General features: G+C 47.2%; 1 protein-coding gene across 2 annotated transcripts; it reads left to right on the forward strand.

Annotated features, from left to right (window-relative positions):
* The first annotated feature begins 15,529 nt into the window (after nt 1-15,529).
* On the forward strand, nt 15,530-100,183 carry dcdc2b (doublecortin domain containing 2B). 2 transcript variants are annotated; one of them, XM_085962961.1, is made up of 11 exons: nt 15,530-15,890; nt 40,445-40,502; nt 65,697-65,773; nt 70,764-70,895; nt 74,693-74,839; nt 78,454-78,493; nt 81,674-81,742; nt 83,294-83,486; nt 87,596-87,699; nt 89,647-89,709; nt 99,761-100,175. In XM_085962961.1, the coding sequence occupies exons 1-11, from the start codon at nt 15,613-15,615 to the stop codon at nt 99,764-99,766; spliced, it is 1,167 nt and encodes a 388-aa protein (XP_085819087.1). In that variant the 5' UTR covers nt 15,530-15,612; the 3' UTR covers nt 99,767-100,175. The 2 variants fall into 2 exon arrangements, 1 of the variants encoding a protein (XP_085819087.1); XR_015072951.1 differs by lacking the exon at nt 87,596-87,699 and having other exon boundaries at nt 99,761-100,183.
* The last annotated feature ends 43,996 nt before the right edge of the window (nt 100,184-144,179 follow it).

Here is a 144,179-nt window from a genome sequence, read left to right on the forward strand (position 1 = left end):
CTGTACCCCGCTCCTTCAAATCTGCCGTAATCACCCCTCTCCTCAAAAAACCAACCCTTGACCCTCCGTCTTTGCAAACTGCTGCCCCATCTCCAACCTCCCTTTCCTCTCCAAAGTCCTTGAACGTGTTGTCGCCTCCCAAATGCGTGCCCATCTTTCCCGCAATTCCATGTTTGAATCCCTCCAATCAGGTTTCCAACCTTGCCACAGTACCGAAACGGTTCCCAGCAAAGTCACAAATGACATCCTTTGTGACTGTGACAAAGGTAAACTGTCCCTCCTCGTCCTTCTTGACTTGTCTGCAGCCTTTGACATGGTTGACCACTCCATCCTTCTCCAACGCCTCTCCACCGTCGTCCAGCTGGGTGGGACTGCACTCGCCTGGTTCCATTCTTATCTATCTAATTGTAGCCAGAGAATCACCTGCAACGGCTTCTCTTCCCGCTCCCGCATCGTTACCTCTGGTGTCCCCAAGGATCTATCCTTGGCCCCTCCTATTTCTCATCTACATGTTTCCCCTTGGTGACATCATCTGAAAACACAGCATCAGTTTCCAAATGTATGCTGACAACACCCAGCTCTACCTCACTACCACTTCTCTCGACCCCTCCACAGTCTCTGAATTGTCAGACTGCTTGTCCGACATCCAGTTCTGGATGAGCAGAAATTTTCTCCAATTAAATATTGGGAAGACCGAAGCCGTTGTTTTCGGTCCCCGCCACAAACTCTGTTCCCTAGACACTGACTCCATCCCTCTCCCTAACATCTGTCTGAGGCTGAACCACACTGTTCGCAACCTTGCTGTCATATTTGACCCTGAAATGAGCTTCCGACCACACATCCGCAGCATAACTAAAAGCGCCTATTTCCACCTCCATAACATCGCCCGTTTCCGCCCTTGCCTCAGCTCATCCGCTGCTGAAACCCTCATCCATGCCTTTGTTACCTCTAGACTTGACTATTCCAACGCACTCCTGGCTGGCCTCCCACATTCTACTCTATGTAAACTTGAGGTGATCCAAAACTCGACTGCCTGTGTCCTAACTTGCACCAAGTCCCGTTCACCCATCACCCCTGTGCTCGCTGACCTACATTGGCTCCCGGTTAAGCAACGCCTCGATTTCAAAATTCTCATCCTTGTTTTCAAATCCCTCCATGGCCTCGCCCCTCCCTATCTCTGTAATCTCCTCCAGCCCCCCAACCCCCTGAGATATCTGCGCTCCTCTAATTCTGCCCTCTTGAGCATCCCCGATTATAATCGCTCAACCATTGGGTGGCTTAGGCCCTAAGCTCTGGAATTCCCTCCCTAAACCTCTCCACCTCTCTTTCCTCCTTTAAGACGCTCCTTAAAACCTACCCCTTTGACCAAGCTTTTGGTCACCTGCCCTAATTTCTTCTTATGTGGCTCGGTGTCAATTATTTTTGTTTTTTAATACTCCTGTGCAGCGCCTTCGGATGTTTTACTATGTTAAAGGCGCTATAAAAATGCAAGTTGTTGTTGTTGTTAAATACATCATTTACAATTTTCATTTAGTAAATGGACAAAGGTTGATGACGAGAAGATACCTATGCAGCAAAGCTCGTTTTATCCCTTTTAATATCTATTTATCCGTATAATAAAAGCACTGCATTCAGAACACCCATCACTTCTGAAAGTGTCAAATATGCAATTTCTGATTGGTGCAAATGTTATATTCATAAAACAGCAACAAATAACAATGATGTTTTTCAAAGAATAAAACATAGATAAGACAGTCATTTCCTGCTGGTTTATGTGATCTTGATAAGCTATCTCTCTCCCCAAGGGAAGGAGCAGGAGATTTGAAGCAGCTCCCAGTCATAAAAATCATGGATCAGAGAGGAGTGGAGGAGAACTTGTTTCACCCAGAGGGTGGTGGGGGTCTGGAACTCACTGCCTGAAAGGGTGGTAGAGGCAGAAACCCTCAACACATTTAAAAAGTTCTTTGATATGCACTTGAAGTGCCGTAACCTACAGGGCTAAGGACCAAGGGCTGGAAAGCGGGATTAGGCCGGAGAGCTCTTTTACGGCCGGCACAGACACGATGGGCCGAATGGCCTCCTTCTGTGCTGTGAATTTCTATGAAGGTAAGCATGCAGGTGCAGCAGGCGGTTAAGAAGGCAAATGGTATGTTGGCCTTCGTAGCGAGAGGGTTCGAGTACAGGAACAAGGATGTCTTGCTGCAGTTGTACAGGGCCTTGGTGAGACCACACCTTGAGTATTGTGTGCAGTTTTGGTCGCCTTATCTGAGGAAGGATGTTCTTGCCATGGAGGGAGTGCAGCGAAGATTCACCAGACTGATACCTGGGATGGCAGGAATGACGTATGAGGAGAGATTGGGTCGATTGGGCTTATACTCGCTGGAGTTTAGAAGAATGAGAGGGGATCTCATTGAAACTTATAAAATTCTAACAGGACTAGACAGATTAGATGCAGGAAGGATGTTCCCAATGGCTGGGGAGTCCAGAACCAGGGGTCACAGTCTAAGGATAAGGGGTAAGTCATTTAGGACAGAGATGAGGAGGAATTTCTTCACCCAGAGAGTGGTGAACCTGTGGAATTCTCTACGACAGAAGGCAGTGGAGGCCAGTTCATTAAATATATTCAAGAAGGAGTTAAATATATTTCTTAAGGCTAAAGGGATCAAGGGATATGGGGAGAAGGCAGGGACAGGGTACTGAATTTGGATGATCAGCCATGATCTCATTGAATGGCAGAGCAGGCTCGAGGGGCCGAATGGCCTACTCCTGCTCCTATCTTCTATGTTTCTATGAGTCTAACAAATGATTAAACTGTTCTAGTATTTGTGTTCTCTCTGACAAATATGAATGAAAGCGATTCAACCACTCGGAACAATCATAAAATAAGCAAGCAATGCCGGATTTTAAGTACAAAGTTCCACTTGTCTTCAGTAAGCCCCTGTGCTCCACTGCCTGTTGACAATGCCCTAGTAAAGGATCCCCTTGGAATGAGTGACCATAATATGGTTGAATTCCAAATTCAGTTTGAGGGTGAGAGAGTTGGATCTCAAACCAGCATACTGAGCTTAAATAAAGGAGACTATGAAGGTATGAGAGTAGAATTGACTAAAGTGGACTGGGAAAACAGATTAAAGTGTAAGACGGTACAAGAGCAGTGGTCTACATTCAAGGAGATATTTCACATCTTTCAAGATAAATATATTCCACTGAGGAAAAAGGGGAGTAAAAGAAAAGACAGCCATCCATGGCTTAGTAAAGTAATAAAGGATAGTATCCGACTGAAAACAAGGGCATATAAAGTAGCCAAATCTAGTGGGAGGATAGAAGATTGGGAAGCATTTAAAAGCCAGCAAACAATAACTAAAAGATTAATTAAGAAAGGGAAGATAGATTATGAAAGTAAACTAGCAAAAAATATAAAAACAGATAGCAAGAGTTTCTACAGCTATATAAAAAGAAAAAGGGTGGCTAAAGTGAACGTTGGTCCCTTAGAGGATGGGACCGGGAAACTAGTGGTGGGGAACATGGAGATGGCAAAGACGCTGAACAAATATTTTGTATCTGTCTTTACAGCAGAGGACACTAAAAATATCCCAACACTGGACAAACAGGGGGCAATGGGGGGGGGGGGGGGAGGAGCTAAAGATGATTAAAATCACTAAGGAGATGGTACTCAGTAAAATAATGGGACTTAAGGCGGAAAAATCCCCCGGACCTGATGGCCTACATCCTAGGGTCTTGAGAGAAGTGGCGGTAGGGATTGTGGATGCATTGGTGATTATTTTCCAGAACTCACTGGACTCAGGAAAGGTCCCGGCAGATTGGAAAACTGCTAATGTAACACCCTTATTTAAGAAGGGAAGTAGATAAAAAGCTGGAAACTATAGACCAGTTAGCCTAACATCTGTGGTTGGCAAAATGTTGGAGTCCATTATTAAGGAAACAGTAACAGAGCATTTGGATAAACATAATTTAATAGGACAGAGTCAGCATGGTTTTATGAAGGGGAAGTCACGTTTGACAAATTTGCTCGAATTCTTTGAGGATGTAACATACAGGGTGGATAAAGGGGAACCAGTGGATGTGGTGTTTTTGGACTTCCAAAAGGCATTTGACAAGGTTCCACACAAAAGATTACTGATCAAGATAAGAAATCATGGGATTGGGGGTAATATACTGGCATGGGTGGAAGATTGGCTATCTAACAGAAAACAAAGAGTTGGGATAAATGGTTCACTCTCGGGCTGGCAATCAGTAACTAGTGGTGTTCCGCAGGGGTCAGTGCTGGGACCCCAACTCTTTACCATCTATATTAACGATTTGGAGGAAGGGACCGAGTGCAACATATCCAAATTTGCCGATGATACAAAGATGGGAGGGAAAGCAATGAGTGAGGAGGACATAAAAAACCTGCAAAAGGACATAGACAGGCTAAGTGAGTGGGCAGAGATTTGGCAGATGCAATATAATGTTGGAAAGTGTGAGGTTATGCACTTTGGCAGAAAAAATCAAAGAGCAAGTTATTATCTAAATGGAGAGAAACTGCAAAGTGCTACAGTTCAAAGGGATCTGGGGGTCCTGGTGCATGAAACACAAAAAGTTAGTATGCAGGTGCAGCAGGTGATCAGGAAGGCCAATGGAATCTTGGCTTTTATTGCAAGGGGGATGGAGTATAAAAACAGGGAAGTCTTGCTGCAGTTATACAGGGTATTGGTGAGGCCACACCTGGAATACTGCGTGCAGTTTTGGTTTCCATATTTAAGAAAAGATATACTTGCTCTCGAGGCGGTTCAGAGAAGGTTCACTCGGTTGATTCCGGAGATGAGGGGGTTGACGTATGAGGAAAGGTTGAGTAGGTTGGGACTCTACTCATTGGAGTTCAGAAGAATGAGAGGCGATCTTATCGAAACATATAAGATTGTGAGGGGGCTTGATCGGGTGGATGCGGGGAGGATGTTTCCACTGATGGGTGAGACTAGAACTAGGGAGCATAATCTAAGAATAAGGGGCTGCGCTTTCAAAACTGAGATGAGGAGAAACTTCTTCACTCAGGGTAGTAAATCTATGGAATTTGCTACCCCAGAGAGCTGTGGAAGCTGCAACATTAAATAAATTTAAAATGGAGATAGACAGTTTCCTAGCAGATAAGGGAATTAGGGGTTACGGGGAGAGGGCAGGGAAGTGGACGTGAGTCTAGATTCGGATCAGCCATGATCCTATTGAATGGCGGAGCAGGCCCGAGGGGCCGTATGGCCTACTCCTGCTCCTACTTCTTATGTTCTTATGTTCTTATGGTAGATCAGCTTGTAATTAACTGTATGTCTAGTATTTTGACAAGAACTTTATGAAAGGGAGGTTAAATAACGTTATAACGTTTAATAAAGAAGAAACTGCCATTAACAGTGTAGTATTCCTTTTCATTGTTGTTCAATAATCTCGGAAAAAAGTTGGCGTACAGTTCCAGCAATTTAATTTTTTTTAAACAAAATCACATTTTATTGTAGTAATCCACTTGATAACAGTTATTATAAAATCAGACCAAATCTCTGCAATCAATCTTTTTTGAAGTTATGAAATTATCTAGAAGATGACAGCAAATAAATATGTAGTTGATATTTTATATCTTTCTATTCCTTCTCACAGGGAAAAAGAAAAGAAAACCCAAGATCGTTTAAATATCAAGAGCTTCTATATTTGACTGCAACACCAACAGTGCTAGAAATACCACAATGTGCGAAACATTACAGCAATTTTGAAATTGAAAATCTCCAACCAAATGGTCTGCTGTAACAGTCAAGCTTTTACTTGCGGGAAATAATAACTGCATTAAGAACTGGTGGAAATTAAAAGTTCATCGTATTCTCTGGATATTATTTGTTAAAGGTACACATCTGTGAAATTCTCATTTCCTGGGGATCACTAACCTGTTCAATTTTTTACAGCTATCACAGCAATTTTTTGTTTAATCTCTTGTGAAGCCCTGTTTCCTGGTGTCACGTGCTGATTGTGACAGTCTCTGATGCACCCACTCAATCCTTACTGATGCATTAGTACAGCCAATCAGCTGAATACCTTCAGGTCAATATTCATGCAGGATATACAGGCAGCAGTCGCTATGTTGTTCTGAAAATGATGCCTCCATGCTTGATAAGCAAAGTAGACAAGAACAGGTGAGTAAATGAATGACACGAATAGAATTTGGGCTGAGCATGTTTACAGCACAGGAAGGAGGCCATTCGGCCCATTGTGTCCGTGCCGGCCGAAAAAGAGCTCTCCAGCCTAATCCCACTTTCCAGCTCTTGGTCCATAGCCCAGTAGATTACGGCCCTTCAAGTGCATATCCAAGTACTTTTTAAATGCGATGAGGGTTTCTGCCTCTACCACCCTTTCAGGCAGTGAGTTCCAGACCCCCACCGCTCTCTGGGTGAAAAAAGTTCTCCTCAACTCCCCTCTAATCCTTCTACCAATTACTTTAAATCTCTGCCCCTTGGTTATTGACCTCTCTGCTAGGGGAAATAGGTCCTTCCTATCCACTGTATCTAGGCCACTCATAATATTATACATCTCCCCTCAGCCTCCTCTGTTCTAAAGGAAACCACCCCAGCCTATCCAATCTTTCCTCAGAGCTAAAATTCTCCAGTCTGGCAACACCCTCGTAAATCTCCTTTGTACCCGCTCTAGTGCGAGCACATGGGAAAGAGGGAATAACATAAGCAAAAATGATTCTTTTATAAATAACTTATCAATGCCAGCAAAATGTCATCATTTCTCACCCCTCCTCCTCTTTTGTCTTTCCTTCTTTCCTTTCACAAGGTGTTTACTCATGCTAGTGGAGGGTTGCACTGGCGCAATCAGCTCTCGAGTGCCTCGCTCAAAAGGCCATTCCTCATTTGGGAACCTTGACAGTGGGAGTCAGCAGGCTATTCAACCATGGGATCTATCACAGCCAAGCCCGATACTGTACACACCTGACATGCACGCTGGGGTGACTGGACAGCAGTCAGGAATGGGAACTCTGACTGATCTTTCCTTTCCAAGCCCAGGGACATTGGACAGTGGGCAATATCGCATTGGACACCGGGTACCGGCTCTACACCCCGCCCAATTTGGCCTCAATGGAAAGAAAGATTGGCTGTGGTGTATAGTGGGGGGGTCAATCCGTTACCACTCCTCCCCTCTAAGGATAAGGGGTAGGCCATTTCGGACGGAGATGAGGAGGAATTTCTTCACCCAGAGAGTGGTGAACCTGTGGAATTCTCTACCACAAAAGGCAGTAGAGGCCAATTCATTAAATATATTCAAGAAGGAGTTAGATATATTTCTTAAGGCTAAAGGGATCAAGGGATATGGGGAGAAAACAGGGACAGGGTACTGAATTTGGATGATCAGCCATGATCTCATTGAATGGCGGAGCAGGCTCGAGGGGCCGAATGGCCGACTCCTGCTCCTATCTTCTATGTTTCGATGTTTCTATGTTTCATGCCCCGCTGAAGTTGAAAGTTCCAGCGATGGAGTCCAAGTTTTAATGCCCCATGATTGAGATCAGCCAACGCCACATAGACCAGTAATCAAACTAGGGATCTTCATTGCTCAGCAGGGCAACAGCTTGCTTGTTTGGTGTCCTTTTCATAGAAAAATATCTCACGATTATTTTGATGCCAAAATGGATTTGGGAAAATGTTACCACACCAGGTGGCTCACTGAGACAGCAGAGTCATCCACTTTTATAATAGACAGCAGCAAGATACTGCGGACGCTGGAAATCGGAAATAAAAACAGAAAATGCTGGAAATACTCAGCAGGTCAGGCAGCACCTGTGGAAACCTTTCTGGTAAATGACCTTTCGTGAGAATGTCCACTTTTATGTCATTTTGTTCGTCCACAAAAACCATGTACTTGAAAATAATAATTAAACTGATAGAACGTTTGACTGTTCAGAGTGAGGTAAAGGGGGACCCTAATAGCAAAGTTCCCCCTAATTTTTTCTTGGGTGCGCGGCCCCTTTAAGGGGCTGTGTGGCCCAGTTACAGTTTCGCGCAGCACATGCGCGGAATTTAACATTGAAAAAGCCGATCCTGGGCTGTGCGGGACTGGCAGAGAGGGCCGCGCAGCTTAGAGGGAACGTTGCCTAATAGACTGCAAGGAAGTCACTGATTGCTGTTGGCTGGAGGTGTTTCTCAGCCAGTTTCTACAGAATTTACACAAGTCAACTGTAACCACCTTGGGACGTTTTACTACGTTAAAGGCGCTATATAAATACAAGTTGTTGTTGTTGTATAAGATAAAGGAAAAATGCACACAAAATTAATATCAAAATTCTTCCTTGTTGATAAAACTGTAAAATGCATTGCAAAATTTCCCATAATCATCATTAAGTGGCCAGAATGAGTTCTGTCAAAGCTTTTACTTGAAAAATTTCTACATCAACGTGAAGACTTAATAGTAAAATGCAATGGGTATACTTACCATGAAATAATACTAGTAAAATAAAAAACAGTTACCAAAAAAACATGGAACCATGAGCGCTCGGGGGTTTGTAGGCTGCCCTTTCACCTCTGGGCGCTGAACTAGGATCCAGCCCCAACATCTTCAATCTGCTAGCTGTAAAAGTCTTAAATGAAATAAATTTGGGCAATCTCAGTTTAGTTTCCGGCAACCAGTGCTCCATGGTGTAAAGTTGGCCAAAGTTCTATACATGGAAATGGCCTGGGTTAGGGGTTAATGCACATTATTAGGAGCTTTACTCCACATTTAATCGCTGTCGTGTATTGATTGTGAGTTTGACACCAGTCAATACGGTAATGTAATGTGCGAGTTTGACACCAGTTAATACAGTAATGTAATGTGCATTGCATTATGGGAATTACCCGGGAAAGCTGCAGTCAGCCATTTTAGAGAATAAAGAGAACATCGTAGTTAGAAGCCTGTCTGCCTGATTCTATGCTTGAATGCGTTCATACAACATTGGCGATGAGGATAACGAACGGAATCATTTAAAATAGGTAGTTGCCCAAGTTTTAGTTAGCTAGGATGGAGAAGACCGGCATTCAAAATTTTGCATGCTTCGCCGAGCCAGCCACGTTGGGTCCAAGATGGACGAGGTGGTTAACATCTTTTGAGCTTTATGCCGACGGCAAAGGACTCATTATCGACGATACCTCTACAGCTGCCACAAAGCAGAGGAGCTCTACTTCTACACCTAGCAGGACCAGATGTTCAGGATATCTTTTCGACTCTACCGGACACAGGAGAGCCAGCAGACTACACGGCGGCGGTTAGTGCTTTGAATCACTACTTCGTGCCCCAGGTCAATGCAGCATTTGCTAGACAGACTTTTCATAAGTTGTCCCAGAAGGCAGGTGAGACTGTGCAACAATTTGCTACTCGCTTGCGGCAGGCTGCTAAAGACTGTGCTTTTGGGGGGGATGCGGATAATCAAATAAGAGACACTATCCTGAGTAGGTGCACGTCAGCCTATGTGCGGAGGAAATTGCTAGAGGAAGGGCATGGTCTAATGCTCGCCCGCACGTTACAATTGGCCTCACTATGTGAAAACGTCGAGGAGCAGATGTCAGCCATGTCATGTACAGAGAAGGCGGAGACAGGTACTGTTCGTCGTGTTACACAGAAAAGAGGATATTATGCGAAAAGCTCGACAGAGAAACCAAAGGGAAATGGCGATAGGAACGAAAGGAAATGTTACAGATGTGGACACAGACCACATGGGCAGAGATCCGAAATGCCCAGCACGCGGACAAATGTGTCATAAGTGCAAGGGAAAGGATAATTTCTCCAAAGTATGCCGCACAAAGAAACACAGTGTGAACAATGTAGAGGAACAAAATGACTTTGCACTTGCTGTTACTGGAAATAACGTGACAGAGAGACTTACCTTTTGTGTGGGGGGAGTAAACCTGAGAATGTTAATTGATTCGGGTGCAACTAATAATGTGATAGATGAGAATACATGGGAAGGATTAAAGTCAGAACACATTAAGTGTCAGTCACATGTCCCTAAGACAGAGAGAAAGTTATTCTCTTATGTTTCTAGCCGACCACTGTCAATTAAAGGTGTATTCACATGTGGGATTACAATAGGTAAGAGAACTGAGCAGGCGGAGTTCATTGTGGTTAAAGGCCATGGAGAGCCGTTGCTAGGAAGGGAGACAGCCATGAAACTGGGAGTTTTAAAAATAGGCGCAGATGTCTCAGCTGTGGTAGATGTAAGACAGCTACTAGAACAGCGGTATCCAAAGGTGTTCCAGGGAGTAGGAAGGCTGAACACAAAACAGATCAGTTTGTATATCGACCCACAAGTGAAGCCTGTGGCTCAGCCACTCAGGCATATACCATTCAACTTAAAGGGGGCAGTAGAGGCCAAAATAAAACAATTGAGGGACATGGACATTATCGAACCTGTAACTGGTCCCACCCCATGGGTAAATCCTGTGGTTATTGTACCAAAAGCGGATAAGGATGTAAGGTTATGCCTAGACATGAGACGAGCAAACCAGGCAATAGTGAGGGAACGATATCCAATCCCCACCGTTGATGAGATACTCCAAGGTATGAACAGCTCGACGGTGTTTAGTAAGCTAGACCTGAAATGGGGTTATCACCAGCTAGAACTGACCCCTGAGTCACGAGAAATCACAACGTTTGCAGTACATAACGGAGTATACAGGTACAAGAGGCTGATATTCGGTGTATCTTCAGCTAGTGAGCAATATCCACACGAGATAGCTAATGCCTTAGCTGGAATAGAGGGTGTTGAAAACATCTCAGACGACATTATCGTGCATGTACACGACCAGGAAACGCACGACAGACGCCTGCATGCTGTCATGACCAGACTAATGGAAAGTGGACTGACACTAAACTCAGAGAAGTGCCAATTCAACATGGACCGATTGATTTTCATGGGAATCCTGTTGTCTGAAAAGGCCATCGGACCAACAGCAGAGAGAGTGCAAGCGGTGGCAGAAGCTCAGGAACCAGAGAATGCTACAGAGGTGAGGAGTTTCTTGGGACTCGTTGGGTACTGTAGCAGATTCATCCCGCAGTTTGCAACGCTATCAGAGCCACTGCGACGCCTGACGAGAAAAGACACACCATTTAAATTTGGATCACAACAGAGACAGTCATTCAGTGAACTCAAGGAAGAGTTGGCCAGAGCCGGCACTTTAGCATATTTTGATAAGGGTGCACCAACCAAGGTGATAGCAGATGCCAGTCCTGTAGGTTTAGGCGCAGTACTAGTTCAGGACCAACAGGGACAAGAGGTGCCAATATGCTATGTAAGTCGTAGTTTAACAGACTGTGAGAGGAAATACTCTCAAACAGAGAGAGAGGCCTTAGCTCTTGTATGGGCTTGTGAGAGGCTGCATCCATATGTGTATGGCCGAAAATTTAACTTGGTAACTGACCATAAGCCATTACAAGTGATATACGGCCCACACTCTAAACCCTGTGCCTGTATAGAGAGATGGGTACTTAGATTACAGCCGTACGATTTTAAGGTGATACACATTCCAGGCAAGCAAAACATTGCAGACCCACTGTCATGATTGCTGGGGGAGACAGCAAAACAGGAGAGACATTCTCATGGCTCAGATGAATATATGAGATTTGTAGCTGTGAGTGCGACACCAAAAGCACTCACTACTAGAGAGGTGGAGGAAGCCTCTGCTACCGACCAAGAGCTGATTCAGGTACGGAAGGCAATCACAAATGGACATTTTGAGAACTGTAAAGCTTATGCAGCAATTGCAAACGAGCTGTGCGTAGTGGGGTACCTAGTTCTTAGGGGAACACGCATCGTGCTACCCACAGTGTTACATGCACGAGCCCTGGTGTTAGCACATGAGGGACACTTGGGAATAGTTGGAACAAAGCAACATCTCAGAACCAAGGTTTGGTGGCCTGGCATGGACAAGGCAGCTGAAAAACACTGTAAAGCATGCCACGGCTGTCAGATAGTAGCCAGACCCGACCCACCTGAACCGTTGAGACCAACACCATTACCGGAGGGTCCCTGGCAGGATGTAGCTATAGACTTACTGGGACCCTTGCCATCCAACCACTCCATTCTTGTGGTAGTTGATTATTATAGTCGCTACTATGAATACGACATCATGACCTCCACAACAACAGAGAAGGTTATTGATAGTTTAGAGTCAATCTTCAGCCGTCATGGTTTGCCAATCACCTGCAAATCTGATAATGGTCCCCAATTCAAATCTGAATTATTCAAAGAATACTGTGAAAACAACGGGATCAAACACCTGAAAACGACAGCAAAATGGGTTCAGGCTAACGGAGAAGTCGAGCACCAGAATGCATCGCTGATGAAGAGAATCAGAATTGCTCAGTCAGAAGGACTAGATTGGAAACGTGAACTTAGAAAATATGTGACTGTGTATAGGAACATTGACCATGCCACGACAGGAAAGAGCCCGGCAGAGCTGCTCTTTAAATGGAATATGAGAGGAAAGCTGCCAGACATCACAGAGTCGCGCGCAGACATGGAAGTACGTGACCGGGACGCAGAACAAAAAGGCAAGTCCAAACTGTACGCAGATGAACAGTGGAGAACACAATACTCAGAGGTGGAAGTTGGCGACACGGTGCTGGTACGGCAGGACAAAGTGGACAACTTCACCACTCCTTTTAATGCCACACCGCACAAAGTTTTGAGAAAAACAGGGAGTCAAGTAGTAGTAGAATCTCCAGACGGAGCACACTACTCGAGAAACACTACGTTTGTGTAGAAATACAGAACCAATGGACCAAAGGAGACACTCCATGAGCAGGAGGAAACACAAGGGACTGAGGACAGTACAGTAGACCCTGACACACATACCACTGTGACACAGGCAATACCCACTGACACCAACATGTCAGACATACCCAATACAGCCAGACCTCAAAGGGTTAAAAGAAAACCCCAAAGACTGTCTGATTATGTCACAACATAAACTGTGCGAGAACTGCATGGGTGATGTTAAATGTTTAAACCTGGGAATTATTCAGTTGTGTGGTAAGACACAAGTTTGTAAAAAGTTTATAAACCAAATAAGTTATGCAGTGTTATTGTAAGCAACTGTTTGTAAATTGCAAGTTTGTTTCCAAGGAAAAGGGGGATGTCGTGTATTGATTGCGAGTTTGACACCAGTCAATACGGTAATGTAATGTGCGAGTTTGACACCAGTTAATATGGTAATGTAATGTGCATTGCATTATGGGAATTACCCGGGAAAGCTGCAGTCAGCCATTTTAGAGAATAAAGAGAACATCAAATCAAATCAACTTTTATTGTCATTGTTAGTGCACAAGTGCAGTACAACGAAATGTAGGCTTGCGGCTCCCGAGAGTGTACAATTTGGATTAGGACACTTAAACATTTCAACATACATTTGTACATATATATTAGCATAAATATGACCATAATAAAGTGCATCGGCAGATGTGCAGGCTTTAGTGTTTATTTGTGGAGTTCAGTAGGATGACAGCCCTGGGAAAGAAGCTGTTCCTAAATCTGGTCGTACGGGTGCGAATGCATCTGTAGCGTCTTCCAGATGGTAGGAGGGCGAACAGACTGTGGCTGGGGTGGGTAGGGTCTTTGATGATGGACCGTGCCCTCCGTAGGCAGCGTTTCTGATATATATGTTCTATGGTCGGTAGCCGGGTGCCGGTAATGCGTTGGGCGGTTTTGACTACCCGCTGCAGGGCTTTCCGGTCATGGGAGCTACAGCTGCCGTACCATACCGTGATACAGTTTGTCAGGATGCTCTCTATAGTGCAGCGGTAGAAGTTAGAGAGGATCGGGGGTGACAGATTACATCCCTTCAGCCTCCTCAAGAAATATAGGCGCTGCTGGGCCTTCTTCACCAGAGAGGAGGTGTTGAGGGACCAGGAGAGGTCTTCCTGTCTGCCTGATTCTATGCTTGAATGCGTTCATACAACAATCGCGGTTATACTTCACCCAAGAAAGAGATTTTGCTGACAAATGATATAAAGAAGTTGAAGCGGGGGGGAGGGGGGGTAACTTTAACCTAACCCGCCCAGAGGGAATGGAGCGAATTCAGGTCCTATGCAATGTTCCCTTTAATTTTTTTTTTGATGCGCGGCCCCTTTAAGGGGCTGTGCGGCCCATTCAAAATACCGTGCTTGCGCAGTTTTTCCTATTTAAAAGCCGGTTAGACAGCTGCGCGGGAGCTGCAGAGCGCTGTGTGGCCACGCGGCTTAAAGGGAACGTTGGTCCTACGCCTGTTTTATACCCTGCTCACCGTTACCCTGGAAACAGACTGTAAATCGGATGGGATGTAAAACAGCCATCTGACCGGAACTCACTCCATTCCCCCTGGGCAGATTAAGTTAAAATGATCCCCTGAAGTCTTTCACTCCCTCGCAACGATCTCCTTCACCTTTAAAGGGCAGGACATTTCAGCTAAAAAATTTAAATTCTGTAATCCAATTGGCTGAGAGAATACATTAATATATTTCTAAAATAAATACAGGAGGCGCTGCGGTACAACAGTGTAGCCTGTTAATCCCAGTACAGGTTCTTAATGAGGCTTATAACGCTTAGTTCATTTCCATATTTACCATGACCTAGTTTTGGATGAATTGTATTTTGTTGTAGAAACCAAAAGCAGTATATTATCAGACAAATGGAAAATTTGTGACAGTAACCTTTTTGTAAAGAGTATGCCCCATGTAGTCTCTCGACAGCTTACTTGTTATATGAACGAAACATCTTGATATCAGCAGAATGCAAGGTCTGGGGGCTGTTACATTCTGCTCATACTCCAAAGAGAGAGAGGGATTTGACTATATTTCGATGTCTACAGCTCTTATTTTCCCAACAGCAAGCTTTGAATAAAATTAGACAGACAATCCGTAATCTGACACTCAACCAAACAGAACTGTCATGTGAGATAATTTGTTTGGTTTGATCACCAACAACCCCAAGATCCTCTACCCCATATCTCCATGGCAACCATCCTCTTGGAAGCCTGCAACAACAAAGCTCCATCCCTTTCTCAGATCACCTGAGGATGCCGGACCACTATCGTATCAGTTGGGTGCCATTAACAGAACAACGCCAGATAATGACGATCTAATATAAATTCCGGCTGTGAATTTTCTCATGTGCATTCCAACGCAAACTTAAAACTCAGCACTTATTCGTGTTGTACCAGCGCACACAGTGAAAGTGAACGGCCCAGAATATAAATCGAAAGAGAATGCATTCACTTTGGGGCAGGCATTGGAACTGAATGCTGTCGACGTAGGGAACGCTAGCAATGGGGTATAACCCCAGCCCCCCCCCTTTAATATCCCTGCTTGGCAATGAGTATGACTCAGAGCAAGGGGCACTCTCTGATTTAGCAGCTTGTAGCCAAACAATAGGTGTAAATTTATCTTATTGACTGGAGCTGCTGTGCGACTGGCAGCACTACACACAAAGCAACCATTGATGAAAACAGCGCCATGGAAACCAAGGTAGCTTTGCAGAGCACAATCACTCACGCACGACACTCAATAACTTCAGTAGCAGTTGAAGTGGGCGATAATGGGAAAAAAGTGCTGGTCCTTAAGTTAAGGATTATGGCCTCAACGGGCGTTTCTGTTGCCACTCAGGCAAAGAATGTGGTAGTCTTTAAGAACGGAGACCCTTTCTTCACTGGAAGAAAGCTTGTGGTCAACCAGAGGCAAATTCTAACTTTTGAGACTTTTTTAAATGAAGTAACAAATAACATCCATGCTTCCGTGGCTGTGAGAAACATTTACACACCCCAAGGGGGGCACCAGGTCCGTGAGTTGAATGATCTACAGAATGGACGTCATTATGTGGCTACAGGATTTGAGAAGTTTAAGAAAATAGAGTAAGTGCGTTTATGCTATTCTGGCTCAATCTATACATGAACTAAAGTTGGTGTTTTTTTTCAGAGTTTGAGAAACTTGGTGCTTTTTTTTCATAGAATCGTAGAAGTTTACGGCACAGAAGGAGGCCATTCGGGCCATCGTGTCTGCCGGCTGAAAAAGATCTCTCCAGCCTAATCCCACTTTCCAGCTCTTGGTCCGTAGCCCCATAGGTTACGGCACTTCAAGTGCATATCCAAGTACTTTTTAAATGTGATGAGGGTTTCTGCCTCTACCAACCTTTCAGGCAGTGAGTTCCAGACCCCCACCACCCTCTGGGTGAAGAAATTTCTCCTCAACTCCCCTCTAATCCTCCGCCCAATTACTTTAAATCCATGTCCCCTAGTTATTGACCTCTCTGCTAAGGGAAATAGGTTCTTCCTATCCACTTTATCTAGGCCCCTCATAATTTTATACACATAATTTTTCAGCATTAATGTACAATTTTTTTCACTATTGCTTATTTGAAGCAGTTTAATCTTAGGAGTCAAGTTATATTGAGATTCTTGTTTACATTGGGCCTTGGCAATGGTGCCCTCCTGCATTCAGTTAAAGCCGTGTGATTGTATGCTATGTTATGCATTATCACTGTCTAGGGCGTCCCATCCAAGGGATAGTCCATAGATGAGTCTTGAAGCCCCCAAGTTTCTGGTTGAGACACAAGAGGGCAAACATTAAATGTTAGAAACCATGACTTAAAATACAACAGAAATGTTAAAAAAAATTAAGCAAGAACATTCTAAAATGTGCAGTCGCTGTTGTAATGTAGTGTGCCAGCTGTATTGTCCAATTCCCATTTCTTTAGTGAATAGTTTGAATCCTTGGAATAATAAAAGGTTAGAAATGTTTTATGCTCCAGAATCAGCGGATTGGTTGTGTAGCAGAGTCCTGGTAAGAATGACCATGGAAAAGCTGATTAACACTTCGATCTGAATTTATCGGGATGGAACTACATTGAAAACAATAAATTAGGTTGTGGTCCCTCGGCATGCAACTAAGGTGCAGTCACTACCAAAAAGTCAGTGATGCTGCATGTGTGCCCCCTCAGGCAAGGAAAGTTGGGTGGTGAAGCGAGACTGAAAAAGGGGGAAAAATAGATATTAAATGGGAAATAAGAAAAAAGAAATTAGACACAAAGTTGATCTTGAACTATTCGTGTGAAATCTATTGTGGCAGTCTATGAAAGTCAAGGATATAGACATTTTATTCCAATTTAGTGCAATTCTTTTAAATTCTATCTGCACATTGGCCCAGATATTGTGTAATGATAATGGTGAGGCTACCAGTGCTCGCCGTTGTTGCAGGGTAAATCTGAATAAATTTATTTTAATTTTTCTGTCTGTCTCTTTTATCTCTCTCTCTTAATCCCATCTGTATTTCTCAATCTTTATTTCACTTTCTCTACATCTTTTAAATGTAATTTATAATTCCTGCTTTATACTTCCTGGTTTGGACACTTGCGTGTCTCAGCGAGGATTCTTCAATCTGATTGGTGGAAGAGCCACGCTGTTGCTTTCCCTGTTCACACGCGCCACAGACCACCTGTAGAAGGCGCCGTGCTAGAAAAGACGCCGGATTCGTGGAGATCTCCACCGACAAGCCCGCGAAAAGCCTGTGGGCAGTTGTCAGCGAGTGCCGTTCCTTCGCCACTGACCGCAATATCCGGGCCATGGTTTTTACTTCCGATTGGTGACTTGAAATTTAGTTGTAAATCGTACGAAGAAAATGCTTATTTTATGCACTGGGGAAGATGTCCTGTGTTCTGTATTTGTAAAGAAATTGTAAACATATATATATAAAAAAAAGAAAATCTTGTGATTTTGCTGTAAGTAGTGAAAAGAGAAAAATGCTTCATGTCACCCTCCCAGACGACATTGCATCCAGCTTCATTCCATGTCATGTTTTCTTGTGGAACAGTTTATTTTTCTTTCCACCAAAATACTGCAAAGAAAAATAAATACATAGAAACATAAAAGATAAGGGCCCAGAAATTCGGGTCTCCACGGGTGAGTACGCATGGGTTACTCACCCGTAAGCCCAATGGAAGTGCCGGTTTCATGCATGCACTGCGCATGCGCGGGAAACCGGCACTTCCGTTCCCCTGAAAGAAGGGGTTCAGAGGTGGAATGCGTGCGCAGGAGAGGCAGCGCGTGCGCATCGAACTTACGTTTTTTTTGCAGGTTTTCCCGGGAGGGTAAGTCTCCAGGAGTTACATTTTAAAAAGCAGGCGCAAGGCCTGCTTTTTACAAGGTAAGTGGTGAATTAATTAAAATGAAAACATTTTTTCCACAGGTTTATTATTTTTAAATACTTTAAAGAAAGGTAAGTTTATTTTTAGCCCCGTTAGAAAATGTAATTTTTTTCCCAAAAATTTAAATTATTGTTTAAAATAGTTATTTCATGTAATTTATAGTTATTTTAAAAATGTGATTTAAAAAAAAAATTATTTGAAGCTTTAGTGATGTTTTGGGGCTTATAGTATTTATAGGTTTGACAGGTCTTCCTGTCAAACTTATGAATGAAGCATTCCCTGCTACCATTGGCACTCCATGGCCCACGTGATCCCAGGGGACGCATCGAACTAACTGCGCCCTTGGGATATGCAAGCACTGCGCACCAGCAGTTGGAGGAGGCCCAGGATCGGAATCCCACGCGGGCCCACAGCTCAACAGCCGGCGCGGTAGGTAAGTGCAGGTCGGGGGCTTGCACCCGCGGGAAGCCCCCGACCCGAATTTCTGGGCCATGGAATTAGAAGTGGCCTACTGGGCTGTCAATTCAATTGCTTTCAATAGACAGCATCCTCATGATGATTGGAGAGAATATTCAAAGAATAGTAGATAATCACATCCAGACATTTATTTTCTACCTTCGTCCATTGATGCACATTATTAATGTTTTATGTTTCCTGTTTCAATGTGTATAACTTTATATCGTTCAAATATAAATCCATCTTCTATTCCTTAACCCATCTGATAAATTTGTCTAGATTCCTTTTGAGTGCTTTCAACCTTCTTCATAGTAATCACCTTACCTCCTGGTGTGGTGCTATCAGCTCGTTTGTAATATATCATCATTAAAAGTTCCCTCCACCGTATCATTTATGGATAGTGTAAATAGGAAAGGACACAGAACAGATCGCTGCCGCGCTTCAATCATTAATTGTCTCCCACAGAAAGTCTTGCATATTTCACTCCTGCTTTCTATTGCCAAGATGCTATACCGTCCAGTTAGAAAACTTTTCTTTAATTCTAGGTGTCAACATTGCCTTTAAAAGCCTCACATGTGGAACTTTATCAAACACCTTTTGAAATATAAATGTATCAGTTTAATGTTTCTTCTTTGTCCTATTTTAATTATAATTTGTAATGAATCAGAAGTGTTGAGAACAAATATGTAAGAAAAAACACTTTATGAGAAGCAGTTTATTTGTTAATTACATTTTGATCAATAATAGTATAATAAATCAATATTTTATTTTCAATTTTTGTATAAAGAATTTGCATTTATACAACGCCTATCACAACCACCGGACATCCCAAAGCGCTTTACAGCCAATGAAGTATTTTTGAAGTGTAGTCACTGTTGTAATGTAGGAAACGTGACAGCCAATTGCGCACAGCAAGCTCCCACAAACAGCAATGTGATAATGACCAGATCATCTGTTTTAGTGATGTTGATTGAGGGATAAATATTGGCCAGGACACCGGGGTAATTAAAAGTAATTTAAATTTGCCTCCACTATTTTACCAGATTGCCCGGTCCATAAGTTTAGGTGGCAGTACAGTTTGTTAACAAACAGTTAAGTGGCTGAGTGAACCTGTGTGGTACCGCGACTAATCAGCAAAGACCTGGAGGATCAAGGATCAATCAAATTTACCCAGCAAATATCAGTGTCACAGAAAGGTAATGAAACTGTGATTAATTAGAACTGTTTCTGGGGCGAGGAATTCAGAATATTCAATTTGTGTGATAGATTATGTCAAATTATGGTTTAGCTCTAGGGATATCTAAGGGACCACGGCTATCAAAAGCAGCTTTGTATCATGATTAAAAACAACATGGTAAAGTAGAATTTTTTTGGCCTTTATTGCAAGAGGGATGGAGTATAAAAGTAAGGAAGTCCTGTTACAACTGTACAGGGTATTGGTGAGACCACACCTGGAGTACTACGTACAGTTTTGGTCTCCTTATTTAAGGAAGGATAGACTTGCATTGGAGGCAGTTCAGAGAAGGTTCACAAGGTTGATTCCTGAGATGAAGAGGTTGTCTTATGAAGAAAGGTTGAGCAGGTTGGGCCTATACTCATTGGAGTTTAGAAGAATGAGAGGGGATCTTATTCAAACATATAAGATACTGAGGGGGCTCGACAGGGTAGATGCAGAGAGGATGTTTCCTCTCATGGGTGAATCTATAACTAGGGGGCATAGTTTCAGAATAAGGGGTCACCCATTTAAAACTGAGATGAGGAGGAATTTCTTCTCAGAGGGTCGTGAATCTGTGGAATTCTCTGCCCCAGAGAGCTGTGGAGGCTGGGTCATTGAATACATTTAAGGTGGAGATAGACAGATTTTTGAACAGTAAGGGAGTCAAGGGTTATGGGGAGCGGGCAGGGAAGTGGAGTTGAGGTCAAGATCAGATCAGCCATGATTTTATTGAATGGCGGAGCAGGCTGGAGGGCCGAATGGCCGACTCCTGCTCCTACGTCTTATGTTCTTATGCTAAATTCTGATTGGCAAAGTTCAGTTACCAACACTTAATACACACATACCACATTTAAGTGTATGCTATTTTTATGCTGGCGTTAGTTATCCCATCAGAATTTCTACCCTTATAATCAAAGTTTGGTTATGAAACCCAAGATGGTAAAAGTTAATAAAGTATTTTGGAGTTTCATCCTCTGGTAACCAGTTAAAATAACAACTGCTGTCGCAGTGACATTTAATATGTATTGAGCATGATTGCACAGGTTGGACTGTGAATATATCATAAATGTAGTCGTGTCAGCCGTGGTTCAGCGCGCTCGCCTCTGGGTCAGAAGGTTGTGAGTTCAAGTCTCACTCCAGAGACTTGAGCACAAAAATCTAGGCGGACACTCCACTGCAGTGCTGAGGGAGTGCTGCACTGTCGGAGGTGCTGTCTTTTGGATGAGGTGTTAAACCGAGGCCCCGTCTGCTCCCTCAGGTGGATGTAAAAGATCCCACGGCACTATTTTGAAGAAGAGCAGGGGAGTTCTCCCCAGTGTCCTGGGCCAATATTTATCCCACAATCAACAATACTTAAACAGATTATCTAGTCATTATCACATTGCTGTTTGTGGGAGCTTGCTGTGCACAAGTTGGCTGCCGCGTTTCCCACATTGCAACAGTGACTCCACTTCAAAAGAACTTCATTGGCTGTGATGTGCTTTGGGATGCCTGGTGGTCGTGAAATGTGTTATTTAAATGCAAGTCTTTCTTTGTTTTCTTTTTACCAAAAACAGATTAACTGGTCATTTATCTAATTTTCTGTTTGTGGGACCTTACCTGGTCACCATGTTTGTGAACGTAACAACAGTGACTGCACTTCAAAAGTAATTCATTGGTTGTAAAGTACTTTTCGATATCCTGAGAATGTGATAAGGTGCTATAGCTACATTTACATTATATCTAAATCATTTTGACACAAATTGTATACAACTATTCTTGGGCAGCTCCTCTGCCAATCAAAGAAAAAAAACTTTGCCAAATACTTTTAATGAAGACAGTTTAACCTTTGTATCCTTGTTGTGATTTTGCAAATGTGATGCTTCTGTGTGTGTCTGATCTCATTATTATGCACAGTGAAAGCGGTTGTAACTGTGAAACTTTAACAAGTGTAAGGTGGAGTAGAGTAGAGCAGAGTATCTAGCTCCCCGCCACTCACTTTCCCCTTTATTTTACTAACAAAATGCGGCACATATACCTTCCAGCAAAAACCATTCTATCCTTTCATGTTTCAAAATAAAAATTTGTGCTCCATTAGCCTACGATTATCCTTGATTAATAATTTAGTTAACAAGCTCCCACTTGTAATTGAGAGGTAGTCTGTGCAATATACAGGTGCCTAGTCGATTCCCTAATAAGTCCTAGTTACATCAATGAACGAACAGTCATTCTATTGAAAGAAAAGAAAGACATTTCATGACCTCAGGACATCCCAAAGCGCTTTACAGTGTAGTCACTGTTGTAATGTAGGAAACGCAGCAGCCAATTGCTATACCGCAAAGACGAGAAGGGAGGGAGGAATCGCGTGAGGGCTGGGGGGTGGTCGGGAGGGGGGGGTGCCGCTGGAGGAGCACAGGGAGGGCCGGAGGAGCGGGGGGGTTGGGACCAATCGGGGGCCGGAGCGGCTGATTGGGGGGCTGGAGGAGCATAGCGGGGGTGGGGGGGGGAGGCCTCCTGGGGAGGGTCGGAGATCTGGTGGGGGGGGTCTCCGATCGCTGGGGGTGGGTTAGGTAGGGACACTGGATCCAGGCAGTATGTGTCAATGTACTTGCCTCCTGGATTCAGCAGTCCTCGCCTTACTTTAACTGGCGGATTTCATGAGACCTGCAAAACCCGACCAGCTGAAGTTAAATTCAAAATGGAGATTAAATCTGAGGTACAGAGCCTCATTATAATATTTAAGTGGGCGACTTACCTCCTGTGAGTGGGATGGCTGCCTATCCCCTGTCCTGCTTCTGTTAAAACCGGGTTGGGGTCAGGATTCAGATTTTTAACACTTTAACCTCCCACTCGACCCGAACCCACATGGTTTTTTGGGGGTTATAATTCCCCCCATTATTTCAAACTAGTAGCTTGGAATGAAATTGATAAACCGTGGGGGGGGGGAAATTCGGTACCTTAGCGCCTCCCGTTAGCACCAGCAGATGGCGGTAATGGGGCGCTAATGCAGTCGCACCGGGGCGAGGCGAATCCAGTGTCACATAACAAATTCAGCCCCCCCATTGTACCACCAGGGACTTCGACGCCAGGCAGATCATGACGTCAGTCATGTTGCTACCTACCTTAGCGCCTCGACCAAACAGTGACAGGGAGAGCTGGCGTGAAGCAGCCAGAAGCCGGCTCCAGGGACGTTATTTAAAGGGATCATGAGTAATGAGTTGCAGCTGTAGGTTAGTGCAGTTTCAGTGCTTCCTTGTCAGCTTCACATTGTGCAACAGTTTAATTCAGTAATTTAAAGGTTATTTTGTATCAGAAGTGTTGTGGGAACTAAAAGTAGCTACATTTATTCTTTAAAAAATCAAACCGTTACAGTTGGTTACATTAATGGGGGCAGTCGACCTCGCCCTCCAGGATCTACGGTGGAGGGAGCGGAGGCAGTGAGATAGACTGAAGCATGTGGCTAGAGGGAGGAGAATGGCCATGAGGGCTCTCAACAGGAGGCCTTATCCTCCAAGGGTATTCCAAGAGCACTTCTCCTACCTCCAATTAAGTGAGGAGCAGTGTATTAGAAGGCTCCGCTTCACCAAGGAGCTGGTCATAGAACTCTGCCACCTCCTGCAACCAGACCTCGAGCCTTAGACCAGGGTGACCACAGCTCTCTCTGTGGCAGTCATGGTCACCCTCAATTTCTTCACCAGCGGATCCTTCCAGTCTGCAACAGGAGACATAGCTAACATCTCGCAGTTCGCCGTCCACCACTGCATCCGGGAGGTCACAGAGACTCTCTACAGTAGGAGAAGGGACTACATTTCCTTCTCCATCACCAGAGAGAAGCATGGCAGATGCAATATAACGTGGAGAAATGCGAGGTTATCCACTTTGGTGGCAAAAACAGGAAGGCAGATTATTATCTGAATGGCAATAGATTGGGAGAAGGGGAAGTGCAACGAGACCTGGGTGTCCTTGTGCACCAGTCGCTGAAGGTAAGCATGCAGGTGCAGCAGCCGGTTAAGAAGGCAAATGGTATGTTGGCCTTTGTAGCGAGAGGGTTCGAGTACAGGAACAAGGATGTCTTGCTGCAGTTGTACAGGGCCTTGGTGAGACCACATCTTGAGTATTGTGTGCAGTTTTGGTCGCCTTATCTGGGGAAGGATGTTCTTGCCATGGAAGGAGTTCAGCAAAGATTCACCAGGCTGATACCTGGGGTGGCTGGAATGACGTATGAGGAGAGATTGGGTCGATTGGGCTTGTACTCGCTGGAGTTTCGAAGAATGAGAGGGGATCTCATTGAAACTTATAAAATTCTGACAGGACTGGACAGACTAGATGCAGGAAGGATGTTCCCGGTGGTCGGGGAGTCCAGGACCAGGGGTCACAGTCTAAGGATAAGGGTAGGCCATTTAGGACAGAAATGAGGAGGAATTTCTTCACCCAGAGAGTGGTGAACCTGTGAAATTCTCTACCACAGAAGGCAGTAGAGGCCAATACATTAAATATATTCAAGAAGGAGTTGGATATATTTCTTAAGGCTAAAGGGATCAAGGGGTATGGGAAGAAAGCAGGGACCGGGTACTGAATTTGGATGATCAGCCATGATCGCATTGAATGGCGGAGCAGGCTCGAGGGGCTGAATGGCCTACTCCTTCTCCTATCTTCTATGTTTCTATGTTTCTAGGATGAGCGTGCATGTGGCTTTGCCAGGATAGCGAGATTCCCCTTGGTGCAGGACGACATTGACTGCTCCACGTGGCTTTGTGGGCACCATATAACAATCCTGACATCTTCCGTAACCGCAAAGGCTACCATTCACTTAATGTGCAGTTGCTGTGCGACCACAGACAGCGAATCCTCAATGTGAATGCCCGCTATCCTGGCAGCAGCCACAATACTTTCATCCTGCGCCAGATCTGTGTGCCAGCACTCTTCCAGCCACCACATCAAGCTCACGGCTGGCTGGTTGGGGACATGGGTTATCCGCTCCCCACCTGGCTCATGACTCCCCTCCGCAAGCCATGTCGCCACCAGGAACATCATTGAGCAGACCATTGGCCTGCTGAAACAATGGTTCCGCTGCCTTGACCGCTCGGGAGGAACTCTCCAATACTCAACTGAGCGGGCCTCCCATTTCATGGTGGTCTGCTGCATGCTCCACAGCTTGGCCATCATGAGGGCCCAGCCCTTGCCACCAGGGATTGCGGGACCACCTCAGGAGGAGGAGCAGGAGAAGGAGGATGAGGAGGAACAGGAGCGAGGGAGGAGGCAGCCACTCAATCGGCCTTCCAGTAGGGTGGTCTGTGATCGTCTCATCAGACTGCGGTTCCAATAAATTAAACCCCAGATCCCCGTTGCTCACCACATCCCCATCATTCCATCCCTGTCATAGGCCATATCACAGCGCAAAGCTAAAATAAGATACACCACAAAAGAATCCAAACTGAATTAATAAATTTATCAATAATCAGTGAACACATGTTTACAACAGCAATATTAACTATTCACTCTTGTACAATTCCTTAGTGCCTCTAGTTTTTTTTAACTTTGTTATTGGGATGTGGGTGTCACTGGCAAGGCCAGCATTTATTGTCCATCCCTAATTGCCCTTGAGAAGGTGGTGGTGAGCCACCTTCTTGAACCGCTGCAGTCCATGTGGTGAAGGTGCTCCCACAGTGCTGTTAGGGAGGGAGTTCCAGGATTTTGACCCAGCGACGATGAAGGATCGGCGATATACTTCTAAGTTAGGATGGTGTGTGACTTGGAGGCGAACTTGGAGGTTGTGATGTTCCCCTGCGCCTGCTGCCCTTGTCCTTCTAGGTGGAAGAGGTCGTGGGTTTGGGAGGTGCTGCCGAAGAAGCCTTGGCGAGTTGCTGCAGTGCATCGTGTAGATGGTACACACTCAGCCACGGTGCGCCGGTGGTGGAGGGAGTGAATGTTTAAGGTGGTGGATGGGGTGCCAATCAAGCGGGCTGCTTTGTCCTAGATGGTGTCGAGCTTCTTGAGTGTTATTGGAATTGCACTCATCCAGACAAGTGGAGAGTATTCCATCACACTCCTGACTTGTGCCTTGTAGATGGTGGAAAAGCTTTAGGGAGTCAGGAGGTGAGACACTCGCTGCAGAATACCCAGCCTCTGACCTGCTCTTGTTGTCACAGTATTTATGTGGCTGGTCCAGTTAAGTTTCTGGTCAATGGTGACCCCCAGGATGTTGATGGTGGAGGATTCAGCGAGGGTAATGCTGTTGAATGTCAAGGGGCAGTGGTTAGACTCTTGCTTGTTGGAGATAGTCATTGCCTGGCACTTCTGTGGCGTGAATGTTACCTGTCACTTATCAGCCGAAGCCTGAATGTCGTCCAGGTCTTGTTGCATGCATTCATTATCTGAGGAGTTGTGAATGGCACTGAACATTTGTGCAGTCATCAGCAAACATCCCCATTTCTGACCTTATGTTGGAGGGAAGGTCATTGATAAAGCAGCTGAAGATGGTTAGGCCTTGGACACTGCCCTGAGGAACTCCTGCAGCGATGTCCTGAGGCTGTGATGATTGACCTTCAACCACCACAACCATCTTCCTTTGTGCTAGGTATGACTCCAGCCAGTGGCGAGTTTCCCCCCTGATTCCCATTGACTTCAGTTTTACTGGGGCTCCTTGATGCTACACTCGGTTAAATGCTGCCTTGATGTCAAGGGCAGTCACTCTCACTTCACCTCTGGAATTCAGCTCCTTTGTCCATGTTTGGACCAAGGCTGTAATGAGGTCTGGAGCCGAGTGGTCCTGGCGGAACCCAAACTGGGCATCAGTGAGCAAGTTATTGGTGAGTAAGTGCCGCCTGTTAGCACTGTCGATGACACCTTCCATCACTTTGCTGATGATTGAGATTAGACTGATGGGGCGGTAATTGGCTGGATTGGATTTGTCCTGCTTTTTGTGGACAGGACATACTTGGGCAGCTTTCCACATTGTCGAATAGATGTCAGTGTTGTAGCTGTACTGGAGCAGCTTGGCTAGAGGCACCGCTAGTTCTGGAGCACAAGTCTTCAGCACGACAGCCGGGATGTTGTCGGGGCCCATAGCCTTTGCTGTATCCAGTGCGCTCAGCCATTCCTTGATATCACGTGGAGTGAATCAAATCGAATTACTGTGCCTTTGCCTACTCTAGTACACCTACAAAATGTTGGCCCAGTGGCTGCAGCAGGGCTGGTGGAAGGCTGCTGAGTGTCCGTGCGGGAGACTGGAAATGATGGGCTCCATGGTGTGCACAGAGCCTTGTGCAATGTTGGTGGCGGATTCCTCCACGCTCCTTACAATTGCCAAGAGACTCTCAGGCACCTTTGCCATTGCACCTATCATCTCCGTGTGCATGCCCGTCACCCTTCTTCTAAACGCCTCCCCATCGAAGTCCTCCTTTGAGTCCTGTGCAGCAGAACTCGCGCACGAACTTGCCCTCCGGGGAGCTGGCCCCTGAGCTACCCTTTCCCCTGGCCTTGCTCCAGCCCACTCATTCCCAGTGCATCACCCTGTGCAGATCCCGCTACTATACTAGCCTCTAAAGATCGAGAAGTGCCAGTATCTGAGCTGGTGCCTGCGGGTAAGACATGCGGTGATGCGATGTGTTCTTCCTCCTCCTCTTCTCCCCCTCGCTCTCTACGGTGCCCTCAGGGACAGGGTGCTCAGGTGCTTGCTGATTATCTGAAATCATAAAGGCACAAGAGTCGGGTTAAGGTGGGGGGAGGAGGGCAGGAAGGGAGAAATGCATTAGCTGGAAAGTGTGAAATGCTTGTGGGGTGAGGGGGAAGTGGGATGTGAGGAGAAGGAGTAGGGATGAACATACCATTGTTGTCCCCAAGGGGGTCAATGTCGCCGGTGGCCACGGTGCCCACCACCTGGCACCCAATAATCTCCAACACTCGATTCTCCAGCGCAGACAGTGGTTGGGTGTCGGCTGGTCCCCCGCCTGTGCGCTCTTGCTCCCTCCTGTTGTGAGCCACCTTGGCCTGCAAGAGAAAGTGTGTGAGTGAGTGTGGAGCAATGTGTCTGGGTGAGGTGCCTGCCATAGTTGAATAGCTGTCATTGTGTTTAAGGTGTGAGATGTGGGTGTGAGTGTTGGTCGGTAGAGATTGTTGGTGGTTGAGTGCTGGGGGTGTGGTGCTTTGGGCAGTGTGTGAAGACTGAGGCTCAGGTGGTGGTATGTAGCATTTGTAAAGCATTGACTCACCCTGACCACCTGAGTGAAGTCGTTAAATTTCTTCCTGCACTGTGTGTGGGTCCTGGGGACCACAGTGCTGCCCGAGACCTGCTGGGCTACCTCCCTCCACGTGGTGTGGAAGACTTGCGGCGAGAGCCTCCTGCCACTTGCCAGGTAGAGCACCGCCCTCCGTCACTCCACAGTGAACACCAACGCCTCCAATGCTTCACTGGAGAATCTGCGGGCTCTCTCCCTGGGGCATGGATCTGCCATGAGTACAGCTGCTTCTGTCCTCCGGTTCCTTCTCCTTGACCAGCTGCTGCTTGCTGAGGCAGCTGCACAGCAGCAATGCCGAGAATGAGGTTCTACAGCATCAATGAACCTCCCCTTTCAGAACTGGAAAAAGCCTGTGGCAATGACGACTTGCGATTAGACTGCACGCAATATTGGTTAGCACTTTGAGTGTAACGCCAATGGGTTTGGGCTTTAAGGGGGAAAAATTCAGTTGGTTTGTGCCTCCTGTTAGTGCCTTAAGAGGGCGCTACTGGGGCGCAAAGCAACTAGCGCCCGGGTGCGGCGATGTTTGCACCGCTCACGAAATTAACTAGACATTTTGCGGGGGCGTTAAACACTACCGCCACGATCTCCTGCACCGGCAGATCATGATGTCAGTCGAGTGTGCAACGCCCCGGTAGTGCCCCGGACCGGATATTGAGTGGTGCCCCCTGCCTTACCACCTGCTGCTAGCAACGACAGGTTGAGGGGAGCGTTTTGCAGTCAGAAAGAGACTGGGGGAGCGCTATTTAAAGGCAACCGCTTCCTGCCTTTTTTTGTTGGTGACATTTTTGCACCACGCATTCTGAGAGAGAGAGAGAGAGAGACTTCTGGAGAGATTCAACGCTGTGTGAAGGAGTTTTGGGTATTGAGCAGCACTTTGCAGGTTCATTTTGATTTGCCCTTCCTTGTATCGATTTAGAAGAGACTGTGGGGGCTGCACTCTGAGCTCTTTCCCTGGGTCTCTCCACTGTTCTTTCCAGCAGATTTGATGTACAGGTCTCTCCAGGCCGAGATTCAAGGCTGCAATGAGCAGGGTGTGGATGGAGAGCAAAATCAACCCTCCCCTTTAAGATAAAAACAGAAAATGCTGGAGAAACTCAGCAGGTCAAGCAGCATCTGTGAAGAGAGAAACAGAGTTAACATTTCAGGTCGATGACCATTCGTCAGAACTCCCCTTTAAGAACTGGCCGGCGCCAGTGTGTCTGTGTTCCATTGCTGACTGACATCACATGAGCTTCGCCAGCGCTCTGAGTTAGCGCCTCGCTCCTCGGCCTTTGCGCCTTAAGACAGGTGTGAAGCGCCTGATTTAGCGCTCCAATCACCTCCAGGGGCGATAAAAGCCAAGTTTGCCGTTGGAGGCGATAATTAGCGCCAGGCGCTAAACTTTGCGCACGGCCAATAATGGCGCCCCAAACGGGGCGATACTGAGTTTTTCCCCCTAAGACTTGATTTCGCACTCCAATCATTTCTTTGAGCAGTGAGAATAAATTTTGCATGCAGTCTAAAGCATCGGCGCCTGGTGCTAATTCTTCAACTTTTCTAATGATACTGTGGCGGAGCCACTAAGGGACTCCGATCAAATGTATATAATTCCCTTTAACAATATGTTAACTACAGCCTGAGTCTGTATCTTTGTATATACTGTTTGCATGTACAGAGCGCGGTCCCTTTAAGAGCGCAGGCAAACGCGATGACATCACGCCGTTCATCACGTGATCCCCCATCGGCAGGAAAAACGTGATGACGTCATGATGCCAGCCACGGGACCGTCCAAGCAGTCCTCGTGGAGCTTCAGAACTGACTAGACCTGCATTCGTAGTTTTCTTGCATCTGTTTGTTAAACTCAATTAGTTTCACATTAAACATCGTTTGTTTGGTCGCCTGAGTCGACCTCAATCTCTTGATAGGAACTAGACATTCCTACATTGGTGACCCCAACTTTTGCGAACGGTTTTCGCAGAAGGAACAAAGCATGGAAACGAACGCCGTTGCATTGAAGCTACCGCAATTCTGGGAGCAACAAGCGACCGCCTGGTTCATCCAGGTCGAAGCCCAGTTTGCATTACGGAACATCGTTGTGGATCAGACCCGATATTTTTACGTGGTCTCCGCACTCGACAGCTCCACCGCGTCGTGGATCGTCAGCCTGCTTGAGAACCCCCCGGACGACTGCAAGTATGAAACAATCAAGGTGCGGTTATTACAGGTCTTCGGGCTCACGAAGTCGGAGCGCGCCCGCCGACTGCTCGCTATGCCCGGCCTTGGGGACTCCAAGCCATCTGAGCTCATGAGCCAAATGCTCACGCTCCTTGGCTCTGAACCGGAATGCTTCCTCTTTAGGGAGCTCTTCCTCAGTCAGTTACCGAAGCAAATACAAGCTGCCCTGGCCAGGTCCGAAGTCTCAGACTGCGCAGCGCTTGCTGCCAAAGCGGACAAGATTTTCGCGGTGACGCAGCAGTACTGCGCTGCCACGAGGCGCCCATCCCCCACAGACGCCACCCCAGCTCCTCAACCTTCGGGGCTGTGCTCCTACCACGCGCGGTTTGGCGCGAAAGCCAGATGTTGCCGCCCTCCCTGCAGCTTCTCTGCCCATTTGGCTGGGAACACCGTGTTTTCCAAGTTGGATCTGGTCCGAGGCTACCACCAGGTCCCGGTACACCCGCAGGACATGCAGAAGACCGCAGTCATCACCCCATTCGGCCTTTTTGAATTTCTGAGGATGCCTTTTGGGTTGAAGAATGCTGCCCAGGCCTTCCAGCGCCTCATGGACTCCGTGCTGCAGGACCTCAAGTTCCTTTTCGTCTATTTAGACGACATCCTCGTGGCCAGTCGAAATAAGGAGGAACATATCGCGCACCTACGCACCCTCTTTCGTCGCCTCAGCCAACACGGCCTGATTCTCAACCCGGCCAAGTGTCAATTTGGTCTGCCCCACATTGATTTCCTGGGACATCGCATTACATCGGAAGGAGCAGTGCCTTTGCAAGCAAAGGTAGAGGCGGTGACGTCATTTCCGCGCCCGCAGACCATCAAGGCCCTGCAGGAGTTCCTCGGGATGGTAAATTTTTACCACTGCTTCGTGCCTAAGACAGCTCTGCTCATGCAGCCCCTGTACGAGGCCCTCAAGGGCAAGTCTGGCAAGGACCTGGTAAGCTGGACGGTCGACATGGACCGGGCGTTCGTTGACACAAAAAGCGCCCTCGCCAACGCGACCATGCTGGCGCACCCGCTGCCAAGTGCCACCATCGCCCTCATCTTCGACGCGTCAGACTACGCCATCAGCGCAGTGCAGGAACAGTGGGTAAATGGAACGTGGCAACCGCTGGCATTCTTCAGCTGTCAACTACGGCGAAACGAGCGGAAGTACAGTACCTTCGACCGGGAGTTGCTGGCTCTTTTTCTGGCCATCCGCCATTTCCGGTTCTTGCTGGAAGGACGTCCTTTCACTGCTTTTGTAGACCATGTGCCACTTACGTTCGCTATGGCCAAGACTGCCGAACCATGGTCAGCCCGACAACAGCGTCAGTTAACGTTTATCTCTGAATTCACTACTGATATTCAGCACGTGGCCGGTAAAGACAACCTGGTGGCGGATTGCATCTCCCGTGCGACCGTTCAGGCAGTCCAGCTCGGCATCAACTATGCCCTCATGGCTGCGGATCAAGCCTCAGATCCAGAGGTGCAAGCTTACCGAACCAGCCCCTCTAGCCTCCAAGCGGCCGACGTCAAATTCCACGCCGCAGGCACCACGCTACTTTGTGACTCTCTGTAGGAGATCCTCGCTCTATCGTGCCGGTCGCCTCGTGCCAAAAAGTGTTTGACGCCATACACGGGTTGTCACACCCTGGCATGAAGGCCTCGCAAAGGCTGATGTCGTCCAAGTTCGTTTGGCGGGGCATGCATATGGATGTCCGCGACTGGGCCAACACCTGCGTGGTCTGCCAAAAGGCCAAGGTGCAGCGTCACGTCAAAGCTCCATTGGCCACCTTCGCTGTTCCGGAGCGATGGTTCGATCACGTGAATGTGGACCTGGTGGGGCCACTTCCACCTTCTCATGGGTTTACACATATCCTTACGATGGTAGACCACACCACTAGATGGCCAGAGGCAGTTCCCTTGTCATCCACCACTTCGGCAGACGTAGCCAGGGCATTCATCTCCTCTTGGGTCGCCCGTTTCGGGGTACCGGCGGACATCTCTTCTGATCGTGGACCGCAATTTTCCTCTGAGCTCTGGAACGCAGTGGCTCAGGGGCTCAGCATCAAGCTACATCGCACCATAGCCTACCATCCACAGGTGAACGGCCTGTGCGAACGGTTTCACAGGTCGCTCAAAGCCGCACTGAGGGCCAGCCTCCAAGGCGCTGGGTGGGTGGACAGGCTACCATGGGCCCTGTTGGGTCTTCGCACGGCACCCAAGGAAGATCTTCGCGCATCCTCGGCAGAGCTCGTCTATGGCCAGCCGCTATGCGTACCAGGGGATTTCCTTCTGACTCCAACAGAGCCATGGTCTGCATCCAATCAACTCATCAGCCACCAGGAGGCAGCCAGGTGTTTTGCACCAGTACCAATGTCGCATCACGGCTTTCAGAGCTCCCACGTCCCAGCAGAGCTGAAGAAGGCCGAATATGTGTTCATCTGCCATGACGCTCATCGGGATCCGCTCAAGGCCCCTTACACTGGTCCTTTCTGTGTGCTAGAGCTGGGAGACAAAACTTTCTCGGTGGATATCGGAGGTAAACCGGACCACATTTCGGTTGACCGGTTGAAGCCGGCACACTTGGACCTTGACCGCCCGGTCGAGACCGCACAGCCGCCAAATCGTGGCCAACCGCCCACAGTTGCCGTACCAGATCAAGCGCAACCGCCCGCCAGCCCACCCACCGTCCAGCAGCTTCCACTCCAACTGTACAGAAGTCGCTCTGACAGGCTTGTCAGGCCTCCTCGCCGTTTCACTTTTTCTGTTAAAGACAATTCTGGGGGGGGGGCGCATGTGGCGGAGCCACTAAGGGACTCCGATCAAATGTATATAATTCCCTTTAACAATATGTTAACTACAGCCTGAGTCTGTATCTTTGTATATACTGTTTGCATGTACAGAGCACAGTCCCTTTAAGAGCGCAGGCAAACGCGATGACGTCACGCCGTTCATCACGTGATCCCCCATCGGTGGGAAAAACGTGATGACGTCATGACGCCAGCCACGGGACCGTCCAAGCAGTCCTCGTGGAGCTTCAGAACTGACTAGACCTGCATTCGTAGTTTTCTTGCATCCGTTTGTTAAACTCAATTAGTTTCACATTAAACATCGTTTGTTTGATCGCCTGAGTCGACCTCAATCTCTTGATAGGAACTAGACATTCCTACAATACCGCCCATTCCTGGGCTATAATGAATTTCTAGCCGATGTACTTTATCCCAGTCTAGATACAGTAGCATGACTGTGTATTGGGATTTCTCAAATGTAACATATCAAGTAGAATCTATTCTTTACATACAGTCGACACTTTAGTGTTCTCGCTCCCTGAAAATTATATTTCACATCAGTGACAATCAAAGCAATATTATAAATGTGTAAAAATATCATAACCATTCTATCTACTGAAAGCAATTTAAAATGCAGTCTGAACATCTTCCCCGGAATAAATAATTATATTAAGAGATGGAATATTCCAAGTAATCGCAGTAAAGGTTTTAATAGCTTACTTGTGGTTAAACTGCTTCTGAGTTATGCCTTTTACACTCTGAAAGGACAATGGCTGCATTGCATCACTAGGCCATATATTAGTATTTGTGACAGCCAGGTATTACAATTTAAGCTCGTTCCCAATACTCCTTATCGTACTCACTACTAAGGTCAACAAGTAAGCAAGTCCTCGCTCTCCAAGAACATAACAACATAAGAACTAGGAGCATGAGTCGGCCATACGGCCCCTCGAGCCTGCTCCGCCATTCAATAAATGCAGGAAGGATGTTCCCGATGGTTGGGGAGTCCAGAACCAGGGATCACAGTCTAAGGATAAGGGGTAGGCCATTTAGGACAGAAATGAGGAGGAATTTCTTCACCCAGAGAGTGGTGAACTTGTGGAATTCTCTACCACACAAGGCAGTAGAGGCCAATACATTAAATATATTCAAGAAGGAGTTGGATATATTTCTTCAGGCTAAAGGGATCAAGGTGTATGGGGAGAAAGCAGGGACCGGGTACTGAATTTGGATGATCAGCCATGATCGCATTGAATGGCGGAGCAGGCTCGAGGGGCCGAATGGCCGACTCCTGCTCCTATCTTCGATGTTTCTATGTTTCTATGTTTCTATAAGATCATGGCTGATCATTGACCTCAACACACCTTTCCCGCCTGATCTCCATATCCCTTGATTCCCCCAGTGTCCAAAAATCTATCGATCTCAGCCTTGAATATACTCAACGACTCAGAATCCACAACCCTTTGGGGCAGAGAATTCCAAAGATTCACAACCCTCTGAGTGAAGAAATTCCTCCTCATCTCAGTCTTAAAAGGCCAACCCCTTATCTGAGACTATGGCCCCGATTTTCTGCCAGCCGTCGGGCAACTTTTCAGGCGGCCGGGGACCAAAAATCGCCAAAAAAGCGGGTCGCGACCCCCCCCCCCCGCCTGATTCCCCACCCCGTCCGACTTTCGGACCGCCGTTTCTCTCCGACCCGCTTCAGTCCCGCCCGCCGTTGGCGGGACTGGCCGTTGGAACATTAATGAGCAATTATTACCTTGTTTAAGTCGATTTTCAGGGGCCGTTGCGATTTTGGGGCTTTCCCCACATCGAACACGCCTGTGGGGAACCTTGCTGATGAAACCTGGCGTGAAGCTTGCCGGCTTGCTTGCTGTCAGCTGCAGGTCATTCGGAAAAGCTGCGATTTAAAGGGACAGCATTTGTATGTTCAAGGACCTTGTTGCTGAAGGCTTGGGGCTAGAGGATGGTTGGAGTCTGGAACTCACTGCCTGAAAGGGTTGTGGAGGCAGAAACCCTCACAACATTTAAGAAGCATTTGGATGTGCACTTGAAATGCCATAGCATACAAGGCTACGGGCCAAATGCTGGAATATGGGATTAGATTAGACAGGGCTTGATGGCCGGCGCGGACACGATGGGCCGAAGGGCCTCTATCCGTGCTGTATTACTCTATGACTCTATGACTTCTTCAAGGCTTAGGCGCAGCTGTGGAAGGTTGGAGCCTCACACACTTCTCCAATGTGATCTCCTGGGAAGCCCCTCTCGCCACCCTCACTCAGCGCTTCCTCAGCGGAGGCATCTACGAGAAGCATGGGATGCCTTTTTTTCCTTCCATTCTTGCCATTAGAGGATCTCCAGCAGCAGAGGCGGCAGCAGCAGAACCAGGAACAGCATGATGAGCACCAGGAGCACCAGGCTGCTGCTCACTCACCTGAAGCTGCACAGGCCAGAAGGGGCCAGCGCTTGGAAGTGGCTTGAGAGCACCTTGCTGCGCTTTAGGGGGCCATGGGGACCCGTTTCTGCACTGGCAGTCCTACTCAGAAGGACTTCCATGAAGATCTGGTTTCTCTGTTCAACAGATGGCCAACGCTCCTCAAGAGATGTCATTCTCTTATGAACACTCACCATGTTTTCCGTACCCTGGCGAGTTATCTCCTCCATGGAGGTTGCCAACCTTTCCATGGTGATGCGTTCATGCGCCAATGACTCCACAAAGGCTCTGCTCATGGTCGCTATGGACTCCTCCATTCGCTCCACACTCGCAGCGACCCTGGAGACAAAACCTGCCAGAGACTCCTGCATCTGTGCATGGAGATCCATCACCTCTTCTCTTGCGGATGGACCCAGAGGCAGAGGGTCGACATGCAGCGCAGCTGAGCTGAGCTGGCAGAGTCCTGCGCCCTCCGATGAGGACTCTCCACTGCTGTCCCTGTCTCCAGAATCTGCTGAGGCTCACTTGTGAGCTGTGAAACACCAGGTGACAACACTACTCTATGTCCCAAAGGTCCCCCCGAGGTGTGAATGCGCTGGTGCTGGGTGCGCTTACTTCTGCTGATGCTGCGCCCTCAGAGGTTGGAGCTTCCTCTGAGGAGTCTGGCTGCACAGCCTCTTCCTCCTCCACAGTGAGGACGGGGGCTCTGGATGGTGCTGTGGGGGAGTAAAAGAAGGAGTTAGAGGTGTGATGCCAAGGTGACATGCACATTCGAGTTGACATCTGCTGACACCTGCATCCATGCAGCCTTGGTCTCAGTGGGAGGCCTCTTCCTGCCTGACCTAGGGAAGAGGATCTCCCTGTGGGCCCTAACCCCATCCAATAATGCCTGCAGTGAAGCCTCGTCGAATTTGGAGGCAGCTCGGGGTCTGGCACTGGCCACAGCTGCTGCAGGCTCCTCTGCCATCCTGTATGGTTCGTTTGGAAGCCTTCAGAGGATGCAGTGCTTGCCATGGACCTTGAAAGCACCACGAATGATGACATCATACTGTGGGGCTTTCTGACTAGAAATGGACAATTAGCAAGGCTTCCCACATGCTGGGAATTAATTGGCCACTTGAGGGAAAATTGCGTGCAGCTGGCTGACACATTTTTTTGTGTGTCAGAAACCCCACATTCGGGGGAATCCGACCATTTCCCACACAAGCCACAAAATCGGGGCCTATGCCTCCAGTCCTAGACTCTCCAGCCAGGGGGAAACAACCTCTCAGCATCTACCCTGTCAATCCCACTGAGAATCTTATGTTTCAATGAGATCACCTCTCATTCTTCTAAACTCCAAGAGAGTATGGGCTCAATCTTTCCTCAAAGGACAACCCTCTCATCTCGATAAACCAAATTTCGACCTTATGCATGAAATATTAAGGAAAGCATTCCACCAGGCAAGCAATGAGTCATTATCCCATTAGTGTACGCACTGGAAACAGTACGGTCTGCCCAGTATGTACATTGCATCTCTCTGATAAATGGAAAAACACCAAGCTGGTGGACAATTTAGTTCAGACTAATTGATATATTGGCCTAAATTCTAACACCCTCCCCCCCCCCAATGGACGGAAGAGGGTCGGGATGTTAAAATATCAGAATCATGCAACCCGACCCCATTCTCTCCCCTTTCAATTTTAACATGCAGAAATCAGACAATGGACAAGGATCCCACAAAAGGCAGGCAGGGGCCCAATTATCATACCAAAGACATCATCGGTCCCGCAACTTCAAGTTAACAGTAAGTGAGGGGGAGGCACGACCTGTGAGGTTCCCGGCAGCTGATCTGGGGCTGGAGCTGCCGTCTCCCTGAGCTACGTGGCTCTTTTCACATTCATAGTGGGCCAGGAGGAGCAGGAGTGCCCCCCACCCCCCTCCCCAGGCCCCACAAGGAAATCTTCACCCTCACCCCCAGCCCCGATCTCCAGCCTCCCCCTCACGGCCCTCCCGATCACCGACCTCCGCCCAGCTCAACTGATCACCGAGCCCCTCCCCCCAGCTTTCCCGATCTCTGACCTCCCCCAAACCCCGATCTCCAGCCTCCCCCCACGGCCCTCCCGATCACCGAGCTCCCCTCCCCCAGCTTTCCAGATCTCTGACCTCCCCCAAGCCCCGATCTCCTGCCTCCCCCCACAGCCCACCGAATCACCGAGCTCCCCCCCCCCCAGCTTTCCTGATCTCTGACCTCCCCCAAGCCCCGATCTCCAGTCTCCCCCCACGGCCCTCCCGATCACCGAGCTCCCCCCCCCAGCTTTCCCGATCTCTGACCTTCCCCAAGCCCCGATCTCCAGCCTCCCCCCACGGCCCTCCCGATCACCGAGCTCCCCCCCCAGCTTTCCCGGTCTCTGACCTTCCCCAAGCCCTCCCAACCGTCGCCTGATCGTCCCAAAGGGCCCCCAGCCGCGGCCTTCTGCAGCTAGTCTTCCCGCCAGCCAGGATGTCCATTCGGCCGGCTGGCCGGTGGGAGGCGGCCCTACGATATGTTAATGAGGCCCTGCCATTGGGATTGGCAGGGTCTCCAGGCCCCTGGCCTCGCCGGGCTCTTCGGTCGATTTTGGCCCCCACCTTGTCGCACCCTCCCGGGCTCCCCATTAATATTGGGGCCAATGTTTCCACTGGTTGGCAGGACTGTAATGAAAGGACACGATTTTAAAATAATCACGTAGAAAGAAACTGAAAATATATTGTTAGTTTAACTCAAAAAGAGTTTTATTAAAATATTTGAGAATTAAGAAGTATATGGCACTTTTATTAACTAATTTATTCTTGTTTTTATCTAATTGTATTTATAAACAGTTTCAACAATGATTTACGGCAGAGAATTCCACATTCTAACCACCCTCTATGTAAAGAATATTTTTCTAAATTTCCTTTAATTCTTTTTGCGATTATCTTAAACATGTGCCACCCCTTTAACACCTTCCTAACCAGTGAGAAAAATCCATCATTGCCTCATATTAACACTTTTTCCATTGCTTTTATATCCTTTCTACAATGGTTTGCTAAAAACCACACTCCAATTACGGCCAACTTAAGGTCATGCGCAAGTTCAACGTTACCTCTTTGTTTTTGTATGCTATGCCCCTAGAAATAGAAACACAGACCCGTGTGATGCAATAAACTCACTACGCACTTGGTTCAGAACATGGAGGTCTAGTTGTACTTCACTAGTTCCTGTCTTACAAAATGTCCCTGAGCAAGCTGGGCCCACGCCCGAGTATTTATACTCCTTGGACGGCGCCACCAGCTGGCCGTCCAGTGTTATTTCATGAGTCGTTTCTTTATGATGATGAGATTTATAACACTGTGTTTGCCTTTTGTATAGCCTAAAATATTTCTGCTGACTTTGTATACCCTCTATTCCTCTACTTTAATTAAAATCTCACCACTCATGGTGTGTTTCTAGCCCTATTCTCACTTCCAAAAGGTATTACTTCACATTTTTCTACACAGAACTGCATCTGACACCTATCTGCCCACCCTGTTTTAATGTTTCCTACATTACAACAGTGACGACACTTCAAAAGTATTTCACTGGCTGTAAAACACTTTGGGATGTCCTGAGGTCGTGAAAGGCGCTATCTAAGTGCAAGTCTTTTCTTTCCTTCACGCTGACCTTTCATAACCTTCATTGCAGCTTGCCACTTTGACACCACCAGCAAATTGTGATATTGTGATATTGTTCGCTCAGTTCCCAAGTCCAGTTCCCGCATAAGCTGGCTTCATTGTCAAAGTAATTCATTTTTTTTTACAAATGCAGCAACTGATATTTAACAAGAGCTATAGAGGCATGTCATAGCTTGCAATGAGCTGTGATATTAAATACCATGGTGCTGAATCAATAACTTGTGATGGTGAAGTCACAATTGAATTAAGGTCAGCCTCCTGTGGCAATATTTACATCCCATCTAACTCCAGCTATGACATTCTGTTTACAACATTTGCAGTATGTAATCGACTGTAAGTATAACAAATGGCCGGAGTAGTAGTTTTTAAGCTTAATAAAACCACAGAACACTGCCTGGTAACATCACTTCTTATTATCGCGATTTCTGGGAAGCAGCGGCCAATATTCACGCGGCTGGTATCGACCCGCTGTCCAGAGGGATGGAATCGTGGGACACACGGCCTCATAAAGAACCAACATCTCGTCACTGACCCAACAGCAGAGGTCCCTGGCTCCGACCTCCCTTGAAGACAGTGGACGGCGCTCAACCCAATCCGCACAGGGCGCGGGCGATGCAGCCACCTGCTCCACAAGTGGGAGAGGAGGGACGACCCGAAGTGCGACTGTGGCCATGAGTCCCAGACCATGGAGCAGATCACATTGACCTGCCCACTGAGATCTGTTGCGGGAGGCACCTCATTTCCCCACTCGGCATCTCAGGAGGCCATTGAACGGAGAGCCAAACTAGACATCCCACTATAAGCTTTTCCCCTCATATGAAACAACAACAACTTATTTTGATATCTGACAGGAATCAGTCATTTATGAAAGAAAGACTTATGAAATAATACTGAGCAGCCTACGGGTGGCGCTGTCCAGGGAGAGTATAAATACTCGGGCACGGGCCCAGCTTGCGCAGAACATTCTTAACAGGAACTAGTGAAGGACACAACTAGACCTCCATGTTGTAAAACAGTTGATTAAAGCTTTGTTTAACGCTTAGACCAAGTGCCTAGTAGTTTTCTTACGTCAATATCAAATCAAATTATTATTTTTTTGCATCTCTCTGTAGTTTGTTCGTCATGCTTTAACACACTGATGTTGAAGAAACTTAATTTGCTATTGGGAACAGATTTAGAGGCAATATTAAATGTTGCTTTGACACACATCACGTCCTCTTTGGTCAAACATGGCTTCTTAGGTTTCTTCCCTCATCAACTGCTTAATATTAATTTTTCTTTTATCAGCTATTTGCAAAAATGGAACCAAAAACCTAATGGAAACAGAAGAAAAAATGGGATAACGGTGAGTTCCTTTAAATAAGATATTGAGAACGTTGCCATATTTTGTTTATCCTTAAACCTTCTCAGCTGAGAATCGTATATATTACCGTTAGCATGGATATTATTGCTGTCGTTATTAGTGACGAGCATTTAATGCATTTATATCACATTCCCCTGTCTTTTAGTTTAAATTAATTAAAAGAGAACATAAGAACATAAGAATTAGGAGCAGGAGTCGGCCATACGGCCCCTCGAGCCGGCTCCGCCATTCAATAAGATCATGGCTGATCTTCGACCTCATCTCCACTTTCCCGCCTGATCCCCATATCCCTTGATTCCTCTTGAGTCCAAAAATCTATCGATCTCAGTCTTGAATATACTCAACGACTGGGCATCCACAGCCCTCTGGGGTAGAGAATTCCAAAGATTTACAACCCTTTGAAGAAATTTCTCCTCATCTCAGTCCTAAATGGCTGACCCCTTATCCTGAAACTGTGCCGCCTAGTTCTAGACTCTCCAGCTAGTGAAAAACATTCTCCCTGCATCTACCCTGTCAAGCCCCTTAAGAATGTTATATGTTTCAATGAGATCACCTCTCACTCTTTTAAACTCCAGAGAGTATCGGCCCAATCTACTCAATCTCTCCTCATAGGACAACCCTCTCATCCCAGGGATCAACCTGGGGAACCTTCGTTGCACCGCCTCCAAGGCAAGTATATCCTTCCTCAGATAAGGAGACTAAAACTGCGCACAGTACACTGATAGGACCTATATCATAGTGTATATGTTTGTGCTGTGTTATGATCTACAGTTGGAATGTTACATTCTTACGGTTTTTAGACAAAGGTCTTGAAATGACACTCTGAGAAGCACACTTTGTTCCGTTTTGGTGCTCATGGTGCATAAGTGTATCTGATGGAGCGCTCCTTGTGAGATTGTACACCCTGAGCCTGTGGTTTGTGATCTTCACAGTAAATTACTACGCTCCTCTTCACTACTAAGTCTGGCAATTAAAGTATTAGACCTTGAAATTACGCTATGCAAATATTAGGTCTTGAATGTTTCATGCGTTTTTATTCATTTTCTTTCTGCATTACTTTTACAGAGACATTAGCCCGTTTATTTTAAATGAATTTATGTCTTTTTTTAAATAGAAACACAGAAATTGCAAACAAACATGCCAAGTGTGTCTGTGCTTACCTTCATACAGTATCAGTTCATGGCTACATTTTGATAAGAGTTTTGTGGAAATGTTAAATTCCTGGTATTACTTTAAATGTTGTAATAATGGGAAGACTGAAACCATTGTCGTTGACCCCCGCCACGAACTCCGTTCCATCGGGTTCGATTCCATCCCTCTCCCCGGCCACTGTCTCAGGCTGAACCAGACTCTTCGCAACCTCAGCGTCCTATTTGACCCTGAACTGAGCTACCGACCCCATATCCTCTCCATCACCATAACCGCCTACTTCCACCTCCGTAATATCGCACATCTCTGCACCTTGCCTCAGCCCATCTGTTGCTAAACCCTTATGTTACCTCTAGACTTGACTATTCCAACGCACTCCTGGCCGGCCTCCCACCTTCCACCCTCCATAAACTTCAGCTCATCCAAAACTCTGCTGCCTGTATCCTAACTCGCACCAAGTCTCGTTCACCCATCACCCCTTTGCTGACCTACATTGGCTCCCGGTCCAGCAACGCTTCAAATTTAAGATTCTCATCCTTGTGTCCATATTTCTCCATGGCCTCACCCCTCCCTATCTCTGTAACCTTCTCCAGCTCTACAACCCTCCGAGATCTCTGCGTTCCTCCCATTGTGGCCTTGAGCATCCCCGAATTCCTTCACCCTGCCATTGGCAGTCGTGTCTTCATCTGATTTCGAGCTGCCTGAAAGGGTGGTAGAGGCAGGAACCCTAACCACATTTAAAAAGTACTTGGATGTGCACTTGGGATGCTCTAACCTGCAGGGCTACGGACCAAGAGCTGGGAAGTGGGATTAGGCTGGATAGCTCTTTGTTGGCCGGCGTGGACGTGATGGGCCGAAATGGCCTCCTATCCGCGCTGTAACTTTCTATAACTAGGCCCTGAGCTCTGAATTCTCTCCCTAAACCTCTCTGCCTCTCCTCCTTTACGACACTCTTTAGGACCTAGCTCTTTGACCAAGCTTTTGGTCACCTGTCCTAATGCCTCCTTCTTTGGCTTGGTATCAATTTTCTTGTCTGATTACGCACTCCCTTTGTTAAATTTGCTGTATAAATGCAAGCTGTTGTTGTTGTAACTGACATGAATCAACTGAGCGGCCTGCGGGTGGCGCTGTCCAGGGAGAGTATAAATACTCGGGCACAGGCCCAGCTTGCGCAGGACATTCTTAACAGGAACTAGTGAAGGACACAACTAGACCTCCATGTTGTAAAACAGTTGATTAAAGCTTTGTTTAACGCTTAGACCAAGTGCCTAGTAGTTTTCTTACGTCAGTGACTACTTCATTTAAATAAACGCAACTCAAGATTGGAGCAGCAGCGTTAACTGATGTCTCTGTGCATGTATTTTCCACCCACAAAACTAGGAGTCAACCTATGTAAGGGAGTGAGGGCAAAATGGAAAAAGAAATAGAAAAAGTATATTTTATAAACATTCCAAGCAAGATGAATGGTAACTTTTGACAGTTAATGTTAGGACAAGTGATTTAGTGAGGCACGTCAAGCCACAATAAATCCTACATATTCCCGCATTTAATAACAGTCGTGATTTGTTGCCCAAGTATCACAGTAACAAATCCTGGAGGCAGTGCAAATACTGGTTTCTGAGCAGATCAAATCAATAACAAGTCACTTGCTCTAATTATTATTTCCAACTAAAGCTTAGTGATATCGGGGAGCTGAAGGCACAATTCCAAGCTCTCACTCCAATGCAATAGTTCAGCTGAAGCAGTTGTCATTTAGCCACTGCCAAAGACCTCTGGTTGCAGGCTGGTGTTGGTGCCCTCCCGTTCCTCCTGATAGGGCTGAAAATCTTCGCCACTCCCTGTAGTGTATGTATCCGTCTACCTTTAAGAAAACCATTGTATGTAACCGTTCACCTTTAAGAGAACTATTTTAGGTGTGGCACTACTTTGTTGGCTTCTGTATACTGTAATACCGACGGTGACCACACCGGTATATAAGTGCTGTGTCAGGATTTATTTGGCAGATTCGCCCTGACCTTCGAATAGTAAAGTCCTGTTTTAAGTTACTCTGGTAGTCTGTGTATTAATTAACTAAACAACCCACAGACTTTACAGTGGCGATGAGTCCGATCGTACCCTGCGGCAACAATACTTCCGAAGCAGTTAACGAGCGTAGAGAAGAGGCAACCGCCCTCGTCGTTCTGCTGGGAGAAAACTCGAGGCTGCAGAACTAGAAAGGAAGAAGAAGTTAGAGACAAAGACTTCCATCAGCAACAGGCACTGACTGTCCCTTCTGCCACGGTGAGGAGTGAGCCGATCAGCACGAGAAGCAAGGCGGCCACGGTGACTGTGAGTAAGGGAAAGTAAAAAGAATAACCGGAGGATAAGGGCGGTGCACTCGACCACGGTCGAGGGGGAAAGGAGCCGGACAGAAGTCGGGTCCAGAGGCGCTGAGACTGGGGCAGCGTGGAGCAAGGAAGCCGCGGTACAGACAGGCTGGGGGACGCAACGGCGTCGTGAGACAGCTAGACCGCGACCGGCGAAAAAGGCCGGGCAGCGACCGAAGCCACGAAGCGCTGCGACCGGGAGCGTAGGCGCGGGAAGAGATAAACTCAGCCGCAGCCGGGGAAGGAAGCACCGGACTGCGAGAGGGCTGGGAGGCGCGATTGGGAGCCGAGTGAGTGGGAGAGGCAGAGCCGACCAAGGGGGAACTGAGCGAGAGCCAGTCCAGTGGCTGAAACTGTTCTCCGTCAACGGGGTGTACCCAGCGCCGGTAGAGCCGAGCGAGCGGGAGAGCGACAGAGCCCGAGCAAGGGGAACCGAGCGAGAGCCAGCCCAGCGGCTGAAACTGTTCGCCGTCAACGGGGTGTACCCAGCGCCGGTTGCCCTGCCGAGAAAAGGGAAAGCCCTGAAGCCGACGCGCAGGCTGTGAACCTGAAAGCCAGCGGCCGTCGCCCGTGGGGAAAGTGTACCCCTCCCGCTAGGGAAGAAACGTGGGAAGCCGCCATTAGGCGGGGAAGAAGACAGAAGCGGGAAACCGCCATTGAAGTGGGCGGGGAGAGAAGATAAGCGCGGGAAACCGCCATTTTCGCGGGAACCGCCATCTTGGAAAAAAAAAATAAAAGAAAATTTAAAGAAATAATTCGTGGTGTTATCAGGAAGAGAGGAAGATGCCTAAGCGTGGTAACATCAATGATTTTAATTCCGAGGTAGAAGACTGGGCCACGTATGTGGAACGCATTGAGATCTATTGTGAGGCCAATAAAATAGAAGAAGATGACAAAGCTATAACCTTGCTAAACTCGATGGGCGCGAAGACATACGGGCTCTTGAAGCATCTACTAGCACCAGCTAAACCGGCGGATCAGACTTTCGATGATATTGTGACTGTTCTGAAGGATCACTTGAACCCCACACCGTTGATGTTGGCGGAACGATTCAAATTCTATGTGAGAACGCAAAGAAAAGACGAAAGCAACGCAGAATACTTGGTCGAACTGCGTAGACTAGCGAAACACTGCCAGTTTGGAGGGAATCTGACAGAGGCATTGCGAGACAAGTTCGTGTGCGGGTTGTCAAAGGAAGGAACGCAAAAGCGACTACTCGAAGAGAACGACCTTACACTTGACAGGGCTGTCCTTATTGCAGCATCGCACGAAGCCGCAGCGAAGGAACTGCGGAAATGCAGCTAAAGGCAGCGGCACTCAGTGTGGATCAAATTACCTCGAGTACAACAAAATGCTATCGTTGTGGGAAGACAACACACGACCAGAACCAATGCTGGTTTAAGAACCAGGAATGTAGGAAATGTGGCAAACTGGGTCACATAGCTAAGGTATGCCGGTCAGGGAAGAAGACCAACAACCAAAGGAAGCCATCACAGGAAAAGTACAACAAGGTACACAAGGTGGCTGAGAAGAGTTCAGACGAACAGAATTCGGACTCAGACCCAAACGGCCAGGAGCTGGGCAGTCTGAGAATTCACAATGTGAGTAAGGAAGCTGACCTACAAACTATCTGGGTCATGCTAAAAATAGCTGGAGTCCAAGTGAAAATGGAGTTGGACACTGGATCAGCTCTATCAGTCATAAATCGAAGGGATTACCACCGGCTATTCTCACATATACCCTTAAGAGATACCAAGTTCGTATTGCAGACATACACGGGGCATAAAGTATACCCCATGGGGAAGATAAGAGTCAAGGTGAGAGATGGGGGTAAAGAACACCCAAGAATGAACTTATACGTACTACCTGAGGGAGGACCACCACTTCTGGGACGGGAGTGGATCAAGAAAATAGACATGGAATGGCACTATCTAAAAGCCATAACGAGTGAGGACTCGGTGCAGACAATCAGCTCAGATTCTGAAACGGATGACGATAAGACCAACCCAAATATGAAAGACAAGGCTAAAATGGACTTGCCGACTAAGGTTGGAAGAACGAAGGCATGCATAAAGGCTTATGCTCCAGAGAAGAACAAAGTTTCAGAGCAGAACTCCACCGAACAACGACAACATAGTTTGACAGAGAATTCTGAGTCTGTTCAGTTTACGGACATATCCATGACTGACGAACACCGAGCTCGGACTCAACTTTATTTCAAATTACGACAGCAAGTAGAACAAGTGAGTTACCGTCTCGAACAAGAGATGAAAACAATGAAAAAGTTCTATGACACCGAATGGGAGAATCTGGAAAGACAACAGAAGCAGCTAGCTCAAGCAGAGAGCGACCATAGAGCCATTGTGACCAATTACCGATCACCTCTCCCTTATGCTGTTCAGGAGTTAGAATATTTGCAGGAAGGAGCAAATGAAGAGGAATCTTCAGGAAGCCAGGATTTTATTCCCGTTCTTCTCTACGACTCCTTACAAGCAGAGTTTGAGAAGTTGAAGGAACAGTATGAACAGGCCCAGGCTACAATCCTGGAGGGGATTAACTCGGCAACCTCCGAAAAGCTAGTTTCAGTAGAAGCATATGAGCAACTAAAGGTTGAACATGAGCAAGAAGTCCAAAGGCTGCAGGAAATTCTTGATGAGCTCAAGGCCAAGACAGACTCATCGGTAGAAGTTCCATCCATAGATGAGAAATTAGAGGTGAAAGACATGGCAGAACATGAAAGACAAGATGTCCAAGAACTCATAAAAATATTGAAGGAAACCCAAGACAAATATGAGGCGGCAATGACCGAGGTTCAACAACTTGAAGAACAGATTCAACTGGGAATCCTTTCAGTGGAAGAAAAGGAAACTGTAAGAAACACAGAGACTGTAAGAATGGCCCCTGAACATGAGCTAGAGAGCATCAAGGCGCAACTTCTCCGAGCGCTTAAAGCCAAAGTACAAGAGGAAAAGAAGGTGAAAGCATTGGAGGAAAAGGTGGATGAAATGGAGAAGACTCTGATCCACAGTGTTCCCGTGGAAGAGTTAACGGTCAGCCAACTCCTTCATATGCTGAGGGACAAGACTCTGCAATGGGAACAATCTGAACACGAGCTTCAATCTTCAAAGGGAAGGAGTTCGGAGCTCTCAAAAGTTATGGAAATAGCTGAGGTTGCAACACAGATTTTACTGGGATGCCAAAAGTACGCTGAATCACGTCTATGTGAACAACAGAATGTTGAAACAGCTGCTCCAGTAGAAGGATTGAATAGCCCGATCAATCAATCCCCGATGGAAGGGGAAGTGTTGAAATCACAAATGAGGTCATTAGTGAAGGATTTGCAGGAAACCCAGGAAGAGCGGGATGAATATGAACGCATGAAGAAGTCTCTTCAGGAAAGATGTCTAGGGAGGGAACAACAGTCGGCTAACGTCCAGTTGGGTAAGGAAGAAGTAGCAGGCCCTCTCGCTAGACTAGTTCAGGACGACACCGAATATTACCATGACCTGTTGAGTGACACGGAATATTACGAGGACTTGGTCTGCCCAGCTTGTGATGAAAACTCCCAAAGTGCAGAAATCAGGATGAAGCACTTAAAGTCTAAGGAACATAGGGAGATGGTGGCGCTACAGCTGGCAGCTGATAAGGGAGCCCCGAGAGTCTCCAAGAAGCAGAAAAGAAAAAGACGAAGCAGAAGGTGATAACCATCTAAACCATTATCACTTCTACCAGATCATGTACGTGGGCCCTACGAAGGGAGCCAAATCAGTTGGCAAGTAGGAAAAATTACCAAGGCAGTCCAGCTGTTTGTAAAAGTCAGCACTGCTGGTTCAGCAGGACGGAAGTTCAAGCTGTTAAGTCAAGGGAAAGACTATTGGATGAGTCACGCTAGCAATGTGAACCGGCTACACCACAGAGATGTTGTTCGGACCGAGTCAAGACCAGAGACTGAATCTGTGAACTGTTCCCGCAGAGACTGAATCTGTAAACTGTTTCCCGCATAGATTATACCTGTGAATTGTTTTACATGAAGTTGAATATATGTTATGTTTAATGGGGGACTAAGTATGTTGTAAGCTAAAAAGGGAGGATTGTAGTGTATGTATCCGTCTACCTTTAAGAAAACCATTGTATGTAACCGTTCACCTTTAAGAGAACTATTTTAGGTGTGGCACTACTTTGTTGGCTTCTGTATACTGTAATACCGACGGTGACCACACCGGTATATAAGTGCTGTGTCAGGATTTATTTGGCAGATTCGCCCTGACCTTTGAATAGTAAAGTCCTGTTTTAAGTTACTCTGGTAGTCTGTGTATTAATTAACTAAACAACCCACAGACTTTACACTCCCCACCTCCATAATCTCCTCCAGCCCTACAACTCTCTGAAATATCTGCGCTCCTCTAATTCTGGCCTCTTGAGCATCCCCGATTTTAATCGCTCCACCATTGGTGGCTGCGCCTTCAGCTGCCGAGGCCCTAAGCTCTAGAATTCCCTCCCTAAACCTCTCCGCCTCTCTACCTCACTTTCCTCCTTTAAGAGGCTCCTTAAAACCTACTTCTAATAGCTCCTTATGTGGATCGGTGTCAAATTTTGTTTGATAATGTTCCTGTGAAACGCCAGGGGATGTTAAAGGTGCTACATAAATACAAGTTGTTGTTGTTCCATGTGGTGCCTATGCTGTAGAGCAAAGTTGTGCAGAGTGCAGCAGGCGGCCATGATTCAGGGCACTGTCCCTGGGCTGTATTGCAGAAGGGCACCAGATCTGTCCAGGCAGCCGGAGCATTGCTTGAGCACTCTGATGGTCTGGTCGATGATGGCTGTAGTGGACCCATGACTCTGGTTGTATCGCAGTTTAACCAGCAAGCATGGGTTTCAGAAAGATGCCATGAGCCAGGTGTGAAGGGAATAGCCCTTGTCCCCAAGCAGCCGGCTTGGAACTTGCTGGGCAGGGTCAAAGATTGAGGGGGTGGCGGTGTGGGGGAATGGAAGACTGGCACAGTATGAAGATGTCACGACAGCTGCCAGGAAACGAGACACATACCTGTATGATGTGCTGATGGTCATTACATAGCAGCTAAACATTAAAGGATCCATGGAAGCACTTACAGTTCGTGAAGGCTGTTGGCTTGTTGGCAGGAGTCCCGATGGTGACATGGGTACAGTCAATGACGCCCTGGACTTGGAGAAAGCCTCTAACAGGCAAACTGCTGTTTTGGGTTGTCCATGGGGAAAGTGATAAATAGATTTATTTTTAATTTATTCGTTCATGGGATGTGGGCATCGCAGGCAAGGCCAGCATTTATTGCCCATCCCTAATTGCCCTTGAGAAGTTGGTGGTGAGCTGCCTTCTTGAACCACTGCAGTCCGTGTGGTGAAGGTACTCCCACAGTGCTGTTAGGGAGGGAGTTCCAGGATTTTGACCCAGCGACGATGAAGGAACGACCGATATACTTCCAAGTCTGGATGGTGTGTGACTTGGAGGCGAACTTGGAGGTGGTGGTATTCCCATGCACCAGCTGCCCTTGTCCTTCTAGGTGGAAGAGGTCGCGGGTTTGGGAGGTGCTGCCGAAGAAGCCTTGGCGAGTTGCTGCAGTGCATCTTGTAGATGGTACACACTGCAGCCACGGTGCGCCGGTGGTGGAGGGAGTGGATGTTTAAGGTGGTGAATGGGGTGCCAATCAAGCGGGCTGCTTTGTACTGGATGGTGTCGAGCTTCTTGAGTGTTGCTGGAGCGGCACTCATCCAGGCAAGTGGAGAGTATTCCATCACACTCCTTACTTTAGCTTGAAGGGGGACATGGACTTTATATTGACTTATTACTGATATCTCCAGTTATGGTCTGGAATGAGCCGGAAGCAAAAAAGTTGAGGGCTGTTCTGACTTTGACTGCAACAGACAATATATTGGCAGCTGTAGCACTGGATTGCAGGAGTTGTTGCAAGAGGTGGCACAGGTCTGTGACAGCCTCCCTTGAAAGGCGTTTCCTCCTTACACACGGCTTCTCAGGAAACTGGAGTTTGGTGACTGAGTTTACAGACCCGGTGGGCACAGCAAGGTTATTTGCTACCTGCACTCCTCCCTGTAGCTCTAACCGCAGCTCCATGAAGTCCTCCCACCTGTTGCTGCTGTTGTTCCTGTTCCCCAGCCAGAGTGGAATGGCCAAAACGATTCCGGTCTTCTGAAGCAGCCAATACCTCCTTGAGCTACGACAGCAAAATACTGCGGATGCTGGAAATCCGAAATAACAACAGAAAATGCTGGAAAAACTCAGCAGGCCAGGCAACGTCCGTGGAGAGAGAAATAGAGTCAACGTTTCAGATCGAAGACCCTTTGTCAAGACTGAAAAAGCACAGGAAATGAAACAGATTGAAAGGCCAGTTTGGGGGCTGGGAAATGGGGATGAAAGAACAAAAAAGAAGTGAAGAGACATTAAGAGGTATTCAAAACCAGACGAGATGGTGATCGGACTAGTGGAGACAAAAGACGGCTCTAGATTAGGTGTGAAATGCGCTGGCAGAGTGAGAGACAGCTGCCATGTGGGAGAGAAAAAAAGGGGGAAGGGCCAAAACAAAGGTGTGGATAAAAACTATATATAAAAATGTAATCTTCCTGAAGGTGTTGCAGCAACTAAAAACCAAAGTGCAGTGATTTTACAATAAAAAAAATTACAGAGTAATGCAAGCAAGATGTCTCAAACGGTTCCAGTGATCTAACTAATTGGATGCGCGTGCCCCTTAAAAAAGCACTGGAGCCACCCATTCCTGGGCTGTACCACCCATGACTCATGGGAAGGTTTAGCACTGAGTGGGCCTCTCACTGATTGTGACCAAAATGACATCGGCGTCTAATTCTGGCCTCTTGCGCATCCCCGATTTTAATCGCTCCACCATTGGTGGCCGTGCCTCCTGTTGCCTAGGCCTGAAGCTCTGGAATTCCCTCCCTAAATCTCTCCGCCTCTCCACCTCTCTCTCCTTTAAGACGCTCCTTAAAACCTACCTCTTTCTTTCCTAACTTCTCCTTCTGTGGCTCGGTGTCAAATTTTGTTTGATATCACTGTTGTGAAGCGCCTGGGGACGTTTTACTACATTAAGGCGCTGTATAAATGCACATTGTTGTTGTTGTACTTCATAGGACCTCGATTTTCATAGAGTAATGAGACTCCTTTCTGCTTCCGCCAGGAGCTCAGGCCACCTAAACCGAGGTCCGCTCGAATATGGTATTGGGTGGGCCTTGGCTGGGAAGATGCCACTAAATTTACTTTTACTTTTTGTCTCTCGCAACCGTCCTGTTCACACTGAAAAATGGGGCGATGGAGGCAAAAATTGCCCCCATAGGTGTTTACGCATGAAAACTAGACATTCATCAAACCGTCCCCCAGCCTCACCTTCAGGATGAGGAAAGAGCAGAAAGGAGAAAATTGGAAGAAACAAGTAACGGCTTTTTTAAGTAGTCATGAACTTGATTGTTATTGTGTTAGCTACAACATGTTCAGACATGTTTCCTCATAATGGGAACCCTATCACATTGCAAAAGATAGCAAACTGCTTTGTGTGTCAGCCGTGACTCAGTGGGTAGCACCCTCGCCTCTGAGTCATGAAGGTTGTGGGTTCAAGTCCCGCTCCAGGGACTTGAGCACATAAATCTAGGCTGACACTGCAGTGCTGAGGAAGTGCTGCACTGTAGGAGGTGCCGTCTTTCAGATGAGACATTAAACTGAGGCCCTGCCTGCTCTCTCAGGTGGACATAAAAGATCCTGTGGCACTATTTCGAAGAAGAGCAGGGGAGTTCTCCCCAGTGTCCTGGGCCAATATTTATCCCTCAATCAGCATCACTAAAACAGATTATCTGGTCATTATTACATTGCTGTTTGTGGGAGCTTGCTGTGCACAAATTGGCTGCTCTGTTTCCCACATTACAACAGTGACTCCACTTCATTGACTGTAAAGCGCTTTGAGATGTCTGGTGGTCGTGAAAGACGCTTTAGAAATGCAAGTCTTTCATTTTACTCAATCAACTATAATTATGATAATTTTTTGCTTGATTTTCCTGTTTTAGAAAGTGACTCAATTAATCCTTGGTTTCTTGAATTGAAATCATATAAATATGGGCCTAGAAATTCAGTTGGCTGCGCCAGCCGTTAGCGCCTTAGGAGGAGTAGATCTCGAGCGCTAGGCGCTTAGCGCCCGGGCGCAGCGCGATCTGCGCCTCGCCCCAACTTCAGTAGACATTTAGCGCCGGCGCAAAGTCTTTGCGTGCGCTCAGCTGCGTGCGCAGATCATGACGTCATTTCCTCGTGCAACGCCCTTTGTGCGCCCCAAACCGGAACTTCAGTCGCGCCGCCCCATTGTGCGCCTGGCGGCCCTAACGACTGTGGAGTGGAACGTTGCACATCCGATGCGGGCCGCGGGGAGCGCAAGTTAAAGGGCACTTCCCCTGCACTATAAAGGGCAGCCATTTTGCAGCACTCACTCTTGTGAGACGGTTTTTTGGAGAGAGACCAAGGTAGAGAGCTTACTGCTTTGGCCCAACACTAGGACAGGTATTTCTGGCTTCAGGCCACAGCTTTGCAATTCTCTTTGCCTTCATTGATATCTCATTGTTTGCCAGCATATTATGGGGGCTGTCAACGCTGGCTTGCAGCATTACGTCCAAAGGGCTCACAGACGCCGTGAGAGAGTGGCAGCCCTGGCTAGACGCAGAGGGGGCAACAGGTGTCGGCAAGGGAGGCCTTACCCACTCAGGGTATACCGCCAGCAGTTCTCCTATGTCAACATGTCTGACGAGCAGTGTGTTAGGAGGCTGCGATTCAGAAGGGAGGTGGTCACAGAGATCTGCCAGCTGCTTCAGAGAGATCTGCAGCCACAGCTGAGGTGCAGGACGTCTCTGTTGGTGGCAGTGAAGGTGACGGTGGCTCTGAACTTCTATGCCACCGGCTCCTTCCAATCCGCTGCTGGGGACATTGCTAACATCTCCCAGTTCGCCGTGCATTGCTGCACCGCCAGGTGACCAATGCCCTTTTCAGAAGGAGACGTCAATTCATCTCCTTCCCCATGACCCTGGAGAAGCAGCAGCAGCGTGCAATGGGATTTGCAAGAATAGCGGCCTTCCCCATGGTGCAGGGCGCCATTGACTGCACGCATGTGGCTTTGCGGGCACCTCTGGAGAATGCCGAGGATTACTGCAACCGGAAGGGCTACTGTGGTGTATGTAACCTGTTCCACCTTAAGAGAACTTAAGCCTGTTCCACCTTAAGCGATGTACTACTTTCTCTGGCTGCTGTATACGTAATACCGGTGGTGACCACCGGTATATAAGTACTGTGTAGTGATATTGCTGTTAGTATAGCCCTGACCTCCAACTAGTAAAGACCTGTTGAAACGTTATTCTTGTAGTCTGTGTCAGTAATTAATCTTAAATACAACTAGAACACACAGACTTAACAGTGGCGATGAGTCCGATTCTTACCCTGCGGCAGTTTATATCCACGGCGGCTTCGTCCACAGAACGGGCGTCGAAGAGAGGCATCCACCCTCATCACCCTGCTGGAAGACACGTCGCGCGGCAGACATCGAGAACCCGGAGTGCAGAAGATATCCTGAACTCGAAGCCTCCATCAGCGGCAGTCAGCTATCTTCCTTCTACCTCGGTGGTGGGTAAGCCGGTCAGCGACGCGAGCAGAAAGTCGGCCGCGTTGGCTGTACAGACGGGGAGGGAAGACGGAGGAATAAGGGCGGTGAGATCGATCGCGACCGGAGATAAGGGCCGGGCCACATTCGGGCCGAAAGGCGCAGCGCGGGGACATCAATTGCGGCTGGTGATAAGGGCCGGGCCGCATTCGGGCCAAAAAGGCGCAGCGTCTGGGGCGACTGAAGGAGCGAGAGCCGCGGTGAAGGCGAACGCAGCCGGTGCTAATAACCAGGCTGCAAGAAGGGCTGCGAGGCGCGACATCGGGGAAGCGCGAATGCCCGAGGGAGCCGCGGTGAAGCGGAGACAGCGTCGGGGGAGTTACTAACTGCTGGGAAAGGGGAGCAGCAGCGGCACGCCAAACGCCATTGCAGCCAGCGGGTGAAGAAGGCGAGCGCGGGAAAGACCGCCAAGCACGGGAAACCGCCATTTTGTAGGCGGAGGACGAAGACAAGAGCGGGAAGCCGCCATCTTGGAAAAAGGGAAATCACTAAAAAAAAAAAAAAAATTGCAACGATGCCTAAACATGGGAACATTAATACCTTTGATAGTGACATCGAAGATTGGGCCACGTATGTAGAACGCATACAAAATTATTGTAAAGCAAATAAAATCCCAGATGATGAGAAAGCACTAACTTTATTAAACTTAATGGGTGCGAAGACATACGGGCAATTGAAACACCTTTTATCACCAGATGAACCGGCGGAGAAGACGTTCGAGGAGATTGTTACTGTCCTGAGAAATCATCTAAACCCCACGCCGCTGATGCTAGCGGAACGATTTAAATTTTACAGCAGAAAGCAGCTGAAAGATGAAAGCAATGCTGACTATTTAATGGAATTGCGTAAGCTAGCAAAGTACTGTCAGTTTGGAACGGGACTAACAGATGCGCTAAGAGATAAATTTGTGTGTGGATTATTAAAAGAAGATACACAAAAGCGACTGCTCGAGGAGAATGAGCTGACGCTTGAGAAAGCGGTCACTATGGCAGCATCACACGAAGCCGCAGCGAGAGGCACGGCAGTAATGCAGCTACGGTCACTGGAACTCAGTACAAATCAATTGGTTTTGAGTACTGTAAAATGTTATTGTTGTGGAAAGACAACGCACGATCAGAACCAGTGTTGGTTTAAAAACCAAGAATGCAGAACGTGTGGCAGGCTTGGCCACATAGCTAAAGTATGCCGGTCAGGAAAGAAGACCAGCAACAAAAAGGCACTGCAAGGAAAATACATAAAGATACACAAGGTGACAAAGAACAGTTCGAATGAACAGAAGTCAGATTCAGACACCAGCAGTAATGAACTGGGTAGCTTAAGAGTACACAACGTTGGTAAGGATGCAGATCTCCAGACAATTTGGGTCACTCTTCAGATAGCAGGAGTCCAAGTAAAGATGGAATTGGACACTGGATCGGCATTGACGGTCATGAATAAGAAAGATTACAAAAGGTTATTCCAACATATTCCCCTACGGGATACGGAAAACATACACGGGGCAAAGAGTGTACCCCATCGGAAAGATAGAGGTAAAAGTGGTCCACAAGGGCAAAGAAAGCCAAGTAATGGACTTATATGTGCTACCTAAAGGAGGTCCACCACTACTGGGACGGGAGTGGATTAGGAAAATGAATATGGACTGGCACTCCTTAAAGGCACTAACGGTAGATTCCGGGGAAACAGATGTCAAACCTAAACGATTGTCCAGAATATTGGATGATGCTAAAGAGGTGTTCCAGCAGGGACTGGGAACACTGAGAGGAATTACGGCAAACATCAAGATTGATGAACATGCACACCCAAAATTTTTCAAAGCCAGACCGGTACCCTATGCAATACGACCTGCTGTAGAAGCGGAACTGGAAGCGCTAGAACGTTCAGGTGTACTGTCTAAGGTAGATTGGAGTGAGTGGGCTACGCCCATTGTTCCCGTTATGAAACGTCCTTCGAGCAACAAGCCAGGAGAACCAGGGAAGGTTCGCATCTGTGGAGACTTCAAGATCACCGTTAATCTGGTGCTTCACACAGTGCAGTATCCGCTTCCGCGGATTGAGGATATTTTTGCTTCGTTGTCTGGCGGGAAACACTTCACCAAGATAGACCTGGCGCAGGCGTACTTGCAGATGGAGGTTGAAGAAGAGTCACGCCAGTACCTCACGATCAACACGCATAGAGGTTTGTACCGGTATAGTAGGCTAGTTTTTGGAGTGGCATCGGCTCCAGCAATTTGGCAGAGGGCCATGGAGCAGGTATTACAGGGAATTCCAGGCACACAATGTTACCTGGACGATATTCTGATTACAGGAGATGGTGATGAAGAACACCTCGCAAACTTGGAACTGGTGCTCAACAGACTGAAAGAGTATGGACTTCAAGTTAATCGGCAGAAATGTGAGTTCCTTCAGAAGCGGATCTCGTACTGTGGTCATGTCATTGACCGGGAGGGGCTTCATAAGTCTCCTGACAAGATAGAGGCAGTTGTAAAGGCTCCCGCTCCGGATAGTGTCTCTCAGTTGAGGTCGTTTCTAGGATTGATTAACTATTACCATAGGTTTCTACCGAATCTATCCATGGTACTGCACCTGCTGAACGCTCTTTTACAGAAGGGGGTACCATGGGAATGGAGCGAAAACTGTAAGAAGGCATTTCGCAAAAGCAAAGAATTGATCACCTCAGAGGAAGTGTTGGCTCACTTCAACCCGACACTGCCTATTCGGTTGGCTTGTGATGCTTCTCCATATGGTATTGGGGCAGTACTCTCACACAAGTTGCCAAATGGCACGGAAAGGCCAGTCGCGTTTGCATCCAGATCATTGACCTCCGCTGAGCGCAACTATGCGCAGATCGATAGGGAGGCTCTCAGCCTTGTATGGGGAGTGAAGAAGTTTAATCATTACCTGCAGGGCCAAAAATTCACACTTCTGACAGACCATCAGCCGTTGGTATCCATTTTTAACCCTAAGAAGGGTGTTTCGGTGATGACAGCACAGAGACTCCAGAGATGGTCCCTTTTCCTAGGGGCACATCAATATCAAATAGAATTCAAAGGTACAAAGCAGCATGGCAATGCTGATGGGCTGTCGCGCCTGCCACTACCTGAAGAAGAAGAGACGACGAAAGTTGACCCTGTTGAGTTATTTCATTCGACCATCATCGAGTGTTTACCAGTCACCAATGCAAGTATTGAAAGAGAAACCAGGAATGACCCGACACTGTCCCGAGTCTACGAGGTGACAGTGAAGGGATGGCCAACACATGGTGATCCTCTGTTACTGGCATTCTCGGCAAGGCGAGACCAGCTGTCCGTCTGCCATGGTACTTTGATGTACGGGACAAGAGTGATTATTCCTCCCAAGTTAAGGGAAAGAGTTCTAAAGGAACTGCATGAAGGTCATCTGGGGGGAGTTAAGATGAAAAGTCTTGCTAGGGCTTATGTATGGTGGCCGGGTATTGACCAACAGATAGAGGAGTTGACGAAAAGCTGCACTGGGTGCCAAAAAGTGCAAAATGCACCTCCGATCGCACCGCTACACCCATGGGAATGGCCTTCAGCCCCGTGGCAACACGTACATATTGACTTTGCTGGTCCATTCATGGACTCCATGTTCCTAATTGCGGTGGACGCACATTCCAAATGGCCAGAAGTGGTCAAGATGAATACCACTACTTCAGAAAAGACAATTGCGGTGTTAAGAACAATATTCGCAAGGAACGGATTGCCAGAACAGATATGTTCGGACAACGGACCACAGTTCGTGTCGGAAGAATTCCAAAAATTCTTAAAGAAGAATGGGGTGAAACATTATACCTCTGCCCCATATCATCCAGCGACAAACGGGTTGGCCGAGAGATTTGTCCAAACATTCAAAAAGGCAATAAAGGCCATGAACGATGATCAGATTCCGCTACAACACAAGGTGGACAATTTCCTAATGGCATATCGAAACGCCGCTCATGCAGTAACTAACCAAAGTCCTGCCATGATGTTTTATAACAGGAGGTTGCGGTCCAGGTTGGACTTGTTAAAACCAAATGTGCGGAGGGAAGTGGAAAACAAACAGTTCCGGCATATTAATAACAAGACCACTCGAAGTTTCGACGTAGGACAACCAGTGTTGGCAAGGGACTATGGAAACGAAAAATGGCAGTCCGGAACAATTCGGGCCAGACAAGGACCTCTGATGTACACAGTAGATATTGGTAACAATGTGATAAGGCGTCATGCGGATCAACTGGTAGAATCGAGAGCAAGGGTCGAACCCATGGTTGCGACAGAGACAACTGTGGAAGACGTTAATGAACCTGAAGCATCTACCTCGGCAGGGAATGTACCTGATGATGACGTCCAATACATAGGAAACCAACTAGAGGAGTCACCTCAGCAACAAGAATCAGAGACCACTGAAAGGCATTATCCAACCCGAATCAGAAGGCCTCCTGAGAGGCTGAACCTTTGAACTGTTTATACCTGAAGTTATATATATATATATATGTTATTATGTTATGTTAAATGGGGATATGACTGTTAAGCTAAAAAGGGAGGATTGTGGTGTATGTAACCTGTTCCACCTTAAGAGAACTTAAGCCTGTTCCACCTTAAGAGATGTACTACTTTCTCTGGCTGCTGTATACGTAATACCGGTGGTGACCACTGGTATATAAGTACTGTGTAGTGATATTGCTGTTAGTATAGCCCTGACCTCCAACTAGTAAAGACCTGTTGAAACGTTATTCTTGTAGTCTGTGTCAGTAATTAATCTTAAATACAACTAGAACACACAGACTTAAAAGCTACCATTCCCTCAACGTACAGCTGGTGTGTGACCACAGGCAGCGCATCCTAGCTGTCAATGCCTGCTTTCCAGGCAGCAGCCACGATGCCTTTATCCTGCGACAGACAACTGTGGCTGACATGTTCCAGGCACAGCCTCACCCAAGAGGATGGCTTATCGGGGACAAAGGCTACCCTTTGTGTACCTGGCTCATGACCCCGCTCCACGCACCCAGGACCCCTGCTGAAGAGCGATACAACGAGAGCCATCAAGCGACCAGGAATATCATCGAACAAACAATTGGCGTCCTGAAGCAACGGTTCCACTGCCTGGATCGTTCTGGCAGAGCCCTGCAGTATTCGCCGGAGCAAGTCTCCCATTTCGTGGTCGTTTGCTGCATGCTGCACAACCTGGCTATCCGCAGGACTCAGGCACTGCCACCTCAGGTTGGAGCATCACCTCAGGAGGAGGAGCAGGAGGAGCAGGAGGAGGAGGAGGAGGAGGACCAGCACAGGAGGGAGGCACAAGGTGCAAGGGCCACCCGTCGGCGGCTTATTGAACGTAGGTTCTAGGCCCCCTGTCAGGGAATGGCTTGTGCCAATGAAAGAACATGAATGCAGCCGCTCCGCAAGCCCTCAGCCGGTTAAGGCAACAAAAACTTCAAAGTTCAAACATGGACAATCTGAATAAAGAAAATGGTTTATTCCACAAACTCAGTGCCCTTCCCGCATGAAAAACAAAAACAGAACAAACCCCCAAAAAACAGTCAGACACATTACTCGCTCCCACAACCTGGAGAGGATTAACAAAACAGTGCAACAAAAATGGCTGTCATCCTCGGCCTTCGTAAAAAACAAACATCACATCCTCGGCCTTCAAAAAACAAACATCCAATTCTCGGCCTCAAAAAACAAACACAACTGCCCACACATTCTAGTTTTTGGCCCGCGAGAGCGATGCCTTGGGCATCTTTGCGTGGCCCCTGCCCGCCCTGCTGCTCCTCCTCAAAGTGAGCCCAGTGGCTGCAGCAAGGCTGGGGGAAGGCTCCTGAGGGGCACATGGCGTGACGGCTGATGCCCTTGGGGGTCGGCCTAGACGAGCTCTGGCCCTCGAGGGGCTGGCTGGTGACTGCTGCAGCTGTGGCTGGGCAGCATCAGTCTGTCCAGCAGCTCGTGGCAGCTCCACTGGGGGAGTGGCAGTGGCGGCTGCAGGAATGGGAGCAAGCTGGCTGATGGCAGGCACTCGCTGGTCGCCTGAGACACTGGCACTCGCCCGGGCCAGCACTGCAGCATGCGCAGCAATCTGCTGAAGGACAGACCGCTGTGCTGCTGCAGCGCGGCGGGTGCCCTGGCGATGCCTGGCTGACGCAGTGAGTGTGGCAGCAGTTAGTGCCCGTGTTGCCCTGGTCTGTGGCCGCATCAGACCAGCCAGTGACTGGACGGCACCACTGATCATTTGGCTACTAGCTGCCTGAGCTGCCCCGACTTCCTGCAGACTCCTGGCCTGAGCTGCCCCGACTTCCTGCAGACTCCTGGCCTGAGCTGCCCCGACTTCCTGCAGACTCCTGGCCTGAGCTGCCCCGACTTCCTGCAGACTCCTGGCCTGAGCTGCACCGACTTCCTCCAGACTTCTGGCCTGTGATGCCTCGAATTCCTTGACACTCTTAGCCAATGACTCTATGGCGTCAGGCATCCGTGCCACTACCCCCATGAGCTCCGTGTGCCTGCGCTCCGAGTCGACGGCCATTTCCTCGAGGAGGCGCACCTCCTCTGCGCTGACCGTCGCCGGCCTGGAGGCCGCACTCACCCTCTGGGGAGAAGGCCGCCGAGTTTCCCCACCCCTCCCGCGTTGCTGCAGGCCGCTGGGCCCAGGAACTGGACTCCCCTCTGACCCTTCCCCCAGGCTCCCCTCCAGGGAAGACCTGTCCCCTACATCGCCATGGGTTGGCGCGGCTGAGGGTGCCACTGATGGGCCGCCTTCCTCTTCCTCCTCCTCCTCCTCCTCTTCCGAGGGGCTGACACTGGCAGCTTCAGGGACCTCCTCCTCACCTGGCGCCTCACCATCTGAAAGCAGGAAGGCACAACAGTAGCTTTAGAGTGAGGACAGGGCATCAGCGAGGGAGGCATGAGTGGTGCCATTCACCGCATTGGTCGGACAGTGGCTAAGGATGTTGATCTGATGCGCAAGTGGAACGAGAGAGGTCCAAAAGGTCATGTCCTCACCATTGGTGCCCAGAACAGGGTCGGCATCTCCAGTGGCAACGGGGCCAATGACACGGACTCCCATGATGCGCTCCACGCGCTGGTCTAGGTCGGTGAGCTCCTGGTGCTGAGGACGGCCTCCACCAGTCCCAATCTGGCTACGTCTGTTGTTAGCCAGCTTGGCCTGCAAGAGAAAGGATGGCCTCTAAGTACGGTGTGTAGCCCTGATCTTGTCTGCACAGCCTCCCATGGTGGAATAGCTTGGACAGTGTGTAAAGTGCAGAATGTGCAATTGATGGTCATGCCATTCCCATAGCTGCTGGATGAGGGCTGGCCATTAGGCCTTTCAGGTCCCTTTGCCCATAATGTGAGGTGCACATGCAAGGATGAGGAGGACACTGGAAAGGGTACGCACCCTGACAATCCTAGTGAGGTCATTAAACTTCTTCCTGCATTGTACAGGAGTCCTGCCAACCACACTGTTGGATGTCACCCTGTTGGAGACATCCCTCCAGGCTTTGCGGAAGACGCTGGTCACCGGCTTCTTGCCACTGTCTGGAAACAAAATATGGCATCTTCGCTCCACAGCGCGAACCAGCAGCCTCAGGTCAGCTTCAGTAAAGCGCTGTGCTCTTTCCCGGGCCTTCTGCATCGTCCTAGTCGCTAAATAGGTGCAGCAGCAGTGCTCAGGCCTCGCTGGAGGGCTGCAATGTCCAGGGCGTGGCAGCCAAACAACTCGACCCTTCCCCCTTTAAGAGATGGCCGGCGCCAGCGGGTCTGCCGTCAATCAAGAAATGACCGCACCTGCGCTGCGCCCGGCCTCGGCGGTATAGCTCAGCACCACCGGCTTAGCGCCTAAAGATAGTCGTGCATCACCAGTTTTAGCGCTGCAGCAACCTCTTAGGGTGATGCTACTGAATATCGGCGAAGTGGCCTCGACTTTGCGCCGGGCGCAAACTTTAGCGGCCGCCCGACTTTACCGCCCCAAAAGTGGCTATACCCCCTGTACTGAATTTCTAGCCCATGGTCCTTTGCTAATGTTCTTTAGTTTACCACGCTCCTCTCCATGTTCCCCTTTCATTATCGACTCACTCCACGCAGAGGACTCTGTGGCTTACGAGTCCTTATCATTGCCGTTCAAGTTAATACAGCATGTAGCCTCGGTTTCTGCATTAAGGTATGCTTATCGGATATGATAGCCTTTAACACATCTCAAACAGCTAGCAATGCACTTAAGCATAAATGAGGAAACGTTCAATGATAAAAGAAAGACTTGTATTTATATAGCACCTTTCACGACCTCCCAAAGTGCTTTACAGCCAATGAAGTGCTTTTTGAAGTGTAGTCACTGTTGTAATTTAGGAAACACGGCAGCCAATTTGCGCACAGCAAGCTCCCACAAACAGCAATGTCATAATGACCAGATAATTTTTTTTTAGTGATGTTGATTGAGGGATAAATATTGGCCAGGACACCGGGGAGAACTCCCCTGCTCTTCTTCAAAATAGTGCCATGGGATCTTTTACATATACCTGAGAGAGCAAGCAGGGCCTCGGTTTAACGTCTCATCCGAAAGACGGCCCCTCCGACAGTGCAGCACTCCCTCAGCACTGCACTGGAGTGTCAGCCTAGGTTTATGTGCTCAAGTCTCTGGAGTGGGGACTTGAACCCACAACCTTCTGACTCAGAGGCGAGAGTGCTGCCCAGTGAGCCACATTTGTAGAGTGTGCAATAGTTGAGTGCAAACACTCAATAAAAAAAATTCTCAATTTTCCTCCAGTCCATTCGTGTAGATTTAATGAAATAATCCAGATATATGCAGTGCCATAACCATCAACAAATCTATGCCTGGAACACAGGATGAATTGATTGGTTTAGCAGAATATATCACACATTAACAATGGCGATTTTTCTTCAGCATGTGTTCCTGTTTGGAAATTAAGTCGATTACTAGGAAGTGGACTAAGCATCTTTCCACATACAGGGAACTGTACAACAGAAAATGCTGGCAAAACTCAGCAGGCCAGGCAACATCCGTGGAGAGAGAAATAGAGTCAACGTTTCAGGTTGAAACCCTTTGTCAAGGGTTTTAACCTGAAACGTTGACTCTATTTCTCTCTTCACGGATGTTGCCTGGCCTGCTGAGTTTTTCCAGCATTTTCTGTTGTTATTTCGGATTTCTAGCATCTGCAGTATTTTGTTAGGGAACTGTACATCTGGTCTCACCGCCTGTAGCTCAGCAATGGGTGGCTGATAGGCCCACCTGAGGATCCAGGCCTGAATCAGGGCCTGCTCCCCTGAAGACGAGAGGCAGATTTAAAATAAAATACTACAAATGGCATCCTTACACAGGGGGCCAACGGAGGCAGCCTCTTAAGCTGGCGGGAGGCGGCGGGGTGGTGGGGTGGGGTGTACAGAACCACCCCCAGGCCGGCAGATCTCTGCTGCACTCTCCAGCCACTTTGGCATGGGGGTGCCTCGGAAGTGTCCCACTACCCACCAAAGGCCTGCTACTCACGAACCCTCCCTAACCCATGAAAGTAGAGAAATTGCACCCCTCATCCCATTATTTTCCACAAAACATCACAGGCTCGGCAAGTGCAATTTCCCTATTTTCAATCCTGGCAGGCGCCAGGAGCATTTTGAAGCAGAAAGTTCCTCCTCGTAAATTCAAGTCTTTCTTTATTAGCAAATAAAAAAAGCAGATGTGAGCATTGGAGACAGTTTTGCCTCAGCATGCAGTTTTTGAAAAGCATAACTTCAATAGTATATTGAAGCTCTCGTGAGTATTCAGAGCAGTGATTGAGATCATTTCAGAACGTGGGGCTCTGAGTTATGAAGAAAGACTCGGAACTGAATTTATTTTCAAAAAAGATTGAGGAAAGACATCCAGATTTTTGAAATATTGAGAAGAAGGGACAATATAGATGTTATCGGGTTATTTATAACTTGGACTGTCTGCGCTGAGCAACAGAATATATGATCAAGCCTCAGGCAAGTACCGAGATTAGAAAGAAGCTTTTATTCCCCGCAGAAAAGCAGATCTGTGAAATAGACCGCCAGGCACACAATGTTGATTAGTACCTTTAAGAAAGAGTTGGGCGGGCTATGAGGAATCCCACAACAACTAATGTAAGAGATGAAATCTGAATTAAAAATTGCAAAACTATCATTGCCGTTATAATCCATTTCACACTGAGTGAAACCGGTATAACTGGTCAAACTGACATCATTTTCCAAGTTGCAGGCACAATGGTATCACTGATGACTTGTTGCAACAATAAAATCAACTGCAGGCACTTTACATCAGTGATCAGGTCCTGGGAGAGCAGAGTTCAAATGAAGATCCATAACTCATTGTGCGCTGAAGTTATTTCGACCTTCTGAATCTCTTAATGTTGATTTGTGAAAGTTCGAGGTAATCCTGGGAATCACTGCATTATTCTGCAATTGTGTGCCGTTATGCACAGAGCGGGGGACTGGTAATTGAGCTGGTTCCGGGTACAATTTAGATAATATTCTTTTTAAAAATTGGATCTTTAGAGCAAGCATGAATGTAGGCCACACATAGGAATTGATATGGAGCCTGTTCTGTGCATCTGAATGCCTGTGAGTTGGTACAAAATAGCATCGTGACGTAAATATGCAGACGCTCAGAACAGCAAGAACAATGTGGGGTCTAATCTGATGGCTGCTCACAAGAGCTACTCTGGTTGTCAAGAGTTTATATTTGTGTGTGTCAATAAAGCCAGAAGAATCACATGTCTGCTGTCCATAGATCTTCTTCATATTTCTTAAGGCTAAAGGGATCAAGGGATATGAGAAGAAAGCAGGGACCGGGTACTGAATTTGGATGATCAGCCATGATCTCATTGAATGGCGGAGCAGGCTCGAGGGGCCGAATAGCCTACTCCTGCTCCTATCTTCTATGTTTCTATCTAGCCTAAAGTGCTATTGGGCAGTAATTGGCTTAGTTTCAGGAATGTTATTTAAAAGCAATTTGTTCAGTTGCACCACTCGTTACTACGCTAATGGCAATCAAGTCAAAGTATCAACAAGATCAGCATTGAAGCCAAACTCTCTCTGTCAATGGACCTAATCTCTTGCTGCTCATTTTAACTCCACTGCCATACAAGCACCTGTATTCCTTTCAGTAATTATGTAATATTATCTTCAAATATGCACCCTTCTACGCTCTTCCTCGTTTTTGTCTCTGTGTTGAAATGTGTCCTATTTTAACTCTTTAGGAGTAATATTCAGGGCTGATTATAACTCCCGCTACCACCCCAACCCCCCCACCTGCCCTCCTCCCGCCCCCCCCCCCGGCCCACCGGCGAGGATGGTGCAGGCATGGGTGGGGTAGATGGCCGAGGAGGTTCGCTCCACCTTCATATCACGTTCCCACCACCCCACCATGTTACTTGCCCGAATTCAGGAACGGGAAGACCGCCCGCCCCAGGTGATTGTGGGCCTAATTTAAATGGCGTGCCCATCCGGATGACTTCATCGGGATCGGCACGCCATTTTAACCGCAGGCCCTCCTAAGGCCCGCATCGTCTCCAACCCGCCAGCGAGAAGCTGACAGCAGCAAGCATCCTGGCCACAGGAGGCCCAGGTAAGTGGCCGCCTTGTATATTTTCAACGGTTCCTTGTGGGCCAGGAGGTCTAGGAGTGCTCCCAATGTAGCAGGTCTCTGTCCCCTTCTCCTCTCCTCAGTATTCCCCAGCCACTACAATGAAATAAGTTAGCTATATTCTTTCCCAGCAGTTGAAAGCAGTGTGCTTATCGCTTTCCATCTTCCCTTCATACAAATCCCAACCTTCATGTCGCCTAATCATTAATTCCTGTTTCACCTTGTCTTCTATATTTTTAGCCCTGGTGGGGCCCAGCACAATTCACCTTGGCCCTTCACTTAAGCATCTCAGAAATAAATTAACAAAGGTAAAACCCAACTGAATTAAATTATTGAAACATATTTTCCCTTTAAATTTGTTTGCAGGTGAGGGCTGTTTATTCCAACAGAGAAAATGTCTCTGCCAGATGGAGGAAATACATTCAAACGCCATGCATAGTTAAGTAAGTACTAGCATCTGTTCTCAGAATTTACTGGATCGCAACTGGCCTGGATTTTGCCAGCATTTAACACCCGTTTTCTGGCAATTCCCAGGTGGATGTGAGAAGTTCAGTAAGCTGCCGTTCAGCCAGTTCGCCACCCTCCTCACCACTTCCAGAGTTTCCCATTGTAAATGATTGAATAGACTTGCCCGTTTTTGAATGTTAATGACGGAACTAGGTCATCTGACCTATTTTCTGTCATTAATGCCGCAGCAAGGCTGGGCATCAAGAATGGCATCACTGTGAGAGCAGAGGAAGAATTTCAAACTTAATGCAATCAATCGCTGTTATAAATCTCATCATTCGTCAAGAAACTACTTGTGAAATAACACTGGACGGCCAGCAGGTGGCGCCGTCCAAGGAGTATAAATACTCGGGCGTAGGCCCAGCTTGCCAGGGACATTTTGTAAGACAAGGAACTAGTGAAGTACAACTAGACCTCCATGTTCTGAAACAAGTTGATTAAAGCCTTGCTTTATACTCAAACCAAGTGTGTAGTGAGTTTTATTACGTCAATCGCGAAACATTTTTTTTAAATTATAGCTTTGTTTCAACCAGTATTGCTGACCTTGCTGAAGCAATTTCACTCCCTCGCCACTCCTCCACTCGCCCCTTGATATTTAGAACCTGACAGGACCAGAGATACCGTTGGGAGCCCACCACAATTACTAGAATTAAGCTGACCCTGGAAGATCTGCTGGGGTCAGGGCAGAGTGAGCTGGGCAGCTTCGAAGTCTGCCCCCAACACCAATCCAACGGGAGGATATGGATAATTAAAGGCTGTATGGAAAATTGCGGCTCAAGTCCTGTTGGGACTTTGGGAAGGTCCACTATGAAATGCAGCTAGACTGGAAATAAATACCATGGGGGAACAATTCAGTTGTTTGCGCCTCTCGTTAGCGCCTTAAGAGGGTGCTAATGGGGCGCAAAGCAACTAGCGCCCGGGCGCGGCGATGTTTGCGCCGCTCGTGAAATTAACTAGACATTTTGCGGCGACACTAAACACTACCGCCACGATCTCCTGCGCCGGCAGATAGTGACATCAGTCGCGTGCGCAATGCCCCGGTAGCGCCCCGGATCGGATATTGAGTGGCGCCCCCTGCCTTTCCGCCTGCCGCTAGCAACGACAGGTTGAGGGGAGCGTTTTGCAGTCAGAAAGGGACTGGGGGAGCGCTATTTAAAGGTGACCGCTTCCTGCCTTTTTTTGTTGGTGACATTTTTGCACCATGCATTCTGAGAGAGAGAGAGAGACTTCTGGAGAGATTCAACGCTGTGTGAAGGAGTTTTGGGTACTGAGCAGCACTTTACAGGTTTATTTTGATTTGCCCTTCCTTGCTTCGCCAGCGCTCTGAGGTAGCGCCTCGCTCCTCGGCCTTTGCGCCTTAAGACAGGTGTGAAGCGCCTGATTTAGCGCTCCAATCACCTCCAGGGGCGATAAAAGCCAAGTTTGCTGTCGGAGGCGATAATTAGCGCCAGGCGCTAAACTTTGCGCACGGCCGATAATGGCGCCCCAAACGGGGCGATACTGAATTTTCCCCCTATCTATTATAATATTATCATTATCTTGGGAGATTTTATTCATCTTCCTCAGGAAATTAAGTTTGAGTGAGTCAATGATAATGTAATACAAATAGCCTGCTGAGAAGAGCTGCCTTGATGAAGGGCTTTTCTTGTTTTATGTTTCCCGTGAGATCAACTGACTGAAGACACACAAAGGGATCTAACCCGAGACCTCACTAATCTCTAGGCCTCAGCACCATAGCATGGGCCAGAATTTTCCAAAAATTTCAGCGTACGATCGGAGTTGTGCCAGTTTTCTCCAAGGTGATTCACAAGTAACTCATTTATGCCAGTTTTGTGCCAAAGCTGTTGTGCGCAAATTTCCTCGATCATTTGCCATGCTCCAGACTTACATCAGCTGAAAGCCCATTTAGCTCATTATTTTTTAAATTTCATTCCTAGGATTTGGCATTGTCGGCAAGGCCAGCATTTATTGCCCATCCCTAATTGCCCTTGAGAAGGTGGTGGTGAGCCGCCTTCTTGAACCGTTGCAGTCCGTGTGGTGAAGGTGCTCCCACAGTGCTGTTAGGGAGGGAGTTCCGGGATTTTGACCCAGCGACGATGAAGGAACAGCGATATATTTCCAAGTCAGGATGGTGTGTGACTTGGAGGGGAACTTGGAGGTGGTGGTGTTCCCATGTGCCTGCTGCCCTTGTCCTTCTAGGTGGAAGAGGTCGCGGGTTTGGGAGGTGCTGCCGAAAAAGCCTTGGCGAGTTGCTGCAGTGCATCTTGTAGATGGTACACACTGCAGCCACGGTGCGCCGGTGGTGGAGGGAGTGAATGTTTAAGGTGGTGGATGGGGTGCCAATCAAGCGGGCTGCTTTGTCCTGGATGGTGTTAAGCTCCTTGAGTGTTGTTGGAGCTGCACTCATCCAGGCAAGTGGAGAGTATTCCATCACACTCCTTACCTGTGCCTTGTAGATGGTGGAAAGGCTTTGGGGAGTCAGGAGGTGAGACACTCGCCGCAGAATACCCAGCCTCTGACCTGCTCTTGTTGCCACAGTATTTATGTGGCTGGTCCAGTTAAGTTTCTGGTCAATGGTTACCCCCAGGATGTTGATGGTGGGGGATTCGGCGATGGTTATGCCGTTGAATGTCAAGGTGCGGTGGTTAGACTCTCGCTTGTTGGAGATAGTCATTGCCTGGCACTTGTGTGGTGCGAATGTTACCTGCCACTTATCAGCCCAAGCCTGAATGTCATCCAGGTCTTGTTGCATGCGGGCACGGACTGCTTCATTATCTGAGGAGTTGCGAATGGCACTGAACACTGTGCAGTCATCAGCGAACATCCCCATTGCTGACCTTATTTTGGAGGGAAGGTCATTGATGAAGCAGCTGAAGATGGTTGGGCCCAGGACACTGCCCTGAGGGCCTCCTGCAGTGATGTCCTGGGGCTGAGATGATTGACCTCCAACCAGCACAACCATCTTCCTTTGTGCTAGGTATGACTCCAGCCAGTGGAGAGTTTTCCCCCTGATTACCATTGACTTCAATTTTATTAGGGTTCCTTGATGCCACACTTGGTCAAATGCTGCCTTGATGTCCAGGGCAGTCACCGTCACCTCACCTCTGGAATTCAGCTCCTTTGTCCATGTTTGGACCAAGGCTGTAATGAGGTCGGGAGCCGAGTGGTCCTGGCGGAACCCAAACTGGGCATCAGTGAGCAGGTTATTGGTGAGTAAATGCCGCTTGATAGCACTGTGGACGACACCTTCCATCACTTTGCTGATCATTGAGAGTAGACTGATGAGGCGGTAATTGGCCGGATTGGCTTTGTCCTGCTTTTTATGGACAGGACATACCTGGGCAGTTTTCTACATTGTTGGATAGATGCCAGTGTTGTAGCTGTACTGGAACAGCTTGGCTAGAGGCGCGGCTAGTTCTGGTGCACAAGTCATCAGCACGACAGCCGGGGTGTTGCCGGGGCCCATAGCCTTTGCTGTATCCAGTGCACTCAGCCGTTTCTTGATATCACGTGGAGTGAATCGAATTGGCTGAAGACTGGCTTCTGTGATGGTGGGGACCTCAGGAGGAGGCCGATATGGATCATCCGCTCAGCACTTCTGGCTGAAGATGGTTGCAAATGCTTTAGCCTTGTCTTTTGCACTCACGCGCTGGGCTCCACCATCATTGAGGATGGGGATATTCATGGAGCCTCCAAGGTCCGTCCCCTTGAAAAAGACCAGAGAACATGAGGTTCCTGCGTTTACGCCAATTCTGAATGGGCTCCCAACCCCAACCCAACTACCTGCTCCAGGTAGCCCCAACACCTGGTCTCTCCTCCCCTACATCTGTGTACATATAGCCCACTGCCAGAGCTGACCTCAGGGAAGTCCCACACCACAACTGCCAGACCGAGACAGCAGAACTGCAACAAGCACACAAAAAAAAATCAGAGCACGTTCAGAGTCATGTTCTTGCTAATCTCGACAGATCATTTGTGGCCAACCCCCCCCCCACCCCCAGCTGAACTCAAGAGATGACACTACAAGGACTGGCGGAGGAAAGAAGCAGAATGACCTAAATTAATGACCTTGAGTTCAAATCCCACCACGGCAGCTGAGGAATTTAAATTCAGCTAATTAAATAAATCTGGAATAAAAAGCTGGTACCAGGAATGGTGACCATGTAACTACCAGACTACCATCTGCTTCACTAAGGAAATCTGCCGTCCTTACCCGGTCTGGCCTATATGTGACTCCAGACCCACAGCAATGTGATTGGCTCTTAATTGCCCTCTGAAATGGCCTTGCCAGCCACTCAGTTGTCAAGGAAACGGCTCACCCCACCACCTTCTCAAGGGCAATTAGGGATGGGCAATAAATGCTGGCCTTTCCCAGCGACGACCACATCCCACGAATAAATAAAAAAATCCCTGGTGATGGGATTTTACAGTAGTGCAACAGTCCCGTGGAGTGATGAGATGGTTTAGGGATCTGGTGGTCTAACTGTCCGATGAGCCTTTATATATAGAACATTTACCAGAAATCTTTTTTCTAGGGATCTCATTGAAACATATAAAATTCTGACAGGGCTAGATAGACTGGATGCAGGGAGGATGTTCCCCCTGGCTGGGGGGTCTAGAACAATGGGTCACAGTCTCAGGATACGGGGTAGGATATTTAGGACTGAGATGAGGAGAAATGTTTTCACTCAGAGGGTGGTGAACCTGTGGAATTCTCTACCACAGACAGCTGTGAAGGCCAAGTCAGGAGATAGATAGATTTCTAGACGCAAAAGGCGTCAAGGGGTATGGGGAGAGAGCGGGAATATGGTATTGAGATAGAGGATCAGCCATGATCGTGTTGAATGGCGGAGCAGGCTCGAAGGCTTACTCCTGCTCCTATTTTTCTATGTTTCTATGTTTTTTCATGGTGGTCTGCTTATCTAGTATTTTTAGGAATGGAGATCTGCTGAGCCCACCTTTTCGATTAATTATCCCCAAGCATGTGATGTCAGATTGGGATAAGATTCTTGCCATGGTAACCGAGAAAGCAAACATCCGAACTGGAGCCGTGCGGAGGTGGGTGCTTTTGAAAAAAAAATAGTAAATGATTGTCACCTTTTTTTTCCCTGTATCCTGCCGAATCAAATATACCGTGAAGGTTCTGATCTATCCATGTGTAATATAATTATCTGTATTCTGCGGGTTTCTAGATACAACCACTTGAATACAAGAAAATATTCTCACAAGAAGAGGGGATAAAAGGGGTTACATCGAGTGAAGTTCTCTAACTTTAATATATAATTTCTCACAGGACCACCTAATTTAACCAGACGCACTGTTAAAGAATTGATACGTGCTTGATATTATTTGCATTGGAGCTAGCACAGTGATGAAATATAACTCTCGGCAGATCTGACAGTTACTGTTGATAGTATCAGAGTTCTCCATCTCTCGGGAGAGAGGTGACACGCAATAACATTGACAATCCTGTCTCTCACGAAGCATGGCTTCTTGATTCTTACGGAACACTTCAATCCGCTATTTCTGCAGCTTCGTTATTAGTATTTCAACTTCCAGACTGAGGAGGGTCTCCCGTTTGTCGAGCTAAATCTCTGCAGCTAGGTGTGAGAGATCAATCTGCAGCGAGCAACAGAGGAGCATGACAAGCAGAAGTGTCCTCTTCAGCCAATGAAGCGTTGAGATAGTGGATCAAAACATCCTGAAAAAAGTCACGCTTCAGCGGCGATGAAGACAGGAAGATCTCTGAAAGTATAAGGAGCTTTTATATTATAGAAGCGCTGCCAAAGAGAGAAGTACAGGTCCCTGTCCATCAGATGGACTCCAAAGAATAGCTTCCTTTTGTACTGTAAACTTCTAAAGATTCAAATAGAAAAACAGACAATTCTGGAAATATACCCGATCTATCCATGTCTAAAAGATAAGTTTATGTTTGGAGGTATAACCTTATATCAGAGACACTTCCAACATTCAGTTTTTCTTTTTACCTCCAGTATGCAATCAAGACTGGTTATGTTTTTTTATTCATTCACAGGATGTAGGCATCGTTGGCAAAGCCAGCATTTATTGCCCATCCCTAATTGCCCTCGAGAAGGTGGTGGTGAGCCACCTTCTTGAACCGCTGCAGTCCGTGTGGTGAAGGTGCTCCCACAGTGCTGCTAGGGAGGGAGTTCCAGGATTTTGACCCAGTGACGATGAAGGAACAGCGATAAATTTCAAAGTCAGGATGGTGTGTGACTTGGAGGGGAACTTAGAGGTGGTGGTGTTCCCCTGTGCCTGCTGCCCTTGTCCTTCTAGGTGGTCGAGGTCACGGGTTTGGGAGGTGCTGTCAAAGAGGCCTTGGCGAGTTGTATACCTTAGAGTGTGTAATTAGGTATATGTGAGGCTGTTAATTTGTGGTTTACTGCACTGTCAGATTCATACATGATATATATATGTGACTTTCATTGGTGCTTTAAGTCTCATCCAAACCAATGAGAACTGAAGACAATGGTTGGATTCAGTCATGATCACTCTCTCTATATTCCAGCTCTACCTCTCCATTATCTTTCTTGACCCCTCCACTGCCTCTGTGCCGTCGGACTACTTGTCCAATTTCTGGTCTTCGATGAGCTACAATTTCTTGCAAGTAAAGGAGAAGATCAAAGCATTGTCTTCCGTTCCACCTTAAACTCTGTACTGTCACCACCAACTCCGTTGCCCTTGCTAGCCACCATCTAAGGGTGAACCAAATTGTTCACAACCTTGACATCCTATTCGATCTTGAATTGAACTTCTGACTTCATATCCTCTCCATCACAAAACTACCCCTATTGTCACCTCAGCATAATTATCTGCCTCAGTCAATTTGCTGCTGAAACCCTTTGATTACTCCAGTGCTCTCCAGAACAGCATCCTATCCTTCACTTTCCATGAACTTCAACTTATCCAAACCCTGTACCCAAATCTGATCCCACACTCACCCATTATCCCTTCCTCGCTGACCTACATTGGCTCCTGGTCCCCCAGTGCCTCAAATATAAAATTCTCATCCTCGTGTTCAAATCTCTTCATGGCCCGTCCCCCCTCTCTCTCAGTAAACTCTTCCAATGCCGTAACCCCCCTGCCCCCCAAACTCTCCATTCCTCTGACTCCAGCCTCTTGTGCAGACCCGTTTCCATTGGCGGCCGGGCCTTCATCCGCCTAGGCCCCAGGCTCTTGAATTCCCTCCCTAACCCGCTCTGCCATGCCTCCTTTAGGACTCTCCTTAAGGCCAACCTCTTTGTCACCCCTCCTAATATTTCCTTCTTTGTCTCAGTGTCTATTGTCTTTTCCTTGCGCTTCCGTGAAGCATTTTCTCTATGTTAAAGGTGCTATATAAATGCAAGTTGTTGTAACTGTTGCTGCTCGAAATGTTGGTTGATACTAGTTCAAACCAATCCAGTCGGTCAACTACTGGATTGGGACATAGGAACAGGAGGAGGCCATTCAGCCCCTCGAGCCTGTTCCGCCATTCAATGAGATCATGGCTGATCTGCGACCTAACTCCGTATACCTGCCTGTGGCCCATCTTCCTTAATACCTTTGGTTAACAAAAGTCAATCAATCTCCGATTTAAAATTAACAATTGATCTAGCATCAATTGCAGTTTGCGGAAGAGGGTTCCAAACTTCTACCACCCTTTGTGTGTAGAAGTGTTTCCTAATTTCACTCCTGAAAGGTCTGGCTCTAATTTTTAGACTCTGCCCCCTAGTCCTAGACTCCCCAACCAGCAGAAATAGTTTCTCTCGATCGACCCTATCTGTTCCCCTTGATATCCTAAAAACTTCGATCAGATCACCCCTTAACCTTCTAAATTCCAGGGAATACTACCCTAATTTGTGTAATCTCTCCTCGTAATTTAACCCTTGAAGTCTGGGTATCATTCTGGTAAACCTACGCTGCACTCCCTCCAAGGCCAATCTATCCTTCCTAAGGTGTGGTGCCCAGAACTGCTCACAGTGCTCCAGGTGTGGTCTAACCAGGGTTTTGTACAGCTGCAGCATAACTTCTACCCACTTGTATTCTAGTCCTCTGGCTATAAAGGCCAGCATTCCATTAGCCTCTTTGATTACTTTCTGTACCTGTTCATGACATTTTAATGATCTAAGTACCTGGACCCCCCAAGCCTCTTTGGGCATCCACTGCTTTTAGCTTTTTACCATTTAGAAAGTACCCTGTTCTATCCTTTTCAGGTCCAAAGTGGATGACCTCACATTTACCTACATTGAAATCCATTTGCCACAGTTTTGCCCAGTCACTGTCGATATCCCTCTGTAATTTTATGCTTCCCTCTACACTGCCTACAATGCCGCCTACCTTTGTGTCATCGGCAAATTTGGATATATGACTTTCTATGCCATAATTTAAGTCGTTTATAAATATTGTGAATAGTTGAGGCCCCAACACAGATCCCCACGGGACACCACTAGTCACATCCAATTTGAGTAACCTGTGATGTGAGCTTGACTGTTTTAACTGCAATTTTTTTGGCATGAAGATTCAAAACTGTGTTGGAAATGTGGCAGGAGAACAGGCTTCGGAATTCATTTAATATTGAAGCTTCTCTCAACAGCCAGCTTAACTATGGTGATGAGATCACGGTAAATATAGAACTGGAGTGAGATTGGTGTCTTTGAATCATACTGCTGGTCTCCAGGCAACCACGGCATTGGAACGAATAATAATAAGATTATCAATATTTTTACAGTATTCAATATCCTTTTGCATTATTGCCTGTTAATAAATTGTGACGTGGTATTTTTGGAAACAATATTTTAGTGATAAATCATTCAGGTGTAATTCAGTCTCAATGAAAAGTGTCTTATTTTCTCCAGACTTTGTACAATGGATGGACATTTAATAGACAGCGGAGCTCAGTTGGAGAGTGGACAGTACTATGTAGCTGTTGGATCGGAAAAGTTCAAAAATCTGCCTTACCTTGAACTCCTAGCATCCAAAATGTCATCACAAAATGCTCACAGGTAATTTCAGTTCTAGCATGTGGATTTGTACTGTTCTGTCACATTACTTGATCGCTTATACTCTTTCACTTTGATCAGAACATAAGAACATAAGAAATAGGAGCAGGAGTAGAGTATATGGCCCCTCGAGCCTGCTCCGCCATTCAATAAGATCATGGCTGATCTGATCTTGAGCTTAGCTCCACTTCCCTGCCCGCTCCCCACAACCCGCCACTCCCTTACTGTTCAAATACCTGCCTATCTCCACCTTAAATATATTCAATGACCCAGCCTCTACAGCTCTCTGGGACAGAGAATTCCACAGATTTACAACCCTCTGAGAGAAGAAATTCCTCCTCATCTCAGTTTTAAATGGGCGACCCTTTATTCTGAAACTGGTGGACAGTGAAAGGACTAATTGGGGGTGAAATTTCACCTACATTGATAAATGGGTGAATGTCTGTTTTTCTTCATAATGGCTGACCTGCAAACTAAATTGTATTCTCATAAATCACACAAAGCTCGGCATTCCCACAGTTTTGTGCGGAACTGGTGTCCAATCACGTTCCTCTGATTAAGATACTAAGCAGAGAGTAATGAACGCCTGACTGCAATCTAATCAAGGGATTGAGCTGACATCATGAGCCACACGAACCGATAGTGCGCCAACCGGATCTTTATGTTAATGGCATGGGCACGTCAGCTGCTGTAGCTGTGCTTTACACTGTGCCACAGTGACATCACGTTTGAACCCGTTCCCATCTTACGGAAAGAATAGAACATCTTGACATTTTACAAACTCAGCCGCGTACAGGGGACACCACTCCGCTCATCTAACGGAGACACAAGAAGCAAGTCGGAATGGGCTGAAATGGACCCTATTGACATGAGTTGAGTATGAGTGACTGGAAACTATAGGCTAAGCGTTGACCGTGAACAATAATTGAATATGATGACACATAGGGCTTGTCATGAATCTTATCATGACTCATGAAGTAACACTGGGTGGCCAGCTGGTGGCGCCGTCCAAGGAAAGTATAAATACTCGGGCGTGGGCCCAGCTTGCTCAGGATGTTTTTGTAACCAGGAACTAGTGATTGTAACTAGAAATCTCATGGTTTGAAACAGTTGATTAAATTGATGTAAAAAGACTACTGAGCCTTGTTTTATACTCAAACCAAGCACTCAATAGTCTTTTTACATCAGGGCTGACTTGAGTTTACTTGGGGCTCAGTGTGTTCTTTGTCTTTTCTTTGTGATTTCTCCATGCCAAGGAAGTCCTGCATGAGAGGTGGGGCTCTTACATTTCTATCAGTGACGCTCTGAGCCAGCCTCTAGTAGACATTCAGGAACAGCCCAGAGACAACTCTCCTCTTTTCGTTTCTCGCCCGCAGTGAATAGGTGCTTAGCTTCTGTGCAGTCCCTCGCCAATGTGTTGGCCCTGAGATTAAGATTTCGGAGAATGGAGGGACCACCTCTGTAGTTCCACACACTGGTGCTGCAATGGACTCTGCCAATGGGACACAGCAGGTGTACTGTGTGTGTAGCAGTGGGCTGGTTGAGGTACAAGGATTCACCAATTCATCATGTATCTGACCACACCACTTGACTATTGAGGTAGATTGGGCCGAGACTCTCTGGAGTTTAGAAGAATGAGAGGTGATCTCATTGAAACATATAAGATTCTGAGGGGGGTTGACAGGCTCGGTGCTGAGAGACTGTTTCCCCTGGCTGGAGAGTCTAGAACTAGGGGGCATAGTCTCAGGATAAAGGGTCGGCCATTTAAGACTGAAATGAGGAAGAATTTCTTCACTCAGAGGGTTGTGAATCTTTGGAATTCTCTGCCCCAGAGGGCTGTGGATGCCGAGTCTTTGAGTATATTCAAGGCTGAGATCGATAGATTTTTGGACTCGAGGGGAATCAAGGGATATGGAGATCGGGCGGGAAAGTGGAGTTGAGGTCGAAGATCAGCCATGATCTTATTGAATCATGCAGCAGGCTCGAGGGGCCGAATGGCCGACTCCTGCTCCTAATTCTTATGTTCTTATGACCATTGACTAATCATATATCTCTTCTGCTCAGTGAAGCCCCCTTTGGGGTGCTAACTTCGCCGGGGCGCTACTTTTACCGCCCCAAATAAGTTAGCGCCCTGCGCCGTATATTTAGTGGTAGCGCTCCAAGCAGGAGGCCGAGCACTACTGGAAGTGCTCCCCCTCCTTCCTGGGCGTTACCAGTGAATATCGCGGCGCTATGTACAGCAGGGCCACGCACGTCGGCACGTAGCGCCGCGGTACTGCAGGCCTCTCTCCCCTGATTAAAGGGGAGGGGCCTAGCGCAGTGCGCACCGGGGCCCTGCTGGACCACCGGGGAGCGGGGTGCCGGGAAAACAGCCCGGCACTCAAGAGCAGTGCCGAGCTGCCCGATTGCGGCCGGTGCCCTGCGGGAGGAGGCGAGAGGGGGCAGGTGCTGGCAGGCGGCCCCCCAAAAAATGGCCGCCCAGCACCTGCCCTTTAACTTGCACCGTCGCAGCTGCAAAAACTCTCCTTGACCCTGTCAGACAGAGCGTCCGGCGGTAGGTCAGGGGACGCGACCAAAGTTTGCGGCCGGGGCGCGAGCAGAGTGCCACGCACGGCGATGACGTCATCACCGCAGATGCAGCGCCACGGAGTGCTACCGGCTACTGCTGCCGCTAACCTCCCGCTGAATTTTGCGGGAGGCGTTAGCGGCGCCACGCCCGGGCTCTAGGGGCTTTGCACCCCCGGGAGCGCTAGCGGGAGGTGCAAAGCAACCCAATTTTTCCCCCAAATGATTTAAAAATCAGAAATGATTCCAGTCTCACAATAACATTGAGACATGAACAGAATACATGGCCAATCACGGTGTATGGGTTACAGAAAATATTCTGTGAGGACACAATCGTCACATAACTCATACGCAACTTTGCTGCTGGTTTCTCTGATAGCTCAGTTGGTAACTTCACTGGTCTGTGCCGAACTATTTTTAATACAGAGCAGGAAGGCTTCCGACCTCATTGCCAGTCTGTGCTGGGTTAGATGATCTCACCCAGGTCAGTGTAGTGTGCTACAGCTGGCCTCAGTGCTCCTGTGCTAAAGGGGAAAAGTCAAATAACGTTCCTGCTCCTGATCCCTCTCACTGTGTGGATATCAGGTGAAGACAGGTGACTCTGGCTTTCTGTCAACCTCTAACCCCAACCCCAATCAGCTGTCTCAGCCCCACTCTTCAGAATCCTCTCTGCCACCCACCCCCCCACTACCTCCCTCACACTTTTAAAAGCCTTCTAAAAAAAAACCTCTCTTCAACCAAGTTTTTAGTCACCTCACCTCAGTTTCCTCCAAAGTTTCGCCATCTGTTCCTTTCTTCCTCTGAATTGCCTCGAGATGCTTTTCTGCATTTAAAAGGCGCTAATGAATACAAGTGAATGCGATTGTAGTCTGTCACATATCTTCAATGCAGCTTTCAATGGCAAAGGTGAAATCTGCTTTGCCGTATCTGTAAATATGATCATACAAGTAAGCGTCAGGAAGCAGACACGCTGCCTTTTTTAATGAAGCATTTTTTTTACGGGGGGGGTCCGAAAATAGAAAATAATTGTGATACGGATATTCTTTTTTCAGACATCATCAAATGATCAGACACAAGAATCACAGCAAAGAGGTAAACCATCTGCTAACTGGGCATAAGTGGAAAAGCAGAGCTGATCTCTGAGACACAGTGAGACCAGTAACAATGTGGTGCCAGAAACTCCTCTCTGCACAAGTCAGTTAATGTATTTGGGTGCAAATCCTCTGTTTTAACAACCTGTCCATTTTTTTTCCACCTGTTGACTGGATGTCAAAGTTTTCCATTACTTTCAATATGAAACAAAGATTCTTTTTTATCAGAACACGATAGGAACATAGGAACATTCAGCCCCTCGAGCCTGTCCCACCATTCAATGAGATCATGACTGATCTGTGACCTAACTCCATCTACCCGCCTTTGGCCCATATCCCTTAATACCTTTGGTTAACAAAAATCTATCAATCTCAGATTTAAAATTAACAATTGATCCAGCATCAATTTCCGTTTGTGGAAGAGAGTTCCAAACTTCTACCACCCTTTGTGTGTAGAAGTGTTTCCTAATTTCACTCCTGAAAGGTCTGGCTCTAATTTTTAGACACTGCCCCCTAGTCCTAGACTCCCCAACCAGCGGAAATAGTTTCTCTCTATCTACCCTATCCGTTCCCCTTAATATCCTGAAAACTTCGATCAGATCACCCCATAACCTTCTAAATTCTAGGGAATACAGTACATCCCTAGTTTGTGTAATCTCTCCTCGTAATTTAACCCTTGGGGTCCGGGTATCATTCTGGTAAACCTACGCTGCACTCCCTCCAAGGCCAATATAACCTTCCTAATGTGCGGTGCCCAGAACTGCTCACAGTGCTCCAGGTGTGGTCTAACCAGGGTTTTTGGAAAGCGGTATAAATAAATGCTCCAGTTATTTTTGACGAGTGTGTCACCTTCTCCACAAACACACTCTGCCTCACAGGAGCTCGAGGTACTGCTTCTGGCTCATTCGTTTCAGTAGAATGAAGAAGAATGCTCAACATAGCAACATAGAAACATAGAAGATAGGAGCAGGAGTCGGCCATTCGGCCCCTCGAGCCTGCTCCGCCATTTAATGAGATCATGGCTGATCATCCAAATTCAATACCCTGTCCCTGCTTTCTCCCCATATCCCTTGATCCCTTTAGCCTTAAGAAATATATCTAACTCCTTCTTGAATATATTTAATGAATTGGCCTCAACTGTAGAGAATTCCACAGGTTCACCACTCTCTGGGTGAAGAAATTCCTCCTCATCTCAGTCCTAAATGGCTTACCCCTTATCCTTAGACTGTGACCCCTGGTTTTGGACTCTCCGACCATCGGGAACATCCTTCCTGCATCTAGTCTGTCTAGTCCTGTTAGAATTTTATAAGTCAATAATTAAGTAATCCATTTAAATCTATTTCTGACACAATTTGGGGCGTTTTGGAGTCTTTTAATCAAAGCTGAAGTGATGCACAGGTGAGTGTTAAGTCTTGGACAGGTGAGGAGTGAATATTCCACGCCACGTGCCCAGGGCTCCACACCTGTCAGCTTTTAACCCCCCTGCCTGTCCCAGGGTGGCAGCTCCCACTCATTCTGGCCCAGTGTCAGCGTCGACCCGGTGATCTGAATAATTCTCTAATGGCTTGCAGCAACTCGGAGAAAATATTGTAATTTACGGCTAGGAGCTCCTCTGTGTTATTTTTTTTTGTGAATTGATTCATGCATTTGGGTGAAAAATGGTCTGTTTGCTCTTTTAATAAAGCCAATAACCCGTCAACCTATCCTCAATCAGCTATTGACTGATGGGAAAGATTTTCGTTACGTTCACTGACAACTGGAGCTTCACACTGAGTTCATTCAACCTGCTCCCAGGCTCAAAGCACAGGCCCAGAATTATATTTGCAATGGCAGGTGTCATATCTAATGAACCAATTTTTAAATTTAAATAACGTGAGAGACGCATTTGCTGAAAGCCCCTCTTCCTCTTTGAGTCCTGTGCCAGTGGATGGTTCTGTTGCCACCCATGTCCATGCCGGCTGTGTCCCTTTCTTTATGGCACTTAATAAAAGAAATGCTCAGTAAAAATGAGGGCGGATCGGTCCGTAGCTTTGATTCATTGCAAAGTTGCTAAATGAAGGCATTTTTCCATGCTGCACGCTCAATGTAATTCAGCTCAGGATTTAAACACATTGATCAGAAAATTTCTCAGTTATTGCTACCCAATCCTCCTCCAATTAACGTTAGTCCGGCAGAATGATTCTGTAAAGATAGCTATGGCCCTGGATAAGAACATAATAATTCGGAGCAGGAGTCGGCCATACGGCCCCTCGAGCCTGCTCCACCATTCAATAAGATCATGGCCGATCTTCGACCTCAACTCCACTTTCCCGCCCGCTCCCCATATCCCTATATTCCCCGAGAGTCCAAAGATCTATCGATCTCAGCCTTGAATATACTCAACGATTCAGCATCCACAGCTCTGTGGGGCAGAGAATTCCAAAGATTCACAACCCACTGAGTGAAGAAATTCCTCCACATCTCAGTCTTAAATGGCCGACCCCTTATCCTGAGACTGTGCCCCCTAGTTCTAGACTCTCCAGCCAGGGGGAAACAGCCTCTCAGCATCTACCCTGTCAAGCCCTCTATTTAAAAGGGCACGCACCACATACTGAACAAACATTTTTATTTCTGTCATTATCGAAACCACAATTTTCTAATTATCTCCAGCACACAACAGCCGTATTTACGTAACATATTATCATTCTAACATTCGGTATGCACATATATCATTCATGACACCTCCACAAACACACAGCCATAACTCAGAACTGATTATAACACAATATAATCAGGGTCCCAGCTTTTATAAATCCCCAGTTTGTGCTTTCCTTCTGCACTATTGCTTTGCTACTCCGTCCCCGCATAAATCTTAATTTTTTTAAAAACCTTCTCCCCACGGCGGTGATTGTTGCTGGGAAATGGATTGCCCGGTGCCGACAGCACTCCAACACCTCACCCGAGTGGCTGTCCTTCGTGTGTGAGCCTCGACAAAATGTTTCTGGAGAAATTACATAATTTCTTTTTAAAAAGAGGTGTTTTAAAAGCTTCAGTGCTCAAATTTTTAAGTGTCACAAAACTTCTGTGTTGTGGTCATTGCGGTCATTGTGGTCTTAAATTTTAAAAGTAAATTATATATAAATTAAAGACTTACATAAACAGATAATTATGCAACTGATGGTTTCCACTTATTTGCTTCTAGTGTGTGAAACAATACATCGTATCCCAAGATGGTGTCAGTGATTCTGGGCTGCTGTCTTCACCTGATAAGGTAATTATCACATAGACTTGGCCGGATTAGACTCATTCCCCACCGCCCACCTCCTCACCCTTTAAAATGAAGGGTGACGATTCCCTCCAGCAGACACCTCCTGCGGCTGATACGATAGCAAAATACTGCGGATGCTGGAAATCCGAAATAACAACAGAAAACGCTGATAATCTGTTTACTACCAAATCCATTTTATTGAGCAGTATTTCTCTGTGATGTAATCACAGTGCAGGACAGGAAACCTACTGCTCAGTGGCCACCAGAGGGCAGCAGTGGGCTCATTTCAAAAATAAAATTGGAATTATTCGGAAAGGAAAGACTTGCATTTCTATAGCGCCTTTCACGACCACCGGATGTCCCAAAGCGTATCACAGCCAATGAAGTACTTTTTGAAGTGTAATCGCTGTTGTAATGTAGGAAACGCGGCAGCCAATTTGCGCACAGCAAGCTCCCACAAACAGCAATGTGATAATGACCAGATATTCTGTTTTTAGTGACGTTGATTGAGGGATAAATATTGGCCCCAGGACACCGGGGAGAACTCCCCTGTTCTTCTTCGAAATAGTGGCCGTGGGATCTTTTATGTCCACCTCAGTTTAACGCCTCATTCGAAAGAAAACAAGCACATACACATAAGGGATTATAATTTTAAAATGGCTTTCTGATTTTATTAAATTTGCCTTGTGCTATCCTGAGAAGGTCCTCGTGCCTTCCTATTCTATTTTTTCCCCAAATTAAGAATGAGTTTTTCCAAGGGGCTGGTTGATAAATGTTCTCTCCCCCAATGTGGAACTCAGCAGACAGACCAGGAAGATTAAAGGTTTGCTCCCGTCCCTGTGTGAACCAGGGTGGCAGTGTGGGTGTCACAATTAAACTCAGCATCCCTGGGCTTGAATGGGCAGAAATCAGCCATATTTGCCTCCAGCTAGGAGCTATCGAGTGACTCCTGCTATAAAGAGCACATATTTGGATATTGGGAAAGGACTGGACCAGGCCTCGTGATCCACCTTAGTGCAGTCTATCATGGTCAACTGGGCTTACCACACTTTCTGGGGAAATCTTCAGAACTGAAGATGATCTTTAAGGGGAGGCTAGATAAGTACACGAGAAAAGAAAGAAAGACTTGCATTTCTATAGCGCCTTTCACGGCCACCGGACGTCCCAAAGCGCTTTACAGCCAATGAAGTATTTTTGAAGTGTAGTCACTGTTGTAATGTGGGAAACGCAGCAGCCAATTTATGCACAGCAAGCTCCCACAGACAGCAATGTGATAATGACCAAATAATCTGTTTTTAGTGATGTTGATTGAGGGATAAATATTGGCCGGGACACCGGGGATAACTCCCCTGCTCTTCTTCAAAATAGTGGACATGGGATCTTTTACGTCCACCCGAGAGAGCAGACGGGGCCTCGGTTTAACGTCTCATCCGAAAGATGGGGAAAGTACTAGAAGGCTATGTTGATAGGGTGAGATGAAGTAAAGTGGGAGGAGTACTGTAAATACCATGTAATGCTATGTAAATGAAGATCTTATACCATTTCAATTTCCAGTCAGATATCCGGAGAGTTCAGTCCACAGGGGATGCAGGAGGAGCTGGAGTCGTCCGCTCTCCACAGACAGTCAGGGGAAAAGGAAGAAAGAGCACCAGCCAGGAAGAAAATTCGATATTCTTTGCAAAGCCAGTTAAAGTAAAGCTAAATCGGAATCTGACAAAGAATTCACAGCTAGCAGATGCCAACAAAGGTAAGGATTCTAATTTTTAAAATGGAACCTTTGCTAAACACTCATCTGACACTAGCAATATTTACAGGACAGGAACTGAAGGTAACACTCTGGACACTTCTTCACTCCAATTGTCCCCCTCACCCATAAGGTAGTGAGTGGCTCCTGCTGGGGTCGGTGCAGCGTTTCAGATTATTTCATGTAATTACATAAACATGCAGTAGATGGAGCCTAGTCATGGAGGTAATGCTATCATTCATTTGTCAAAGAACCAGGTTAAAATGGAGAAAATAAACAAATGAAAACGTGCTGCTGAAGGGATAAACACAGAAGAGATCGATAACTTGTAAAAGGAATGCTTTCTCCACACACACAGACACAGACACACACTCAGACACACGTACACACACACACGTACACAGACACACACAGACACACGTACACAGACACACACACAGACACACAGACACACGTACACACACACACAGACACACAGACACAGACACAGACACACGTACACACACACACAGACACACACACACACACACAGACACACGTACACAGGCACACACACACACACACACACACACACACAGACACACGTACACAGACACACGTACACAGACACACAGACACACATACACATGCACAGACACACACACACAGACACACACTCACACACAGACACAGAAACATACACAGACACATGCACACAGACACACATGCACACAGGCACACACACACTCAGACACACAGACACAGACACACACACACAGACACAGACACACACACAGGCACTCACACACACAGACACAGACACACACACAGGCACTCACACACACAGACACACACTCACACAGACACACACGCACACAGACACATGCACACACAGACACTCACGCACACACTCACACACACAGACACACACGCACACAGACACACATGCACACACAGACACACACACACACAGACACAGACAGACACAGACAGACACAGGCACACACACACACACTCTCACACACACACACACACCCAAACCAGTACAGTTACACAGGCGGCAGCAGCTCTTTGATAGCAAGTGCCCATCTTTGTGTGTCAAAAGGCTATTCAACACAGGGGCAACCACAGCAAAGCCAAATCTGGCATCCATAATCTCACAGGTCCAGTAGAAGTTGCAACGTAAAAATCAGGAGTGGAGAACACTGGTTGATTTTATATTCCCATCCTCAAAGCACTCTGTAACTACCCTATCTGAGATTGTCTAGCTCTGGTCAGTATGGGTCAGAGCCACATCACACTTTGCATCAGGCTGATGAACCTGAGTTTGATCCCTATTTGGTGGAAATAGGGACATATGTCGAACTATAATTTAATATTTCACCAGGCAGATAATTTGTAATACATGGACATACCTTGCTACAACCTAATTGTAGACTTTGATAGAAATGAAATAGTGCTTAAGTATATGTTTCTCGTTGCAATTTTTCACTGTTTGAATATGATTTTATTCTAGATTTTTTAATTAATTTTTCAAATTGGATAAAAAATTATTCTTTAATCAAATCATTGACTAAAAAACACTAGAAACTCTCTGATAGTGTTTTTTCAGCCCTTTATTTATCTGAATCGGACATTTAAGGCTGGATTTTACGAATCTCGGCAGGTCCGTGGTGGGCGATGTCGGTTGGTGGGTCCCGACCCGGCTGTTGACTCCATCCTGGCCTCTGAAATGAATTTCCCCTGAATGGGATTGTTAAGCTCCGCCCAGCGTGTTTCCCAGCCAATTAGAGGACGTGGGTCTGGTGATGTCATTTGAGGACGTGTCATCAGCCGGTTTCCTTAAAAGGGACCATGGCCAACTTTCTTTTGACATTTGTGCTGTCTGTGTTCTACAGCATTGAGGTGCTGCAAACACTGACCAGCACTGCACAGAGGTGCAGGGCTGCACCCAAGCTCACCCATGACTCTGTCCATATGCTTATGGAGAGAGTCACAGCACACGGGGAGGTCCTCTTTTCTTCCCATGGGCGGAGAAGACCTCCCCAGGAGATCAACACAGCCTGGTTGCACATTGCAGAAGAGGGCACAAGCAGGGATGTGGTCAGGAGGACCTGGGTGCAGTGCCGCAAACCTTTCAATGATCTCAGTAGATCACGAAACGTTCGTACAAAGCCACACTCAACCTCACCCTGCTGTGCCACTTAACACATCCCCATCACTCTGCCTTCCCTACCCTACTCCTGCACATTCTTACTCACACCAACTTACCTTGCACCTCCACCCATCCCTCTCTATCTACATTATCACTTCCCCATCTCACTTGCCACCCCTCACACTCACCCTCATCCTAGTGCAATCATACCAACTAATAACACACAAGGGTAGCCAATGTTCATGTAAAGTTCCTGTTAATGTGCTGTCAAACATTGAAACCTTTATTTTCAACATTTTACGTTCTTGGACAGATTTGTGTGCACCTTTGGAAGTAGCTTAGTGAGTTGCAGTGAATGGTGAGACATAACGGTACCCCCTGCAATGGGGGTGAAAGGAATGGCTTGGGCATTGTAGGGCTGCTTTATGGTGCTGGTGTGGGGTGGTGCCAACCTGGTGCATCATGTGGCAGCCAGGGTGTACAGTGTCAAGTGAAGTAAATCTGGCCATGGTGAGGCCATCCCTGGCCTCCTGGGCAGCAATGTGGTCGGGTGCTGATGCCCTGTGTCCTGTGCAGCATCAGGTGATTGCGGAGAAGGTTGGTTTTGTTGTTGGTGATGCTGGTGTGCCCAGTGATGCTGGTGTTGGGGCTGATCATGGTGCGATTCTGAGGACCAAGGTGAGAGAATTTCAAGGGCACCCATGCTGACGGAATAGATGGCAGGTGAAGTAGAGATGACAGAAGCGATCCGTCAATGGTGGGAGAGGTAATGAGGCCAGACTGGATGGAGACTTGTGTAAAGACTTGCAGCATCCTGAATCTGTAGTGGAAATGCAGTTTAGAGAAGCTAGTGGTTAAGGGAACATTTCTCAATCAGCTGGGACCCTTACTTGACATTTGAAACTCATCAGCTGATTCAATGGCTATTGACCTCCCGCCTCAGCTTCACAGACAAGGTCTCGACACAGCGGGAAACCAGTGGGTAACCTGTCAAATCCAAAAAGCTGGGAAAAATACATTGATAAGTGGCTGTAAACAAGCCACTAATGATTTTAATTGCCTCCCCCGCCGCTGCGTGTCGGGTCTGCTCAGTGCTGGTAGACCCGACATTTGGTAAAGGCGCGTGGTGGCATGTTCACAGCGGGGTCCCGACCTGCTGGGAAAAAACACTCTCCCACCCGACCCGCCACCGATCGCACCCGCTGACCCCCCCTGCAAAACCTAACCCTTAGTTTTGTCCTTCGGACCACGTTTTGTCTGAGATGGGGGTATAGCAATGAGAGAAAGAAAGACTTGCATTTATATAGCGCCTTTCACGACCACCTGGTGTCCCAAAGCGCTTTACAGCCAATGAAGTATTTTTTTGAAGTGTAGTCACTGTTGTACTGTGCACCACTTGGCAGCAGCAAGCTTTCTCAGTACTGCACTGGGAGCGTCAGCCTAGAATCTTGCGCTCAAGCCTCTGGAGTGGGACTTGAACCCACGACCTTCTGACTCAGAGGCGCGGGTGCTACACTTATGAGAGAGAGATCTTAAGAGAGGAGGAGAATAATAATCCTTACACTTAACATGATGCTTTATCCTGTCAAAACATCTCAACATACTTCCCACTATGAATACATTTGAGGCACAGTGACTATTGTGTAGAAGGGGAGAATACACATCCACATGAAAGAGCATCAATATGATCATTTTGTTCCTGGTTGAGCCAGATTTAAGAGTGCCTGGAGTATACTGGAAATGTTCCCGTTGATATAGTTAATGTGGGTTGGCACCAGCCAGCTCCACATCTCCTGGAATGATTCCAGCAGGACAGAGGACAGAGGAGGAGTTACTAACGTTTTGCTACACTCCAGCGATTCTAACAGGCTGAACGAGCTAGGTCGACGTTGTTTGCTAGGCGCACTCTCTTTGAAATACCTTCATCTTTTGTTTCATTGGCTTCTCCAGTCAATTTAATATACTTTACATCCATCAGACGACAGAAGTGTTTTCAAAGTGAAAGGAGAACGAGCTGAGCTGCAGGGTGCTCAAGAAATTCCCGACGATCAAAACACCAAGGTGGAACTGCCGATCGATAAGGTGGGAATTTATTTTTCAAGCTTGATTTTAATTAATTATCTCACTGCTGGCACAATCCCTCTTGTTATAAATCTCACCATCATCAAGAAACTACTCGTGAAATAACACTGGACGGCCAGCTGGTGGCGCCGTCCAAGGAGTATAAATACTCGGGCGTGGGCCCAGCTTGCCCAGGGACATTTTGTAAGACAGGAACTAGTGAAGTACAACTAGACCTCCATGTTCTGAAATAAGTTGATTAAAGCCTTGCTTTATACTCAAAGCAAGTGCGTAGTGAGTTTTATTATGTCACCTCTTTTATCTGGGAGAGGGGAGCGGCAGCCCGAGAGACAGATTTTCTTGCAGCTGCAGTGGGCATAATGTAATGAACGTGAGACATGGATTTTTTGGATGGTTGGGCTGCTTCCTGAGATTGAGCGTTCTGCCACCGCAGACAGCCCTTGCGCGCTTCTGGAACCTGGGGAAAAAAACTCACACGCCTCAATGAAAGGAGTCAGGTTCAAAGGGCCGGTCAGAAGTGGGGTTTTGAACTCGGGGCAACGCTAAAATTGGAATTGCCGGAAATCTACCAGCAGGTGACCCGTCAGAGTTCACGTGCTTGCTGTATGTGAGGAGGAGTGATATGTACAAGAAGCAGTCATTGAAAAAGTGTGTTAGAAGGAGAATTTTTGCAAGTTTGCACTACACCCAAGGATAGCTTGAGGGAGGGAATGTGGCCCTTTATGCGATAGAGAGACAGACAGCGAGGCATACCTGAACAATAGCTTTCTCCCTTGTATAGTCAATGAGGGACTGTGTGTTCACCCCATGCTGATTCACCCTCCCTCTACACCGCTTCCAGACATAATGGCCCAGAAATTCGGGTCGAGGGCTTCCCGCGGGTGCAAGCCTCCGACCTGCACTTACCTAGCGCGCCGGCCGTTGTGCTGTGGGCCCGCGTGAAATTCCAATCCTGGGCCTCCTCCAACTGCCGGCGCGCAGTGCTTGCGTATCCCAGGGGCGCAGTTAGTCCAAAGCGTCCCCTGGGATCACGTGGGCCATGGGGAGCCAATTGTAGCAGGAAATACTTCATTCATAAGTTTGACAGCAAGGGCTGTCAAACTTATAAATATTATAAGCCCCAAAACATCACTAAATCTTCAAATAATTTTTTTTTTAATCACATTTTTTAAATAAACTATAAATTACATGAAATAACTATTTTAAACAATAATTTAAATTTTTGAAAAAAATAATTTTATTTTCTAACGGGGCTAAAAATAAACTTACCTTTCTTTAAAGTATTTAAAAATAATAAACCTGTGGAAAAAATGTTTACATTTTAATTAATTCACCACTTACCTTGTAAAAAGCAGGCCTTGCGACTGCTTTTTACATGTGTAACTTCCAGAGACTTACCCTCCCGGGAAAACCTGCAAAAAAGACGTAAGTTCGATGCGCACGCGCTGCCTCTCCTGCGCACGCGTTCGACCTCTGAACCCCTTCATTCAGGGGAACGGAAGTGCCGGTTTCCCGCGCATGCGCAGTGCATGCAGGAAACCGGCACTTCAGTTGGGCTTACGGGTGAGTACACCATGCATACTCACCCGTGGAGACTCAAATTTCTGGGCCCATGTATATTGGCTTTCCAATTTAGTTTTGTAAATTAAATTTCTAAATTAAAACAACAGAAAACAATTTCCGACCAAAGTATTATAAAAACAAAATAACCTCAATTTCTAGCAACATGTTTCTCTGTCTGAAGGCTGACCATATTAGGTGTATTGAGAAACTGAGAAATTCATCTTTGAAACACAACTGAAGAAAATTATGTTTGGCTTCAGATTATTCATGAATTAGAGATTTTATTTAATTGTGTGAAAAGATGATTGCTACGAGTGTAAAGATAAAAGGAGCAAAGCCCACAGCCAGGTCTGTGTTCAGAAAAATCACATTTATATTTTGCAGAGAGAGGCTGAAACTGTTGAAGATGAAGTCATTGCTGAAGAGGGGACAGATCGCGTTGATGAGGTAACAGCAGCAGTAAAGTCTTTTATTTACAGTCTTACATTCTTTTAGAGCGTGTTCTTTATTTAGTAATTTCAGCATGTGATAATCCTTCACCTACTACAAGGCCAGGCAACGAAAGCTCCTGTTCACAGTCCTGCCACATCGCTTTCATTTCCATTGAGACACATCAAATTTTTTGTTTTAAAAACACATATATTCCTGGGAACCGAGCCAGACAAAGCAGGAACATTTCTGGCTCAATCCTTGGTTTGTGTCAGTCGTGCCCCCTGACTTAGAGAGGAGAAATATCAGGCAGGTATTCTGCTTCTAATTGCTATTCTACGCTGGGACCAATGTTCCCTTTAGGCTGCATGATTGCGCGGCCCCGCAGCTCTCTGGACCTCCCGCGCAGCTGGCTCGCCGGCTTTTCAATGCGGGAAACCACGGGTGCGCGTAGCCCCTTAAAGGGGCCGTGCACCCCGGAAAAAAAAATTAGCAGGATCATTGGCTGGGACTCCTGCGCCTTTGGGTGTCGAGTGAAGACAGGATCCATCTCAGCTGTAAAGCTAATGATTAAATCGATTCATTGTCTGAGCTTAAAGATGGAGAACGGCTATTTGGGCAAGGTAATGGAAGCCAGTTATCACCCAGAGCATTCTAGTCCTCCTTTGAAGAAAATTGGGAGGAAATGCATTTCTGTCTGTCTCCAAGTAAAGTCAACAACTGTATCCATTTAAGTGGATTTGCAATCTCTTTCAGTCTCCCTTTCATGGCATCTCACTGTTAACAATGCTCTAACCTTGATGACGATCTAATCGCACAATAAAAATGTCACATCTATAACATGAAAATAATTGCTTGCTTCTTTATTCTCACAAATTTTCTTCAAGCTGCATTCAGCCTCTGAATAAAAGTGACTCAATGTTCACACAAGTGTTCTGCTCTCCCTGATGTGAACTCTCTCCCTGCCAGGCACAACGTGAGCCTTGAGTGCTGGCGGCAGCAGCAAGGGGCCCCATCGCACGAAATGCAGATCTATTCCCCGCCATGTGCAATCAAATATCTGCCCGACAACACAAGTACCCGTGTGTAGAGGTGGAAATTAGCGCGGGCATCAGAAATGACATTTTGTAGACATCATGGGGGTGAAATTGGGTGCCTTTGCGATGTCTTTGTAATCTTTGCGACCGGGCGCGGCGCTGACATATTCGGCGGGGGTTTTGCGGCGGCGCTACGGCGTTGCGCCCCGATCTGCTTCGCCCGGAGATAGTGACGTCATCGCCGTGCACATCGGCCCGGTAGCGCCGCGGACCCGAAATTGACTTCCGCCCCCTGCAGCAGCACTGGTCGAAAACACCGACAGCTGCAGGAGGCGTGCATCGGGCGGGCGGCCACTTTGGTGGGGCGATGATTAAAGGCGAGGTGGCCGAGGTAAGTAAAAAAAAAACTTACCTTTCCTGTTCTAGTTTTTTCCGCAGGTTCCTGCCCACGATCGATCAGCGCTCTGCTTGAGTGTCGAGCTGATCGCGCGGGATTGCGTCTGCCTTGGTTGGTCCAGGTAGGTACTTTCTAAATTGCAGAGCCTGCAGCGATGGCCCTTCCCTTTAAGGGAGGGAAGGAGCCTTTGAACGCGGCGGCGCTGCACGGCCCAGTGTGCAGCGCTGCTGAAGTCTCCGCCCCGCTCTCCGATGTTAGTGCCCTAAGAAGGAAGTGAAGTGCTTGATTTAGCGCTCCACCTCCATCTTGAGTCATAGGGCAGGATTTTCATTGGGCCGTGGAGGCAGGATTGGAGGCATGTGGGGGGGTTAAAATCCCGAAATCGGGGGGGCACGAACCCATCCCGCACCCAACTCGCCTCCATGCCAGTTTCAAAGGAGGCAGATACCCGACCCGCACTGGGACCCACCTCCCCGAGGCGGGAAGGGGATTAGTGCCAATTAACTGCCTGTTAACAGGTAGTTAACAGGCAGTTTTTAGCCTAATCCCTATTTTCATTGTTGAAATGTGGGATTCCCGACGGCTCCAAACCACGCCAAGTTAGCGAGGCGGGCCGTCTGGATGAAGGGCTTGGAGGGGTCGAGATGTCCGGTGCTCAGGTGAGTGATGGGTGCATGAGTGCAGAGGTAAGTGTGTTTGGTGTGTTTAAAGTGTTTAAAGAAGTTTTACTTACCTTTACAGCCTTCCTTCCTTCAGGTCTCGGGAGTCCCTCATCTCACCGGCACAGAAAGCAGAATGGCTGCGATCTATCAAAAGTTGCAGCATTCAACTTTCTGACCGGGGAGATCTCTAAATCATCCTGAGAGGAAGGAATTAACTTGGAGTACAGATTGTCAGTGTTTGACAGCTTGGAACAGCTGTGAAACGCTGATATTTCATCTGTCAAAAGGTCTTGACAGATGAAATATCAATCTGTGACGTCACCTGTTGCTGGGTGGCCCTTAATTGGCCTGCTGAGCCCGCTGGGCGGGCTCAACAAGGTCAATCAAGTCAATATCGCGTGGGTTGGCTAGAACTCGATGGAGGCGGGACTACAACCCCGAAAGTTGTAGTCCCGCCTCCTACCCGACTCCTCAATGAAAATCCAGCCTGTAGTCATAGAGTCATAGATTTATACAGCACAGAAAGAGGCCCTTCGGCCCATCGTGTCCGCGCCGGCCATCAAGCCCTGTCTATTCTAATCCCATTTTCCAGCACTTGGTCCGTAGCCTTGTATGCTATGGCGTTTCAAGCGCTAAAACTGAATTTCGTGATCATCGGCGCTAATTAGCGCCAGGCGCTAAAGTTAGCGCCCTAAAATGGTCAATACCGAATTTTCCCCACGTGCGTCTGATCGTGTGGGTGGACCTAGAAAGTAAAATTGGTATATACATAGATATATATATCCTGAGAGTGCCTGGGAGCTTTTGATTTGCTCATTCTTATACCTGCCCAAAAATCGTGCAGCAGCTTGCATTCGACTTGTCAATTTATAAGTATAATAATCTCGCGTGTGCGCATATTTCCTGTTTTGCACAACTTCACTTCCTATTGTCACATTTGTCACACTTTCCTGTGTCCATATTTTGGGTTTTGCCTATGTACACTTGCTACTCTGACTATACAATCTGGTTACCAGGTTCCCACAAATCACTCCAAATGTTCTCTGAAAAAAAATCATTTGATAGTTTTTTTTCCTCAGTAACTGAAATTTCTAATGTCCAAAATAAGGGTTAAAACAAAAAATACATATTTCACAATAACATGATCAACTGTATCCATTGAAGTGTCCGTTGTGTCTTAAGAGTGTCAGCTGTGGCTCAGTTGGTTGCACTCTCGCTTCTGGGTCAGAAAGTTGTGGGTTCAAATCCTACTCCAGAAACTTGAGCATAAAAATCTAAGCTGCTACTTCAGTGGAGTGCTGAAGGTGCTGTCTTTCAGATGAGACATTAAACTAAAGCCCCATCTGCTCTTTCAGGTGGTTGTAAAAGATTCTATGGCACTATTTTGAAGAAGAGCAGGGGAGTTTCGACCGAAACGTCAACTCAAATTTCTGTCCACGGATGTTGCCTGACCTGCTGAGTTTTTCCAGCATTTTCTGTTGTTATTTTGGATTTCCAACATCCGCAGTATTTTGCTATCGTACTAGTTATTCCTGGTGTCCTGGCCAATATTTATCCCTCAATCAACATCACTAAAACAGATTATCTGGTCATTATCACATTGCTGTTTGTGGGAGCTTGCTGTGTGCAAATTGACTGCTGTGTTTCCTACATTACAACAGTGACTCCACTTCAAAAGTACCTCATTGGCTGTAAAGCACTTTGGGACGTCCGGTGGTTGTGAAAGGTGTTGTAGAAATGCAAGTATTTCTTTCTTTTAATTACTTCATTAAAGTTTTTACTTGAAGACCTCTCCCAAAAGCTTGGGCTTGGAATTGATGGTTTTGCCCAGAGCTATTATTACAGGAGCTCAGTTTTGGATTGTGCAGTCTGAGCATGTTTGGTGTACCTATTCTCCAGGATGCACCAATACCGTTCAGTCAGCTGTACTGATGGAATACTTTTCTTTAGCTTCTATCAGTTTCTTTTAAAAAGTTTTTGCAAATTATTTGAAGACAAACTGGAGGACAAACTTCAAAATCATTATTCAACTAAAATGTATAGAGTGTTTTAAACAGGCTGTGTGTGATTAAAGCAACACATCTGTTCTAGCATTTGTTTAGTGTATAATGAACTTTAGAAAGTGCATTAAGCTCAGCGAGATGGTGGGGCCAATTTTAATTTTGGGTGCACATTGGGCAGACATTGGGCAGAGCAATTGCATGGCTCACCTAATGCACCAATAGAAGCCCCAAACCATTCTCATGGTCAGACCTAATTTAAATTGATTGGCGAGCTGTCAGCACTGAATGAGCACTGACAATCGGGATTGTGGGAATTCCAGCCACTCCTCTGTGGAGCCAAGATGGAAGTAGGCCCTTTAAGAGGGTCACAGAGGGACTGGCAATGGGCCAGAAGATTTTTATTGGCCAGAAGGGGCAGTCATGCTCCACAAAGCTCAGTGCTACAGTTTGTTCCCCTCTTTTGGAATGGTCTACAGGGATCCCTATAAAGACCATTGTTTCAGCTGTTCAATGCTCGATTCCGTTGATGGCCCTATTGTCCTTCCTCAGTGTAATTTTAATTTTTCAAAAAAATTGGAATTAAAAATGAACAGCATCTAATTATCACGTCTGATTATCACTTGTATTGACAGAGCAAACTGTCTAATTATCACCTGTGTTACGTTGACAGTTAGAAGATGTAAATATGCTAATTGCTAACATCTGTCAAGTATAGAGACCCAGGAGCAAAGGTACACATCGAGTGAGCTTCTTCTTCACATTGATTGTCTTCTCAAAAGAACGAATGAGTTGAATTTTGAAAGCTCAAAATACCACCTGTTTTATTGATTGTTAACAATTATAATGTTAATCGTGTTCTTATAGCTGTGAGATAGAGAAAAAGAAAAAAGGAAAGGAAAGAAAGAAGGACAGAAGAAAAGAAAGAAGGAAAGAAGTGAAGAAGGAAAGAAAGAAAGAAGGAAAGTAAGGAGGAAAGAAGTAAAGAAGGAAAGAAAGAAGAAAGAAAGAAGTAAAGAAGGAAGGGAGGAAAGAAGTAAAGAAGGAAAGAAAGATAGAAAGAAAGAATGCATTTATATCGAGCCCTTCACATGCTGAGGATGTCTCGAAGTGCTTCACAGCCAGTGAAGTACTTTTAAAATGTAGCCATTGTTATAATGTAGGGAAATGTGTCAGCCAATTTGAGCACAGCAAAGTCCCACAAACAGTAATGAGATAAATGACCATATAATCTATTTTAGTGGTGTTGATTGAGGGATAAAATCTTGGCCAGAAAACTGGGAGAACTTGTCTGCAAATAGTGTCATGGAATCTTTTTCATTCCCCCTGAGAGAACCGATTGCACCTTGGTTTAACGTCTCATCTGGAAGCTGGGGCGCTCCGCAGTGCAGCAGTCTCCGAGTACTGCACTGAGATGTCAGCCTAGATTAGGCCTAGAAATTGGATTTCCCTGCGCCTACTTTCAGGCATAAAATGGCTGCCTGATGGTCCAATATGGCAGGTGGTATGCACGCACAGAAGGGTGCCACCCAACTCCCTTCACCCCACCATTGGCGGCCGTGCCTTCAGCTGCCGAGGCCCTAAGCTCTGGAACTCCCTCCTGAACCTCTCCACCTCTCTTTCCTCCTTTAAGACGCTCCTTAAAACCTCCCTCTTTGACCCAAGCTTTCTGGTCACCTGTCCTAATGTCTCCTTCTTTGGCTCGGTGTCAATTTCTTTGTCTGAGAACATTCCTATGAAGCGCCTTGGGATGTTTTACTACGTTGAAGGCGCTATATAAATTTTTTTTTTAATTCGCTTATGGGATGTGGGTGTCGCTGGCAAGGCCAGCAATTTTTGCCCATCCCTAATTGCCCTTGAGAAGGTGGTGGTGAGCCGCCTTCTTGAACTGCTGCAGTCCGTGTGATGAAGGTACTCCCACAGTGCTGTTAGGGAGGGAGTTCCAGGATTTTGACCCAGCGACGATGAAGGAAAGGCCGATATACTTACAAGTCAGGACTTGGAGGGGAACTTGGAGCTGGTGGTGTTCCCATGCGCCTGCTGCCCTTGTCCTTCAAGGTGGTAGAGGTCGCGGGTTTGGGAGGTGCTGCTGAAGAAGCCTTGGCGAGTTGCTGCAGTGCATCTTGTACAATGCAAGATGTTGTTGGTGCTGCCTACCATATTGATTAGGGTTGCTCAGTAGGAGTCCAGGGCACATAGGGCTAGGCTCATTGCATATGCAAATCAAGTATCTAATGCTGATTTCAGGCCCCTTTGCCAAACTGGTCTGTGACTGATTGCAGTGTGCGCTGTGCATGCTGCTACCCCTTTCATTCAGGCGCTCGGCAGCCAAACCAGCAAAGGAGCCGCTGAAGGCTGCCGCCCAAAAAGGCAAGTCGAAAGCTTATAGACTTATTTCATTGTGGAGCCAGGGGCAGCGGGCGCGCTCCTCCCAACTCCACATTAAAACTGCGGGCCACTGACGTCTACAAGATTGCGTGAGACAATAGGAGAGAGAGAGAGGTTGAAAGAGAGAGGGAGGAATATCTTGGAAACCAATCAGGAAACCCCTAATTCAATGTATACAGACATTCCTTAGAAAGTCACAGAATAATAGACAGAGTTGTGAAATTCAATTCCCAAAGCAGCGGTAAAAATTCCAGAATACCATTTAACGAAAGGTCTTCGACCTGAAACGTTGACTCTGTTTCTCTCTCCACGGATGCTGCCCTGGCCTGCTGAGTTTTTCCAGCGTTTTCTGTTGTTATTTTGGATTTCCAGCGTCCGCAGTATTTTGCTATCGTAATAAAACTGGAATGTGATTTACTCAGCCGTTGTATTCAGCCAGTGGCCCTGATCTTATCCCCTACATGGTATAAACAGCCCTATTGTTATAAAATAGTGAATTCTCTGACTTACCGTGTGAACATAAGAAGATAAGAAGAATTAGGAGCAGGATTCGGCCATTCGGCCCCTCGAGCCTGCTCCGCCATTCAATAAGATCATGGCTGATCATCGACCTCAACTCCACTTTCCCGCCCAATCTCCATATCCCTCGATTCCCCTAGAGTCCAAGGGGGAAGTATTCAGTTGCTTTGCACCTCCCGTAATTGCCCTAAGAGGGCGCTAACGGGGCGCAAAGCAATTAGCGCCCGGGCGCGGCACCCCCAACGCCTCCCACGAAAGTCAGCGGGAGGTTAGCGGCGGCAGTAACCATTAGCGCCCTGCAGCGCTACACCGCTGGCAATGATGTCATCATCGTGCCCAGCACCCCGCTCGCGCCCCGGCTGCGATCTTCGGTAGCGCCCCCTGACTTACCGCCGGACGCTGTGTCCGATGGGGTCAGGGGGGCCTACCTGCGGCCGGGGCGGCGCTAATTAAAGGCGAGGTGCCGGGCAGCCATTTTTGTTGCTGGCCGCCTGCCAGCACCTGCCCCCGTTGCCGTCCGCGGCCACCTCAGCAGCCCCCCCCCCCCAGCGGAGTGCCAGCTGCGCTCTGTGAGCCCGGCACTCCTCTTGAGTGCTGGGCTCGTTTGTCGGCACTCCCGATCCCTGGTGGCCAAAGAAGGGGAGGGAGGCCTGCAGTACCGTTGCACGTAGCGCCGCGATATTCCCTCGCAGCACCCCAAGAGGGAGGCGGGGCACTTCCAGTAGCGTCCTGCTTCCCTCTTGGGGTGCTACCAATGAATTTCGGCTGTGGGAGCGCTAATTTTTTCGGGGCGCTAAAAGTAGCGCCACAGCGAAGTTAGCGCCCCAAAGGGGGCGCGACTCAATTTTTCCCCCAAAAAATCTATCGATCTCAGCCTTGAATAAACTCAATGATTCAGCCTCCACAGCCCTCTGGGGCAGAGAATTCCTAAGATTTACAACCCTCAGAGTGAAGAAATTCCTCCTCATCTCAGTCTTAAATGACCGACCCTTATCCTGAGACTGTGCCTTCTAGTTCCAGACACTCCAGCCAGGGGAAACAACCTCTCAACATCTACCCTGTCAATCCCCCTCAGAATCTTATACGTTTCAATGAGATCACCTCTCATTCTTCTAAACTCCAGAGAGTATCGGCCCAATCTACTCAATCTCTCAGTGTGCAATGTTTCAGGAGATCTACTGGTAAAGTATTGTGTATTGTTGTCTGCAAACCTTACTTCTTGTTATTACAATTTTTAGTCACACTTCCTTGTCGACATTTACCAATGTAAATTGCTGCGTTTCCCATTCAATGTTACTGTCAATCTGTTGCAATCTAGTTGCAGCCTCTGACCGTTAGATGGCTTTGTGGAGTGAGTTCTGAAGTCTCTTTCCCTATTCCGTTGCTATCTTGTATATAAATTTTTTTTATTAACTGACCATCAGCAACACTCCAGGCAATTTACGAGTCCTATATATATATTAATTAAAAAAAACAATTGTGGGTTCCCCAAAAAGCCTAGCGGGTAACTGCACCATCCAGACCGGGATAGTCTCTGGTTTGATCACCAGTCTGTATTGAGTTGCTTGATCTCCGTCAAAGGAACATTTGGGACACTAACCGAGTTTCAGGGATTTCTGCGGCTCATCTGCCAATGTTACAGCGGCAGGGCAAGAGAATTCCCGTGGAAATTCTTCCTCCTATGATGGGCTTCACTGTCCTGTGCTAAGTAGAGGACAAATTCAACTCGGCAGCAATCAACATTGGCCCGGATTTTTGTGGCCAGCGACGAAGCGACGGCGCTTGCGGCTGACCTCGAAGAAAGCTGCCCACAAAGATCTCGCGATCTCGGTGGCGTTGTTTTCAGCTCTCCCGACATTAGTTTGAATCTGCCGCCAAATCAAGCGAATTTCCAGCAACAGCGATGTCATCAAGCTGGCTAAGCAGCCAATCACATTGAAGAATTCTCACAGACAGCAAACCAGGAAGTAAAATGCATTGATTCTAATTTACTTTTTTAATAAATTTTACAGAGCGAAATAAAGATTGGGACATACACATAGGATTAACATTGAAGCTGAAATATCATAAACAAACTTTAAAAAATTAAAACCTTGTAATTCTTATCATATTAATGGAAAAATTTGACATTCCACAAATAAAAAATTTAGTTTTCCAGGGCCAGAACGGTTGTTCAGCAGTCACTACAAACGGTTGTTCAGCAGTCACCACCCTAGTTACACCTCTTTCAACAAGGCTTAACTTTTTCGGGGGGGCGGGGGGTGTAATATTCCGGTGTAATGAGGGAAGTTTTTGCCAGGAACTGTGATTTGAATTGATTGCCGGCTCTGGGGAGTTCCACAGCGCAACCTGCAGAGGAGCTAGGAATGACTGACCGCAACTTCTGGATTTCCTCCTTTATCTGCACACGCGCTGGCTCCAGAAGCTGCTGTCACTTTCAGAGGAGTAATGACGGCAAACACTGACAGTTTCGCTGTCATTACCACTGCAAAATCCAGGCCATTCAGTATATCCTGTTATATCCAGCCTAATCCCACTTTCCAGCTCTTGGTCCGTAGCCCTGTAGGTTACAGCACTTCAAGTGCATATCCAAGCACTTTTTTAATGTGATGAGGGTTTCTGCCTCTCCCACCCTTTCAGGCAGTGAGTTCCAGACCCCCACCACCCTCTGGGTGAAAAAAGTTCTCCTCAACTCCCCTCTAATCCTTCTACCAATTACTTTAAATCTCTGTCCCCTGGTTATTGACCTCTCTGCTAAGGGAAATAGGTCCTTCCTATCCACTCTATCTAGGCCCCTCATAATTTTATACACCTCAATTAAATCTCCCCTCAGCCTCCTCTGTTCCAAAGAAAACAACCCCAGCCTATCCAACCTTTGAATGGAGCTCAGCTACATTTATTACAGTTTGTAACAAGTGACCACATATAGCTTAGGATTTCAAAAGTCAACTATTAATAAGTCAAATATAAGCAGTTCCATTTGTCGTGTGTGGTGTTTATTGGCTATAGTGTGCACTTCGCATGTGACTGATCGTTTTTTCCCATTCTTTCCCTGTTGGGATTTAGAGCTAAACCACAATGAAGTCTTCGGAGAGACACAAGATTGAGAACAAGGCAAATGTCCACTGACACGGTGTTCAGATGGAAAAGACAAGCTCATTCTTTACTCCTAGTCGGATACACTGAGACACCGAGCGATTATCCAGCTAGCTATTTGATTTCCCCATTGCAAGTACTATTGCAGAATGACCCTGGAACTTTTGCTAGAAGTAGTGTGTTTGTTCCAGCCGCCGATAACACCGTGGCTACAGATAATAGGGACCGCTCTGAACTCGGCATGTTATTGTACTTCAGTTAATAATAGGCACTTCACAACACTAGGATTTTAAAGAAAATGATATTAAAGGACTTTGACTCAAATTAAAATGAACGAAACGTGCTCATAATGATTTTATTTATCTGGGATACTGAGTTGCAGGCTGTCCTTTCACCTGAGCAGCCCGAATTTAATTTTTTTTAAATTCACTCCTGGGATGTGGGTGTCGTTGGCAAGGCCAGCATTTATTGCCCATCCCTAGTTGCCCTTGAGAAGGTGGTGGTGAGCTGCCATTTCAGAGGGCAGTTAAGAGTCAACCACATTGCTGTGGTTCTGGAGTCACATATCGGCCAGACCGGGTAAGGGCAGCAGATTTCCTTCCCTAAAGGACATTAGTGAATCAGATGGGGTTTTATGAAAATCTGGTAGTTTCATGGTCACCCAGTCACCATTACTGAAACTAGCTTTTTATTAAGGATTTTTATTTAATTAACTGAATTTAAATTCCCCAGCTGCCGTGGTGGGATTTGAACTTGTGTCTCTGGATCTCATTAGTCGAGTCCTCTGGATTATTAGTCCAGCAACATAACCACTATTCTACCGTACCGTGGATACCGAATAGAGGAGACCGTTGTTAGAGAAATTTATTGCATGTTTCTGGAGATTTATTTGGACAGCAACTTTTGTTTGTTTGGGCTCAGGATCTTCACTTAGTTCTTCTCCTGACATTTACAGTGTGTTGCAAGAAAATGACATTTTTTTAGAGTGGAGAGATGGATTTTCCTAAGAATTTCTTGTGTTATAATGAGGAGGATAAAGATATGGAACATACTAGTTCATAGGAATGTAGAAGGCTCTTGTTTCCAACACGTTGATACCCACTCCACAGGGTTTATAGCTCTCACAGGTCCTACCTTGACAAGCAAAGAGAATGAGCTGTGAGCTTTTATTAAGGAGCAGTATTTCCCTGATACATCGTGCATTCGATGGAACTCATTGTTGCATTGAAGGCCCCTTATGAGAACTCCCTAAATCTTATAAACGGAAAGGGGTATTGTTCTATCTCCAATGGTTTCATCTATTGTGTGATACATAGAAACATAGAAGATAGGAGTAGGCCATTCGGCCCCTCGAGCCTGTTCCGCCATTTAATGAGATCATGGCTGATCATCCAATTTCAGTATCCTGTCCCTGCTTTCTCCCCATATCCCTTGATCCCCTTAGCCTTAAGAAATATATCTAACTCCTTCTTGAATATATTTAATGAATTGGCCTCAACTGTCTTCTGTGGTAGAGAATTCCACAGGTTCACCACTCTCTAGGTGAAGAAATTCCTCCTCATCTCAGTCCTAAATGGCTTACCCCTTATCCTTAGACTGTGACCCCTGGTTCTGGACTCCTCTGCCATTGGGAACAGCCTTCCTGCATCTAGTCTGTCCAGTCCTGTTAGAATTTTATAAATTTCAATGAGATCCCCTCTCATTCTTCTAAACTCTAGCGTATATAAGCCTAATCAACCCAATCTCTCTTCATACGTCATTCCTGCCATCCCAGGTATCAGTCTGGTGAATCTTCGCTGCACTCCCTCCATGGCAAGAACATCCTTCCTCAGATAAGGTGACCAAAACTGCACACAATACTCAAGGTGTGGTCTCACCAAGGCCCTGTACAACTGCAGCAAGACATTCTTGCTCCTGTACTCGAATCCACTCGCCTTCTTAAACGCCTGCTGCACCTGCATGCTTACCTTCAGTGACTGGTGCACAAGGATACCCAGGTCTCGTTGCACTTCCCCTTTTCCCAATCTATTGCCGTTCATATAATAATCTGCCTTCCTGTTTTTGCCACCAAAGTGGATAACCTCGCATTTATCCACATTATACTGCATAGTACATCTAGTTCCCTTGTCTAGATCATTAATATATATTGTGAATAACAGGGGTCCTAGCACCGATCCCTGCGGTACCCCACTAGTCACTGCCTTCCACTCAGAAAAAGACCCATTTATTCCAACTCTTTGCTTCCTGTCTGCCAACCAGTTTTCTATCCAAGTCAGTACCTTACCCCCAATCCCATGTGCTTTAACTTTGCACACTAGTCTCTTATGCGGGACCTTATCGAAAGCCTTCTGAAAGTCCAAATACACCACATCCACTGGTTCTCCCTTATCTATTCTACCAGTTACATCCTACCAGTTACATCCTCAAAAAATTCCAGTAGATTAGTCAAGCATGATTTACCTTTTGTAAATCCATGTTGACTTTGTCCGATCCTGTCACTGTTTTCCAAGTGCTCTGCTATTACATCTTTTACAATAGATACCCAACTACATGATCTTGAATGTGAATGTTTGTTACCAAGGAAGCTGCCGTGATGTTTTGTACTTTTGCAATCAACTATACCTGCCTTGATGAGCTAGGACACAGTATTGGCTTGGTTGATTGGAGAGCAATTGTGAATATCCATTCATCGATTAAGTTACTCTGTAGCCCAAGGACTGATTAGGAACGCCAATACAATAAAGTTCTGGATTCCACTGGGATTGTCATTGATCAAACCATGAAGAATTCTCAAGACATGAATTAGGTGCTTGGATAGATCTAGAGGAGCACTTCAGCATAGTCCTGCTAGATTGTTTCTTATCATTAGGGTCTGCTGTATGCTGCACAACATTGCCATCTGCCAAGGTCCGTTGATTAACGTCCCAGAAGATGAAGAGGACGGTGGCCAAGATCAGCAGGGTTGGTTAGCAGGTAGTCGAGGATGATTGACTACAGACAACGGCAGGCAAAGCTTTTAAGGGGCACCTTCAACTAAATAAGATCCGAGCCCACTGCACAATCAGTCCTGCCATCGTGGCCCCCCTTTTACAACTGCATGAATTAGTTCTCTTTCCGACATGTAGCTAGCTCTCCTCCACAATTATCAAAACTCCAATTTGGAAAACCTGCTGGCTGGTTTTGAAGACTTTCTCCCATCTTGCCTCAATTCATTCTGCATGTACCCAGTCAGCGATAGAAACATTTAAATGAAAGCGAACCCTAACCCTTCATACTGTGTTTTTGAGCCATGTTTGTGTGCATTCGTTCTTAACCCTTAACTTCTCCATGTTCCCTCAGTGGTAGGAGGTTCTGAGGTGACTGGTTTCATGTTTTCCAGGAGGAGCCTTGGGGGACTAAGGTGGTAAATCGTTTGCATTGATTATGGGCTGCGTTCTCCTTGAAGGAAAAAGTATGGAGTCTGAAGGCACTTTGATTCCCACCATACAAATTGCAAACTAAGTAAGCATCCTTTAATAGGGCTGAAAACAGGTGCAGGAAATGAGTAAGGACATATCATGAGTCTTCAGTTGCATTTCTACATGCTAAGCCATAAGTGAAGGAATGTTTGCAGGGAAAAGAAAGGGGTGTGAAGGATTTCATGATTCCTCATGGATTTTTCTGGGAAGTAGCACATGGTGTTAAAGACAGGGAGGACAAGAAAGAGAGAACTTGCATTTATATAGCGCCTTCCACTACCTTAGGACATCCTAAAGTGCTTTACAGCCAATTAAGCACTTTTGAAGCGTAGTCACTGTTGTAATGTAGGAAACAACAGCCAATTTATGCAGAGCAAGGTCCCACAAACAGCATTGAGATGATGGCCAGGTAATTTGTTTTTTAGTGATGTTGGTTGAGGGATAAACATTAGCCAGGTCACCAGGGAGAATTCCCCTGCTCTGCTTTGAATAGTGTCTTAAGTTCTCTTATCTTCACCTGAGAGGATAGACGGGGCCTCGGATTGACGTCTGATCCAAAAGATGGCACCTCCAACACTGAAGAACTCCCACAGTACTGCACTGAAGTCTCAGCCTAGATTAAGTCTGTAGAGTGGGATTTAAACCCAAAACCTTCTGACCCAGAAGAGCGAGTGCTACCAGTGTGCCAAAGCTGACATGTAACGAGAAATGTGAAACATGGTTCTAATATTGTATTGAGTCAATCTGTGACTTCCTCCTCTTGCCTTTACTAACTAGTTGATGTCATTGAACTTTTTCTGACACTGAGCAGCTCTGGAGATGGCACTCACTGCCAAGACAACTCCCTTCACGAGATTAATTCCTGGGATGAGAGGGCTGTCTATGAGGAGAGATTGAGTAGATTGGGCCTATATTCTCTGTGAAGTTTAGAAGAATGAGAGGTGGTCTCATTGAAACGTATAGAATTATTAAAGGGATTGACAGGTAGATGCTAAGAAGCTGTTTCCCCTGACCGGGGAGTCTAGAACTAGGGGGTCATAGTCCCAGGATAAGGGGTTGGCCATTTAGGACTAAGATGAGAAGAAATGTCTTTACTCAAAGGGTTGCGAATCTTTGTAATTCTCTACCCCAGAGGGTTATGGATGCTCAGTCGATGAGTATCTTCAAGACTGTGATCGACAGATTTTTGGGCACTAGGGATATGGGGATCGTGCGGGAAAGTGGAGCTGGTGTAGAAGATCAACCATGGTCTTATTGAATGATGGAGCAGGCTTGAGGGGCCGTGTGGCTGACTCCTGCTCCTATTTCTTATGTTCCTTCCACTGAGCCTGGAACATGCCCTTCATGGGCTTCCTTCCATTGGTGCCAAAATGTTGGGTCCTTCTTTACTGAATCTCAACTGAAGATTCTGTAAATATGGGCTTGATTATGGACGAAATAAACCTCAGCTTCAGATACTGTAGGGATCCAAATAGTTTAAAGACAGAAAATTACTACAATGCCCCTTTAAGCTGTTGCAGATTGTCTGATGCTCGTAAGAGGCGAGCTCCTAATCGAGGTTGCAGACAGTGCCAGGAGCCCACTGACAATATTAACATGAAATTGTCTGGTGAAAATTGGATGAGTTTGTGGTGAAGTCACAATGGTGGGTGGAAGTACAGTCCTGGTGCACTTCTGGCAGTAAACCTGGCACAGAGAAAAGTTTGTTCTGCTTACTCCTGTTGGGGGGGTACAGTTTCACAAGTGCATCAGCCCTCCGGTACCTTACCATAGTGGTCATTCCCTACATGTGAGCCTAGTTAGTGACAGTGACCCAGTCATGTGGCTGTGGAGAGTATAACAGACACGCCCGAATCTGTGTTCCTTAATGCCTGCACCCAGAGAGCTTTCACCAGGGGTGACTGGATTGTAATCAGGAACAGGAACCCTCGCCACTTTTTGTTCTCCCTAAAGCCAGGGCCACTGATGCCAGTTATAGTGCCCTGGCTGACATCAGCTAGATCAGCACACACAGGGAATCAAACCTGGGGCTTTATTTGTCCGCATCTCCCTGCCTAAACTCGATGAGCCTGACGGGAGCTCGATGTGGGTAATTTAATGCCTCCCAGCGAGCATATTGAAGTTGGAGGAAGCCTTAAACACAATTCCTGGGGAATCACACAGTTAGATGCAATCTGCAGTGTGGCATAGGAGAATGGTATCGACAGCGCGACGATGGCTTTCTTTATAAGCTGCTGGATCAGCCGCGTGAGTACTTGAGTTTGATCGACTCCAAAGCCGCCCTTCACAAAAGAAAGAATGACCACATCTACAGAATAAAGGCAACATATTTGATTCAGCAACAAAGCACGCTGCTGGGAGCTGGCCATATCTGGCTTCTACCTTACTAAGTTGAAATAAAACAAAATGAATAGCAACAGGCTGAACCACTCCAAACCTTTGCTTTAAAAGATCCAAAGAGTGTTGTATCTGACTCTGGCTAGTCTGAATAATTGACGCCTCAGTTCACTCACAATAAAACCGGCGACACAATCTTGTTGAACCAAACTCTCACCTTTTCATTTTTTAATGTTGTAGGTCCTGCAATAAAACCATTTTAAAGCACATGTGCTGAATCATCTTCACATATTACTGTTATAAGCAAAAAAAATGCTTTCTAAATAATTGAGGTGCAGGGATTTACTAGAAGACAAAGCCGAAGAACTTTCAATTCTCCCGACTGTGCCAGCTATTTGTATCAATCACAAGTGACATTTGAGCTTTTTGATTAAATTACTATAGATGTTATCATCCAGCACTTATGTCCCTAACTGAGTTGTTAGTATTGCCACACATAGGACATCCATCACGTCTTATAAGACAAGAGCAGCTCAAACATGGTCAAAAAATATTACCACACTATCAAGGCAAGTTACCTCCAGTAGGGAAAGATCACAATCCGCTAGATAGTACCGTACTTTATTGCATTATCCACTTCACTGATGGAACTACTATTTATATCAGACTTTTGCAGGATATACTCTATTTTGAAAGCTTCCTTGTGGGGTCTTGCCTGAGGGCAATTAATGGACATAACAGCATACAGGAGACAAAGTGGATGCAGCACCGATCGATGTAATACAATCTTTGACAAAATCGAGTTGCTTCATTCAATGCTGATGTCTCCTCTTTTGTTTAAAATTCATGAGGCCGGGCATGATTCAGTGTTATTACAGTTCAGTTGGAGCAGATTATCGATAAAGCATTGAAGGAAGCGGGGAATAAGACTTGCTTGCATTTCAGCAGCAACTGCAGTTAAATGTGGAGGCGTGGATCTGAATAGCACAATAAACTGTGAAATGAAAATATATAGTAATATAGACTATCCCTTCCACTCTCCTTGCCAATACTTCACCCAAGTGGCCATTCCAACAGGTTCTCTAAATAGCAACAGTAGCGGGACCTCTGGCTGACTGCTTCCCTTCCTAGTTCAAGAGCCACCAAGGCCAACTGGTACATCCCAGCCGCTGGCCTGGCTGCGATCAGCTAACTCAGCATAAAACCAAGAGCCAAACCCTTGGGGGTTGGAGTACAAGAGTAAAGACGTCTTAATACAATTGTACAGGGCTTTGGTGAGATCACGCCTGGAGCACTGCGCACAATTTTGGTCGCCTTATCTGAGGAAGGATATACTTGCCTTAGAGGCGGTGCAACAAAGGTTCACTAGATTGATTCCTGGGATGAGAGGGTTCTCCTATGCAGAGAGATTGAGTAGATTGGGTCTATAATCTCCGGAGTTTAGAAGAATGAGAGGTGATCTCATTGAAACATATAGCGGGAAAAATTCAGTTGTTTGCGCCTCCCGTTAGCGCCTTAAGAGGGCGCTAATGGGGCGCAAAGCAACTAGCGCCCGGGCGCGGTGATGTTTGCGCCGCTTGCGAAATTAACTAGACATTTTGTGGTGGCGCTAAACACTACCGCCACGGTCTCCTGCGCCGGCAGATCGTGACGTCAGTCGAGTGCGCAATGCCCCGGTAGCACCCCGGACCGGATATTGAGTGGCGCCCCCTGCCTTACCACCTGCCGCTAGCAACGACAGGTTGAGGGGAGCGTTTTGCAGTCAGGAAGGGACTGGGGGAGTGCTATTTAAAGGCAACCACTTCCTGCCTTTTTTTATTGGTGACATTTTTGCACCACGCATTCTGAGAGAGAGAGAGAGAGAGAGAGTGACTTCTGGAGAGATTCAACGCTGTGTGAAGGAGTTTTGGGTACTGAGCAGCACGTTGCAGGTTCATTTTGATTTGCCCTTCCTTGCTTCACCAGCGCTCTGAGGTAGCGCCTCGCTCCTCAGCCTTTGCGCCTTAAGACAGGTGAGAAGCACCTGATTTAGCGCGCCAATCACCTCCAGGGGCGATAAAAGCCAAGTTTGCCATCGGAGGCGATAATTAGCGCCAGGCGCTAAACTTTGCGCACGGCCGATAATCGCGCCCCAAACGGGGCGATACTGAATTTTTCCCCCGTACGATTCTGAGGCAGATTGACAGGGTAGATGCTGAGAGGTTGTTTCCCCCTGGCTGGAGAGTCTAGAACTAGGGGGCATAGTCTCAGGATAAGGGGTCGGCCATTTAAGACTGACATGAGGAGGAATTTCTTCACTCAGAGGGCGGTGAATCTTGGGATTCTCTACCCCAAAGGGCTGTGGATGCTGAGTCATTGAGTATATTCAAGGCTGAGATCAATAGATTTTTGGACTCTAGGGGAATCAAGGGATATGGGGATCAGGCGGGAAAGTGGAGTTGAGGTCGAAGATCAGCCATGATCTTATTGAATGGCGGAGCAGGCTCGAGGGGCCGTATAGCCTACTCCTGCTCCTAATTCCTATATTCTTATGTTCTTAAACATTTTAGTCTGTCAAGTATAGTATTATGCCAGGTAGTGTCTTTACCCACTAGATAGTGCATCTTTAATGCTATCACCGAGATGCTTCCCTTTGGTGGGATTAGCATAATGTTGCATTCTCAAACAATAAATACATGAATGCCCAAATTTATATTATTTCCTGCACAGCGTATCACAACTATAAGCCAAACAAGTTGATGTTAATGAGCAAGTGTTGATGCTACACTGCCTTATTTCTCATGTGGCACCTGCCATTGCACGTTCCAGGTACATTTCAAACAGCACAAGCTGAAAGCCTCCAAGGGCCAATGTTCTACCTCTGAGAAGTTCTATGTTTCACGGTTGCAAATCAAGTGTGTAGAGCATCACCGTTTTGAGACGCTGAAATGTGCTGCTGCCAGATGTTCAATAATCCTGGGGGTCACAATTAACCAGAAACTTAACTGGACCAGCCACATAAATACTGTGGCAACAAGAGCAGGTCAGAGGCTAGGTATTCTGTGGCGAGTGTCTCACCTCCTGACTCCCCAAAGCCATTCTACCATCTACAAGGCACAAGTAAGGAGTGTGATGGAATACTCTCCACTTGGCTGGATGAGTTGCAGCTGCAACAACACTCAAGAAGCTCGACACCATCCAGGACAAACAGCCCACTTGATTGGTGCCTCATCCGCCACCTTAAACATTCACTCCCTCCACCACCAGCGTACCGTGGCTGCAGTGTGTACCATCTACAGGATGCACTGCAGCAACTCGCCAAGGCTTCTTCAGCAGCACCTCCCAAACCCGCGACCTCTTCCACCTAGAAGGACAAGGGCAGCAGACGCATGGGAACAACACCACCTCCAAGCTCCCTTCCAAGTCACACACCATCCAGACTTAGAAGTATATCGGCCGATCCTTCATCGTCGCTGGGTCAAAATCCTGGAACTCCCTCCCTAACAGCACTGTGGGAGTACCTTCACCACACGGACAGCAGCGGTTCAAGAAGGCGGCTCACCACCACCTTCTCAAGGGCAATTAAGGATGGGCAATAAATGCCGGCCTTGCCAGCGACGTCCACATCCCATAAACAAATTAAAAAATTAAAAAATTCAGCAAAAGCCTCAAACCACTTACCCAGTTTGATGGTCCAGTAACTTCTTCATCTGGTTATCCTGATACCCATTATTACCCAGATAACTAAAACCCAGACACGTCTACTCAAATAATTACCTGCGAGATGAAACTCTGACAGCTGGGTAAAGCAGTCAGCACTTCCTAATTATTTACCAACTTGGCATCCCACCCTCATGTTTTGTTTTTCTTCTCCAGTTTATGCCTTTATTCCTCCCCTCCTGTTGTCAGTGACTCGTACTGCAGTATGGTTCCTTTGGCACTGGCAGTCCAAGTGGCCACTCTTCATGTGAGCCCACGCAATGACTGTTGGCAGACTATTTGACCTTGGGTGGTCATTACAATCAAGCCTATCCCTGTCTCTCCCAATGTCCACAAGAATCATAGAAAATCTCAAGGCTTATGGGGTCTATCTACTAGGATTCCCAGATCTCTTTCCCGATTTGCCTTTGTCAGTATTTTCCCATCAATCCTATAAACCCTCTGCTTATTTTGTATCTCCAAGTTCATAAATTTAAACTTATCACAGAATCACAGAAACCCCACAGTGCAGATAGAGGCCATTTCGGCCCATCGAGCCTGCACCGACACATATCCCACCTGATCCCCGTAACCCCTACACCAACACATATCCCACCCTATCCCCGTAACCCCACGTATTTAATCCCCCTAACACTAAGGGTCAATTTATCATAGCCAAACAACCTAACCCGCACATCTTTGGACTGTGGGAGGAAACCGGAGCACCCGGAGGAAACCCACGCAAACACGGGGAGAATGTGCAAACTCCACAGACAGTGTGGCCGGATTTGAACCCGGGTCCCTGGCGCTGTGAGGCAACAGTGCTAACCACTATGCCACCGTGCTCTACAGTTATCTGCAGTTATCTACAGTGAACTCCATCTGCTAACTGTCTGCCCATCTCCCCAAACACTCTAAGACTCCCCGAGGCTTCTCCCCATCTTCTAGCATGTTAATCACCCCGTTTATTTGACGCCATTTGCAAACTTCGAAATGAAGCTACCAACACCCACATCGAGGTCATTAATGAAAATGTTGGAGTTCTAGTCCCCGTACCGAGCCCGGTGGGACGCCATATCACACACCCCTGTAAGCATCAGCACAGGCCCCAAGGATTTTTGAATCGGACATTTTGTGTGATTGTTACTGCTGATTGACCAGCTGCCTGTTTGGAGAAGATGGGAGGTGCCCAGGCGTTCATGATGGACAGGAGATTCCAGCCAGGCCTACAAACTGATTATGGGAGAATGTCTGAGCAGACAGAGTTCTCTGGGAAACAATGGGTAGAAGGCCATTGTAAATTAATGGGAAACCACTTAACCCGGGATTGGGTAAGAAGTGCAGCCCATCATCTGCCATTAACACTAGCACCGAGATGGGATAGCCCTGAAAGGCGGGAAAACAGACAAAGAAAGGTGATTAAAAAGACATCACTGCAATACACAGACCTTAATTGAACTTTTAGGGTATAAGAGAAGGCAGCTTTGGCCATTCTCGCTCTCTCTCGCTTGCTCTCACCTTCGCGTGCCCTCATCTCTGAACCAAGAACCGAGCACTCCGTCCAAGATGGAGAGGAGAAACTACCACGAGTGACAAGAGCCTCGACTGTAGGAACGAACCTCAAAACTGGGACTTGGATACTGCCTCGGCGGTACGGAACCAGGAGACACGTTCTACACAGGGGAGCAGCGAGCAAGAAAACGGACAATCGGGGTGAGCATTGTCCAAGCCCACGCATCCTTAAGACCACCTGTACTGTGTGAGGGGGTGTTGTGTGTCCCAACCAATCCAGAGGGGTTTAGTGGGGAGGTTCTGTGTGTATTATATAGTGTATGTTCCGGGGTTTGTGGGACAAGTCCATGTTATACTCTGTGTAGCAACGCAGTGTGATTTTAGGCATCTTAATACGAGACAGGGGCCTATTCGATGGGTCAAGTTGTATTGTTGTACTGCTTGTTTTACGCCACCAGGCATTCAGTCCGTAAGGGTGACCCCTGTGGTGTATGTAACCTGTTCCACCTTAAGAGAACTTAAGCCTGTTCCACCTTAAGAGATGTACTACTTTCTCTGGCTGCTGTATACGTAATACCGGTGGTGACCACTGGTATATAAGTACTGTGTAGTGATATTGTATTTAGTATAGTCCTGACCTCCAACTAGTAAAGACCTGTTGAACTTTATTCTTGTAGTCTGTGTCAGTAATTAATCTTAATACAACTGGAACACACAGACTTAACAGTGGCGACGAGTCCGATTCTTACCCTGCGGCAGTTTATATCCACGGCGGCTTTGTCCACAGAACGGGCGTCGAAGAGAGGCATCCACCCTCATCACCCTGCTGGAAGACACGTCGCGCGGCAGACATCGAGAACCCGGAGTGCAGAAGATATCCTGAACTCGAAGCCTCCATCAGCAGCAGTCAGCTATCTTCCTTCTACCTCGGTGGTGGGTAAGCCGGTCAGCGACGCGAGCAGAAAGTCGGCCGCGTTGGCTGTACAGACGGGGGGAGGAAGATGGAGGAATAAGAGCGGTGAGATCGATCGCGACTGGAGATAAGGGCCGGGCCGCATTCGGGCCGAAAGGCGCAGCGCGGGGACATCGATTGCGGCTGGTGATAAGGGCCGGGCTGCTTTCGGGCCAAAAAGGCGCAGCGTCTGGGGCGACTGAAGGCGCGAGAGCCGCGGTGAAGGCGAACGCAGCCGGTGCTAATAACCGGGCTGCAAGAAGGGCTGCGAGGCGCGACATCGGGGAAGCGCGAATGCCCGAGGGAGCCGCGGTGAAGCGGAGACAGCGTCGGGGGAGTTACTAACCGCTGGGAAAGGGGAGCAGCAGCGGCACGCCAAACGCCATTGCAGCCAGTGGGTGAAGACCGCCAAGCGCGGGAAAACCGCTATTTTGTAGGCGGAGGACGAAGACAAGAGCGGGAAGCCGCCATCTTGGGATAAAATAAATTGCAACGATGCCTAAACATGGGAACATTGATACCTTTGATGGCGACATCGAACATTGGGCCATGTATGTGGAACGCATACAAAATTATTGTAAAGCAAATAAAATCCCAGATGCAGAGAAAGCACTAACTTTATTGAACTTAATGGGTGCAAAGACATACGGGCAATTGAAACACCTTTTATCACCAGATGAACCGGCGGATAAGACGTTCGAGGAGATTGTTACTGTCCTGAAAAATCATCTAAACCCCACGCCGCTGATGCTAGCGGAACGATTTAAATTTTACAGCAGAAGGCAGCTGAAGGATGAAAGCAATGCTGAATATTTAATGGAATTGCGTAAGCTAGCAAAGGACTGTCAGTTTGGAACGGGACTGACAGACGCGCTAAGAGATAAATTTGTGTGTGGATTATTAAAAGAAGATACACAAAAGCGACTGCTCGAGGAGAATGAGCTGACGCTTGAGAAAGCGGTCACTATGGCAGCAGCACACGAAGCTGCAGCAAGAGGCACGGCAGTAATGCAGCTACGGTCACCGGAACACAGTACAAATAAATTGGGTTTGAGTACTGTAAAATGTTATCGCTGTGGAAAGACAACACACGATCAGAACCAGTGTTGGTTTAAAAACCAAGAATGCAGAACGTGTGGCAGGCTTGGCCACATAGCTAAAGTATGCCGGTCAGGAAAGAAGACCATCAACAAAAAGTCACCGCAAGGAAAATACATAAAGGTGCACAAGGTGACAAAGACCAGTTCGAACGAACAGAAGTCAGGTTCAGACGCTAGCAGTAATGAACTGGGTAGCTTAAGAGTACACAACGTTGGTAAGGATGCAGATCTCCAGACAATTTGGGTCACTCTTCAGATAGCAGGAGTCCAAGTAAAGATGGAATTGGACACTGGATCGGCATTGACGGTCATGAATAAGAAAGATTACAAAAGGTTATTCCAACATATTCCCCTACGGGATACGGAGATTATATTGAAAACATACACGGGGCAAAGAGTGTACCCCATCGGAAAGATAGAGGTAAAAGTGGTCCACAAGGGCGAAGAAAGCCAAGTAATGGACTTATATGTGCTACCTGAAGGAGGTCCACCACTACTGGGATGGGAGTGGATTAGGAAAATGAATATGGACTGGCACTCCTTAAAAGCACTAACGGTAGATTCCGGGGAAACAGATGTCAAACCTAAACGATTGTCCAAAATATTGGATGATGCTAAAGAGGTGTTCCAGCAAGGACTGGGAACACTGAAAAGAATTACGGCAAACATCAAGATTGATGAACATGCACAACCAAAATTTTTCAAAGCCAGACCGGTACCCTATGCAATACGACCTGCTGTAGAAGCGGAACTGGAAGCGCTAGAACGTTCAGGTGTACTGTCTAAGGTAGATTGGAGTGAGTGGGCTACGCCCATTGTTCCCGTTATGAAACGTCCTTCGAGCAACAAGCCAGGAGAACCAGGGAAGGTTTGCATCTGTGGAGATTTCAAGATCACCGTTAATCCGGTGCTTCACACGGTGCAGTATCCGCTTCCGCGGAGTGAGGATATTTTTGCTTCGTTGTCTGGCGGGAAACACTTCACCAAGATAGACCTGGCGCAGGCGTACTTGCAGATGGAGGTTGAAGAAGAGTCACGCCAGTACCTCACGATCAATATGCATAGAGGTTTGTACCGGTATAATAGGCTAGTTTTTGGAGTGGCATCGGCTCCGGCAATTTGGCAGAGGGCCATGGAGCAGGTATTACAGGGAATTCCAGGCACACAATGTTACCTGGACAATATTCTGATTACAGGTGATGGTGATGAAGAACACCTCGCAAACTTGGAACTGGTGCTCAACAGACTGAAAGAGTATGGACATGGAGTTAATCGGCAGAAATGTGAGTTCTTTCAGAAGCGGATCTCGTACTGTGGTCATGTCATTGACCGGGAGGGGCTTCATAAGTCTCCTGACAAGATAGAGGCAGTTGTAAAGGCTCCCGCTCCGGATAATGTCTCTCAGTTGAGGTCGTTTCTGGGATTGATTAACTATTACCATAAGTTTCTACCGAATCTATCCACGGTACTGCACCCGCTGAACGCTCTTTTACAGAAGGGGGTACCATGGGAATGGAGCGAAAACTGTAAGAAGGTATTTCGCAAAAGCAAAGAATTGATCACCTGTTGAGTTATTTCATTCGACCATCATCGAGTGTTTACCAGTCACCAATACAAGTATTGAAAGAGAAACCAGGAACGACCCGACACTGTCCCGAGTTTACGAGGTGACAGTGAAGGGATGGCCAACACATGGTGATCCTCTGTTACCGGCATTCTCGGCAAGGCGAGACCAGCTGTCCATCTGCCATGGTACTTTGATGTACGGGACAAGAGTGATTATTCCTCCCAAGTTACGGGAAAGAGTTCTAAAGGAACTGCATATAGGTCATCTGGGGGGAGTTAAGATGAAAAGTCTTGCTAGGGCTTATGTATGGTGGCCGGGCATTGACCAACAGATAGAGGAGTTGACAAAAAGCTGCGCTGGGTGCCAAAAAGTGCAAAATGCACCTCCGATCGCACCGCTACACCCATGGGAATGGCCTTCAGCCCCATGGCAACGCGTACATATTGACTTTGCTGGTCCATTCATGGACTCCATGTTCCTAATTGCGGTGGACGCACATTCCAAATAGCCAGAAGTGATCAAGATGAATACCAGTACTTCAGAAAAGACAATTGCGGTGTTAAGAACAATATTCGCAAGGAACGGATTGCCAGAACAGATATGTTCGGACAATGGACCACAGTTCGTGTCGGAAGAATTCCAAAAATTCTTAAAGAAGAATGGGGTGAAACATTATACCTCTGCCCCATATCATCCGGCGACAAACGGGTTGGCCGAGAGATTTGTCCAAACATTCAAAAAGGCAATAAAGGCCATGAACGATGATCAGATTCCGTTACAACACAAGGTGGACAATTTCCTAATGGCATATCGAAACGCCGCTCATGCAGTGACTAACCAAAGTCCTGCCATGATGTTTTATAACAGGAGGTTGCGGTCCAGGTTGGACTTGTTAAAACCAAATGTGCGGAGGGAAGTGGAAAACAAACAGTTCCGGCATATTAATAACAAGTCCACTCGAAGTTTCGACGTAGGACAACCAGTGTTGGCAAGGGGCTACGGAAACGAAAAATGGCAGTCCGGAACAATTCGGGCCAGACAAGGACCTCTGATGTACACAGTAGATATTGGTAACAATGTGATAAGGCGTCATGCGGATCAACTGGTAGAATCAAGAGCAAGGGTCGAACCCATGGTTGCGACAGAGACAACTGTGGAAGACGTTAATGAACCTGAAGCATCTACCTCGGCAGGGACTGTACCCGATGATGACGTCCAATACACAGGAAACCAACAAGAAGAGTCACCTCAGCAACAAGAATCAGAGACCACTGAAAGGCGTTATCCAAACCGAATCAGAAGGCCTCCTGAGAGACTGAACCTTTGAACTGTTTATACCTGAAGTTATATATGTATATATGTTATGATGTTATGTTAATGGGGATATGACTGTTGAGCTAAAAAGGGAGGATTGTGGTGTATGTAACCTGTTCCACCTTAAGAGAACTTAAGCCTGTTCCACCTTAAGAGATGTACTACTTTCTCTGGCTGCTGTATACGTAATACCGGTGGTGACCACACCGGTATATAAGTACTGTGTAGTGATATTGTATTTAGTATAGTCCTGACCTCCAACTAGTAAAGACCTGTTGAACTTTATTCTTGTAGTCTGTGTCAGTAATTAATCTTAATGCAACTGGAACACACAGACTTAACAACCCCGAGCTTCCTGTCACCTGTCACTTCAATTCACCACTCCATTCCCACTCAGACCTCACCGTCCGTGGCTTCTTGCATTGTTCCACGGAAGCTCAGCGTAAGTTCGAGGAAGAGCACCTCATCTTCCGATTAGGCACTTAACAGCCTTCCGGACTCAATATCGAGTTCAACAATTTCAGATCATAACCTCGGCCCCTATCATATTTTTATATATTTTTTATCAACACTTTTGGTTTGTGCCTTTTCCTTCTTTTCTTTTCTCTCCCACATGGCAGCTGTCTCTCACTCTGCCAGCGCATTTCACACTTCATCTAGAGCCATTGTTTGTTTCTTTACCTGTCCTATTACCATCTCATCTCACCTTGAATATCTCTGAATGTCTCTTCACCTCTCACAGATCTTCCCTTTTGTTCTTTCATCACCTCCCCCATTTCCCAGCCCCCAAACTTGCTTTTTAATCTGTTTCATTTCCTGCTTTTTTCTCAGTTCTGACGAAGGGTCTTCGACCTGAAATGTTGGCCCCGATTTTCTGGCCGCCATCGGGCGGCTTTTCATGCGGCCGGGGGCCGAAAATCAGCGGAAAAGCGGGTCGGGCCCCCGCCTGATTCCCCGCCCCGTCCGACTTTCGGACCGCCGTTTCCCCACACCCCGCTTCAGTCCCGGCCGCCGCTGGCGGGACTGGTCGTCGGCACACTAATTACCAATAATTACCTCGTTGAGGTAGATTTTCCGGGGCCGTTGCGACTTTGGGGTTTTCCCCACATGAAACCCGCCTGCGGGGAACCCCGCTGCTGAGAGCTGGCGTGAAGCTTGCCGGCTTGCTTGCTATCAGCTGCAGGTCAATGGAGAAGCTACGATTTAAAGGGACAGCACTTGTATGTTGAAGGACCTTGTTGCTGAAGGCTTCGGGCTACTTCTTCAAGGCTTAGGCGCAGCTGTGGAAGGTTGGAGCCTCACACACTTCTCCAATGTGATCTCCTGGGAAGCCCCTCTCGCCACCCTCACTCAGCGCTTCCTCAGTGGAGGCATCTACGAGAAGCATGGGACGCCTTTTTTTCCTTCCGTTCTTGCCATTAGAGGATCTCCAACAGCAGAGGCGGCAGCAGCAGAACCAGGAGCAGCGTGATGAGCACCAGGCTGCTGCTCACTCACCTGAAGCTGCACAGGCCAGAAGGGGCCAGCGCTTGGAAGTGGCTTGAGAGCACCTTGCTGCGCTTTAGGGGGCCATGGGGACCCGTTTCTGCACTGGCAGTCCTACTCAGAAGGACTTCCATGAAGATCTGGTTTCTCTGTTTAATAGATGGCCAACGCTCTTCAAGAGATGTCATTCGCTTATGAGCACTCACCATGTTTTCCGTACCCTGGCGAGTTATCTCCTCCATGGAGGTTGCCAACCTTTCCATGGTGATGTGTTCATGCGCCAATGACTCCACAAAGGCTCTGCTCATGGTCGCTATGGGCTCCTCCATTCGCTCCACACTTGCAGCAACCCTGGAGACAAAACCTGCCAGAGACTCCTGCATCTGTGCAGGGAGATCCATCACCCCTTTTCTTGCGGGTGGACCCAGGGGCAGAGGGTCGACATGCAGCGCAGCTGAGCTGAGCTGGCAGAGTCCTGCGCCCTCCGACGAGGACTCTCCACTGCTGTCCCTGTCTCCAGAATCTGCTGAGGCTCACTTGTGAGCTGTGAAACACCAGGTGACAACACTACTCTATGTCCCGAAGGTCCCCCGAGGTGTGAGTATCTGCGCTGGTGCTGGGTGCGCTTACTTCTGCTGACGCTGCACCCTCAGAGGTTGGAGCTTCCTCTGAGGAGTCTGGCTGCACAGCCTCTTCCTCCTCCACAGTGAGGACGGGGGCTCGGGATGGTCCTGTGGGGAAGTAGAGGAAGGAGTTAGAGATGTAATGCCAAGGTTCTTCTGGTGACTCCCAGCGAGTTGGCATCTGCTGACACCTGCATCCATGCAGTATTGGTCTCAGTAGGAGGCCTCTTCCTCCCTGACCTAGGGAAGAGGACCTCCCTGTGGGCCCTAACCCCATCCAATAATGCCTGCAGTGAAGCCTTGTCGAATTTGGAGGCAGCTCGGGGTCTGGCACTGGCCACAGCTGCTGCAGGCTCCTCTGCCATCCTGTATGGTTCGTTTGGAAGCCTTCAGAGGATGCAGTGCTTGCTATGGACCTTGAAAGCACCACGAATGATGACATCATACTGTGTGGATTTCTGACTCGAATTGGACAATTAGCAAGGCTGCCCACATGCTGGGAATTAATTGGTCACTTGAGGGAAAATTGCGTGGAGCTGGCTGACACTTTTTTATGTGTGTCAGAAACCCCACATTCGGGGAAATCCGACCATTCCCCACACAAGCCGAAAATCGGGGCCGTTGACTCTGTTTCTCTCTCTACAGATGTTGCCTGGCCTGCTGAGTTTTTCCAGCGTTTTCTGTTGTTATTACGTACTGGAGGCGGGTGTGTGTGTTAACCTTATTAAACACCGTACGGTTGAGTCCGAAAAGCTTGTCTGTGTTCCAATCCTGTTCACCGTAATTCCTGTCATATAGAACTGAGTAGGAGAGATGATTCGAACCACCAAGGCAAACCACCTACACCCCCCACCCAGGATTTGTCCTATTTATACAATTTTTCCCATTTGTTTCCTACCGTCCAGCTATAATCTGACCTAACTCAGTACGCTGCTGCCAGTAACATGGCTGCTCATTTTCACACGTCTAGTTCCTTTTAATACCAATCAGAATCAGGTACTCCCCCTGGCTACTTGCTCCCTCTCTAGCACAGGGGCGTTGAGGCTAACTCTACCTCAGATAAACATAATAAGCCAGGGATCAAGCCTGGGATCATCCTCTCCAATATGACCTCCTGGTCCATTTATTGACTGACGCTCTGGGAGGCTTTCACAGTTAAGGTTGGTGAGCACTGCCTCTTGAAAATCAACTGTGAAAACACAAGCGATAGTTGACAGAAGTGGGACCTAGGGAAAAAGCAAGGAGCAAGTTTATATTTCTTGAAAATGTCATTTTAATGCCTGAAATGTAGAGTCTGAGACTGAAAGCTATTTATTAGGAGTGCGACTCAACCTAAATTGGACCTGTTCCAAAATTGGTAATTTATCAAGTCAACACATTTCCACACATTTTGCGATTGAGGCGGATTGAACTTTGAAAAATGCTGATGCAAGCACAGATACAGATTGCGTCCCTCTGTGCAGGCACAGTGCTATATTACAAATCCATTATAACGATGGAGGCGTTGGTTGAGTGACCGGCGTCTGTAGCCCAAGCTACGTCAGAAATCGCTTCTTTTTAAAGTTGCCGCTGAAAGTAGCTGCCAGCTGGTGTTGCGATGGGGGGGCATTGATTTCTGGTGGAGCATGTGTCGCATCGCTGGTGATCTCGATGGGAAATGTAACCGCATGGTAATGGTGGATTGATGCATTTGATCCCTCGTCATCTCACCAGAGTGGTGGGGGTAACACAATCTTGTGGAAGTGCACCTGTGTGATCCCCTGATACTCACTGGTGAGGGTGTTGGTGCCTGTTTGCCTCGTGGCAATGGTTCCTTGCTCAGTACCCAGTTATTCAACCTTCAACGTTGAACATGAAGTTGAAAGGAATTATTTTATTGCATTTTAATCTCTTTGGGTTGCGTGAAATCTGCTTTAGCTAAAATGGTGGACAGGGCAACACAAGTATCTCCACTGTGTCAGCAGTGGCTCAGTGGGTAGCACCCTCGCCTCTGAGTCAGACTAGGTCGTGGGTTCAAATCCCACTCCAGCGACTGGAGCACAAAAATCTAGGCCGACGCTCTAGTGCAGTACTGAGGGAGTGCTGCACTGTCGGAGGGCCGTCTTTCAGATGAGACGTTAAACTGAGGTCTTATCTGCTCTCGTAGGTGGCACTATTTCAAAGAAGAGCAGTGGAGTGCTCCCCGGTGTCCTGGCCGATATTTATCCCTCAATCAGTGTCACTAAAAACAGATTATCTGGTCATTATCACATTGCTGTTTGTGGGAGCTTGCTGTGTGCGAATTGGCTGCTGCGTTTCCAACATTACAACAGTGACTACACTTCAAAAAGTACTTCATTGGCTGTAAAGCGGATTGGGATGTCCGGTGGTCATGAAACAACAACAACTTGTATTTATATAGCGCCTTTAACACAGTAAAACATCCCATGGTGCTTCGCTGGTGTATCATAAGAAAAAAATTTAACACCGAGCCACATAAGGAGAAATATGGGCAGATGACCAAAGGCTTGGTCAAAGAGGTAGGTTTTAAGGAATGTCTTAAAGGAGAAAAGAGAGTTGAGAGGCGGAGAAGTTTAGGAAGTGAATTCCAGAGTTTAGGGCCTTGGCAACAGAAGGCACAGCCGCCAATGTTGGAGCGATTATAATCAGGGATGCTCAAGCGGGCAGAATTAGAGGAGTGCAGATATCTCGGGGGGTTGTGAGGCTGGAGGAGATTACAGAGACAGGGAGGGGTGAGGCCATGGAGGGATTTGAAAACAAGGATGAGAATTTTGAAATCGAGGTGTTGCTTAACCAGGAGCCAATGTAGGTCAGCAAGCACAGTGGTGATGGGTGAACGGGACATGGGCAGCCGAGTTTTGGATGACTTCAAGTTTACGTAGGGTAGAATGTGGGAGGCCAGCCAGGAGTGCGTTGGAATAGTCGAGTCTAGAGGTAAAAAAGGCATGGATGAGGGTTTCAGCAGCGGATGAGGTGAGGCAAGGGTGGAGACGGGCGATGTTACGGAGGTGGAAGTAGGTGCTCTTAGTTATACTGCAGATATGTGGTCGGAAGCTCACTTCAGGGTCAAATATAACACCAAGGTTGCGAACAGTGTGGTTCAGCCTAATTGGAGAAAATTTCTGCTCATCCAGAACTGGATGTCGGACAAGCAGTCTGACAATTTAGAGACCGTGGAGGGGTCGAGAGAAGTGGTGGTGAGGTAGAGCTGGGTGTCGTCAGCGTACATGTTGAAACTGACGCTGTGTTTTCGGATGATGTCGCCAAAGGGCAGCAATGAGATGAGAAATAGGAGGGGGCCAAGGATAGATCCTTGGGGGACACCAGAGGTAACAATGCGGGAACGGGAAGAGAAGCCATTGCAGGTGATTCTCTGGCTACAATTAGATAGATAAGAATGGAACCAGGCAAGTGCAGTCTCACCCAGCTGGACGATGGTGGAGAGACGTTAGAGAAGGATGGAGTGATCAACCGTGTCAAAGGCTGCAGACAAGTCAAGAGGGATGAGGAGGGATAGTTTACCTTTGTCATAGTCATAAAGGATATCAATTGTGACGTTGATGAGAGCCGTTTCGGTATTGTGGCAGGGTGGAAACCTGATTGGAGGGATTCAAACATGGAGTTGTGGGAAAGATGGGCACGGATTTAGGAGGCGACAACACGTTCAAGGACTTTGGAGAGGAAAGGGACGTTGGAGATGGGGCAGTAGTTTGCAAGGACGGAGGGGGTCAAGGGTTTTTTTGGAGGAGAGGGGTGATGACGGCAGATTTGAGGGAGAGGGGGACAGTACCTGAGGAGAGAGAACCATTAACAATGTCAGCTAACATGGGAGCCAGAAAAGGAAGTTGGGTAGTCAGCAGTTTGGTGGGAATAGGGTCGAGGGAGCAGGAAGTGGGTCTCATGGACAAGATGAGCATGGAGAGGTCATGAGGGGAGATCAGAGAGAAACTGGAGAAAGATGTGAGTTCAAACTAGGACCAGGGGGGAACCTTAGAGGAAGGCGCTACATAAATTCAGTCTTTCTTTTATACCTCAGGTCCAATTGATTTTTTTACCAACAGGAATATCGTTTCCTGAAAGACAAAATGGTCTCTTTCAACTTCATTTTCTTTATCAACGTGAAAAGCTAATTTTCCACAAAGCACTCTAATTACATCAGTCAGGAACTCATAAAACCTCACTCACAGTTTAGTAGATAAATAAGCAGTCCCTGTTGTTGTATACAACCTTCACCGCCTAATAATAACAGATGTTGTTTTATGAACTCATAAAACAATGTAGACATAACCAAAGAACTATTGGAGTCCCTGTTAGCATGGTGTGTAGTTACACTGAAGATGTCCTAGTCATGCCTAACAGCACGATTTTCCCCATCAATTATTTTTAATCACTTAGGCAACAGATAAATTTATTGATTTATCAAGCACGTTGGATGTGATAAATGGAACCTAAGGTTAAAATGCAAATTCCCTTTCTGAAGAAAGCAGGCATCAAATGGAAACTCTCAAGTTTTTCCCTTCCCGCAAAAAAAAAGCAAATTGGCCCTTTTGCACATAAAATTGAAAAGAGGCAGCTCCTAAACCTCATTTGCTTTTGACAATTTTAATATGCTCTGGAGAACAAGGTATAGCTTTGCACAGCTCAAGAGATTGGACTCAAAGGTTTCGTAAATTTAAAATGTGATACAGATGGCACACGATGGGGCGGCAGTTATTATAACCAGCGCCACTTTGAGATTCCGCTTGCAATCTGTCTTCATTGCAAATTCAGGGGAGGAAATGAATTTGTTCCAAACCTAGAGATTTTACAACTAATAGAGAGAATAAATATAGGACCTTGAATTTCAAAGTGTTTGATCCTATCACGCCAGGAGTGAAATGGAGACAAGGGTTTCATCATCTGAAACCAACACTACCAAGGTTTATTTGAAATAGTTATCCTACATCTATTCCCTCAGCTTAGGATTTAAAAGGTTACAGTCTCAAACTTTCTATTCTTATTTCTTCATTCAGAGGCGATGGTTATCTTTTCAGAAAGTGGTAAACAAACAAAAAAAAGAAGGGTTTGCCGAAGATTAGACAGTCTGATGGGATTGTGTCACAACACGTCACAGCACTGCAGCTAAACCTGCCACCTTGTTCGCTCTCGACGCACGGGAAATGATGCACAGCTTCCCCTTCCCCAGTGAGAAAGAGATCCTTTATAAAATTCTATCGTTTTTAACAGCAGCTGATGAGGGATTTGAAGACTAGCCCCTGGAGAATGAAGACTCAAAGACCAATACGATGTTTCGTGCGCTAATTAACAAAACAGCTTTAATTTAAAAACATTTGATCAAAACCAATCAAACTCTGATCCAGAATAAGCTGTTCAAAATCATTAGTTCCTATTGAAAAATAAAATGGGGAAAACATTCATTTACCTCATACCCATATAGTTTATTTTAAATAAATACTACCTGTTCCATAACAAATGTACATTGTTGGCTTGTCTGGCTAGACAATGTTGTTCAGTTATCAGACAGACATATTGGGCTGGGAATTCATTATAGCCCAGGAATGGGCGGTATCATTAGAAAAGTTTGAGAATTAGCGCCAAGTACTAATGCTTTAGACTGCACATAAAATTCATTCTCACTGCTCAAAGAAATTATTGGGGTGCTAATTCAAGTCTTAAAGGCCTAGCTCATTGGCGTTACACTCAAAGGGCAGGATTTTCACTGGGCCGTGGAGGCGGGATTGGAGGCGTGTGGGGGGTTAAAATCCCAAACTCGGGGGGGCACGAACCCATCCCGCCTAAAACCCGCCTCCGTACCAGTTTCCCAGGAGGCGGATACCCGACCCACAATGGGACCCGCCTCCCCGAGGCGGGAAGGGGATTAGTGCCAATTAACTGCCTGTTAACAGGTAGTTAACAGGCAGTTTTTAGCCTAATCCCTATTTTTATTCCTGAAGTGTGGGATTCCCGACGGCTCCAAACCACGCCAAGTTAGCGAGGCGGGCCGTCGGGCTGAAGGGCTTGGAGGGGTCGAGATGTCCGGTGTTCAGGTGAGTGATGGGTGCATGAGTGAAGAGGTAAGTGTGTTTGGTGTGTGTAAAGTGTTTAAAGAAGTTTTACTTACCTTTACAGCCTTCCTTCCTTCAGGTCTCGGGAGTCCCTCGTCTCACCGGCACAGAAAGCAGAATGGCCGCGAGCTGACAATAATTGCAGCATTTAGCTTTCTGTTCTGGGGAGATCTCTAAATCATCCTGAGAGGAAGGAATTAACTTAGAGTACAGATTGTCAGTGTTTGACAGCTTCAAAGAGCTGTCAAACGCTGATATTTCATCTGTCAAAAGCGCTTGACAGATGAAATGTCAATCTATGACGTCATCTGTTGCCGGGTGGCCTTTAATTGGCCTGCTGAGCCCACTGGGCGGGCTCAACAAGGTCAATCAAGTGAAAATCGCGTGGGTTGGCTAGAACTCAATGGAGGCGGGACTACAGCCCCGAAAGTTGTAGTCCCGCCTCCTACCCGCCTCCTCAATGAAAATCCAGCCCAAAGGGTGGACCAATATCGGGTGCAGTCTAATCTCAACTCATCATTGCCACAGGCTTTTCCCAGTATTTAAAGGGGAGGTTCATTGATACTGCACCACCTCATTCTCAGCATTGCTGGCTGTGCAGCTGCCTCAGCAAGGAGAAGCACAACAAGGAGGAGGAGCCGGAGGACTGAAGCAGATGTGCTCATGGCCAATCCACCTCAGTTGGGTGGTCAGGGTGATTGAATGCTTCAACAAATGCTACATACCACCATCTGTACCACAAGCTTCACACACTGCCCAAAGCACCAGACCCCCAGCACTCACCCACCAACAATCTCTACCTACCAACACTCACACCCACATCTCACTCCTTGCACACAATGACAGCTATTCAACTATGGCAGGCACAATGGTCATTAGTTATTAGAATGAATGTGATATGTGTGATATGTTTATGCATAAATTTATTCAAGGAGTTTGCAATATTTTGTGGTCTCTCTCATTTCACTATTGTGCCCAGGAGGACGCTGTGATAGGGCATGACACAGGGATGATATGATGGGCATGTGGTGAGCAAAAGAGATCTGGGGTTTAAGTCATCCTGGTGTGAGGCTGGAGGTCTGTTTGGAGGAGGTGGCAGAGTTCTGTGACCACCACCTTGGTGATGCGGAGCCATCTAATACACTGCTCGTCACTTCATTGAAGGTAGGAAAAGTGCTGTCAGAACCCCCTTGAAGGGTAAGGCCTCCTGGTGAGAGCCCTGATGTCCCTCCTCATCTCTCTGTGCCCATGTTCCCGTATTTCTGGCTGCCTACGCTCCCTCCGCCGTAGATGATGGAAGGCGAGGTGGCATGCCAGTAGAGCCCCCATTAATGTCAGTGTTCTCGCTCAGGCCAACATCCCCAACATCGAAGCTTTGACCACGCTCGATCAGCTCTGATGGATGGGTCACATCGTCCGCGTGCCCGATACGAGACTCCCAACACAAGCGCTGTACTCGGAGCTCTGACACGGCAAGAGAGCCCCAGGTGGGCAGAGGAAACGCTTCAAGGACACCCTCAAAGCCTCCTTAAAAAGTGCAACATCCCCACCGACACCTGGGAATCCCTGGCCCAAGACCGCACAAAGTGGAGGAGAAGCATTCAGGAAGGCACCGAATACCTCGAGTCTCTTCACCGGGAGCAAGCGGATGCCAAGTTCAAACAGCGGAAGGAGCGCACGTCAACCCAAGCATCCCACCCACCCGCCCCTTCAACCACCATCTGCCCCACCTGTGACAGAGATTGTGGGCAGGATTTTCATTGGGCCATGGAGGCAGGATTGGAGGCGTGTGGGGGGGTTAAAATCTCGAAATCAGGGGGCATGAAACCACCCCGCCCCCAACCCGCCTCCATGCCAGTTTCAAAGGAGGCGGATACCCGACCTGTGCTGGGACCCGCCTCCCCGAGGCGGGAAGGGGATTAGTGCCAATTAACTGCCTGTTAACAGGTAGTTAACAGGCAATTTTTAGCCTAATCCCTATTTTTATCCCTGAAGTGTGGGGTTCCCGATGGCTCCAAACCACGCCAAGTTAGCGAGGCGGACCATCGGGCTGAAGGGCTTGGAGGGTTCGAGATGTCCGGTGTTCAGGTGAGTGATGGGTGCATGAGTGCAGAGGTAAGTGTGTTTGGTGTGTGTAAAGTGTTTAAAGAAGTTTTACTTACCTTTACTTCCCTTTACAGCTTTCCTTCCTTCAGGTCTCGGGAGTCCCTCATCTCACCGGCACAGAAAGCAGAATGGCCGCGAGCTGTCAAAAGTTGCAGCATTCAGCTTTCTGTTCTGGAGAGATCTCTAAATCAGCCTGAGAGGAAGGAATTAACTTGGAGTACAGATTGTCAGTGTTTGACAGCTTCAAACAGCTGTCAAACGCTGATATTTCATCTGTCAAAAGCTCTTGACAGATGAAATGTCAATCTGTGATGTCACCTGTTGCTGGGTGGCCCTTAATTGGCCTGCTGAGTCCGCTGGGTGGGCTCAACAAGGTCAATCAAGTGAAAATCGCGTGGGTTGGCTAGAACTCAATGGAGGCGGGACTACAACCCCGAAAGTTGTAGTCCCGCCTCCTACCCGCCTCCTCAATGAAAATCCAGCCCTGTAGTTCCCGCATTGGACTCATCAGTCACCTGCGAACTCATTTTTAATGTGGAAGCAAGTCATCCTCGGTTCTGAGGGACTGCCTAAGAAGAAGAAGAATGTTGCCAAGTGTAGCAGTTTGAATCTTTGAACAATAAATGTAGTTGCGTTGTAGTTGCCAGAAGATTGCTGATACAAAGGAAGCTTGAAATTACTTATAGGAACTGTTTTACTGGGTGAAACTGACAACAAATCATTGAAACTAAACTGCCCTGACAGCTGGGAGTGATTAATGCTGATGCCTTTAAATAATGCCGCTGGAGCCGGCTTCCTGGAGCTGCATGCTAACTCTTCCTGTCGCTGTCTGGTCACGGCGCTAAGGTAAGTGGCGACAATGAATTTTCCATATCGGGTGGCCAGTGAGCATTGCATGCTCACTGATGTCACGATCTGGCTGGCATTAAAGTCCCCGGCGGTACCTTGTACCAGCAGCACAACGCGGGGTTGGGGGGGTGCAGATTTGTCGTGCGGCACTGGATTCGCTTTGCCCCGGCACTACTGCATCAGCGCCCTGTTACCGCCATCTGCTGCCGCTAACGGGAGGCGCCAAGGTGCCGAGATGTTCCCCCATTGAGTTGAATCAAAAATTCTGATTTAAGCGAGGCTGATTCAGAATTTGGAAAATGCTACATTTGTACCAAGTCGAAATAATTCAGATTCAGATGACTTGTTCCTTTAAAGAGACACTCATTGAAACGTATAAAATTCTGACAGGGCTCGACAGACTGGATGCAGGGAGGATGTTTCCCCTGGCTGGGGGTGTCTAGAACGAGGGGTCACAGTCTCAGGATACGGGGTAGGACATTTAGGATTGAGATGAGGAGAAATTTCTTCACTCAGAGGGTGGTGAACCTGTAGAATTCTCTACCACAGAAGGCTGTGGAGACCAAGTCACTGAATATATTTAAGGAGGAGATAGATAGATTTCTGGACACAAAAGGCATCAAGGGGTATGGGGGAGAGAGCGGGAATATGGTATTGAGATAGAGGAGGATCAGCCATGATCATATTGAATGGCGGAGCAGGCTCGAAGGGCCGAATGGCCGACTCCTGCTCCTATTTTTCTAAGTTTCTATGAGACACGTCCACCTTACATTCACCACGCCACTTTATAAGGCTGTGCCTCTTCTGTGAATGTGTGTGCCCATACTGAGAAATGAAAGCATTAAAATAAACTGACATCAGAAAGAAACAGTGTGTTGTAAAACAGAATGAACAAATTTTGCTCACGTGCCCCAAGCTATGAATATGCTTGCACTCATTTTCCTGCTAATAGTAAATGATCCATGGTGATTTTTTTTTAATACAGTGTGACATTTTCTGGCAGATGACATCATTGTGGTTTACACACATACAAACATACGGATTAGGAGCAGGAGTCGGCCATACGGCCCCTCGAGCCTGCTCCGCCATTCAATAAGATCAGGGCCGATCTTCACCCTCAACTCCACTTTCCCGCCCGATCCCCATATCCCTTGATTCCCCCTAGAGCCCAAAAATCTATCGATCTCAGCCTTGAATATACTCAACGATTCAGTATCCACAGATTCCAAAGATTCACCACCCTCTGAGTGAAGAAATTCCTCCTCATCTCAGTCTTAAATGGCCGACCCCTTATCCTGAGACTGTGCTCCCTAGTTCTAGACTCTCCAGCCAGGGGATTTTTCAGTAAGATTATCCTACCCTTAGCGAACCTATTCTCCAGTGTGTGCCCAAATGGCTTAGCTGGTGTCCATGCAGACAGATTATCCTTTTGATACTGGGGAGTGGAGCAGTGGAGGTGTTGTCTTATAAAAATGTGAAGGGCAAAATAAAAATGAAATCGAATGAGTAGCACAAGCTTCACTCTCTATCGGGAGCGTGGGAGGCCAACGATTGGTGTCTTGCTCAAAAGGTTTGTACCGAAATAGGACAAAGCAAAGGAGTGTACCACTTCTACATCTAATGCTTGGTCCAATGTTCAAAGTGTCACCAGAGGCCCGCTTTTCATTTCCCCAGCAATGATATCTCCTACTTTTGATGAGTACATACACAGACAGATCCAGTTCCTTTGAAGGCCATTTCCTTTAGTTCCTTGTAATGCGGTCTGAAAACCCAGTTGATTTTATTAAATATAGTAATAAAATGTATTTTTATTGGACTGACATGGACGTTATTTAAAGAGATGTTAAGAATGAATGATGGACAGGTGCATAATCATTCCTGTTTAGAGACAATTCTATAAATCCTTGGACTGCGCCATGGCTTGTGCTGTTTCTGTGCACTCATCCCGTTCTGAAGTAGGCACAAGGGCCACGATGCACATTTTGACTGTCTCGTTGCTTCCTTCCACTCACCATTCATGCCATCCGTTTCAAAGCACACACCTTCCTGTTTTTCCAAGTGTAAGAGCTGAACTGTGCACATTCCTAAAGATGAATATTACAACACAGAATCAGAATGTACAGAATCAAGGAAACCTTACAGGGTGCCTTTAAAAAAAAAAATGTCCCAATCTTTTCTCCTGATGGCAGAGATTGTGTGCATTGCTGGCAATCTTCCTGTGCCTCAACCAAGTGGCCATTTTTGCATGGGTGAGCTTACATGGGGGAGTGTTGGGAAAACGATTTTGACTGTGGAAGGCATTGCGGCTAACCCTCTGCTCGCTCAACATCCCCGCGTATGAACTTTACATCCAGGTGGAAGGTGAGGGGTCAAGGGGGCCTTGGCCTTAGGAATAGGAACCTTCATTGGTCTTTCCCTGCCTAGCCTATCAGTTCAACAGGCAATGGGCCCTTCTGGTCCATAAGGCCGAGACCAGAGGGTAGCTTTACCCACAAAGTCTTCAGGGGAGTCGCATACTTCTTGTTGGCAGTATAATTGGAATCAAGTTTTATTTATTTTGAAATGCATTTTGAGATGCATTGCTGATCATCTTCCAACATTCTATGCAATCTGGAACAGTACCCATGGATTGGAGGGTAGCTAATGTTACCCCACTATTCAAAAAAGGTGGTAGAGAGAAAACGGGGAATTACAGACCGGTAAGCCTGACATTGGTAGTGGGGAAAATGCTGGAGTCCATTATAAAAGCTGTAATAGCAGAGCACTTGGAAAACAGTGACAGGATCAGACAAAGTCAACATGGATTTACAAAAGGTAAATCGTGCTTGACTAATCTACTGGAATTTTTTGAGGATGTAACTGGTAAAATAGATAAGGGAGAACCAGTGGATGTGGTGTATTTGGACTTTCAGAAGGCTTTCGATAAGGTCCCGCATAAGAGATTAGCGTGTAAAGTTAAGGCACATGGGATTGGGGGCAAGGTATTGACTTGGATAGAGAACTGGTTGGCAGACAGAAAGCAAAGAGTTGGAATAAACGGGTCTTTTTCTGAGTGGCAGGCAGTGACTAGTGGGGTACCGCAAGGATCGGTCCTAGGACCCCAGCTATTCACAATATATATCAATGATCTAGACAAGGGAACTAGATGTAATATCTCCAAGTTTGCAGACGACACAAAGCTGGGTGGGTGAGTGTGCTGTGAGGTGGATGCCGAGAAACTCCAGGATGATTTGGACAGGTTGGGTGATTGGGCAGAAGCATGGCAGATGCAATATAACGTGGATAAATGCGAGGTTATGCACTTTGGTGGCAAAAACAGGAAGGCAGATTATTATCTGAATGGCAATAGATTGGGAGAAGGGGAAGTGCAACGAGACCTAGGTGTCCTTGTGCACCAGTCGCTGAAGGTAAGCATGCAGGTGCAGCAGGCGGTTAAGAAGGCAAATGATATGTTGGCCTTCGTAGCGAGAGGATTTGAGTACAGGAACAAGGATGTCTTGCTGCAGTTGTACAGGGCCTTGGTGAGACCACATCTTGAGTATTGTGTGCAGTTTTGGTCGCCTTATCTGAGGAAGGATGTTCTTGCCATGGAAGGAGTTCAGCGAAGATTCACCAGGCTGATACCTGGGATGGCAGGAATGACGTATGAGGAGAGATTGGTTCGATTGGGCTTATACTCGCTGGAGTTTAGAAAAATGAGAGGGGATCTCATTGAAATTATAAAATTCTGACAGGACTGGACAGACTAGATGCAGGAAGGATGTTCCCGATGGTTGGGCAGTCCAGAACCAGTGGTCACAGTCTAAGGATAAGGGGTTAGCCATTTAGGACAGAAATTAGGAGGAATTTCTTCACCCAGAGAGTGGTGAACCTGTGGAATTCTCTACCACAGAAGGCAGTACAGGCCAATTCATTAAATATATTCAAGAAGGAGTTGGATATATTTCTTTAGGCTAAAGGGATCAAAGGGTATGGGGAGAAGGCAAGGACAGGGTACTGAATTTGAGTGATCAGCCATGATCGCATTGAATGGCGGAGCAGGCTCGAGGGGCCGAATGGCCTACTCCTGCTCCTATCTTCTATGTTTCTATGTTTCTATGTAAATCATATAAAACATTTTCTCTTACAGTGCAAAAATGGTACCTGTGGAGCCCAAGGGGGTTGAACACATATTAACTGAAAATAGGAATAAAATTGGTTGTAAAGTAACGGACTAATACCCAGGGTTTTTCATTCCCTGTTTTACTTTGTTACTTTTAAGCACAGGGAAAGAATCCTGTCCCTGCTTGAAAATTCGTGGATTGTAATATAATTTGGGCAATACAAAAATATATTGAAATGTTTTTGATTTTTATGAAACCATATCAGAGCATATCAAAATACATTTCTTTTCACATAAGAGGTTTAAACTGACTGAGGAAATGTTTCAGCACAGCGTCCAGTATAACAACAGGGTATCAAATGTCTGGATAAACGGCACAGTTTAGTTCGCATTTTTGCTCCATAAATCTGCTTTGACGTTTCAGTCATAGCAAATTTTACGGTAGTGTTTACGTATGGGATTAAGGGGCTTCTAAAGTGCTGGTACAGTTCTAGTATAACTGTCAGCTTATGACAAATGGGCAGGAAACCTGAGTTAAACAGTTCGACAGAAATGTACTTGTGCGATGCTAAATTCGAAACGACCCTGCTTAATCCTGTGTGTTAATGTGCGTCTTCCCGACATCCCAGACTTAATTGATTCAGTCTGTTGAGTAGCGGTTTTGCAAATGGAGGGGAGGTCATTGTTAAAGCTGAACAATAGCAATCTATTAAATGTAAGGCAGGGACCGGAAAGATCCTCGAACCTTGTGTGGAAAGCCGCTTTTATATTGGCCCAGAAATTCGGGTTGGAGGTTTCCCGCGGGTGCAAGCCCCCGACCTGCACTTACCTAGTGCGCCGTCCGTTGAGCTGTGGGCCCGCGTGGGATTCCGATCCTGGGCCTCCTCCAACTGCTGGCGCGCAGTGCTTGCGTATCCCAGGGGAGCAGTTAGTTCGAAGCGTCCCCTGGGATCACGTGGGCCATGGAGAGCTAATGATAGCAGGGAAATGCCCATTCATAAAATTTACAGGAAGAGCTGTCAAACCTATAAATACTATAAGCCCCAAAACATAACTAAAACTTCAAATACATTTTTTTTTAAATCACATTTTTAAAATAACTATAAATTACATAAAATAACTATTTTAAACAATAATTTAAATTTTTGAAAAAATTAATTACATTTTCTAATGGGGCTAAATTAAACTTACCTTTCTTTAAAGTATTTAAAAATAATAAACCTGTGGAAAAAATGTTTTAATTTTAATTAATTCACCACTTACCTTGTTAAAAGCAGGCCTTGTGCCTGCTTTTTAAAAGTGTAACTACTGGAGACTTACCCTCTCGGGAAAACCTGCAAAAAAAAACGGAAGTTCCAGGCGTACGCGCTGCCTCTCCGGTGCACGCGTTCGACCTGTGAACCCCTTCCTTTAAGGGAACGGAAGTTCCGGTTTCCCGCGCATGCGCAGTGCATGCACGAAACCGACACATTAGTTGGGCCTACGCGTGAGTACCCAGCGCGTACTCACCCGTGGGGACCCGAATTTCTGGGCCCAATATTGTTCTTTGGCCGCCAGCTCCCGCAGTGCTTCTCCCCAAGCGCCAGCAGCTGGCAAGCCAGCTTAGTCTAAAAACTGCCCGGCTTTGTCAGACTGCTGGCCAAGATCATCCGTTTTCAGGCACCTTTATATTGAACAGGTGCTGTCAGATTCATGGGAACACGGGAACAGGAGGAGGCCACTCAGCCCCTCGAGCCCTGTCCCGCCATTCAACGAGATCGCGGCTGATCTGTATCTTAACTCGATCCACCCGCCTTGGTTCTGTAACCTTTAATACCCTTGCCTAACAAAAATCTATCAAGCTCAGTTTTGAGATTGTTAATTGGCCCCCAGCCTCAACAGCTTTTTTGGGAGTTCCAGATTTCCGCGACCCTTTGTGTGATGAAGTGCTGGCTGTCATGACCCCTGGACGGCCCGGCTCTGATTTTAAGGTTATGTCCCCTTACAGACTTTGCAAAGCTGTCTGTTAAAACTGCTGGAACTTGTTAAGCCCGGTTGCCTGGAAGATTCCTGATAATCTCTCTCAGAGCAGTGCTATTTAACTTTAGTTAACAGCAAAATGGATTTCAACTGAATTGAAAGAAGAGCCCAAAACCAAGGGGCAAATGAAACTAAACATTTTTCTGTTTCATCCTGCCCTTCAACATGCTGGGTCAAGTAACGCTGATTCTGTCTTGGAAAAACTGATAACATTGCCTGGGGGGGGTGACAGTGTAAAATAATTAAATGACAATTTTGTATTGACTGTGAAATGCTATTCATGAATAAAATAACACTTTATGCTCATGTACTGTAGCTGATTCCGCAAACTAAATAAAATCACTCTCATATTGTATCCATATGACACTGACATGCGGAGCCAAGGCAAGCGCTGAATATGCAGGCCCTCTAAAATCTCCTACGGTGGTGAAGGATCCCTATTGCTCTGTCACATTGCATCAAACAATGAATGCTTGATTGCTTTAACTATCGCCTGCTGCAATAACTAACCTGAGTTACATCTTAAGACTCATTTTTCAAAGATTATCTTAACTCAGGCTTTCAGTGGGGAAACCACTCATTTGTTTTTACACATTTTATATCAGAATACCGTGTAATTCCCTCCTTATGTTGTGGTAGCGTTCCCAACTGTTACACACCTGCAAACAACGGGATGCTGGCAGACAGTGATGTGTCTGGTGTGGCTGTCACAGTAACTGCGAAATATGTCACAGTATTACCGAACTTAAGCTGCTTTTACATTGTGTGAAACCTGTGCTAGTCTTTCGGGTGAGACGTTAAACCGAGGCCCCGTCTGCCCTCTCAGGTGGACGTAAAAGATCCCACGGCCACTATTTCGAAGCAGAGCAGGGGAGTTATCCCCTGTGTCCTGGGGCCAATATTTATTCCTCAATCAACATCACTGAAACAGATTATCTGGTCATTATCACATTGCTGTTTATGGGAGCTTGCTGTGCGCAAATTGGCTGCTACGTTTCCTACATTACAACAGTGACTGACGTAAGAAAACTACGAGGCACTTGGTCTAAGCACTTGGTCAAGACTTTAATCAACTGTTTTTCAACATGGAGATCTAGTTGTGTCCTTCACTAGTTCCTGTTAAAGAATGTCCTGAGCAAGCTGGGCTCATGCCCGAGTATTTATACTCTCCCTGGACAATGCCACCAGCAGGCCGCCCAGTATTATTTCATAAGTCTTTTCGACATGAATGACAAGATTCATGTCATTTCCTACATTACAACAGTGACTACACTTCAAAAAGTACTTCATTGGCTGTAAAGTGCTTTGGGACGTGCTGTGGTCGTGAAAGACGCTATATAAATGCAAGTCTTTCTTTTCTTTTAGTGCCAATCATTCCTGAAGAGTGGGGACTTGTACAGCCAGCTGCACACTGAATAAAAAGGAGCCAAGACTCATTGAGACTGGCGCAAAGGCCTTCTAGAGTTTGAGGCAAGCAGTGGGTAATTCACTGATGTGCTGAGGTACTCTTAACTTGAGGCAAATGTAATTGGATTATGTGTAGATGAAGATATCTAAAAAGGTGGTCAGTTTTTGATTTGGTGGTGTCAGCTTGCAATATTGCTATACTTGTTCTTCTGTAGTAATTTAGATACCAGAGGCAGGATTGTCCATTGTCCTCTGTAATACCACACAAGGCTGGGCAAGATCACCATGGAAACAGTAGGTCATGGGTCATGGGGCAGTGAGGCCTACTGCCAGGCTCAGTGCCCTGACCCTGAAGTCCCTCCCCACACCTGTGCTGGCACTGCAGCTGTCTGACCATCCACCCCTGCTGCATGTGAATGCTGGTGGAGGAGCGATGGGCTCTGGCCCCCCAGCTCATTTTCCTCCTGTTTGTCCCAGTTATTGCTGTTCCCGACAACCACCTAAAGAAAGGTAGCAGTAAAGAAAGAAGAAAGTCGAGCCTTTACATCGTGCCTTTCACAACTTCAGGATGTCCCGAAGTGCTTTACAGCCAGTGAAGTTGTTTGAAGTGTTGCCACTGCTCTAATATAGGGAATGTGGCCGCTAATTTGCATACAAGGTCCCCCAAAACAGCAATTAAATAATTGACCAGATCGTCTGTTTTTAAGTGTTAGTTGAGGGATAGGAAGGACCTATTTCCCTTAGCAGAGAGGTCAATAACCAGGAGGCATAGATTTAAAGTAATTGGTCGGAGGATTAGAGGGGAGTTGAGGAGAACTTTTTTCACCCAGAGGGTGGTGGGGGTCTGGAACTCATTGCCTGAAAGGGTGGTAGAGGCAGGAACCCTCATCACATTTAAAAAGTACTTGGATGTGCACTTGAAGTGTCGTAACCTAGAGGACTACGGACCAAGAGCTGGAAAGTGGGATTAGGCCGGAGAGCTCCTTTTCGACCAGCACTGACACGATGGGCTGAATGTGCCATAAACTTCTATGATTCTATGATAAATATTGGGCAGGACACCGGGAGAACACGGCTGCTCTTCTTCAAATATTGCCATGGGATCTTTTATGTCCACCTGAGAGGGCAGACAGGATCTGAGTCTTTGGGTGGTCAATTGAGTCCCGCCCCCTTTGGGGCGCTAACTTCGCCGGGGCGCTACTTTTAGCGCCCCGAAAATATTAGCACGCCCGCGGCCGAAATTCATCGGTAGCACCCTAAGAGGGAAGTAGGGTGCTATTGGAAGTGCCCGCCTCCCTCTTGGGGCGCTGCGAGGGAATATCGCGGCGCAACGTGCCACGGTACTGCAGGCCTTCCTCCCCTTCTTTGTGGTGTATGTAACCTGTTCCACCTTAAGAGAACTACTTTAAGAGATGTACTACTTTCTCTTGGCTGCTGTATACTGTAATACCGGTGGTGACCACACCGGTATATAAGTGTTGTGTAAGGATTTGCTGGGCAGTTCAGCCCTGACCTCCGAATAGTAAAGACCTGTTAAAAGTTATTCTTGTTGTCTGTGTCCAGTGATTGATCCTAAACATAACTGGGACACACAGACTCAACAGTGGCGACGAGTCCGATCTTACCCTGCGGCAATTTTACATCCAAGGCAGCTTCGTCCTCAAAACGGGCGTCGAGAAGAGGCATCCGCCCTCATCATCCTGCTGAGCACCATCGCACGGGAGGCATCGAGAACCCGGGTTAAAAAGAAAAAGAATTCTGACCACGAAGCCCTCCATCAGCGACAGGCAGTGATCATCCCTTCTACCACGGTGGTGGGTAAGCCGATCAGCGACATGAGCAGAAAGTCGGCCGCGTTGACTGTGGAGTAGGGGAGGGAAAACGGAGGAATAAGGGCGGAGAGCTCGACCACGGCCGGTAGAAAGGGCCGGGCTGCAATCGAGGCCGAGAGGCGCGGCGACTGGGGCAGCTTAAGGCTCGAGAGCCGCGGAGAACTCAAACGCAGCCGGTGTAAAGGACCGGGCTGCAAGCGGGGCTGCGAGGCAAAGCAGCGTCGGGGAGTTGAGAAGCTTAAGGCACGAGAGCCGCGGAGAATTCAAACACAGCCGGTGTAAAGGACCGGGCTGCAAGCGGGGCTGCGAGGCAAAGCAGCGTCGGAGTTGAGAAGCTTAAGGCACGAGAGCCGCGGAGAATTCAAATGCAGCCGGTGTAAAGGACCGGGCTGCAAGCGGGGCTGCGAGGCAAAGCAGCGTCGGGGAGTGAGAACCGCTGGGGAGGCGAGAACGGCAGCAGCAAGGCAATCGCCATTGCAGCCAGCGGGGGAAGAAGGCAAACGCGGGAATCCGCCATTGTAGTCGGCGGGGGAAGAAGACGAGCGCGGGAAAGACCGCCAAGCGCGGGAAGCCGCCATTTTAAAAAAAAAGAAAAATTAAAAAAAAAAGCTTGCAAGGATGCCTAAACATGGGAGCATTAATAACTTTGATAGTGATATCGAAGATTGGACCACGTATGTAGAACGCATGGAAGTTTATTGTAAAGCAAATAAGGTACCAGATGATGAGAAAGCACTAACCTTATTAAGCTCAATGGGTGCGAAGACATACGGGCTATTGAAGCACCTTCTATCACCAAATAAACCAGCGGATCAGACTTTCGTGAATATTGTTACTGTCCTGAAAAATCATTTAAACCCCACGCCGCTGATGATAGCGGAACGATTTAAATTTTACAGGAGAACGCAGTTGAAAGACGAAAGCAACGCTGAATTTTTAATTGAACTACGTAAGCTATCGAAGTACTGTCAGTTTGGAACAGGACTAGCAGATGCGCTGAGAGATAAATTTGTGTGTGGATTGTTAAAAGAAGGAACACAAAAGCGACTGCTTGAGGAGAATGATCTTACGCTTGATAAAGCTGTCATATTGCAGCATCGCAAGAAGCCGCAGCGAGAGGCACTGCGGAAATGCAGCTACGGTCACCGGAACTCTGCACCAATCAAATGGTCTTGAGTACAGTAAAATGTTATCGTTGTGGAAAGACAACGCACGATCAGAACCAGTGCTGGTTCAAAAATCAGGAATGCAGAAAATGTGGCAGGCTTGGTCACATAGCTAAAGTATGCCGGTCAGGAAAGAAGACCAGCAACAAAAAGTCACCGCAGGAAAAGTACAGAAAGGTACAAAAGGTGACAGAGAACAGTTTGAACGAACAGAAGTCAGATTCAGACTCCAGCAGTAATGAACTGGGTAGTCTAAGAGTACACAACGTTGGTAAGAAAGCAGACCTCCAAACAATTTGGGTCACACTTCAGATAGCAGGAGTCCAAGTGAAGATGGAATTGGACACTGGATCGGCATTGACGGTCATGAATAAGAAAGATTACAAAAGGTTATTCCCACATATTCCCCTACGGGATACGGAGATTGTATTGAAAACATACACGGGGCAAAGAGTATACCCCATCGGGAAGATAGAGGTAAAGGTGGTCCACAAGGGCAAAGAAAGCCGAGGAATGGACTTATATGTGCTACCTGAGGGAGGTCCACCACTACTGGGACGGGAGTGGATTAGGAAAATAAATATGGACTGGCATTCCTTAAAAGCACTAACGGTAGATTCCGGTACAAAAGATGTCAAACCTAAACGATTGTCCAGAATATTGGACGATGCTAAAGAGGTGTTCCAACAGGGACGGGGAAAACCGAGAGGAATTACGGCAAACATCAAGGTTGAAGAACATGCAAACCCGAAATTTTTCAAAGCCAGACCGGTACCTTATGCAATACAACCTGCTGTGGAAGCTGAGCTGGAAGGGCTAGAACGTTCAGGAGTACTGTCTAAGGTAGACCGGAGTGAGTGGGCTACGCCCATTGTCCCCGTCATGAAGCGTTCATCGAGCAACAAGCCGGCGGAACCGGGGAAGGTTCGCATCTGTGGAGATTTCAAGATCACTGTTAATCCGGTGCTTCACACGGTGCAGTATCCGCTTCCGCGGATTGAGGATATCTTCGCTTCGTTGTCTGGCGGGAAACACTTCACCAAGATAGACCTGGCGCAGGCGTACTTACAGATGGAATTTGAGGAAGAGTCACGCCAGTATCTCACGATCAACACGCATAGAGGCTTGTACCGGTATAATAGACTGGTTTTTGGAGTGGCATCGGCTCCAGCAATTTGGCAGAGGGCCATGGAGCAGGTATTACAGGGAATTCCAGGTACACAATGTTACCTGGACGATATTCTGATTACAGGAGATGATGCCGAGGAACACCTTGCAAACTTGGAACTGGTGCTCACCAGATTGAAAGAATATGGTCTTCGAGTTAATCGCCAGAAATGTGAATTCTTTCAGAAGCGGATCTCGTACTGTGGTCATGTCATTGACCAGGAGGGGCTTCATAAGTCTCCTGACAAGATCGAAGCTGTTGTGAAGGCTCCCGCTCCGGATAATGTATCCCAATTGAGGTCGTTTCTAGGGTTGATTAACTATTACCATAAGTTTCTGCCAAATTTATCCACGGTGCTGCACCTGCTGAATGCTCTTTTGCAGAAGGGAGTACCATGGAAGTGGAGCGAGGACTGTAAGAGGGCCTTTCGCGAAAGCAAGGCATTGATCACCTCAGAGGAAGTGTTGGCTCACTTCAACCCAATGCTGCCTATTCGTTTGGCTTGTGATGCTTCTCCATATGGTATTGGGGCAGTACTCTCACACAAGTTGCCAAATGGCCAGGAGAGGCCAGTTGCGTTCGCATCCAGATCATTGACCTCCGCTGAGCGCAACTATGCTCAGATAGATAGGGAGGCTCTCAGCCTTGTGTGGGGAGTAAAGAAGTTTAATCATTACCTGCAGGGCCAAAAGTTTACACTTCTGACAGACCACCAGCCGTTGGTATCCATTTTTAACCCTAAGAAGGGTGTTTCGGTGATGACAGCAAAGAGACTCCAGAGATGGTCCCTTTTCCTAGGGGCACATCAATATCAGATCGAATTCAAAGGTACAAAGCAGCATGGTAATGCTGATGGGCTGTCGCGCCTGCCACTACCTACAGAGGAGGAGGCACCGACGGTTGACCCTGTTGAGTTATTTCACTCGACCATCATCGAATGTTTACCAGTCACCAATGCAAGTATTGAAAGAGAAACCAGGAACGACCCGACACTGTCCAGGGTCTATGAAGTGACAGTGAAGGGATGGCCAGCACATGGTGATCCGCTGTTACCGGCATTCTCAGCAAGACGAGAACAGCTGTCCGTCTGTCAAGGAACATTGATGTATGGAACAAGGGTGATTATTCCTCCTAAGTTAAGAGAGAGAGTTCTAAAGGAACTGCATGAAGGTCATCTGGGGGGAGTCAAGATGAAAAGCCTTGCTAGGGCTTATGTGTGGTGGCCGGGTATTGACCAACAGATAGAGGAGTTGACGAAAAGCTGCTCAGGGTGCCAAAAAGTGCAAAATGCACCTCCGATTGCACCGCTGCATCCATGGGAATGGCCTTCAACCCCATGGCAACGTGTACATATTGACTTTGCTGGTCCTTTCATGGACTCCATGTTTTTAATTGCGGTGGACGCACATTCTAAATGGCCAGAAGTGATTAAGATGACTACCACTACCTCGGAAAAGACGATCGCAGTGTTAAGAACGATATTTGCAAGAAATGGATTGCCAGAACAAATATGTTCAGACAACGGACCGCAGTTCATGTCAGAAGAATTCCAGAGATTCATGAAGAAGAATGGGGTGAAACATTATACCTCTGCCCCATATCATCCGGCTACAAACGGGTTGGCCGAGAGATTTGTACAAACGTTCAAAAAAGCGATAAAGGCGAAGATCAGATTCCGCTACAACACAAGGTGGACAAACTCCTACTGGCATATCGAAACGCCACCCATGCAGTGACAAACCAAAGTCCTGCCATGATGTTCTATAACAGGAGGTTGCGGTCCAGGTTGGACTTGTTAAAACCAAATGTGCGGAGGGAAGTTGAAAACAAACAGTTCCAGCATATAAATAACAAGACCACTCGGAGTTTCGAAATAGGACAACCAGTGTTAGCCCGGGATTATAAAAACGAGAAATGGCAATCTGGAACAATTCGGGCCAGACAAGGACCCCTGATATACACGGTAGATGTTGGTGAAAATGTAATACGGCGTCATGCTGACCAACTGGTAGAATCGAGAACAAGGGTCGAACCCATGGTTACGGCAGAGACAACCGTGGAAGAAGTTAGTGAACCTGAAGCATCTACCTCAGAAGTGAATGTACCTGATGATGATGTCCAATCCATAAGAGACCAACTAGATGAGTCACCCCAACGACGAGAAGCAGGGACCCCTGAAAGGCGTTATCCAACTCGAATCAGGAGGCCTCCTCAGAGACTGAATCTTTGAACTGTTTTGCATGAAGTTGTATATATGTTATTATATGTTATGTTAAATGGAGATATAACTGTTAAGCTAAAAAGGGAGGATTGTGGTGTATGTAACCTGTTCCACCTTAAGAGAACTACTTTAAGAGATGTACTACTTTCTCTTGGCTGCTGTATACTGTAATACCGGTGGTGACCACACCGGTATATAAGTGTTGTGTAAGGATTTGCTGGGCAGTTCAGCCCTGACCTCCCAATAGTAAAGACCTGTTAAAAGTTATTCTTGTTGTCTGTGTCCAGTGATTGATCCTAAACATAACTGGGACACACAGACTCAACATTCTTAAAGGCCCCCGGGGCTCGGGAGTGCCGGCAACAGAGCCCGGCACTCAAGAGAAGTGCCGGGCTCACGGAGCGCAGCCGGCACTCTGCGGGGGGGCTGCAGAGGAGGCCAGGGATGGCAGAGGGGGCGGGTGCTGGCAGGCTGCCAGCAACAAAAATGGCCGCCCGGCACCTTCCCTTTAATTAGCGCCGCCCCGGCCGCAGGTAGGCCCCCCTGACCCCGTCAGACATAGTGTCTGGCGGCAAGTCAGGGGGCGCTACCGAAGATCGCGGCCGGGCGCTAACGGTTACTGCCGCCGCTAACCTCCCGCTGAATTTCACGGGAGGCGTTGGCGGTGCTGCGCCCGGGCACTAGTTGCTTTGCGCCCTGGTAGCGCCCTCGATTCTGATTTTGTGATTATAATAACAGCGCACCATTAGTTGTAGAGGATTTAAATTAGATTCAGAATTATTAAAGGAACTCTTCAAAGAGCTGCGGGGAGTTGTTCCAGTGCTCTGGCTACCATTCCTCTCTCAACCAACACCACCAAAAGCAGATTAACTGGTCATTTGCTGCTTCTGGATCCTTGCTGTGCTCAAATTAGCTGGCGGGTTTTCCAACATAGCAAGTGACTACACTTCATAAGTAATTCATTGGCTATGAAGCGTTTGTGATGTCCCTAGGGTCTGATAAAGCAGTATATAAATGCGTTATTTCTTTCCACTTTCCTTGTAGCCAAGCGAGAGCTGGGCCTGTTTCTGGCCGGGGCAGAGATCACCTCTTACAGAAGGTCGGTACTGCAGGGAATTCAGGGCCAGAGCGATTTCCTGGAGTAGCTTTGATCACCTAGGTGGGTCGGAGAGGAATTTCACCATTTTTTTTCCCCAAAATTGGCCTGGATTTTTTATCTGGTTTTCTGCCTCGCCCAGGAGATCACATGGTTTCGGGTGGGGTGGGGCCCTTCCTGCGAGTCCTCCACAACATGTGGAGGGAGGTACCCAGCAGGTCTCGGGCAGCACTGTGGTCCCCAGGACCCACACATAGTGCAGGGAGAAATTTAACGACCTCACTCAGGTGGTCAGGGTGAGTCAATGCCTCAACAAATGCTACATACCACTGTCTGACCCACAGTCTGCACACACTGCCCAAAGCACCACACCCCCAACACTCACCCACTCTCTACCTACCAACACTCACACCCACATCTCACACCTTGCTCACAATGACAGCTATTCAACTATGGCAACACATCACCCAGACACATTGCTCCACACTCACTCACACACTTTCCTTTCTCTTGCAGGCCAAGGTGGCTCACAACAGGAGGGAGCAGGAGCGCACAAGCGGGGGACAAGCCGACACCCAACCACTGTCTGTGCTGGAGAATCGAGTGCTGCAAATCATTGGGCGCCAGGTGGTGGGCGCCATGGCCACCGGCGACATTGACCCCCTTGGGGACAACAATGGTATGTTCATCCCTACACCTTCTCCTCACATCCCACTTCTCCCTCACCCCACAAGCCTATCCCACTTTCCAGCTAATCATGCTGTATGCATGCATTTCTCCCTTCCTGCCCCCTCCCCTCACCTTAACCCGACTCTTGTGCCTTTATGCTTTCAGATAATGAGCAAGCACCTGAGCAGCCTGCCCCTGAGGGCACCGTTGAGAGCGAGGGGGAGAAGAGGAGGAGGAAGAACACACCACATCACCGCATGTCTCACCTGCAGGCACCAGTTCAGATACTGGCACTACGCGTTCTTTAGAGGCTAGTATAGTACCGGGATCTGCACAGGGTGAGGCACCGGGGACAAGTGGGCTGCAACAAGGCCAGGGGAAAGGGTAGTTTGGGGACCAGCTCCCCGGAGGGCGAGTTCGCTCACGAGTTCTGCTGCACAGGACTCAGATGAGGACCTCGATGGGGAGGCCTTTAGAAGAAGGGTGATGGGCATGTACATGGAGATGATGGGTGCAATGGCAAGGGTGCCCGAGAGCCTCTCAGCAATGGTAAGGAGTGTGGAGGAGTCCACCTCCAACATTGCACAAGGCTCTGCGCACACCATGGAGCCCATCATTTCCAGTCTGGAAAGGATGGTCGACTCCCAGAGAGACCGTGGTGACCCAGACCTGATGCCGCGTGTGATGGGCAATCTGGCAGCTTCCATTGCAGCACAGGCGGAAGCGACGCAATGACTAAAAGCTGAATATAGGGAGTTAGGAGGTAAATTAAAAAATAGGACTTCAAAGGTAGTAATCTCAGGATTGCTACCAGTGCCACGTGCTAGTCAGAGTAGAAATAGAAGGATATTTCAGATGAATACGTGGCTAGAGGAATGGTGCAAGGGGGAGGGATTCAAATTCCTGGGACATTGGAACCGGTTCTGGGGGAGGTGGGGCCAGTACAAAATGGATGGTTTGCACCTGGGCAGGGCCGGGACTGATGTCCTAGGGGGAGTGTTTGCTAATGCTCTGGGGGAGGGTTTAAACTAAAATGACAGGGGTTGGGAACCTGAGCGGAGAGACAGAGGAAAGGGAAACAAGGATAAAAGCAAAAGACAGGAAGGAGAAAAACCAAAGTGGCAGACAGAGAAATCAAGGCCTAGAAATTCATTAAGGCGCTGCCAGCTTTGCGGCCAGTTACCGCCTAAAGAGGGCTTCTGCGCCAAAAAGGAGTTTGCGCTGATATTCAGCGCAGCGGTATTGGCGGCGGTAGCCGTTAGCGCTGCGCCGGCACCGATGACGTCATCGGTGTGCGCAGTGCCCCGGTTCCGCCCCGAAACCGGCCCGATCCCCATATTTAGTTGCGGCCGCCTCCTCCGCAGCGGCCGCAAACAGCGACCAGAAAACGGGGCCGTACTGTAGCTTTAGTGGGGCGCTTTAAGGTGGAGGTGCGGCCGGCCGCTTTTTCGGCGGCCACCTGCCCACACCTCCTTCCCCGGCCTCCTCCACCCCCCCCCCCCCCCCGGCATTGCCGGAACCCGGCACTTCTCCGTGGTGCCGGGCTCATTTGCCGGCACTATCCAGCGGCGATCTCCCCGTTGCAGGCAGCTCCCCCTTAAGAGAAGGAGGAGGCCTGCAGTACCGCAGCCTGCCGCTCCACAGCGGCTGGCGCAGCGACGCC

Source organism: Somniosus microcephalus, chromosome 20, assembly GCF_052327205.1.
Source record: "Somniosus microcephalus isolate GS21.2 chromosome 20, FLI_Smic_1.0, whole genome shotgun sequence".
NCBI lineage: Eukaryota > Metazoa > Chordata > Chondrichthyes > Squaliformes > Somniosidae > Somniosus > Somniosus microcephalus.

What these genes read in the sequence shown, in the direction of transcription:
- dcdc2b (XM_085962961.1), top strand. Translation starts at nt 15,613, where the DNA reads ATGGCCTCAACGGGCGTTTCTGTTGCCACTCAGGCAAAGAATGTGGTA. An exon ending in CAAACGCCATGCATAGTTAA is followed by an intron (nt 65,774 to 70,763) that starts GTAAGTACTAGC and finishes CTGCTTATCTAG; the next exon opens with TATTTTTAGGAATGGAGATC. An exon ending in GCTAGCAGATGCCAACAAAG is followed by an intron (nt 83,487 to 87,595) that starts GTAAGGATTCTA and finishes TACATCCATCAG; the next exon opens with ACGACAGAAGTGTTTTCAAA.